Genomic DNA, 144,179 nt, shown 5'->3' with positions numbered 1-144,179 from the left:
CCTCCGGTATGCTGCTTTTTCTGGCTAATTTGTACGCATCATCCTTCGCTTTGATACTATCCCTGATTTCCCTTGTTATCCACGGATGCACTACCTTCCCTGATTTATTCTTTTGCCAAACTGGGATGAACAATTTTTGTAGTTCAACCATGCAGTCTTTAAATGTCTTCCATTGCATATCCACCGTCAACCCTTTTAGAATTAATTGCCAGTCAATCTTGGCCAATTCACGTCTCATGCCCTCAAAGTTACCTTTCTTTAAGTTCAGAACCATTGTTTCTGAATTAACAATGTCACTCTCCATCCTAATGAAGAACTCAACCATATTATGGTCACTCTTGCCCAAGGGGGCACGTACAACAAGACTGCTAACTAACCCTTCCTCATTACTCAATACCCAGTCTAAAATAGCCTGCTCTCTCGTTGGTTCCTCTACATGTTGATTTAGATAACTATCCCGCATACATTCCAAAAAATCCTCTTCCTCAGCACCCCTGCCAATTTGATTCACCCAATCTATATGTAGATTGAAGTCACCCATTATAACGGTTTTGCCTTTGTCGCACGCATTTCTAATTTCCTGTTTGATACCATCTCCAACTCCACTACTACTGTTAGGTGGCATGTACACAACACCCACCAGCGTTTTCTGCCCCTTAGTGTTTCGCAGCTCTACCCATACCGATTCCACATCCTGCAAACTAATGTCCTTCCTTTCCATTGCGTTAATCTCCTCTCTAATCAGCAACGCTACCCCACCTCCTTTTTCTTTCTTTCTATCCCTCCTGAATATTGAATATCCCTGGATGTTCAGCTCCCAGCCTTGGTCACCCTGGAGCCATGTCTCCGTGATCCCATTTATATCATAGTCATTGGGCAACGCAATATACCACCACTCACCCCTTTCCCCAACACAATCCGTTTCCACCACTCACCCATTCCCCCAACACAACCCATTCCCCCAACGCAATATTCCATCACTCACCCGTTCCCCCAACACAACCCGTTTCCACCACTCACCCATTCCCCCAACACAATCCATTCCCAGGGCTGCCTACTCTCACGCTTTGAGCGTGAGAATCACGCCCTCAAGCAAACTCTCACGCCCTCACGCTGATCAGAAATTTCGCACGCTCTGTGGTGAGAAATTCTGTGATCAAGAAAAATTTCAAAACTCGGATAAACTGCATGGTCCGCGGGTGTTGGAGAGCCGGGGCTGAGGGAGGGATGGGAGCAGCGGGCGGATACAGATGCGGGGAGCCGGGACTGGTGAGTTTGCGGGGCTGACGAGTATTTGTGCGGCTAGCGAGTCGCTCGCTGCAGCTCTGGTCACGGAGCGCTCCGGACAGTGCGAGTGTCCCGGGCCGTCGGATGCATCGGAAGCGCCGCTGTCGCGAGAGTCTCTGTGCCGAAGGGACAGACTCTCAAAGGGAGGTGCAGAGAGAGAGGGGGGGGGGGCAAGGAGACAGGGGGGAGAGAGAGAAGGGGGTGAGAGGAGAGAGAGTGGAGAGACAGAGGGGGAGAAAATGGAGAGGAGAGGGGAAAGAGGTAGAGAGATAGGGGGAGAGTGAGGTGGTAAGGGGGAAGAGAGAGAGGGGTGAGAGGAAGAAGAGGGAAGAGAGAGGTGGAGAGGGTTGGAGAGAATTGGTAGGCTAGGGGGCACGCGATGAGTGTTTGGAATAGAGAGTGTAACGCGCGAAAACTCGGGGAAAGAATAGAAGGGGGGACAAAGTAAAGAGGAGTAGAGACAAGAGAGAGGTGGGCGCGCGCGGTGGCGCGCGCTATCGGGACGAGCGCTGGGGCGTCTCCCTTCTTCTCTCCTCTTCTCTCTCTTGCTCTCTCTCTCTCTCTTTTTGCTCTCTCTCTTCTCTTTTTCTTCTCTCTTTCTTCCTCTCTCTTTTTCTTTCTTTTCTCTCTTTCTCCTCCTCTCGTTCTCTTTCTGTCTCTCTTTCTTTTCGCTCTCTCTCTTCTTTTCTCTCTTTTCCTTTTTTTTTCTCTCTTTTCCTCTCTTTTCTCTCTCTTTCTCTCCCTCTTTCTTTTTTCTTTTCGTCTCTCTTTTCTCTTTTCTCTCTCTTCTCTCTTTTTCTCTTTCCCTCTCTCTTTTTCCTCTTTCTTCTTTCTCTTTCTCCTTTCCTCTCTTTCTCTTCTCTTCCCTGTTATTCTTCTTCTCTTTTTCTCCTGTCTCTCTCCGTCTTCTCTCCTTCGCGGTCTCGCATCTTCTTCTCTCTTTGATCTCGGGGTTAGCGATTGTTTTTCTCGGGGGTTTAGAGAGAGTGCATCCTGGAGGACAACCAGTGGCTACTGGAAGTAGGTACCAAGCACTGGGTAGAAACGGTGGAAGATAGTCGACTTCAAATGGGGGTGGTTGGAGAAAGCATCCTGCTTGCCTGCTAGATTTTCACTTATTGTAACTGCAGGAAAAATGTTCCCGATGTTGGGGGCGTTCTGAACCATGGGTCACAGTTTAAGAATAAAGGGGGGGGGGGGCAGTTAGGACTGAGATGGAGGACAAACTTTCTTCACGCAGAGAGTTGTGAATCTGTGGAATTCTCTGCCACAGAAGGCTGTGCAGGCCAATTCACTGGATGTTTTCAAGAGAGAGTTAGATTTAGTTCTTGGGGCTAATAACATCAAGTAATATGGGGAAAAAACAGGAAAGGTATTGATTTTAGATGAATAGCCACAATCATATTGAATGGCAGTGCTGGCTCGAAGGGCCAATGGCCTATTCCTGCACCTATTTTCTATGTTTCTATGCTTGAGTATATGGCAATAAAACTCGATCACTTGATTTTGAAGCATTCATGCATGGTGGAGGTATAATGTAGTCAAAGAGTGATACAGTGTGAAAACAGGCCCTTCGGTGCAACTTGCCCACACCCGCCAACATGTCCCAGCTATGCTACCTGCTTTTGGTCCATACCTCCAAACCTGTCCTATCCATGTAGCAGTCTAACATTTTCTTAAATGTTGGGATGGTGCCTGCCTCAACTACCTCCTCTGGCACCTCATACACCCATCACCCTTTCTGTGGATAAAGTTACCCCTTAAAAAGTTACCACTTAAAAATACTTCATACAAAAATCATTGAAATCATACTTCTACAGGGCACTAAAACATGATTTTAACACATCAAATTTCAAAAAGTTCCTACCCTTGGAGGGGAGGACATCCTTCTTCCACATCTTCTCCCCACTCGGTTGCTCCACTCCCTCATGGGGTACCCCCAAGGCCAGTGATCAGTGATCGCACAGCCTCCCCCCTTTCAAAAATGCTCCAATCCAATTTAAAGCATATATATTGTATTCAAGTGTAAGTTAAAATACTCGCTGCAGTATGCACCATATTGCACAATTGCAATGGGAGGGGGACACCCTCCTCCCACCCCCCCCCCCCCCCCCCCACCCCTCTTCCCCGGTCGCTATGCTCCCTCGGGCTTGGTCTCTCGCAATTTCTCACTCCCAACTCTCACCCAATGTTGGCAGCCCTGCATTCCCCCAACGCAATATTTCACCACTCACCCATAGCCCCCTATTACGCAGGCGTGTCTCATTTGCCCTCATTCCCCAACAATGCCCCCCCCCCTCCTCTGCACCCTCCCTCTTCCCTCTTCCATCTTCCCTCTTCCCTTTTCTCTCTCCTCTCCCAACTCCCCATCCCCCTCCACCCCATCCCCCCTCCACCCTCCTCTTCACCCTCCCTCTCCATTCCCCTCTCCTCCTCTCTTCCTCCATTCCCTCACTCACCGCTCCCTCCCTCTCCTTTCCCCTACCCTCAGTCACTCCTTCCCTCCCTCCCTCCCTCCCTCCATCACCCCACTTCCCTCCCTACCTCCTCCTTTCCCTATATCGCCCTGCTCCCCCACTCCTCACATCTTCCCATCCACTCGCCATTAAACACAATGTTAATATAACATTTCTTCTCCTCCCCTCCCCCACTCCCTCCCTCTCTCTCCTTACAACAATGTAACAAATCTCGTGTTGCACTGGGTGGAAGACTGTTGATGGGCAGTTTATGTAAATGAGATCCCATTGTGATGTCATTGTTGGGTGGAGCACTGGTGATGGGCAGTTTATGTAAATAAGATCCCATTGTGACGTCATAGCTTTAACTGCCACTGCAGTGTTCAAGTCAGTCTTTCTCAAACTGGATTTTGTGAAGTTGAAAATGTGAATAACTTGTAAAATATAACATCAATTGTGAGTAAGGTGGTCCAAAAATTGTAGCGCTATCGTGTACCGCTTTGGTGTCGTTCCAGGCATGAATCGCATACATGCATGCTGGGTATTAACTGGACATTAACTCTGACCATTATGATATCCTCCAGCCGCAGACTCCGCACTCGGTGATCCGTGTGTAAACCACACCGTCCTGGACCAGCCCTGGAGGAGCACGGGTTGTACCAACACTGAGTGCAGCTGTGGACAATGGCAGAATGATGAAAAGCACAGAGTGGGGTGGTACAGATTTAAGAGGTGAAACAAAGAGATCATTGCGTTTGTCAATGAAATAGAAAATGTTTTGGAAACAGGCAGTGAGGGAAAATAGATTGAGAGCAAGGGTGATCAGTGTCAGGAATGGGACAGTGTGGATACAGGGACTGGGATCATCAGTGTCGGGAATGGGACAGGGTGGATACAGGGAGACTGGGGTCATCAGCGTCGGGAATGGGACAGTGTAGATACAGGGAGACTATTTCTATAGAAATGCTACACTTGTCGCTTTACCTCCCCCCTTGACTCCATTCAAGGACCCAAGCAGTCGTTCCAGGTGCGGCAGAGGTTCACCTGCACCTCCTCAACCTCATCTATTGCATCCGCTGCTCTCGGTGTCAGCTGCTCTACATCGGTGAGTCCAAGTGTAGGCTTGGTGATCGTTTCGACCAACACCTCTGCTCGGTTCGCAATAACCAACCTGATCACCCAGTGGCTCAGCACTTCAACTCCCCCCCCCCCCCCACTCCGAATCCGACCTTTTTGTCCTGGACCTCCTCCATGGCCAGAGTGAGGACCACCATAAATTGGAGGAGCAGCACCTCATATTTCACTTGGGCAGTTTGCACTCCAGCGGTATGAGCATTGACCTCCAATTTCAGAGAGTCCCTCATTTCTCCTCCCCTTCCCAGCTCTTCCTCAGTCCCCTTCCTTTCTTCTTCCCCCCACCCACACATGAGTCCGAAGAAGGGTTTCAACCCAAAACCATATAACCATATAACAATTACAGCACGGAAACAGGCCATCTCGACCCTTCTAGTCCGTGCCGAACACGTATTTTCCCCTTGTCCCATATACCTGCGCTCAGACCATAATCCTCCATTCCTTTCCCGTCCATATAACTATCCAATTTATTTTTAAATGATAAAAACGAACCTGCCTCCACCACCTTCACTGGAAGCTCATTCCACACAGCCACCACTCTCTGAGTAAAGAAGTTCCCCCTCATGTTACCCCTAAACTTCTGTCCCTTAATTCTCAAGTCATGTTCCCTTGTTTGAATCTTCCCTACTCTCAGTGGGAAAAGCTTATCCACGTCAACTCTGTCTATCCCTCTCATCATTTTAAAGACCTCTATCAAGTCCCCCCTTAATCTTCTGCGCTCCAGAGAATAAAGCCCTAACTTGTTCAACCTTTCTCTGTAACTTAGTTGCTGAAACCCAGGCAACATTCTAGTAAATCTCCTCTATACTCCCTCTATTTTGTTGACATACTTCCTATAATTAGGCGACCAAAATTATACACCATACTCCAGAATTGGCCTCACCAATGCCTTGTACAATTTTAACATTACATCCCAACTTCTGTACTCAATGCTCTGATTTATGAAGGCCAGCACACCAAAAGCTTTCTTTACCACCCTATCTACATGAGATTCCACTTTCAGGGAACTGTGCACAGATATTCCCAGATCCCTCTGTTCACCTACATTAGAAACATAGAAACATAGAAATTAGGTGCAGGAGTAGGCCATTCGGCCCTTCGAGCCTGCACCGCCATTCAATATGATCATGGCTGATCATCCAACTCAGTATCCCGTACCTGCCTTCTCTCCATACCCTCTGATCCCCTTAGCCACAAGGGCCACATCTAACTCCCTCTTAAATATAGCCAATGAACTGGCCTCGACTACCCTCTGTGGCAGAGAGTTCCAGAGATTCACCACTCTCTGTGTGAAAAGATTTCTTCTCATCTCGGTTTTAAAGGATTTCCCCATTATCCTTAAGCTGTGACCCCTTGTCCTGGACTTCCCCAACATCGGGAGCAATCTTCCTGCATCTAGCCTGTCCAACCCCTTAAGAATTTTGTAAGTTTCTATAAGATCCCCTCTCAATCTCCTAAATTCTAGAGAGTATAAACCAAGTCTATCCAGTCTTTCTTCATAAGACTGTCCTGACATCCCAGGAATCAGTCTGGTGAACCTTCTCTGAACTCCCTCTATGGCAATAATGTCCTTCCTCAGATTTGGAGACCAACACTGTACGCAATACTCCAGGTGTGGTCTCACCAAGACCCTGTACAACTGCAGTAGAACCTCCCTGCTCCTATACTCAAATCCTTTTGCTATGAAAGCTAACATACCATTCGCTTTCTTCACTGCCTGCTGCACCTGCATGCCTACTTTCAATGACTGATGTACCATGACACCCAGGTCTCGCTGCATCTCCCCTTTTCCTAATCGGCCACCATTTAGATAATAGTCTGTGTAAAGGAGTGATAGCTGACACACTGTAACCTTTACTGGTAGTTTATTATAGCACATGGCACACACGTCCCAGCACTGACTGCATCAAGCCTTCTGGCGTACTGGGACCTAGTGGGAGGAACAAAGGGAGGATACTACAGTTATACTAATATGATGGGGCGTGGTTAGTGGTGATGAGGTAACTACATTATAGGTTGCATGCATAACCCATCTACATCCTTCCCCTTACAATTTAAACAAGTTACAACAATGGCAGGTTTGTTATACAGAACCTGCAAAGCTAAGCATACTCTCCGTAGCGAGCCGGAGGTTTTACAATCCGACCCGAGCGAGTGCGCACCGCACCTTCACCCTCCCCACCCGAAAAAAGAGGAGGAGGGACAGGAACAGAAACAGGACGGGGAGAGAAGGTGGGCGGAGAACCCAGCTTGGAGGGGGAACGGAGAGGCACAGGTGAAACAGAAGGGGTAGAATGAGCAGAAGTGGGAGAAAGAGAAGACCTTGCAGGGGACAACAGAGCCTGAGGAGCAAAACCGGGAGGAGCAGGGGGGGGGGGGGGGGTACCCGAGGCAAAAGGACCGACCGTGGCATGCAGGAAGCAGAGGGTACGTTAGTGGAGGAAGGCTCGACACGCGACGGAGGGGTATACGGAATCGCAGGAGGTGGTTTGGGCTCGTTAACCGCCAACAGGTGCTGGCGGCTGCGTCGGTATACAGTCCCTTCAAAATCCACGAGGTAGGACCGTGGCGCGCTGTCAAACCCGACGACGGTGGCAAGTCGGGAGTAGCCGGTGGGCGTCTGCAAACGGACGACCTGTCCAGGCATCAGTGGCGAAAGAGGGCGGCAGGATTTGTCATGCGAGCGACGCTGGATTTCGTGCTTCTGGGCATGCGAGATAGTGGCATCTGCCCCGGGATGCCCCATGTGGGCGGCGTCAAAATACAAGCCATGCAGCGAGGCAGAGACGACCACTTTGTGTCCTTTGATAATAATGCCGTCCCGGAGGACCAACTCATCGCGGACCAAAAAATAGGGGTGGACGCTAGCAGACAACGAATTCCGTTTGGTGGGCCACCCGCGCTTGATGACAGCAGCAAGCTGCTACAGGTCGTGGTCGTTTGCGGTATGTGCAACCAAGCACTGTAGTTGCTGAGAAGGGACGAAGTTAACGTTCAGTACCTGTAAGTCCGACTGCTCGAAGGGGTGCCGGTCGCAGGAGGCCCGGGACAGCGCATCAGCAACATGCATCTCGGTGCCCCTCTTATATATGATTTTAAAGTCAAAGCGCTGTAGCTGCAGCATCGTCCGCTGTAGCCTGGCTGGAGCACAGTGTATAGGTTTGTTCAGTATCGTTACCAGTGGCTGGTGATTCGTCTCAACGGTGAACCTGGTGCCAAATAGGAAGTCCTTGAACTTCGAACACGCGAAAACCACCGCCAGCAGCTCCTTCTCTATCTGAGCATAGCGCTGCTCTGTGTCCGTCATGGTCCTAGAGGCATAGGAGATGGGCAGCAGCGAGTCATCATCGTGGGGTTGCAGGCAGGCAGCACCCAGTCCAAAGCGAGAGGCGTCGCAAGTGACCGCGATCGGGCGCCGTAGATCAAAGAACTTCAGGGTAGGTGTGCTGACCAGCCTCGTCTTTAGCAGGTCGAACGCCTGCTGGTGGTGTGGAAACCATGCCCAGGCAATGTCCTTTTTAGTGAGCTGTCTCAGGGGTGCGCTCAATTCGCTGAGGTCGGGGATAAACTTCCCCAGGTAATTCACCATACCCAGGAAACGCTGCAGACTGACAACGTCTGTCGGGGCGGGCAGCTCTGAGATGGCGCTGGTCTTTTGCGGGTCTGGCTTCAACCCTTGGGCCGTGAAAATGTGGCCAACATATGTGACCTCAGGCACCCGGAACTTGCACTTTGACCGATTAAGCTTCAAATGTATCTGCCGAGCACGGTCCAAAATCCGTCGGAGGTTGCGGTCATGTTCGGCCACATCCCTCCCATAGACCAGTATGTCGTCCACAATGATCGCGCAGGGCAGACCTGCAAACAATTGTTCCATTGAACGCTGAAATACCTCGCTGGCGGAGTTGATGCCGAACGGCATCCGCAAAAACTTAAACCTGCCGAAGGGCGTGCTGAACGTGGTCAGGTCCGTGGAGCGTTTGTCCAGGGGTATCTGCCAGAACGAGCTTCTGGCATCGAGGACGGAGAACACTGTGGCTTGTCCCACCTGGGCGGCAACATCTTCGACAGTCCTCATGGGGTAGTGGGGCCGTTTAATCGCCATATTCAAGTCCTTGGGGTTGATGCATACCCGTATCTCATTTTTTCCTTTCTTCAACGTGGCAACCATGGTGGAGACCCATTCAGTTGGATCGCTGACAGCCTCCAGCACGCCCATGTTGACCATGTCTTTCAGCATACTCTCCACCTTGCCCTTCATTGCGAACGACACCATATGGGGTGGACGGATCACAGGCACCATAGATGGGTCAGTCACGATCTTGTACACCAACGGCAGCTTCCCCAACTTGTCGTCAAACAAGTCTGGGTACTCGGATAGTGGATCCATCACAGCTTGCTCCTCGTGGACCGTACGGTCAAACGACACCAGACCAAGATCCTGGCATGCCTGGTTGCTCAGCAACGTCACACAGTCACTGTCCAGAATAAAGAAAGACAGGTCCTGGGAAGATTTCTGCAGCACGCAGTGGAAGGTCGCCCTCCCCACAGGTGTTAGTTCCTCTCCCCCATATGCACGAAAAACAGAGCGATCTGCAATCAGCAGCTCATTCTTCCTTATCTGGTGGAACAGCTTTGTTGACATTACGTTCACTTTCGCCCCCGTGTCCAGCTTAGCAGAGAAGGACTTGTTGTTTACAGTTATATTCACAGAAGGATCAGGGAGGCGAGATCGGCTGTGGAGGAGAGTGTAAATACTTACATCTCCCGTGGAATAGCTGAGCTCAGAGTCGGGGGCAGCGTCAACAGAGGACTGAGAATCCATCTCGCTATCAACTTGCAGAAGGTTGTTTAGGAGTTGTCTGGGAGCTGAGGGCACTTTCCCACGGGACCGGCAGGCAGCTGCAAAATGGTTCCTTCCCCCGCAGAAATTGCAGGTCTTCCCAAGGGCTGGGCACTGTGATTCTGTGGAGTGCACGTAATTGCAGTTTGGACACTTTTTAGATCTCGGGTCCCGGGATGTACGAACGGGCCGCGGTGGAGGGCGAAAGTTGTCCCTCATACGACGTTGTCCAGCAACACCAGTTAGATTTATGGCTCGGCTGTCAAACCCCCTCTGCCCATGCGGAGGGGTGACCACTTCGGCAATGCGGCACGCATGCATTGCCTGAGTCAGGGTTAGGTCAGGCCGTTGCAGCAGGTCGGCACGTAGCTTCTGATCAATCATGCCAGTGACGAGAATGTCTCTGGTGATCTGGTCGCGCATGGTTTCAAATCGGCACCGCTGGGCAAGGTGTCGCAGGTCGGCGATGAAGCACTCAACAGGTTCATCCGGCTGTTGCTTGCGTGAGAAGAACCTGGCCCGCTCCAGTATACGGTTGGAGGGCAGGTCACATATCTCCGCGAACTTGCGCAAAATACATACTGGGTCGTCGGCCGATTCAGCTGGCTCGACCGGCTGCTCGTTGTCATCCAGGACTGCTGGTTCGTAGACAAAGGCTTGAGCTTTCTTCATTGCGTCGGGACCAGCCAGGTTGAGCAAGAGTGATGCTTTGACCGCGGCTGGGTCGTTCCGGTGCGCAATATTGACGTAGTGAGTGTAGTCCATCACAAAAGTCGACCATCGCTCCGCAATGTCAGCGTCGAAGACAAGGGGAGATGGTTTTCGGCATGAGGATGCCATGTCAAGGGAAACCCAACACTGGGCACTAACGGGGACAAAATAAATGAAAACCGGTAAACGGGAAGCGCGAGTTTTAAACTTCTGACACCATGTAAAGGTCTGATAGCTGACACACTGTTACCTTTACTGGTAGTTTATTATAGCACATGGCACACACGTCCCAGCACTGACTGCATCCAGCCTTCAGGCATACTGGGACCTAGTGGGAGGAACAAAGGGAGGATACTACAGTTATACTAATATGATGGGGCGTGGTTAGTGGTGATGAGGTAACTACATTATAGGTTGCATGCATAACCCATCTACAGTCTGCTTTCCTGTTTTTGCCACCAAAATGGATAACCTCACATTTATCCACATTATACTGCATCAGCCAAACATTTGCCCACTCACCCAGCCTATCCAAGTCACCTTGCAGTCTCCTAGCATCCTCCTCACAGCTAACCCTGCCCCCCAGCTTAGTGTCATCCGCAAACTTGGAGATATCGCCTTCAATTCCCTCATCCAGATCATTAATATATATTGTAAATAGCTGGGGTCCCAGCACTGAGCCTTGCGGTACCCCACTAGTCACTGCCTGCCATTGTGAAAAGGACCCGTTTACTCCTACTCTGGCTGAAAAACAAGAGCTTCCTATTTGCCAGCCAGTTCTCTATCCACATCAATACTGAACCCCCAATGCCATGTGCTTTAAGTTTGTATACTAATCTCTTATGTGCGACCTTGTCGAAAGCCTTCTGGAAGTCCAGATACACCACATCCACTGGTTCTCCCCTATCCACGCTACTAGTTACATCCTCGAAGAATTCTATAAGATTCGTCAGACATGATTTACCTTTTGTAAATCCATGCTGACTTTGTCCAATGATTTCACCACTTTCCAAATGTGCTGCTATCCCATATTTAATAACTGACTCTAGCAGTTTCCCCACTACCGATGTTAGACTAACTGGTCTGTAATTCCCCGTTTTCTCTCTCCCTCCCTTCTTAAAAAGTGGGGTTACGTTTGCTACCCGCCAATCCTCAGGAACTACTCCAGAATCTAAAGAGTTTTGAAAGATTATTACTAATTCATCCACTATTTATGGAGCTACTTCCTTAAGTGCTCTGGGATGCAGCCTATCTGGCCCTGGGGATTTATCGGCCTTTAATCCATTCAATTTACCCAACACCACTTCCCGGCTAACCTGGATTTCACTCAATTCCTCCAACTCCTTTGACCCACGGTCCCCTGCTATTTCCAGCAGATTATTTATGTCTTCCTTAGTGAAGACGGAACCAAAGTAGTTATTCAATTGGTCCGCCATATCCTTGTTCCCCATGATCAACTCACCTGTTTCTGACTGTAAGGGACCTACATTTGTTTTAACTAATCTCTTTTTTTTCACATATCTATAAAAACTTTTGCAGTCAGTTTTTAAGTTCCCAACCAGTTTTCTTTCATAATCTATTTTTCCTTTCCTAATTAAGCCCTTTGTCCTCCTCTGCTGGTCTCTGAATTTCTCCCAGTCCTCCGGTATGCTGCTTTTTCTGGCTAATTTGTACGCATCATCCTTCGCTTTGATACTATCCCTGATTTCCCTTGTTATCCACGGATGCACTACCTTCCCTGATTTATTCTTTTGCCAAACTGGGATGAACAATTTTTGTAGTTCATCGATGCAGTCTTTAAATGTCTTCCATTGCATATCCACCGTCAACCCTTTTAGAATTAATTGCCAGTCAATCTTGGCCAATTCACGTCTCATACCCTCAAAGCTACCTTTCTTTAAGTTCAGAACCATTGTTTCTGAATTAACAATGTCACTCTCCATCCTAATGAAGAACTCAGCCATATTATGGTCACTCTTGCCCAAGGGGGCACGTACAACAAGACTTCTAACTAACCCTTCCTCATTACTCAATACCCAGTCTAAAATAGCCTGCTCTCTCGTTGGTTCCTCTACATGTTGATTTAGATAACTATCCCGCATACATTCCAAAAAATCCTCTTCCTCAGCACCCCTGCCAATTTGATTCACCCAATCTATATGTAGATTGAAGTCACCCATTATAACGGTTTTGCCTTTGTCGCACGCATTTCTAATTTCCTGTTTGATACCATCTCCAACTTCACTACTACTGTTAGGTGGCCTGTACACAACACCCACCAGCGTTTACTGCCCCTTAGTGTTTCGCAGCTCTACCCATACCGATTCCACATCCTCCAAACTAATGTCCTTCCTTTCCATTGCGTTAATCTCCTCTCTAATCAGCAACGCTACCCCACCTCCTTTTCCTTTCTCTCTATCCTTCCTGAATATTGAACATCCCTGGATGTTCAGCTCCCAGCCTTGGTCACCCTGGAGCCATGTCTCCGTGATTCCAACTATATCATAGTCATTAATAGCTATCTGCACATTCAACTCATCCACATTATTACGAATGCTCCTTGCATTGAGACACAAAGCCTTCAGGCTTGTTTTTACAACACTCTTACCCCTTATACAATTATGTTGAAAAGTGGCCCTTTCTGATTTTTGTCCTGGTTTTGTCTGCCTGCCACTTTTACTTTTCACCTTGCTACCTATTGCTTCTACCCTCATTTTACACCCCTCTGTCTCTACGCTCACATATTTAAGAAACCCTTTCCCTTTAACTCCATCCTCCACTATCCCATTCGACGCCCCACCCCCCTTATTCAGTTTTAAATCACCCGTGTAGCAGTGGCAAACCTGCCTGCCAGAATGCTGGTCCCCCACCTGTTAAGATGCAATCCGTCCCTTTTGTACAGTTCCCCCTTACCCCAAAACAGATCCCAGTGATCTAAGAATCTAAAGCCCTGCCCCGTGCACCAGTTCCTCAGCCACACGTTCAGGTCCCGTATCTCCCTGTTCCTGCTCTCGCCAGCACGAGGAACTGGGAGCAAACCGGAGATAACAACCCTGGAGGTCCTGCTTTTCAGCATTTTTCCGAGCTCTCTAAAGTCACGCTGCAGAATATTCATCCCCTTCTTTCCGACATCGTTTGTGCCGACATGCACTACCACTTCTGGATGTTCACCATCGCCCTTGTAGGATTTTCTGCACTCTGTCCGTGACATCCTGGATCCTGGCACCAGGAAGGCAGCACACCATCCTCGCATCCCGTCTGTTGCCGCAGAAACCCCTGTCGGTAGCTCTCACAATGGAGTCTCCCACTACAATGGCGTTGCCTGCCTTAGGCCTTTTTGGTTTTGGCTCAACAGCCCTATTCGCATCACAAGCCAGTCCGTCGCCCAGTGTAAACACCTCTTCTGTCCCGACAGCTTCTAAGTGGGTGAACCTGTTCACAAGCGGTACAACACCCGGGGACGTTGGCATTCCATGCTTCCCTCCCGTTCTCACTGTCTCCCACCTTCTCTCGTCCAGTACCTTACGTGTAACAATCGTACTGTAGGACTTGCCGAGGAACGACTCCGTTTCTCGGACGAAACGGAGGTCATCCACTTGCTTCTCCAGTTCCCCAACACGGCCCTTCAGGAGCTCCACCTGGATGCACTTCTCGCATTTGTAGCAGCCAGAGGCACTAGCGGTGTCCTTGACCTCCCACATACTGCAAGCATCGCACTGAATCAGCTTGCCTGACATTTCCTTCTTTCGTCTCCTCGCCGAAGACTCTCGAGCCAAAGACTCACACTTTTCTCACGGGGCACTTCCCTCACAAGGCCGCTCACTCACTGCCGCTCGCAAAGAGCAGTCTTGCTTAAATTGACTGATAAATTGCCTGATTTACCAATTTACAAACCAAATTTCTCAGTTTTCAACTGTTTTCCCAGCACTGACTCACTTCTCTCCTCCCACTTGGGCTAGAGCCAATCAGTCGTATCTCTTGCTAATCTCCTGCTGCTGTTGCTCCCAAACCTACAGCAGTTCTGAGTCAAGTCTGCCTGTCCTTGGCACCTACTTTAACTGTTTTCACTTCTCTCCTCCCACTTGGGCTAGAGCCAATCAGTCGTATCTCTTGCTTATCTCCTGCTGCTGTTGCTCCCAAAGCTACAGCAGTTCTGAGTCAAGTCTGCCTGTCCTTGGCACCTACTTTAACTGTTTTCACTTCTCTCCTCCCACTTGGGCTAGAGCCAATCAGTCGTATCTCTTGCTGAACTCCTGCTGCTGTTGCTCCCAAAACTACAGCAGTTCTGAGTCAATCTGAGTTTATATCTCGTTATCCTTTTGCTATTCTTCTTCTTCTTCTCGTGTCTTTGAAGCTGTTGGTTATATGACAGTTTCCCATTCCTTTACACAGTCCTTTGTGTTTTTATTGAACACTGCAAGATCCTTTGGGCTGCACTGGTTGGGTAGTAGGGGGGCAGACAAGGCAGTGCTGCATTGTATGGTCCTCTTCTCCACATTCACAGGTGGTTTGGCCAGTTTCATAGCCCCATCTGGCCATGGCAGCTTTTGATCGCCGTGTTCCTGTTCTCAGGCGGTTGAGCGTCTTCCACTGGACCCATGGTGCTTCTGAGCCCGGAGGGAGGGCTTCAGAAGGAGGGATACCCATGTCAGTAGGAGGGGGGTCGTCCTCAAGCCTTTTTGACCATAGTTGGAGTCTGGTTTCTTCCCGTGCTGCTATTAGGGGCTGGACATGGCTGAGAAAGCTTCTCCTGGACTTCAGCCGTTGGGCCGGGGGTACACGTCCGTAGAGGAGGTGGCGTTCATCACTGGTGGCCTTGGTCATCTCTACTCGGCTGGCGACTTCCCGTCTCACATCAGCAGGGGCAATGCCAGCGAGGAGGTGCAGGTTGTTTATGTTGGTGGGCTTCAAGCAGCCAGTGATTGAGCGGCAGGTGTTATTCAACGCTGGGTCTAGTTTCTTGGCATGGGATGATCTCTCCCAAACAGGACACGCATACTCCGCAGAGGAGTAGCACAGGGCCAGAGCAGTAGATCTTAATGTGTGTGCTGTGGCTCCCCATTTGGAGTTGGTCAGCTTCCGGAGGATGTTATTTCGGGAGTTAACTTTCAGTTTGGTGTTTTTGACGTGTTCCTTATAGGAGAGAGTGCGATCCAGTGTTACACCGAGGTAGACAGGGTTGATGCAGTGCTCAAGAGGTGTTCCAGACCATGTGATGTTAAGGGGTCTGTTTGCTTCCCGGTTCCTGAGATGGAACGAGCAGGCTTGGGTCTTCGCAGGGTTTGCATGTAGGTGGTTGCGCTCATAGTAGAGGTGTAGCTCATCTAGGGCTGAGGTGAGATTCGCTTCTACAGCTTCAAACGTACTCTCTTGGGATGTTACACAGAGGTCGTCGGCGTAGATGAACCGCTCAGTGTTCTGGTCCATTGGCTGGTCATTGGTGTAGATGTTATATAGTAGTGGAGCCAGCACACTACATTGAGGCAAGCCATTCCGTTGTCGTCGCCAGCGGCTATTAATATAGCTGTAGAAACCCTTTGGATTTACTTTCACCTTACTTGCCAAAGCAACCTCATATCTTCTTTTAGCTTTTCTAATTTCTTTCTTAAGATTCTTTTTACATTCTTTATACTCCTCAAGCACCTCATTTACTCCATGCTGCCTATAATTATTGTAGATCTCTCTCTTTTTCCGAACCGAGTGTCCAATTTCCCTTGAAAACCATGGCTCTTTGCAATTTTTACTATTTCCTTTCAACCGAACAGGGACATAAGGATTCTGTACTCTTAAAATGTACCCTTTAAATGTTTTCCATTTCACTTCCACATCTTTCCCATAAAACAAAATGTCCCAATTCACTCCTTTTAAATCCTTTCGCATCTCCTCAAAGTTAGCCTTTCTCCAATCAAAAATCGCAACCCTTGGTCCAGTTCTGACCCTCTCCATAATTATATTGAAACTAATGGAATTGTGATCACTGGACCCGAAGTGTTCCCCAACGCATACCTCCGCCACCTGACCTGTCCCATTTCATAACAGGAGGTCCAGCACCGCCCCTTCTCTAGTAGGTACCTCTATGTATTGCTGCAAAAAACTATCCTACACACATTTTACAAACTCCAAACCATCCAGCCCATTTACAGAATGTGTTTCCCAGTCTATGTGTGGAAAATTGAAATCTCCCACAATCACTACCTTGTGCTTGCTACTAATATCTGCAATCTCCTTACATATTTGCTCTTCCAATTCTCGCTCCCCATTTGGCAGTCTATAATACACCCCTATAAGTGTTGCTACCCCTTTCCCATTTCTCAGTTCCACCCAAATAGCCTCCCTAGACGAGCCCTCTAATCTATCCTGCCAAAGCACTGCTGTAATATCTTCCCTGATAAGCAATGCAACACCTCCACCTCAAATATTTAGTTTCCAATCACAGCCCTCCTGCAACCATGTTTCACTGATCGCCACAACATCATACTCCCAGGTGTCAATCCAGGCTCTAAGTTCATCCAACTTTCTTACAATGCTCCTAGCATTAAAATATACACATTTAAGAAACCCACCATCTCTTATTCTCTGTTTATTGTCTTTTTCTTCTCTCTCCCCTACATTTTGGGTCAGAGTGCTACCATTCTCTGCCTCCTGCCTTACACATTGACTGCTAGCTTTCCCAATTTGAGTCCCTCCCCCCAACCAAACTAATTTGTAGACGTTGCTTATTTCCTTCGCTCCATAGATGCTGCCTCACCCGCTGAGATTCTCCAGCATCTTTGTCTACCACAGAAGAATTCTGGTCCATATGCATGTAAATGGTTTTGACAAAAGAGTCAGCCTGGACGTTGTGGGCTGAAGGGCCATTACTGCACTGTACAAGCTGCATGACAATAGACAATAGATAATAGACATTAGACCCTTGACTCTGTTGAAGGGGCAAAAATAAATCCCTGTGGTGAGTGAATATTGAGAGTCGGCCCATTGCCGGCCTCTCTCTGGGTGACCAAACTCCCTCAGTTCAGGGACTAACTCTCTGATTGTTGTTTCAGTTCTGGTGGATGGAAGATTCCCGAGACTGTTGTTCCCACCCATCACTGCTCCGGGACGAGCCCAGGCTGGTTAAACGGTAGGGTCAGAGTGCAAACTTTGGGGCTCGGGGAATGGCCGGGGATGGTCAGAAGCCCCGCCCCTTATGGGCACTGACAGGTGAAGACCCGCCCCTGATGGGCACGGACAGGTGAAGCCCCTCCCCTGATGGGTGCTGACAGGTGAAGCCCCTCCCCCGATGGGTGCTGACAAGTGAAGCCCCGCCCCTGATGGGCACTGACAGGTGAAGCCCTGCCCCTGATGGGCACTGACAGGTGAAGCCCCTCCCCTGATGGGTGCTGACATGTGAAACCCCTCCCCCGGTGGGCACTGACAGGTGACGCCCCGCCCGTGATGGGTGCTGACAGGTGACGCCCCGACCCTGATTGAGACGGTCAGATGAAGCCCCGCCCCTGAAATGTCAGCACCCATCATGGTCGGGGCTTGTGTTTCTAGTCATGTTTCTAGAATGGCAGAATTAGGCCATTCGGCCCATCACGTCTACTCCACCATTCTCCTGCCTTGCCCCGTATCTCCAGACCCAGCACCCCAGGGTGCCAGCACCAAGAGCTGGTCTCAGGAAGCAGCTGCTGCTGTGGGGAGGGTGAGGGCAGCAGATCACCACTGACTGATACAGATCAGCCCAGAGTGTGGGTTGTGATCACTCTGTACACTGGCTCCAGATTCACATTCCCAACCGCACTGTGGGACCGGGTACATTTTACAATGTTTATAAACCTCATTCCAGATCCTCATCCCAGTGAAGGAGACGGGGAGGTGACCAGGACAGTCTGTTTCACCTGGAATGGAAACAACTGTGAAAAACACCATGAGATCAAGGTGAAACGCTGCGGAGGGTTCTTTGTGTATCGGCTGGAGCCCACACTCTGCTGTAACAAGGTGTACTGTACAGGTACGTCGCTGTTCACAGCAACTCATCTGGGAGGTTGTTGGGAAAATCTGGAGAGCGACAAGTTGGCAATTTTCCAATCCCCGGTCTGTGTGTGTGATCATCTCAGCTCCCAGTCCCACACCGACTGTCTGAGCCAATCCACCGGGGCTGACCCCCACCGACCTCGTCACTGTCCACACCTCACCTGTAGGATGCCCCCTGTCCCAGCTCACCGACCCACTCATCAGCCCCACCCCATCCCCTCCCCCTCCCCCACCCCGTCCCCTCCCCTCCCCCACCCCATCCCCTCCCCCCATCCCCTCCCCGTCCCCTCCCCCACCCCGTCCCCTCCCCCACCCCATACCCTCCCCCACCCCATCCCCGTCCCCTCCCCCTCCCCCACCCCATCCCCTCCCCTCCCCCTCCCCTCCCCCCTCCCCTCCCCCACCCAATCCCCTCCCCCACCCCGTCCCCTCCCCCAGCTCCGACCCACTCATCAGCCCCAACCCCATCCCCTCCCCCTACCCACCCATCCCCAGTCCCCGCCCCCACCCGATCCCCTCCCATCCCCCACCCCATCCACCGCCCTCTCCCCCACCCCATTCCCCGCCCTCCCCCACCCCCGTCCCTCTCGACCACCCCGTCCCCTCCCCACCCCGTCCCCGTCCCTCCCCCACCCCTTCCCCTCCCCTCCTGCTCAGCCCACACCCGTCACCCGTCCCCTCACCTCCCCCACCCCTTCCCCTCCCCCACCCCGTCCCCTCCCACCCTCCCCTTCACTGTCCCCACCTCACCTGTAGGATGTCCCCTGTCCCAGCTCACCGACCAACTTCATTACCCCCACCCCGTCCCTCCCCACCCCAGTATCTGGTCATGGGAGGGAGATTAGGAGCGAGTGGACAGAGGGGGAGAGGGGGTGGAAGGAGCAGTGGGGGGAAAGTTGGGGTCTAGGATGGGGACAGAGGGAGCGGGGAGTTTACAATGAAATGAGGGCAATGAGACGGAAGGTGTGCGTGGAGTAACGGCTGGAATGATGGAATGGAGGGAGAGGGGAGCGGAGCAGAGTGGTGCAGGAGATGGCTGGACAATTGGGGTCACCAGACACTGTTGTCACCGTGTACATCAGTCTCCTTCCAACCCGCAGAGCTGCTGGATTATTTCGCCACTACACCCACTGTCTGTCCACACTTTATTACAGATCCACACTCCGTACCAACTGGGGAATCCCAGGAAACAACAGCCCAACCCCAGAAGGATTTGACCACTATCCCAAAACCAGGTACAAGCTCAGGTGTCGATGGAGGGAGGGGTCGTTGGGACAGTGGGGGGAGAGTAGGGCAGGGTGACTCGGGAACGTGAGGTTGGGGTGGGAGAAGGTTTGAAGTGGGGGGAGGAGAGAGCGGGGCGGAGAGGCAGGAGAGAGTGCAGGGTGGGGGAGGTGAGAGTGTGGGGTGGGGGAGGTGAGAGTGTGGGGTGGGGGAGGTGAGAGGGTGGGGTGTGGGAGGTGAGGGGTGGGGTGGGGGAGGTGAGAGGGTGAGGTGGGGGAGGTGAGAGCGTGGGGTGGGGGAGGTGAGAGAGTGGGGTGGGGGTGGAGAGCGCGGGGCAAGGGGAGGTGAGAGGGTGGGGTGGGGGAGGTGAGAGGGTGGGGTGGTGGAGGTGAGAGGGTGGGGTGGGGACAGGAGGGAGTGAGAGATAGGGGTGGGGTGGGGGAGGTGAGAGGGTGGGGTGGGGGTGGAGAGCACGGGGCAAGGGGAGGTGAGAGGGTGGGGTGGGGGAGGTGAGAGGGTGGGGTGGGGACAGGAGGGAGTGAGAGATAGGGGTGGGGTCAGTGTGACACGGGGGGAGATGAGGTGTGGAGGGAGGAGAGAGTCGAGGAGGAACAAGGAAGCGTGGCTGGACCATATTTGAGCAGTGTGTAATGTTCAAGGCAAGATGTGTGACCTGTGAGATGTGGTGTGTGTTGGTGTTAGCACCGACTGCTGACTCTTCGTATCCACAGCCCACTTCCCTCCTGATCAGCCATTTTGTGCGTTTTTACTTTCTCACCCTCCGTGCCCCCCCCCCCCCTTCCCCAAGATCCATCGCCAGACACAACTCAGGAACCCCAGGGAGTAACGAGTGGAGACTGTGGTCAGGGTTTGACCAGTGACCCAGCAGGGTCTGCAAGCTCAGCTATCAGTGGTGGGGAGTATGACACATAGAACAGGACAGCACTTGAACAGGCCCATGTGACCACAATGTACATGTCTAACATATTGCCAAGCTGAACTATGTGTAGAACCAAAAGGTTAGAGCCCCATCAAAGCTCCATATAACTGCAACATAACATCCTGACTCTTATACTCACTGCCCCAAGCGATGAAGGCAAACATACCATATGCCTCCTTTACCAATGCATCTTCTTGTGTTGCCACGTTAAGGTTGTTACTGACTTACAACCTCTATATCTATGCTCATATTGACATTAATGCTATATTTACCCCTTATATTTGACCTCCCAAAGTGTAGAACCTCACACATGCTTAGATTAAAGTCCACTTGTGCTTTCTGCGCATATTTCTGTAGCTAATCTATACTGCTGTATACTTTAACAGCCTTCCTCACCTCCACCAATGTTGTTTGGGGGAATCAAATGAGGGAGGGGGCTTCACAGTGACTGGTAGGGGCCTGGGAAGTGTTATAGACCAGTGTGATCTAGGGGTGCAGGTACATAGTGCTCTGAAAGTGGTATCGCAGGTAGATAGGGTGGGCAACAGGGCTTTTAGTTCAGTGACCTTCATCAGTCAAGTTATTGAGTATAAACATTCAGATATTCGTTTGCAGTTGTACAAGATGTTGGTGAGGCCACACTTGGAGCATCATATCCAGTTTTGGTCACCCTGTTCTAGGAAGGACACCACGAAGTTGGAAAGAGTGTGGAGAGAATTTACAGGGGTGTTGCCAGGACTCAAGGGCCTGAGCTATAGGGAGCCGATTGGGCAAACTATGACTATTGCTTAGAACGCAGGAGTTTAATGGGTATTCTTATTGAGGTGTTTCATCTTGATAGGAAGTGATAAGTTCAATGCTCATAGTCTTTCAGCCAGAAAACTGCCATCAGAGGATGGTGGGTAATGGAATGAGCTGTTAGAGATGGTACATGAGGCAGGTACAATAACAACATTTATACGCCACATGAACAGGTACATGGACAAGAAAGATTTAGACTGATATGGGCTAAAGAGGGGCAAATGGGAGACATTTAGATGCGTTGAGATGGACAAGTTGGGCAGCTGGGTATGGTTACGTGCTCTGTGCTCTATGGTTCTGTGGTCAACCCAAGCACCAAGTTGAACGCGGCCGAAGCTGTGCATCGGTCGGGACAGCGTTACTCCAGCACTTTGTGTTTTTCTTTGTAAAGCATCTCCTGCAGTTCCGTGTGCCTCCATATGAGTTTAATGGGAAAGGGAGTTTAAGTGGTTAGTGGGGTGGGTTGCAGGCTTCAAGGAAGGGTTATAACTAGGGGTTGTGAGCAGGGGTGGGTTTTCTCTGAGGATAAGACCAGGGCAGAGCAACAGCCGAGGGGTTATGGGCACTAAGGAGGCAAAATGGTGCAAAGAATGAGAAATGTAAGATCAGTGGGAGGGGTAATGAGTTGTGGTAGTGGTAGGTGAGTGGTGCAATATTACGTTGGGGGGACAGGTTGAGTTAGGGGGATCGGGTGAGTGGTGGAATATTGCATTGGGCAGCGGGTTGAGTTGGGGGATCGGGTGAGTGGTGGAATATTGCATTGGGCAACGGGTTGCGTTGGGGGACCAGGCCTCCCGTGTGACAGGGACCCAACGGGTCTCACTTAGTCTAGTTATTTTTTTTAAAGTAGTGATCATACCTGCCTTAACTACCTCCTCCTGCAGCTTGTAACAAATACCTACCATCCTTTGTGTAAAAAAACGTATCCCCTCAGGTTCCAAATCTTTCCCGCTCTCCTTAAACCTATTTCCTCCGATTCTGCATTTCCCTACTCTGGGAAAAGACTACATTTCCCCGAACTTTTCCTCTCATGAAGTCCTAGTCGGCTCAACACCTACCTCTGGCTCAGGCCCTCGAGTCCTGGCATTTTTGTCTAAAGTCATCTCTGCAACATCAGGAGTTGGGATGTGCCCTGAGGGGAGGAGTTTCAAACAGTGAGGGGTAGCAGGTCTTGGAGAGAGGGATAGGGGGGGGCCAGTAGATATATTTGAAATGAGTAAGTATAGAAGAAAGGAATGATGGGTAAGGAGGGAGTGGGTGACTGGTGATTGAGGGTGGAGGAGGAAAGAGAGTGGAGAGCTCGAGGAGAATGTATTTGATGACGGACTGACACAGGGGGCGGGGCAGAGAGGGAGAGGAGGGTGGAGGGAGAGAGGGAGTGAGAGATCAAATGCAGCTCTGTCAGAGAGAGGGTTGAGTGGGAACATAGAAGTGTGGTGAGGACTGTGTTTCAGTAGTGGGCATTGTTGAAGGCCAGATACATCACCTGTGGGACTTGGTGTGTGTTAACATGGACTGGTGACTCTACATCTCTGCAGCTGTCTTCTCTCCTGATCAGCTGTTCAATGTGTTTTTACTCTTTCACCCTCACTGTCCCACATCTACCCTCTTCTTCCAGATCCACCAACGGACACGACTCAGGATCCCCAGGAGGCAACGACTGAAGGCTCTGGTCAGGGTTTGACCAGTGACCCAGCAGGGTCTGCAAGCTCAGGTATCATTATATCTCCACGTGGGGTTTAGTTTCGATAAACAGTGAGCTGCCCAGCGAGCACGAGCATGATCCAACACACTAGGGTCAAACATATGACTCTGTAAGGCAGCAACTCCACCGTTGCACCAGCGTGCAATGCAAGATGGAGTTAAAGTGGTTAGTGGGGTCAGCCGTGTACCACGGTCTGCTTCCATCCTGCAGACCTACTAGATTATTCCCTCCACTACACCCACTGTCTGTCCACACTTTATTACAGATCCACACTCCGTACCAACATGAGTAGTCGATGGGCCGAATTGCCTCATTCTGTTCCATGACATGACCTCCCAAAGTGCAGAACCTCACACATGCTCAGATTAAAGTCCATTTGTGCAGAAATTCACGTCAACTCAGAGTGGGGGGGTCACGTGGAGTGAGACATGTTTCAGAAGGAGAGTGGATGAAGAGAGACTGGATGATGCTTCCAGTCCTTTAGTTCCCAAACACTTTATCCAGTCTGATGACCTGTTGTGGTGTTGCCACACTCCCGTTTCTCTGTTCCATTATTCCAGATCACCAGATGTCCACTGGGAAATAGACCCAGGAATCATCGACTGGAGAATCCACCCAGGAACCATCTTCTGTCCCAGTGGGAGACACATCCTCAAGTACCAAGTCCTCTCACACATTATCGCTTGTCCTCATTAACCCTGCAGCCAGCTATTGGAGAGGGCGGTAGTTTGTTCAACAGTGGACAATAATCCCCCTTGGATTGATAGACACAAAATGCTGGAGTAGCTCAGCGGGTCAGGCAGCATCTCTGGAAAAAAGGAATAGGTGACGTTTCAGGTTGAGCCTTCTTCAGACTTCACCCTTGGATTGAGGATGGTTGAACCGTTGAGGACGTGTGCGGACGTGGCGCCGACAGACAAGAGGCCGAAGCAAAGACGTCGAAGCCAAAGAACCTAATAGAAACGAGGCCGAAACGCCAATGAACCGAAAGGCTGCGTCGCCCAAAAGCATACTTACGGAATGGCCGCTCTGTCGAAACGCCACCTACCCGAATGGCGGCGTCGCCTACAGGACAACGGACCAACTGCTGCTCAACAGAAAAGTCCAATAACGGACATGACGTTGCCGGGTGGCGGGACTTGTCAGCGATTGGTCCAGACCCCCGCGTCCATCACATCACTGTGAAGGCATGATCATTGTCCCAAACCTCCACTCCACCCGACCCACAGCCCGGGGAGGGTGGCCGTGGGAGAGTGGGGGCTGTCCCGAGGGATGCGCACCTTCGGCCGCTTTCAACTTGGTGCTTGGGTTCAGATTGTCCAGTTACATATGGCTTGTGTGGGAAAATAAACCCCACGCTCCCGTCTCCCCCTTCTCTCTCCCCCTCTGTCTCCCCTCATCTCTCTCTCCTCCTCTCTCTCCCCTCTTCTCTCTCTCCTCCTCACCGAGATGGTAATAAATAAACCGTCTGTTCCCGCGGCCGGGGTGAATCACCCTGGTGTGGAGGTTGGGGTCCGATCGCGGTGCATCGAGGTCAGTGACTGTGGGACTCTCCCGCGGGTGGAGACAGGTGAGAGAGAAGGGGAAGAGAAGGGGAGAGAGAGAGAAGGGGGGAGAGAGAGCAGGGAGAGGAGCGAGAGAGAAGGGGGGAGAGAGTGAGAGAGAGAGAAGGGGGAGAGGAGGGAGCGAGAGAAGGGGGAGAGAGAGAAGGGGGGAGAGAGAAGGGGGAGACGGGAGCGTGGGGTTCATTTTCCCACACAAGCCATATGTAACTGGACAGTCTGAACCCAAGCACCAAGTTGAAAGCGGCCGAAGGTGTGCATCCCTCGGGACAGCCCCCACGCTCCCACGGCCAGCCTCCCCGGCTGTGGGTCGGGTGGAGCGGAGGTTTGGGACAATGTTCATCCCCCCACAGTGATGTGATGGACGCAGGGGTCTGGACCAACCGCTGACAAGTCCCGTCCCCCGGCAACGTCATGTCCATTATTGGACCTTTCTGTTGAGCGGCAGTCGGCCCGTTGGCCTGTAGGCGACGTCGCCATTCGGGTAGGTGGTTTCGACAGAGCGGCCAATCGGTAAGTTTGCTTTTAGGTGACACAGCTTTTCGATTCCTTGGGTTTTAGGCGTCCCGCCCTTTCGGTTAGTTGGCGTTTCGGCCTCGTTTCTATTCGGTTTCTTTGGTTTCAACTTCTTTGCTTCGGTTTCTTGTCTGTCGGCGCCACGTCCGGGTACCATTGAGGAAACCACTGTAGAAATGCTGCCTACCCGCTGAGTTACTCCAGCACTTTGTGTTTTTCACTCACTGTCCCACCTCTACTCTCTTCTTCCAGATCCACCAACGGACACGAGTCAGGATCCCCAGGAGGCAACGACTGAAGGCTCTGGTCAGGGTTTGACCAGTGACCCAGCAGGGTCTGTAAGCTCAGGCATCATTATATCTCCATGTGGGGTTTAGTTTCGATAAACAGTGAGCTTCCCAGCGAGTACGAGCATGATCCAACACACTAGGGTCAAACATATGACTCTGTAAGGCAGCAACTCCACCGTTGCACCAGCGTGCAATGCAAGAGGGAGTTAAAGTGGTTAGTGGGGTCAGCCGTGTACCACGGTCTGCTTCCATCCTGCAGACCTACTAGATTATTCCCTCCACTACACCCACTGTCTGTCCACACTTTATTACAGATCCACACTCCGTACCAACATGAGTAGTCGATGGGCCGAATTACCTCATTCTGTTCCATGACATGACCTCCCAAAGTGCAGAACCTCACACATGCTCAGATTAAAGTCCATTTGTGCAGAAATTCACCCCAACTCAGAGTGGTGGGGTCACGTGGAGTGAGACATGTTTCGGAAGGAGAGTGGGTGAAGAGAGACTGGATGATGCTTCCAGTCCTTTAGTTCCCAAACTCTTTTTCCAGTCTGATGACCTGTTGTGGTGTTGCCACACTCCCGTTTCTCTGTTCCATTATTCCAGATCACCAGATGTCCACTGAGAAACAGACCCAGGAATCATCGACTGGAGAATCCACCCAGGAACCGTCTTCTGTCCCAGTGGGAGACACATCCTCAGGTACCAAGTCCTCTCACACGTTATCGCTTGTCCTCATTAACCCTACAGCCAACTTTTGGAGAGGGCAGTAGTTTGTTCAACAGTGGACAATAATAGTAAGATTAAATGAGAACTTACCAGTTTGAAGTTTGATCTGTATTTTATGAGGAGTTACGATGAGGGATTACGTGAAGAACCCGCTCAGCGCGCATGCGCAGCATACTTCCAAGCAGCGGTGTGGAATCACAGATAGACACAGTTATTTGAAGTAAACATAGTAAAGAAAAGGAGACATCAGTTATTAGTTTGATCCATACAATGAGGGTGGGAGCGGAGGGCACGTAATCCCTCATCGTAACTCCTCGTAAAATACAGATCAAACTTCAAACTGGTAAGTTCTCGTTTAATCTTACTATTTTACTTCGGAGTCATGTGAGTGACTACGTGAAGACTTCAAAGCTCTGTGATTTCAAACCGTGTAACACTTTTATTTCACTCACTGCCGAAGTTCTTGAGGGAGGAAGTGTTATCGTAATCAACCAATGAATCTGTTTTTCGAGAAACAAATAAGTTTTTTTTTTAACAATAACAAAATAAATTGCTCCTCCGGGCTTAAATTAAATATTTGCAGCTTGTAATATTTTCTCTGCAAATAAATCAGGTTTCGTCAACGGCTTGTTATAAAAGTTCTGAATGTCGTTTCCCTTGACCATCCTGCTGTATTCAGAATATGGTCAACCGGTACGTCCATTCTCTCGGCCGTTGATGTAGATGCTGCCCTAGTGGAATGAGATTTTAAATGTATTAGTATCTATTCCGGCAGCCTTCAGTACCTGTTTGAGCCATCTTGAAATGGTTTGGCTCGTTACCCGGCCATGAGGTTTCTTGTGGCTGACCCATAAGGCTTTTTCACTCCCTCTGATATTGTGGGTTGTGTCTATGTAATGTTGTAGATGGGTCACGACACACAACCGTGGCTCTGGTGTGTAGGCCTAGAATACCACTACTGGATTAGCTGTTCCTGGCCTGCTTTGTTTCGCCAGACACTGTATGATGAATGTGATCTGATCTGGGGTGGTCACCATGTTGTCCAGCCTCAACTTGTGTAGTGACTGGACCCTCTGAGCGGATACAAGTGCCATCAACATGAGCGTCTTTAGTGTAGCTTGCTCGAGGCCGAGGGATCTGGCTGGTGGCCATTCCCTGAGGTATGTCAGGACCACATTGATATCCCAAATATGGGTATACCTGGGCTTAGGGGCTTGATATTGTAAATGCCCTTCATCAGTTTTACCACCAGTGGATGGGATACCATCGCCTGTTGTCCTGGCGCTGGTTGTTGCGTACGTTGTCCCTGTTTCCTGGCAGTACTTCTCCCATTTTTTGATGCTGGTTAAGTACTGCCTCTTGTTGGATGTTCGAAGGGATGCCGACATGGTGGTGATGGTTTGTTTGGACAATCCCAGTTCCAGGTAAGGTCTGTTCAAACTTGCAACCCAGGCGTTTAATTTTCTCATGGCATGGGTGTTTAACTTACCTGGTAGGTAAGTAGCTGATAGCCAAATATGTCTTTCGACACACCCTTGCCAAATCATGTTGACCAATTTGTCGCATGATAACGATTTTATGCCGCCCATATGGTTAATATAAGCCATCACCGTAGTATTTATCAATGTGTAATCGAACATGCAAGTGCTACATATTAGATACATATGATACATACATTAGATACATATGCTTTTAAAACATAAAAGGCGCCCAACACCTCATATTCCGTCTGGGGACCTTGCGTCCTTATGGCATTAACATTGAATTCTCCCAATTTGGCTAGCCCGTGCTGTCTCCTCCCCTTCCTTAACCCTCTAGCTGTCTCCTCCCACCCTCCCATCCGCCCGCCCTCGGGCTCCTCCTTCTCCTCCCCTTTTCCTTCTTTCTTTCCCCACCCCCCATCAGTCTGAAGAAGGGTTTCGGCCCGAAACGTCGCCTGTTTCCTTCGCTCCATAGATGCTGCTGCACCCGCTGAGTTTCCCCAGCAATTTTGTGTACCTTCTCTAGATAGTTAATGCCCAGTGTAAGTAGTAATGATGACTCTAGGTTAGTCCATCTACCACCTGTGCTGGATATGGAGTTAGTCGCTCCCCAGCCTGAGCACTGGCATCTGTTTGAATAACTAAAGTAGGGTTAGTGATGTTGATAGGGCTGAAACTATGCCAAACGTTTTCTGCCCACCACTGTAGCTCTGATATTGCTTCAGTGGGTAATTTCATGACACGATCATAGTGACCTGTATGTCGTTTTAGTGCCTGTACCTTTGCTCTCTGTAAATTTTGATAGTGCAAAGGTCCGAAATGTGTAGCCGGAAATGCTGCTACCATTTCCCCAATTACTCTTGCTACTTGTCGAATAGTTGGTCGCTCGTTGACCACTAAATTGTTGCATGATTGTGCTAATTCAACCATTTTTGCCTTTGGCAAGGTAACAGTCATATGGACTGAGTTAATTGTGAAGCCCAGGTAGTCCATGATAGTGGATGGCTTCAACTTAGATTTATCTGGATGTAGGACGAACCCCAGAGTTTCGCGGAGCTGTTTTGTAGCTGATACTGCTGCCACAGCCAATTCCATCGTTTTCCCTACTATCAGAATATCATCCAGATATGCCTTGACAATATGTTTTTGTTTTCTTAGTATTGCCATGGTTGGGTTCAATATTTTGGTGAATAATCTTGGGGCTGAAGTTAGCCCATCGGGCAATGCTTTGTACCATCCAGATAAATTTTAGGTATCTGCGATGATCCTTGTGTATGGGTACTAGATAGTAAGCATCTTTGAGATCAATGCTTGCCATGAAGCATCTTTTGGAAATCAGTTGTTTGGCAGTAACAAATGTCTCCATTTTGAAATGTATATACTTAACAAACTTATTTAGTGATGTTAAATCAATGATGATGCGACATCCACCAACTTTTTTTTTTTTTTTGGTTTTAGTGAATATATTCCATACAAATCCCAAAGGTTCATGTTTGGTCTTTTCGATGACCCCCTTTGTGATAAGTCTCACCAGTTCAGCTTGTCCCTCACGTTTCTCTTTGACGGAGGTAGAAAATACCCTTTGGGCCCAATGTTGAACTGGCGGCGATTTTTCTGACATGAATTGTATTTCATATCCACTAATGCTGTTGAGTATATAGTTGTCACTCGTGACAGTACCCCGTGCTTCTTTGAACAAGTGTAATCTCCCCCCTGTTAGTAAAGAACCCTTACTCTATATGCTGGCCGGAACCAGACCCACCTACCTCCATGGTTATTGGGGGTTCTTCTGTTTTCTCATGTTCTTGAAGGCTTTGCTTGTCTGACGTGCGGGCGATGTTGGGGGGTGGCGCATTTTCCATGGGGTCCGCTCTGGGCCCTGATCTAAAAAAGATCTTTGGGGATAAAAGCGGTCCCCGAGCTTTCACCAGTCCCATATTGAGGACGTTGACTGGTGGATGCCGTGGGGTGCTGCCGCTTGGGTATTGTAGGTCTTGGTTTGCTCGTCCCGGGGCCTGCCCTCTTGAGGCTGAAAGTTTTCGATGCCTCTTCCATGTCCCTTACCTTTTTGGTGAGGTCCTTCCCGAATAACAGAGCGTCCGTCTCTGCAGCTGGGGCTTTGCATAACCCAGCAAATTTGGGATTGAGGGCAGGTCTTATGATTTCCCGCCGGAAGTTTCAAACTGAGTGTTGCACATCAATGCCAGTACATCCTGCTGGCAGGTATCCATCTCCGTGCTGTCCACAGAACGAGCAAAGGCTGTGATGGCCAACGTCAGGAGCCTTAGGTTCCGCTGTAGCTTGAGTTCATGGTTACGAATGTGTGACCCCACGTGCCCCCAGATTTGGCTGTTCACAGTCAGCACTCTGAGGCCTCACAGTTCTCTGGTGCTGTGTAAAGATCTAGTGCCTCAGAAAGCACCTTCCTGCAAGGGCTTATTCGAAAGATGATTTATGCAGGCCGTGTTTCGGTTCCAGCAGTCTTCCAGCACGTGGGGTTGCTACGTAGCGGTCCATCACACCCAGCAGCTCTTCCTGATCCTGCACCCCTTGCATACTCCCGATCTCGTCCGCCAGCCCCTGTTCCAGACCAGCCCAGCCCTGGTCACCAATGCTAGCCTCCAGTAATGAGGGAGCAGAGGGCAGTGCACAAGACACTGTGGAGGGGGTGCCTGATCTCCCTCCGCGAGAGCGCTCTTTCTGCGCATCCCGCTGGAGCTGCTCCAAGAGCCGTTGGATGCAGCTCAGGCGGCTGTCTCTCCTCCGTTTAGGTGGAGACATGTCCCCGTCCGACGAATCGGGAAACACCGGCCGGTTGGTTTTCCTGGTGGATTATTTCCCCCCAGTCCGCTGTTCAGGCGTTTAGTGGGACTGGGCTTGGCTCAGTGTCGGGGATGGTGGAGCGCTCTATGAGCGGTCCTGCCGCCTGCCGCTCCAGCGGCTCAGGCGGCTGTCTCTCTCCCATGCGGGTGGAGAGACGTCCCCTCCGATAAGTCGGAAGCTACTGGCCGGATGCCTCTTCGGCTGGCTATGCATCCAGCCCGCTGCTCAGGTACTAGCGGGCTGGGCTCGGCACGGTGTCGGGGAATAGCGGAACACCGGACCCGGTAATTCCTACCGCCTGTTGCTGCCCCCCCCCCCTGCAATGGAACGCTCCTCCGCTGGAGTCGAGCGGAGGGACAGGTTCTTCTAGAGCTTTTGTGCCTTGTAGAAGCGAGAGCGCCCCTCAAGCAGCGCGTCTCGCAGGCACCTGCACCGAGAGTTGCTCCAGCGGCTCAGGCGGCTCTCTCTCTCCCCGTGCGGGTGGAGAGACGTCCCGTCCGAATTCGGGAAAACACCTGCCTCGAACGGGGGACAGTTTTGTTCCAGAGCCTTTTTCTCTGCCTGTAAAACACAAGCAGAAAAAGGCTCCCCTGTAAAAGAAACCCGACCTCAGGGTACTCACCTGACGGTCCGTTTCATTCTGTAGCGGGAGCGCCTAAGACCCGTTGCAGCCGCTGTTGCACTGCTGGCGTTAATGCCGCGCATGCGCGCTGAGCTGGTTCTTCACGTAGTCACTCACGTGACTCCGAAGTAAAATCCCCCTTGGATTGATAGACACAAAATTCTGGAGTAGCTCAGCGGGTCAGGCAGCATCTCTGGAAAAAAAGGAATAGGTGACGTTTCAGGTTGAGGCCCTTCTTCAGACTTCACCCTTGGATTGAGGATAGTTGAACCATTGAGGACATGTGCGGACGTGGCGCTGACAGACAAGAGGCCGAAGCAAAGACGTCGAAGCCAAAGAACCTAATAGAAACGAGGCCGAAACGCCAATGAACCGAAAGGCTGCGTCCCCAAAAGCAAACTTACCGAATGGCCGCTCTGTCGAAACGCCACCTACCCGAATGGCGGCGTCGCCTACAGGCCAACGGACCAACTGCTGCTCAACAGAAAAGTCCAATAATCGACATGACGTTGCCGGGTGGCGGGACTTGTCACCGATTGGTCCAGACCCCCGCGTCCATCACATCACTGTGAAGGCATGAACATTGTCCCAAACCTCCGCTCCACCCGACCCACAGCCCGGGGAGGGTGGCCGTGGGAGTGTGGGGGCTGTCCCGAGGGATGCGCACCTTCGGCCGCTTTCAACTTGGTGCTTGGGTTCAGATTGTCCAGTTACATATGGCTTGTGTGGGAAAATGACCCCCACGCTCCCGTCTCCCCCTTCTCTCTCCCCCTCTGTCTCTCTCCCCCTCTGTCTCTCTCCCTTCTCTCTCCTCCTCTCCCTCCCCTCCCTCCCCTCTTCTCTCTCTCCTCTCCCTCCCCTCTTCTCTCTCTCCTCCTCACCGAGACGGTAATAAATAAACCGTCTGTCCCCGCGGCCGGGGTGAATCACCCTGGTGTGGAGGTTGGGGTCCGATCGCGGTGCATCGAGATCAGTTACTGTGGGACTCTCCCGCGGGTGGAGACGGAGATGAGAGAGAAGGGTGAGAGAAGGTGAGAGAGAGAGAAGGGGGAGAGAGAGGAGGGATAGAGAACGGAGAGAGAGACGGAGAGAGAGAGGAGGGAGAGAGAAGGGGGGAGAGAAGGGGGGAGAGAGAAGGGGGAGACAGGAGCGTGGGGTTCATTTTCCCACACAAGCCATATGTAACTGGACAATCTGAACCCAAGCACCAAGTTGAAAGCGGCCGAAGGTGTGCATCGCTCAGGACAGCCCCCACTCTCCCACGGCCACCCTCTGGCTGCGGGCTGTGGGTCGGGTGGAACGGAGGTTTGGGACAATGTTCATCCCCCCACAGTGATGTGATGGACGCGGGGGTCTGGACCAATCGCTGACAAGTCCCGTCCCTCGGCAACGTCATGTCCATTATTGGACCTTTCTGTTGAGCGGCAGTCGGCCCGTTGGCCTGTAGGCGACGCCGCCATTCGGGTAGGTGGTGTTTCGACAGAGCGACCAATCGGTAAGTTTGCTTTTAGGCGACACAGCTTTTCGATTCCTTGGGTTTTAGGCGTCCCGCCCTTTCGGTTAGTTGGCATTTCAGACTCGTTTCTATTCGGTTTCTTTGGTTTCAACTTCTTTGCTTTAGCCTCTTGTCTGTCGGCGCCACGTCCGGGTACCATTGAGGAAACCACTGTAGAAATGCTGCCTACCCGCTGAGTTACTCCAGCACTTTGTGTTTTTCTTTGTAAAGCAGCTACTGTAATTCTGTGTGCCTCCATGTGGGTTTAATGGGCAAGGGAGTTTAAATGGTTTGTGTGGTGGGTTGCAGGCTTCAAGGAAGGGTTATAACTTGGGGTTGTGAGCAGGGGTGGGTTTTCTCTGAGGATCAGACCAGGGCAGAGCAACAGCCGAGGGGTTATGGGAACTAGGGAGGCAAAATGGTGTAAAGAATGAGAAATGTAAGATCAGTGGGAGGGGTAATGAGTTGTGGTAGTGGTAGGTGAGTGGTGCAATATTACGTTGGGGGGACAGTTTGCATTGGGGGATCGGGTGAGTGGTGGAATATTGCATTGGGCAGCGGGTTGCGTTGGGGGACCATGCCTCCCGTGTGACAGGGACCTAACGGGTCTCACTTAGTCTAGTTATTTTTTTTAAAGTAGTGATCATACCTGCCTTAACTACCTCCTCCTGCAGCTTGTAACAAATACCTACCACCCTTTGTGTAAAAAAAGGTATCCCCTCAGGTTCTGATTAAATCTTTCCCGCTCTCCTTAAACCTATTTCCTCCGATTCTGCATTTCCCTACTCTGGGAAAAGACTGCATTTCCCTCAACATTTCCTCTCATGAAGTCCTAGTCGGCTCAACATCTACCTCTGGCTCAGGCCCTCGAGTCCTGGCATTTTTGTCTAAAATCTTCTCTGCAACATCAGGAGTTGGGATGTGCCCTGAGGGGAGGAGTTTCAAACAGTGAGGGGTAGCAGGTCTTGGAGAGAGGGATAGGTGGGCAAGTAGATATATTTGAAATGAGTAAGTATAGAATAAAGGAATGATGGGTAAGGAGGGAGTGGGTGACTGGTGATTGAGGGTGGAGGAGGAAAGAGAGTGGAGAGCTCGAGGAGAATGTATTTGATGACTGACTGACACAGGGGGCGGGGCAGAGAGGGAGAGGAGGGTGGAGGGAGAGAGGGAGTGAGAGATCAAATGCAGCTCTGACGGAGAGAGGGTTGAGTGGGAACATAGAAGTGTGGTGAGGACTGTGTTTCAGGAGTGGGCATTGTTGAAGGCCAGATACATCACCTGTGGGACTTGGTGTGTGTTAACATGGACTGGTGACTCTTCATCTCTGCAGCTGTCTTCTCTCCTGATCAGCTGTTCATTGTGTTTTTACTCTTTCACCCTCACTGTCCCACCTCTACCCTCTTCCAGATCCACCATCGGACACGACTCCGGATCCCCAGGAGGCAACAAATGAAGGCTCTGGTCAGGGTTTGACCAGTGACCCAGCAGGGTCTGCAAGCTCAGGTATCATTATGTCTTCACGTGGGTTATAGTTTTGATAAACAGTGAGCTGCCCAGCGAGTACGAGCATGATCCAACTCACTAGGGTCAAACATATGACTCTGTAAGGCAGCAACTCCACCGTTGCACCAGCGTGCAATGCAAGAGGGAGTTAAAGTGGTTAGTGGGGTCAGCTGTGTACCACGGTCTGCTTCCATCCTGCAGACCTACTAGATTATTCCCTCCACTGCACCCACTGTCTGTCCACACTTTATTACAGATCCACACTCCGTACCAACATTAGTAGTCGATGGGCCGAATTGCCTCATTATGTTCCATGACATGACCTCCCAAAGTGCAGAACCTCACACATGCTCAGATTAAAGTCCATTTGTGCAGAAAATCACCCCCTCAGAGTGGGGGGGGGGGTCACGTGGAGTGAGACATGTTTCGGAAGGAGAGTGGGTTAAGAGAGACTGGATGATGCTTCCAGTCCTTTAGTTCCCAAACTCTTTTTCCAGTCTGATGACCTGTTGTGGTGTTGTCACATTCCCGTTTCTCTGTTCCATTATTCCAGATCACCAGATGTCCACAGGGAAACAGATCCAGGAATCATCGACTGGAGAATCTACCCAGGAACCGTCTTCTGTCCCAGTGGGAGACACATCCTCAGGTACCAAGTCCTCTCACACATTATCGCTTGTCCTCATTATCCCTGCAGCCAGCTTTTGGAGAGGGCAGTAGTTTGTTCAACAGTGGACAATAATCCCCCTTGGATTGATAGACACAAAATGCTGGAGTAGCTCAGCGGGTCAGGCAGCATCTCTGGAAAAAAAGGAATAGGTGACGTTTCAGGTTGAGGCCCTTCTTCAGACTTCGCCCTTGGATTGAGGATGGTTGAGGAAACCACTGTCGAAATGCTGCCTACCCGCTGAGTTACTCCAGCACTTTGTGTTTTTCTTTGTAAAGCAGCTCCTGCAGTTCCGTGTGCCTCCATATGGGTTTAATCGGCAAGGGAGATTAAGTGGTTAGTGGGGTGGATTGCAGGCTTCAAAGAAGGGTTATAACTTGGGGTTGTGAGCAGGGTTGTGTTTTCTCTGAGGATCAGTCCAGGGCAGAGCAACAGCCGATGGGTTATGGGCACTAAGGAGGCAAAATGGTGCAAAGAATGAGAAATGTATGATCAGTGGGAGGGGTAATGAGTTGTGGTAGTTTAGGTTTATTGTTGTCACATGTGGTGAGGTACAGTGGAAAGCTGTTGTGTACGTGTAATCCATTCACATCAGATAACGCTAAACATGCAGACAATTAACCCATACACCAGTACAGAAGGTTGAACAAAGAGAAATGTACCTGAGAGCAGACTATAGCTCTCAGCATTGTACCACAACAGTTCCAATGAAAAGCCACGTGTCTGTAGTGAGGTAGGTTGGTGTATCGGACCGTGCTCTAGAAAATGGAAGGACCATGCAGAATCCTGATGACAGAGGGGAAGAAGCTGTTTCTGAGTCTGGTGGTGCGTGCTTTCAGGCTTCTGTAGCTTCTGGCCTGACGGGTGTGGGGAAAAGAAGGAATGACCTGGGTGGGAAAGGCCCATGATTATTTTGACTATTTTCCTCGTGTAATGGGCAGTGTAGATGGAGTCAATGTTGGGATATCTGGTCTGTGTGACGGACTGGGCTGCATCCACAACTTGCTTCAATTTATTGTGCTATTGGGCAGAGCTGTTCACAAACCAAGCTGTGATGTAACCCACAGTATGAGACCTATGGTGCATCTGTAGACGTGTGTAAGAGACATTGGAGAAAAGTCAAATCTCCTCAGACTCCTGAGGAAGTGAAGACATTGATGTGGGTTTTTGGACTTTGCTTCCATGCTGTTGGTCCACGACAAATTGTTGGTCATATTTTTGGTTTGGAACTTGAAACTCTCACACATTTCTGGAGGAGTGTGTGTGCGGGAGAGTGCGGGCTCGCTGGAGAGGGGGAAGGAGAATGATGGGGAAGAGGTGAAGGAGAGGAGATGGGCACAATGATATGAAGGCAGAGAGGCTGAAGGGGAGCAATGAGTAATGCTGAGGGGAGCAGAGCAATGACACAGGAGAGGGCTGTACAGCCGTTGTGTCCACCAGAGACTGGCGATGCCTTGCACTTCAGTCTCCATCCAATCCGCACAGCTGCGGGATTATTTCCCCACTACACCCACTGTCTGTCCACACTTTATTACAGATCCACACTCCGCAGAACCCCAGGAAACAACAGCTCAACCCCAGGAGGATTTGTCCACTGTTCCAGAACTAGACACAAGCTCAGGTATCGATGGAGGGGTCGTGATACAGTGGACAAAGTAGGGGAAGGTGACTCGAGCAGAGGGTCTGGAGGGGGACCTGTGGGTGGAGAGTGTTTGGAGTTGGGGCAGGAGGGGTACTGGATGGGGGAGCTGGCAGGAGTGACTCTGCAAAGAGATGGGCCTGGAATCTGTTGGAGTGAGTGGAATCAGATTCGTACAGCGTGGAAACAGTGCTAACTTGCCCACTCCAACTGTTAAACCTATTTCCCTCTAAAGCCATCTTGACTAATCTATCTTCTATCTCTCTATACATAACTAAACCTCTGATCTTGTGCTCTTCCGGTTTGCGGCGTTTTTCAATTTGTGCCAAAACGGTACGTGATAGCGCTACTATTTTTTGCCAGGTTACTCATTGTTGTCCGGTGCTGCGAGAGCAACAAGTTTTCTTCTGATCGGCGGTAAATTGTAAAAGTTATCGAGGTTAAAAATCTTGAAAACCGCGCGTGCGTACTTTCCTTCAGTTGGATCCACGCAGATTGGTCCCTTCTCCTGTCAGTCAATGCCACGGTCAGGATAGCAACGCCCCTTCCTGTCCCACCGGCGGCAGCTTGTCCCGCCTCACTCACAAACTGGTGAGGAGTGGGGAATAGAGGGATCGGAGGGGGAAAGGAGCGCAGAGGAGTTATGGAGGGAGTGGGGGAGTGACTGAGGGTCGGGGAAAGGAGAGGGAGGGAGAGTGAGGGAGGGATTGGGGGAGGGGAGGATGAGAGGGGAACAAAGAGGGAGGTTGTAGAGGAAGGGGAGGGAGTGCTGGGGATGAGGGGAAATGAGCCATGCCTGCGTAGTTGGGGGCTATAGGTGAGTGGTGCAATATTACGTTGGGGGACGGGTTGCATTGGGGGATCGGGTGAGTGGTGGAATATTGCTTTGGGTAGCGTGTTGCGTTGGGGGACCAGGCCTCCCGTGTGACAGGGTCCCACTTAGTCTAGTTATTTTTTAAAAGTAGTGATCGTACCTGCCTTAACTACCTCCTCCTGCAGCTTGTAACAAATACCTACCACCCTTTGTGTAAAAAAAACCCTCTCCTTAAACCTATTTCCTCCGATTCTGCATTTCCCTACTCTGGGAAAAGAGTGCATTCCCCGAACTTTTCCTCTCATGAAGTCCTAGTCGGCTCAACATCCACCTCTGGCTCAGGCCCTCGAGTCAAGCTGTTTCAGGTTGAGGCCCTTCTTCATACTTCACCCTTGGATTGAGGATGGATGAGGAAACCACTGTAGAAATGCTGCCTACCCGCTGAGTTACTCCAGCACTTTGTGTTTTTCTTTGTAAAGCAGCTGCTGCAGTTCCGTGTGCCTCCAGATGGGTTTAATCGGCAAGGGAGATTAAGTGGTTAGTGGGGTGGGTTGCAGGCTTCAAGGAAGGGTTATAACTTGGTGTTGTGAGCAGGGGTGGGGTTTCTCTGAGGATCAGACCAGGGCAGAGCAACAGCCGAGGGGTTATGGGCACTAAGGAGGCAAAATGGTTCAAAGAATGAGAAATGTAAGATCAGTGGGAGGGGTAATGAGTTGTGGTAGTTTCGGTTTATTGTTGTCACATGTGGTGAGGTTCTGAGTGAGGGGGTAGCAGGTCTTGGAGAGAGGAATAGGGGGGCAAGTAGAAATATTTGAAATGAGTAAGTATAGAAGAAAGGAATGATGGGTAAGGAGGGAGTGTGTGACTGGTGATTGAGGGTGGACGAGGAAAGAGAGTGGAGAGCTCAAGGAGAATGTATTTGATGACTGACTGACACAGGGGGTGGGGCGGAGAGGGAGAGGAGGGTGGAGGGAGAGAGGGAGTGAGAGATCAAATGCAGCTCTGTAGGAGAGAGGGTTAAGGGGGAAAAAAGGATCGTGGCTAGGACTGTGTTTCAGGAGTGGGCATTATTGAAGGCCAGATACATCACCTGTGGGACTTGGTGATGGCAAGGGGAGGGGGTAGAGAGAGATGGCTACGGGGGAGAGCGAGGCGTGAGATGGCAGGGGAGGGGCCATGAAATCAGAGGGATTATGCTGGACAGATTGCAATGTGTAATGGATGGAATGATGGCGTGGAGGGAGAGGGGATGCATGAGAGGGATGGACAATTGTTGGGGTCACCAGAGACTGGTGTTGGCCGTGCACCTCAGAGCTGCGGGATTATTTCCCCACTACACCCACTGTCTGTCCACACTTTATTACAGATCCACACTCCGTACCAACTGGGGAATCCCAGGAAACAACAGCCCAACCCCAGGAGGATTTGTCCAAGGTCCCAGAACCAGATACAAGCTCAGGTATCTGACGACATTGGTATCTCCAAGATGATGGTATTTTTAAAGTGGAGATTTACAGTTTTTGATTACAAAGTTGGTCAAAGGTTTGGAGGAGAAGACAGGAGAATAGGGTTGACAGGGAACGAGATATCAACCATGAGTAGTCGATGGGCCGAATTGCCTCATTCTGTTCCATGACATGAATTTATGGACATGAGATTGAGGATGAAGTCGAAATAAGTGGAGAGCTTGAGGAGAATATATTTTGTAGACAGATCGACCCATAGGGGCAGGGGCTGAATGCTTGAGTCAGAGAGAGTCAGAGAGCGAGAGAGTCAGAGAGTCACAAAGAGTCGGAGAGAGCGTCAGAGAGAGAGAGTGTGAGAGTACTCTACAAAAGCATGGCTTTACAAGGGAGCGAGGCGTAGACCTGTTCGAGGAGTTTGTGATGTTGAGGTGAGACGTGTGACCTGTCCGTGACCCTTGGTATGTTTGAAACAAGTTTATTCATGGATAACCCCTTGAGATGGACAGTCATCTCGTTTTCGAGGGGGTCCAACATAGAACATACAGCAAAAGACATAACATACATAGAGGCTCTCATTGACCCACCTACCCACACACCAATCCCAAAACCCCTCCATCCCCACTTGTTATAGTTTATAACAATTGTTAATTGGCTTTACATATCCAATAATAATAATAGTTCTGTGTTACAGCATAATGTTGATGCATAATACCATATACCACCTATCATACATCGTACGTTAATACATACTTTCAACATTATTACATGATGTATTATTTCATGATATTGTGACATAATACAATATAAGACCTTGTTACACTATGCAATACAATAATACATAAGTGTAATGGCCATGCATATACAATAGTTATGCCAAATGATCACACACAGAGCAAGCAAGATAAAGGAGCTCGAAGACTCTAATTCTAGAAACAGGTACAGGTACATGGTTTTATAAGGAAGGGTAAAAGTGTATTTTTAAATAGACGAAATGAGCTAATAGTTCTTATGGTACTAGGCAGAGTGTTCCAGTCAGAAGGAGCTTTGAATTTAAATGCACGTCTACCAATTTCTTTGTTAGTTCTTGGAATGAAAAAGAAGGGTTGCTGAATATGTCTTAGTGAATATGAGGGTGTGTATGGTAATAGGTCTTGTTTTAAATAAGAAGGGTAATTGAGATGGATGCATTTAAAGATGAACTGGAACCAGTGGTAGCATCTTCGAGCGTGGGGGGATAACCAGTTTAGAGTTTCGTACATAGAACAGTGGTGAGTTATATATGGACACCTTAAAATAAATCTGCAAAGACTATTATAAACTACATCGAGGGGTTGAAGATGTGTATCAAATGTATTCTGATAGACAATATCAGCATAATCCAGTGTTGGCAGTAGTAGTTGAGAGACAATTATTTTTCTCATCTGAAAGGTGAAACAATTTATATGGCGGTAAAGAATAGCTAGATTACAGCTGAGTTTTTTAGTAATCGTCTCACTATGCTGCGTAAATGAAAGCGTTGGGTCGAGCCAAACACCAAGATATTTGAAGTTCAATACTTGTTATAATGGTGATCCTTCATTAAATGATATAGTCAGATCTACAGAATTACCAAGGCCTTGTCTGGTACCAAATAACATACTGCATGATTTATTTTTATTTAAAATTAATTTGTTAAATAATAGCCATTTCTGAACAGAAGTAAGATCTGATTGAAGGGATCTTTCAATTTCAGACTTGTTAGCACTAGATGTATATAGCACTGCATCATCGGCATATAGTTGTGTTTGACAGTCAGGACAGATATTAGGGAGGTCGTTTATGAAAATAGAGAAAAGGAGTGGTCCCAAAGACGAACCTTGCGGGACCCCCTTCTCAACAATTAAGGAATTGGATTGACTTCCATTAAAGGTGACACATTGGCGTCTGTTATGAAGGTATGAGTTAAACCACAGTAGATTGTTTTGAGAAAGACCAATAGAGTAAAGTTTATCAAGCAGTAGGTAGTGGTCAACAACATCAAAGGCCTTGGTTAAATCAAGAAAGATGGCACCGGTGAGTTTACCATCCTCAGAAGCAGTGAACACATCGCTGGTGAGTTTTAACAGAGCTGTAGTTGTGGAGTGATTAGGTCTGAACCCAGACTGGCATGGAGATAGAATGTTGAAAGTTGAGACATAATGTGATAGCTGGTCGAACACTAGTTTCTCGAGGATTTTAGCCACCGAGTTGATAATTGAGATGGGGCGGCAATTGTTAATATCGTGTGCGTCGCCTCCCTTATGCAGTGGAGTAACATTGGCACACTTCCATGCGGAAGGGAGGGTACAAATTGAGAAGGATAAATTAAACAGGTCGCATAGTGGGTACATTAGAATATTAGCTCCTAACTTAATGAATTTAGTCTCAATACCAGCTGGTCCAGATCCACAATCATCCTTTAATTCATTAATAGCATGTTGAACGTCAACAGGTTTTATTTTTTGAAAAGAAAAAGAGCTTCTACATGTAGAGGTAGCTGGAAAGTCACATATAATAGATGAGTCAAATACAGTAGAGCTACATACAGTGGAGAAATGCTGGTTGAAAGCATTGGATATAACAGCAGGGTCCTGAATGATGTCATTGTTGACCCGAATCTGAGTGCTGATATTTTGATTTGATTTATTAAGAACATTATTTAGTCTTTTCCAGAACTTTTTTGGATTATGCATGTCTTCAGAAAGATGTTTTTTAAAATGACTTGATTTAGCATTACGTGTTTTTGTCGTACACTGATTCCTTAAGGACCTATATTTCTACCAATCAGCAGGGTCCTTTGTTTCCCTGAAAGTCTTCCAGACTTTATCCCGCTCATTAAAAAGGTTGATCAAATCAGCACTAATCCATGGTAAATGTTTTCCCTTGACTTTTATTTCTCTCCAGGGGGCATGCTTATCGATAACTCTTGTGACTTCAGTGTATAAATAATTCCAGGCATCCTCGACAGTTGGTATGTTGAAACCTGTCCCAGATTATTGCAATCAGATCATGCATATAATTATCATAATTAAATTTTCTACATTGTCTAACACGAATATGTTTAGGAGGGAGACGGGAAGGTTTAATCTTCCACGCACAGAAAATAGCAGAATGATCGCTAAAGCAATCTGACAAAACACCAGATGTTAAGATTCGGTCAGGATGGGTAACAAGAATCCAATCTAATAGTGATGTAGAATTGCCATGAACTCTGGTAGGTTCGTTGATTAACTGGGTCAGGTTTATACTTTTAAGCAAGTTTTTGTCGTTAGAAGAGGAGCGATCGAGCCAGTTTTTATTGAAGTCACCAAGAAGCACTGATTCACATGGGTGTTCAATAGAGGTGAGAGTGGAAATTAGGGACTTAGTTGAGTCAGGATGAACAGGGGGGGATCGATAGATAGTGCCGATAATTAGATGTTTATTCTCATGAAGTTTTAACCTAATGAAAAGGCTTTCAAAGAGAGATGAGGTTACTTTAGGGATGGCAGGTTCAGATATAAAGCGAGTTGACACATAACAAGCCACACCTCCAGCTCTCGTAGGCCTATCTGCTCTATATAATGCAAAATTATCAATATGAATATCATTGTCACAAATTTCACTATGTAACCATGATTCTGAAAATGTTATTATGTCAGGTTTATTCTGTGCAATCCAAACTCTAATTAAATCTGTCTTTGGAAGAAGACTCCTAATGTTCAAATGGATGCTTTTTAGGCCTTTAGCTGTATCAATTGTGGATCAATTGGGTGTAGATAAGGTTGGGGGAGTGGGGCAGGGAAATAGCATGAGAAAGGGGACGAGAGAGCCACATACACAGATTGACACAAACACATACACACAGAAGACAGGACAGACAAAGCACACAAGATCAGGCTGCGTCATTGAGAGAGAGAGAGAGAAAAAGAAAAAAAAAAGCGAGCATACACACCTCAGTCTGCATAGGCAAGGCAAGGCAAGGCAACTTTATTTATATAGCACATTTCATACACGAGGCAGACTCAAAGTGCTTCACATAAAAACATGTCATACAATAAATGAAATAATAAAATGAAATAAAATAGAAGAACTAAAAGAAAAGAAAAGCAAAATTAAAAATGCATTATAAAAAGTGCAAAAGTTAAAAGTGCAATGTAGTTAAGATTTAGCTGAAAGCTAAAGTAAACATAAAAGTTTTCAGTCTTGTTTTAAAAGTGGTCAAAGTTGAGGCAAGTCTTAAATCTTCAGGAAGTTTATTCCAGCTATTTGTTGCATAGTAACTAAATCCTGCTTTCCCATGTTTTGTATTTACTCTGGGAATCACTAGCAGATTGGTTTCAGAAGATCTTAGCGGTCTAGAAGGCTTATATAGTGGAAGCATGTCAGTGATATACTTTGGCCCTAAACCATGTAGTGATTTATAGGTGAGCAGCAGGAATTTAAAATCAATTCTCTGACATACAGGGAGCCAATGTAAGGATTTAAGAATTGGTGTAATATGCTCACATTTTTGGTCTTTGTTAGAACTCTAGCAACAGCGTTCTGAACAAGCTGTAGCTGCCTGACAGTTTTTTTTGGAAGACCTGCAAGGAGACCGTTACAATAATCTAGCCTACTATTAATAAAGGCATGTACAAGTTTTTCTAAGTCTTGAGCTGACATGAGTCCTCTAAATCTTGCTATGTTTTTGAGGTGATAGTAGGCCGATTTTGTTACTGATTTGATGTGACTGTCGAAATTTAAATCTGAATCCATAATGGCCCCAAGATTTCTGGCATAGCTCATATTTATGCAAATAGATCAAAGTATGAGGTCCTGGACCATTTATGTTTAAATTAATGGGGCATTATGAAGCCCAAAATAACAACTCATATTATCGCATATGGTTAATAAAAAATAAAAATAAAAAGAGAAAAAATCTAGATTAAACTTCATATGCCTTTAATTGTCAATTTATCAAATTTCAATATTCAAATAATTGGTAATTGATTATAATCAATTGTTTATAGGGACCAATCCTTTACCATTCAAACAACCTTTTACATTTCGTATAGAAAAATAAAACTCAACTCTTAGTGTTACGACGTTTTACGGCAATTGCGACACTTTTTACGGCAACAGTAGTAAAGCAGCATCAATCATAACAACTCTCATGCCAGCTACAACTTTGCAAATAAGACAGAAAAATCAATGCTGGTCCAGCGGTTAAATAATTACAAGAGGAGCCGCCGGCATCAGTGACCCTTGGTATGTTGTGGTGTTAGCACGGACTCTTTGTCTCTGCAGCCGACTTCCCACCTGATCAGCTGATCATTATGTTTTCATCTCTCACCCTCCCTATCCCACCTCCATTCTCTTCTTCCAGATCCACCGTTGGGCACAACTCAGGAACCCCAGGGAGCAACGAGTGGAGACTCTGGTCAGGGTTCGACCAGTGACCCAGCAGGGTCTGCAAGCTCAGGTATCAGTGGTGGGGAACGTGAAACACAGAACAGTACAGCACAGGAACAAGCCCATTGTCCCACAATATCCGTGCCGCAGATAATGCTGTTAAACATATCTCCTCTGCCTGCACCTAATCCATATCCTTCTATTCATTGCATGTCCACTTGCCTAAACAAATACTCCTTGACAGCCATTACCTCTGAAACTCAAAGCCCTGACAGATGAAGGCAAGCAAACCATATGCCTGGATTAGTAAGTATGCAGATGATACTAAGATAGGTGGGGTTGCGGGTAATGAAGTAGAGTTTCAAAGTCTACAGAGAGATTTATGCCAGTTGGAAGAGTGGGCTGAAAGATGGCAGATGGAGTTTAATGCTGATAAGTGTGAGGTGCTACATCTTGGCAGGACAAATCAAAATAGGACGTACATGGTAAATGGTAGGGAATTGAAGAATGTAGGTGAACAGAGGGATCTGGGAATAACTGTGCACAGTTCCATGAAAGTGGAATCTCATGTAGATAGGGTGGTAAAGAAAGCTTTTGGTGTGCTGGCCTTTATAAATCAGAGCATTGAGTATAGAAGTTGGGATGTAATGTTAAAATTGTACAAGGCATTGGTGAGGCCAATTCTGGAGTATGGTGTACAATTTTGGTCGCCTAATTATAGGAAGGATGTCAACAAAATAGAGAGAGTACAGAGGAGATTTACTAGAATGTTGCCTGGGTTTCAGCAACTAAGTTACAGAGAAAGGTTGAACAAGTTAGGGCTTTATTCTTTGGAGCGCAGAAGGTTAAGGGGGGACTTGATAGAGGTTTTTAAAATGATGAGAGGGATAGACAGAGTTGACGTGGAAAAGCTTTTCCCACTGAGAGTAGGGAAGATTCAAACAAGGGGACATGACTTGAGAATTAAGGGACTGAAGTTTAGGGGTAACATGAGGGGGAACTTCTTTACTCAGAGAGTGGTAGCTGTGTGGAATGAGCTTCCAGTGAAGGTGGTGGAGGCAGGTTCGTTTTTATCATTTAAAAATAAATTGGATAGTTATATGGATGGGAAAGGAATGGAGGGTTATGGTCTGAGCGCAGGTATATGGGACTAGGGGAGATTATGTGTTCGGCACGGACTAGAGGGGTCGAGATGGCCTGTTTCCGTGCTGTAATTGTTATATGGTTATATGGTTATATCATTGCCACTTTGAGGTTGTTATAGACTTGGACCCCAAAACCCCTCTGCACATCAATGGTCTCAAGGGTCTCGCTATTAACCATAATTTCTCGTTATATACGGCTTTCCAAAGGTCAACACCTCACACTTGCTCGGACTAAACTCCATCTGCCATTTATCTGCCCATTTCTGTAGCAAATCTACACCCACTGAATACTTTGACAGCCTTCCTCACCATCTGCACCTTCACCAAATTTATCATCTCTACACATTTACAAAAGACACAAAGTGCTGGACTAACTGAGCAGGTCAAGCAGTATCTCCGGAGAACATGGACATATCCCAACGAAACTCCAACGTCAGATGTGGGCTAACCTAATAACTGCTGCCCCAATTTTAGTCTCCCTAGTGTCAGTCTAATAATGCTGTAATGTACCTTGCCCCAATTTAATATTTCCCCCAAGGTCTAGACACACCTATTCATAACTCTCTTAAAACTGTGATCACTGTTCCCAAAATGCTCTCCCACTGAAACACCAGGCGAGGCTCATTTCCGTGCTGCAGAGCTGCAGGATTATTTCCCCACTACACCCACTGTCTGTCCACACTTTATTACAGATCTACACTCCGTACCAACTGGGTAACCCCAGGAAACACCAGCCCAACCCCAGGAGGATTTGTCCACTGTCCCAGAACTAGACACAATCACAGGTATGGATGGAGGGATCATTGGTGCAGTGGGGAATGGGTTGGGGAGGGGAACATGAGAAGAGAAAATAAATCAGGGAAGGTAGTGCATCCGTGGATAACAAGGGAAATCAGGGAGAGTATCAAAACAAAAGATGAAGCATACAAATTAGCCAGAAAAAGCAGCTGATCTGAGAACTGGGAGAAGTACAGAGACCAGCAGAGGAGGGCTTAATTAGGAAAGGGAAAATAGATTATGAAAGAAAACTGGCAGGGAACATAAATACTGACTGCAAACGTTTTTATAGATACGTGAAGAGAAAAAGATTAGTTAAAACAAATGTAGGTCCCTTGCAGTCAGAAACAGGTGATTTGATCATGGGGAACAAGGACATGGCAGACCAATTGAATAACTACTTTGGTTCTGTCTTCACTAAGGAAGACATAAATAATCTGCCGGAAATAGCAGGGGACCGGGGTCAAATGAGATGGAGGAACTGAGTGAAATCCAGGTTAGCCGGGAAGTGGTGTTAGGTAAATTGAATGGATTAAAGGCCGATAAATCCCCAGGGCCAGATAGGCTGCATCCCAGAGTACTTAAGGAAGTAGACCCAGAAATAGTGGATGCATTAGTGATAATTTTTCAAAACTCTTTAGATTCTGGAGTAGTTCCTGAGGATTGGAGGGTAGCTAATGTAACCCAACTTTTTAAAAAGGGAGGGAGAGAGAAAACGGGGAATTACAGACCAGTTAGTCTAACATCGGTAGTGGGGAAACTGCTAGAATCAGTTATTAAAGATGGGATAGCAGCACATTTGGAAAGTGGTGAAATCATTGGACAAAGTCAGCATGGATTTATGAAAGGTAAATCATGTCTGACGAATCTTATAGAATTTTTCGAGGATGTAACTAGTAGAGTGGATAAGGGAGAACCAGTGGATGTGTTATATCTGGACTTTCAGAAGGCTTTCGACAAGGTCCCACATAAGAGATTAGTATACAAACTTAAAGCACACGGTATTGGGGGTTCAGTATTAATGTGGATAGAGAATTGGCTGGCAGACAGGAAGCAAAGAGTAGGAGTAAACGGGTCCTTTTCACAATGGCAGGCAGTGACTAGTGGGGTACCGCAAGGCTCAGTGCTGGGACCCCAACTATTTACAATATGTATTAATGATTTAGACGAGGGAATTGAATGCAACATCTCCAAGTTTGCGGATGACACGAAGCTGGGGGGCAGTGTTAGCTGTGAGGAGGATGCTAGGAGGCTGCAAGGTGACTTGGATAGGCTGGGTGAGTGGGCTAATGAATGGCAGATGCAGTATAATGTGGATAAATGTGAGGTTATCCACTTTGGTGGCAAAAACAGGAAAGTAGACTATTATCTAAATGGTGGCCGATTGGGAAAAAGGGAGATGCAACGAGACCTGGTGTCATGGTACACCAGTCATTGAAAGTCAGCATGCAGGTGCAGCAGGCAGTGAAGAAAGCGAATGGTATGTTAGCATTCATAGCAAAAGGATTTGAGTATAGGAGCAGGGAGGTTCTACTGCAGTTGTACAGGGTCTTGATGAGACCACACTTGGAGTATTGCGTACAGTTTTGGTTTAATCTGAGGAAAGACATGCTTGCCATAGAGGGAGTACAGAGAAGGTTCACCAGACTGATTCCTGGGATGTCAGGACTTTCATATTAAGAAAGAGTGGATAGACTTGGTTTGTACTCGCTAGAATTTAGAAGATTGAGGGGGAATCTTATAGAAACTTATAACATTCTTAAGGGGTTGGACAAGCTAGATGCCGGAAGATTGTTCCTGATGTTGGGGAAGTCCAGAACAAGGGGTCACAGTTTAAGGATAAGGGGGAAATCTTTTAGGACCGAGATGAGGAAAACATTTTTCACACAGAGAGTGGTGAATCTCTGGAATTCTCCGCCACAGAAGGTAGTTGAGGCCAGTTAATTGGCTATATTTAAGAGGGAGTTAGATGTGGCCCTTGTGGCTAAAGGGATCAGGGGGTATGGAGAGAAGGCAAGTGCAGGATACTGAGTTGGATGATCAGCCATGATCATATTTAATGGCAGTGCAGGCTCGAAGGGCCGAATGGCCTACTCCTGCACCTATTTTCTATGTTTCTAAAGTTTGTCTGACTGACAGAAAGCAAAGAGTGTAAATAAAGGATGCCTTTTCTGGTTGGCTGCAAGTGACGAGTGGTGTTCCACAGTGGCCAGTGTTGATTCAACTACTTTCCATGTTGTATGTTAAAGATCGGTATATAGAATTGATGGCATTGTGTCTAAGTTGGCGGATAATATGAAGATAGGCGGAGGGGCAGTAGTATTGAGGAAGCAAGGTCTCTGTAGAAGGACTTAGACAAGTTGACAGATTAGGGAAAGAAGTGGCAAATGTAATACAGAACAGTAAAGTGTGAGGTCATGCACTTTGGTAGAAGGAATACTGTGAACGTTTAGACTATTTTATAAATGGTGAGAGGATTAATACATCTGAAGAAAATGCTGGAGTAACTCAACGGGATAGGCAGCATCTCTGGAGAGAAGGAATGGATGACATTTCTGGTCGAGACCCTTCTTCAGACTGATAATAAATCTGAGTTGTGAGTTTGGAATGCTGATGCAGGATTCCCAATAGTTTAACTTGCAGGTTGAATCGTTAGTAAGGAAGGCAAATGCAATGTTAGCATCCTATTCGAGAGGACTCGAATGTTAAACAAATTATATAATGCTGAGGCTTCATTAATGGTCAGACCAGTGGACTATTGTGGGCACTTTTTGGCCCCATATCTGAGGAAGGATGTGCTGGCATTTGAGAGGCTCCATATGTTTATATCAGTGATCCTGTGGATGATAGAGGATGAGGAGTGTTTGCTGGCACTAGGCCTGTAGTCACTGGAGATTAGAAGGACAAGGGGGATCTCATTGAATCTTACCCAATAATGAAAGGCCCAGGCAGAGTGGAAGTGGGGAGAGGGAGAGTCTAGGAACAGAGGGCACATCCTGAGGATAAAAGGACGTAGCTCTAGCATGGAATTGAGGAAGAATTTATTTAGCCGGAGGATGGTGAATCTGTGAAATTAATTGCCAGACGGTGCTGGAGGCCAAGTCATTGGGTATTTTTAAAGCAGAGATTGATAGCCTCTTGATTTACAGGTTACAGGGAGAATGCAGGGGCTGGCGATGAGAGGGGACAATGCCATGATGGATCAAGGCCGATGGGCCTAATGACCTAATTTTGCCCCTATGTATTATGGTCTTCTGGTTGTTTGTTTGGGGTTGGATGTTCCTCTTTCAGATATTGGTGATGTTTGTGGTCTTGGTGGCACCTCCCATATCTCCAGCCTTTTCCTTTTTCCCCGCACTCCTCAATTCTCTGCCAGATCTGCAGTTGGACACCACTCAGGCACACGAAGGGAACCACGACTGGAGACCCTGGTCCCAGTTTGACCAATGCCCCAGCAGGGTCTGAAAGCTCAGGAATCAAGATTGGGATCATTGATGGGAACGCCACTCCCCATGGTCAGTCCTGAAGCTGGTCCCCACTCGGACTGCCCAGTCAGAGGTTAAGGAGGGAGAGTCACTGGGGGAGACGGGGTCAGCGAACGGTCGAGGTTTCTCTAGAGGTTGAAGTCATCCATTTCCTGCCCATCCTGGTGGCATATTTACATGATTCCACTCTCACTCTCCCATCTCTTCACTTGTTTCAGGGCCCGAGGGTGCCGGACCTGAGGCGCACAAAACGTCAACAACCAGAGAGCCCAGCGGGACACCGTCCTCTGCCCCAAAGGAAGAGACATGTTCAGGTATCGGTCTTGTGTGTGGTGGGGTTATCAATCAGAGTCAGTGTCCAGTGTCACCCCATGTGGTCATCAGTTGGTGCCCAGTGTCACCCCGTGTGGTCATCAGTCAGGGTCCAGTGTCAAGTGTCACCCCGTGTAGTCATCAGTCAGGGCCCAGTGTCCAGTGTCACCCCGTGTAGTCATCAGTCAGGGCCCAGTGTCCAGTGTCACCCCGTGTAGTCATCAGTCAGGGCCCAGTCAGTACCGTGGGTCATGTCTGGTCAGACTGGGTCCCGCTGTCCTTGTGTTGTCTGGGTTCCTGCCCTTGTCTCCACCACCACTACCATCGCTCTGACACAGACTGGATCCCGCAGGCCTTGTCAGCTCACACAGCCGAGTGACGGACGTTCTCTCCCACTTCCAGCCCACTGGCTGCTGACAGAGGAGGAGTGCGAGAGGTTGATCAGCGAGGCACAAGTGCTGTTCATTGGGGACCAGGGATCGCCCGAGGACATGAAGGCCCATCTCCAGGAGGTGAGAGGTTATCCGTCGCTAACCCCAGGCCCGACAACTGTGTTCACAGTGACCCTCACCCTCCCTCCTCACTCAGTGACCGTCAGCTAGTGAACGCACCCCAAACAGTCTCCCCCCCCCCCGTCCCATCAGTCTCTGCCCCCCCGTACCATCAGTCTCCCCTGACCCCAGTCTGTCTCCCCTGACCCCAGTCTGTCTCCCCTGACCCCAGTCTGTCTCCCCTGACCCCAGTCAGCCTCCCGCCGCCCTCAATCAGTCTCCCGCCCCCATCTCCACCCAGTCGCCCCCCGATCCCATTCTACCTTCTTCCCCAGTCAGTTCTTTGGTTTGAGGTTATGTGGTGGGTGTATCCCCACGATGGAGATGTGAAGGAGGGGTAAATATATCCACATGATGGAGGAGAGGAGTAGAGGAGGGGGTAAATATATCCCCATGGTGGAGGGGGTGTGAGGGGATTCTCCAGGATGGAGGAGTGGTGGTTGGAATCCTTTGTATTCAGGTGGAAGATGTTTCTTAGATCCATTGTGGTGGGGGCGTGCGCTCGTGCAAGTGTAAACTTGTGGACATTCCCCTGGGTGGTGAGTTCCCACATTGTGTGGACGAGGGGATTTCCATGGTGGGTGAGGAAGGAGCTTCCCCTGGTATTGGAGCAGGTGGTGTTACATCTAATCCTGTGCTTGGACAGTGGGAGGCAGGACTTTTACAGTTTATGAGAGAGGTGATTTGGAAGGTATGTGTGGTCCTGGTGTTATGGGGATGGAGTTGGTGCTGGGAGCAGGGATCCTCCTGGTGATGGGTTCTGCTGGTGTTGTGGGGATGGAGTTGGTGGTGTGGGCAGGGATCCTCCTGGTGATGGGTTCTGCTGGTGTTGTGGGGATGGAGTTGGTGGTGTGGGCAGGGATCCTCCTGGTGATGGGTTCTGCTGGTGTTGTGGGGATGGAGTTGCTGGTGTTAAGGGGAGGGAATCCCCTGGTGTTTAGTGACGGGTTCTGCGGGGGTGAAGGAAGGATTCGTGCTCCTCCATCATGTGCCCCAGCTCTGGGCCGTGATCCCACACATTGCGGTCTCACCCTCACCATCCACTGCTCTGCTCCACAGTTACGTGAGATACTGAGGAAGCAGCTCTAATGTAAATAAGTCAAGCCCAAGGATTAACAGACCGGAAAACGGAAGAAGAGGGGAAGCAGCTGAGCAGGTCCTGCATTCGGATCAGGAGATTGTGCGAGTGTGGGGTGTGGGGTGGGCTGTTGGGCAGTGTGGGGTGTGGGGTGGGTGTGGCGTGTGGTGGGTGGGGTGGGTGTGGGGTGGGTGTGGGGCAGTGTGGGGTGGGATGGGCTGTTGGGCAGTGTGGGGTGGGATGGTGTGGGGTGTGGGGTGAGTTGGTGTGGGGTGGTGGTGGTTTGACAGGAATCCAAGCTAATATTGTCGATGACAGATCCTCTTTCATTCTGTCAATTACATGGTTGATCATTTCTCAATGACGTGATTGAATGTAATCATGAGTTTAATTCTATGACCTATTCCTGTAATGTTTCAATATCTCTGATGCATCTGACGCTACACAGTTTGTTCAAGAAGAATATATTTCTATTTGTTTGTTACGCTGTAAAGCAACTTTAATTTACTAATGTTATTAAAAGTAAAACAGTAAAGATACAAAGTAAATCCACGCACGTTCTCAGTTAACTTGCTGATAAAGGAGAAGGCTGGAAATCTACTGCAAATGGCCACAAACCTGGTGGTGCTGCTGACAGTGAGGAGGGGTATCTAGGGTACAGGATGATGGTGAATAGTTGGTCAAATTATCAGAGCAATAGCGATGGAACATAATGCTGATCATTCCTGTGTGTGTCCTGCCTTTTGATTCTCCCAGCCTGTGAGCTGATTCAATGAGGGAGGATCAATAATGGTGGAACATACCTTTGGGCCTGAGATACGTGAGAATCACCCACACACCCACCACCAACCTTTGGGAGGTTGAATGAAAGGGGGAGTGTGCAGTAATTACAAGACCCTAAACACCATTCATATGCAGAAGGATCTTGTAGTTCAAGTTCATAGCTTGCGGAAGGTGACAGCACAAGTAGATAGGGTGGTAAAGAAGGCGTATGATGTGCTTGCCATTATTGCTAGTGGCATTGAATCAGAAAGTTATCATGCTGCTCTTTTGGACTTTTGATAAGCTGCATTTGGAGTATTGAGTGTAGTAGAGATGTCCCCATTACAGGAAGGATGTGGAGGCATTGAAGAGGGTGCAGAGGAGGTATACCAGAATGATGCCTGGATTAGAGTGTTTAAGTACAGGGAGAGGTTGACTGTTTCAACTGCAATATCAGAGGTTGAGGGGAGACTTGATAGAAGTATCTATAGTTATAAGGCATCGGTTGGTTAGACAGAACCGTTTTCCCAAGTGTCTAACACAAGAGGGCAGAGCGATAAGCTGGGGAAAGTGTAACGGAGATGTGTGGCGCAAGTTTTTTAAGAGGAGAGTGATGGAGCCTGCAAGGTCTTGCCAAGGTTGGTGGTGGATGCAGATACCATAGTGGCGTTTAAGAAGCCTTTTGATAGGCACATGGAAGTGCAATGAATATACCAGACTAAGTGGGACACGTTAGGTCCCATGTTCACACAGGAGGGTTGGTCCCCCAACGCAATATTCCACCTCTCCAACAATTCCAATGTTGGTGGCCAGTGGGAGTGGGAGTGGGGGGGGGGGGCGAATGGATTTTTGGGCTGGCAGCTCAGTCACTCAAGCCTGGTGTACTGGAAGCTCACTCACTCAGGGCTGGTGGGCTGGCAGTTGAGTCACGACTATTCCATGAAAGGATAAAGGGGAAATCCTTTAGGACCGAGATGAGAAAAACAGAGAGTGGTGAATCTCTGGAACTCTCTGCCACAGAAGGTAGTTGAGGCAAGTTCATATTTAAGAGGGAGTTAGATGTGGCCCTTGTGGCTAAAGGGATCAGGGGGTATGGAGAGAAGGCAGGTACAGGATACTGAGTTGGATGATCAGCCATGCTCATATTGAATGGCGGTGCAGGCTCGAAGGGCCGAATGGCCTACTCCTGCACCTATTGTCTTTGTTTCTATGAAATTCCATTTCAAGCAGGATGCAAGGCCACCGAATTCAAGTGCAGTTTCCTACCACTTCAAGCAAGGTGCAAGGCCACCAAATTCACTTCAAGCAGGGTGCAAGGACACTAAATTCAAGTGCAGTTTCATACCACTTCAAGCAGGGTGCAAGGCCACCAAATTCAAGTGCAGTTTCCTACCACTTCAAGCAATGAAATTGAAACTATTGGTAACATTTCAATTGACTTTATCCATTACCTCAAGGTTCTAAAAGCTGAACTTACATTTCAGTTTAGATGCATGATATTCAACAGCATGGATGTGGAAGAAATTAATTTAAAGGGAAATTAATGGAAAATGAAAAGCGGAGACTTTGCAGATTTGCTTCAAGATTTTATTGCATGACTAAACCAAGTGCAGACTCTTTGGCTCTGTTCCCCCAACGTGTGGTTGCGGGGGAGGTGAGATGGTGGGTACACATACACTAACGACCCCCCCCCCCCCCCCGCACACGCTAACTACCCCCCTTGATATTATTTTAATATTATTAATTTGCTCCTTGTACCCCATAACCGCCCTATCCACTGACGCATAGCCCCCAACTCGCAGGCGCGTCTAGAGAGGGAGGGGGGGGGGATAGAGAGTGAGAGCAGAGAGAGAATGGGGAGAGACAAAGAGAAAGTGGCAGAGACAGAAGGACAAGAGACAGAGGGAGAAGGGGTGGAGGGGAGGAGGGGTGAGTGGGATGGGAGGAGGGGGGGGGGGGCAAGGGAGGGGGAAGGGTGGGGTGAAAGGGAAGGTGGTAAGGGCGTGATGGGGGAGGGGTAGAGGGCAGATGGAGATGGGGTAGGGGAGAGAGTTGAAGAGTGTTTGGAGGGTAGGAGATGGTGTAGGGAGAGAGGTGGAAGGAGAAATGGGATGGAGAGGGGTGGGGCAGTCCTCTATTCCCCACTCCCTACACCCCCACATCCTCTCCCTCTATTCCCCACTCTCCTCCTCACCTCCCCCATTCCCCCCTCTCCCGTCCCTACTCTCCCTCAATCCCCCCACTCCCCCTCTTCACCTCCCCAGGATCTCGCCTGTCCTCCGGATCTGCAGAACTTGCTCGTTCACAGAGAGGAACACAGAACAGGGAGGAGTGAGAGAGCCAAATGCCAGCGCGCGTCAGGGCAGGGCGGGGTGTTGACGTAAGTCGGCATCGTGACGCCCGCAGCCGTTGATAACTGCCAGCTGACAACAACCCTTTAAAGCTGCTAAGACAAGACGCGTTCGCCCAGGAGCGAGCGAGCGTTCACAGCAAAGAAGCACCGGCTTCTGACTCTCTGGAAACCCACAGCTGGAATGAGCGCGCATGGGATGGGAGGGGCGCGCTAGGCGGGCGGGGCTTGGCGAGCTGCGCCGGCTGTGAGGAGAAAGTTCAGCGGAACCTATGTGGAGAAATTCAGCGTTTGAGGAGTCGCTGCCCCGAGATCTGTAGAACAATGAAGCTACACCGGAACGCAGCTGCAGAATCTTTGTTCTGCACAACTTTCTCCATATTTCTGCGCCTTTAATTCACAGCGGCGGGGGGCGGGGCCAGGACGCGGGTGGGCCTGGATTGGTCGGCATGTGGGCATTGTGACGTCAGCAGCAGGTGTGGCGTTTAGATTTGAAAAATCGAGTTTAGTGATAAATTTTATTGAAAATGTGGGGAAATAATTGAGCAACGAGTGGATTTCTGAACTCATAAGTTGCACATGCGCACGCACACACACACACACACACACACACACACTAGATATATGATATGATATTGTGAGAAAAGGGTTAATAGAGATGGGTGATTTATACTAGAACTCTGAAATATAACTTTGAAAGAAATAAGGTGTCAGCAGAAGCCAGACTGCTAGTAGAATAGAAAGTAACGATATAAAGAACAGAGAGAAATTCTAGATAAAAAGTAGCAAGAGAAATACTTCAGTATGAGTTTTAAGAGAAATTAGAACAAAGTTGAGAAGTACAAAAGATCAAACTGATCTGCACAGGCCTAATGAACTTTCATGAATATGTACTCATGCCCACTATGACAAGATGCCTAATTTAAATGCACATGCGATGCATGTAATAGGAGGTAACCTTGACGTCAGGGGAGGTGTCTTTGATGTTCTCGTGGGAATCTGGGCTTTATGTTATGATTGGAAGAAGCTCAATGGGGAGGGATGAGGGTGTGACAATAGTGAAATGAAAATGTATAAAGATAGAAAGCATCTCCATCTTCGTTGTGTCTCTAGAGGGCGACAGAGGGGCACCCTTTTCTGCGCAGAAATGTAATAAATAAGATAAACTTGTTTCTCTGACTTTGTCTCTGAGCATTTGTGAATTTGAATCTCACAAATTTGGGGGCTCCGTTTCCGGGATCAAATACTCTGGACAGCTGACGGGAGTAGACGGACGAAGGGAAGGTGCACCCTGCTGAGTTCAGCGGTTTCAGACTCCTTGCTTGCCGTCAGCTGTTTGAGCAGTAGTATCCGGACCACACAGAGACTCGAGAAACAAGTGATAACAAGTGGGAGTAGTTGGAAATCGCGAAAAAGCAATCGAGCAATTCCAGTGCACGGAACCCAGGTAGGGAAATGACTATTAAGTACTTCTTGGGCGATTGAGAATGATGAAACATAGAAACATAGACAATAGGTACACGAGGAGGCCATTTGGCCCTTCGAGCCAGCACCGCCATTCATTGTGATCATGGCTGATCATCCACAATCAGTAACCTGTGCCTGCCTTCTCCCCATATCCCTTGATTCCACTAGCCGCTACAGCTCCATCTAACTCTTTTTAATTCATCCAGTGAATTGGCCTCCACTGCCTCCTATGGCAGAGAATTTCACAACTCTCTGGGTGAAAAGGTTTTTTCTCATCTCAGTTTCAAATAGCCGCCTCTTTATTCTAAGTGTGGCCCCTGGTTCTGGACTCACCCATCACTGGGAACATTTTTCACGGTAAACTTAACTTAATGAACACGGTATTAAGAATATAAGACCTTGTACGGGCAAGGCAGATATGATGAACACGGTATTAAGAATAGATGAACACGGTATTAAGAATATGATTATGATAAATAAGGTAATTAAACACAGTGTTAAGAAAAAGGGAGGGGAAAGGCTGTAGGCCAAATCCCCGCATTCTGCCCAATAGTCCGCTGGGGCAAATGCAGAGCCGCAGGGGGCCAAAATATCCAGGGAAGAGAGAAGACGGGCCGGGGTGGACGAAGATCACCCGGCCACCAGAATGGGGAGTCAAAAGGTCGGAGGGGGAAGATAAGTAGATCGGTAGAAATTAGACCCCTGATGGAGGTACCTAGGAGAGGACCCTGAGGGGGAAGGGGGTTTGTTAAATAGCCTCCTTGAAGATCCTTTAGGTCTGACAAGAACAGTTAGATGAATTCCTTTTCACAGAAGGGAAAAACAAGTAGTAAAGATTATGTTGCAGGCAGTAGAAAAACAGCAAATAAGGAACAGAGAGAGACAGGATGATGAGGGAGTTACTCCCGAAAGTAGCAGATAAGAAGATGGCAAAGGCTGGGGACAAGAGTGCAGGACAGGGAGAAAATATAAATTGAATAATGTATTTGAAGTAAGAACGGAACGAGTGTGATTTGTGTAAAAACCGGTTTGGAACGAATGGTTGTAAATGAAAGGTTGGAATGAGCAAGTTGTAAAATTGAACACAGACGCCCCCCCCCCCCCCGTGGCGGGGGAGAGAATTTCCACTGTAGTTAAAAATACTGCAAACCGTGGGGGATTACGAACAAGCTGTAAAATTAACTCTTTGTATCCTCGTAACCTGAGAAGGGGAAGTTGTAAAAATCAGCTTATGATTTTCTTTTAATCGTTTCTTGATGTTCTTTTAGATTTCTTGTCAGTAAAGTTAATTTGGAAAATTGTTACTAGTGCTAGGAATTGGACATTTAAAATAATGGTGAATATGGATTGAAATAATTGGAAATAAGTTAATTGATGAAACATGACCAGCTTTTATGGTTTGTTGTTTTATGGTAGACATTCAAGTTGAGAAACACACAGAGAGAGAGAGATACAGACACCGAAACACAGAGAGAGAGAGATACAGACACAGAAACACAGAGAGAGAGAGATACAGACACAGAAACACAGAGAGAGAGAGAGAGAGAGAGAGAGAGAGAGAGAGAGAGAGAGACACAGAAACACAGAGAGAGATACAGACACAGAAACAGAGAGAGAGAGAGAGAGAGAGAGAGACAGACACAGAAACACAGAGAGAGAGAGAGAGATACAGACACAGAAACACAGAGAGAGAGAGATACAGACACAGAGAGAGGAAAGACAGAGACACAGAAAGAGAGAGAGAGAGAGAGAGAAACAGAAGTAGGAGATGACAGGATGACACAGATCATCCCTTGGGGCACCCATAAACTGAGAGGGCTAAAATAAATAATAATAAATAAATAAATAAATAAATAAAAAGATACCTCACCCTATATCCCTGATGGGGAGGAAATGGATTAGGGCTTTGGAGGAGGAGAACGTGGGACGATTATTGGCCATGGAAGATTTGAAGACACCATTGGTGAAAGTGATGGGAACCGCTAAGTGGCAGATAAAGATGGATGATATAAACTGTTACAGCCAGCCGGCAAAGACTACAAACATGGCCGCCGCTCACAAACTTACCGGCAACGGTGCCATCTTCTGGTTGGATGCCGTCACTGCAGCCTGACTACTGGCCACAGTGCCATCTTCTGGTTGGATGCCGTCACTGCAGCCTGACTACCGGCCACAGTGCCATCTTCTGGTTGGATGCCGTCATTACCCACTTAAGGTGAACCCCAAGGAACAAAGGGGAAATACACAAGGAAAGGCAAATAATGTAGCCTATCTGGAAAACCAGCTGAAAAGGTGGAGAGTTGAAAATGAACAAGAAATAGAAGGCATACAGTGAACATTATATTATGAACTATTGTGGTGGAAGTCATTCTTCTTAAAGTCAAGCAGAATTTAAGGAGGTGGTGGGATTGTCATTTATTTCCTACCCCCGATTCAGCAAACAGTTGGTCTATGCAGTCGATGCCAATGAACAAAGGACCTGGTTGAAAAGACTGAAATAAGTGATGAACTGACACAAGTGAGTCCTATGACGGAACCAAGCGGGGCCAGAGAATTACATGCCAATAATACATGTCTTGGGGAACTTTTCCTCGAAAAGTCCTATCAGGAGTGAAATTAATCTGGAGATAAGCCCTAACAGGACTGGGGTCCCCAAGAGAGAGAAAGGGATTTAAAGGAGGATGTCAAGAAAGGCTAGGATGAGGCTTTGACTTCGACTTCGGGAGAGGAATGGAGAGCAGGGGAGAGACAAGACTTTGCCTTCCATCACAGTGAGGAGGAGACTCACTGTGATGGATGTTTGTGTAAATTGTGTTGGTGTGTGTCTTGGTTCTTTTCTTGTATGGCTGCAGAAACAAATTTCATTTGAACCTCATGTGAGGTTCGAATGACAAATAAAAGGTATTGTATTGTATTGTATTGTAGGTTTTTTTTAAATTAGATGATAAAGGCAGAGTCAGAAGGTATACCCTTAGAAAGTATTTCATGATGTGGACAATTTGTTGGTTTGTTCCACAAGTGAAGAGAGAGAGAGAGAGAGAAATACTTCAGAATATAAGACAGCGGATGATGACCTTGGGAAAGGCAAGATATAGTTCAGACTAGATTGAAATATGTTGAGATTGTATGGTGAAACGGAAAAAGTACATGTCAAAGAAGTTAAATTAAAATGCAGACAAAGCAGCCGGAACAGCATCTGGAAGATATGTCTAGGGTAAGTCTGAATCGATTTAGGTATGAGCACTGTAGTGTCGTTTATGATGAATAAGGTAATTAAGAGGTTTGGTAGACCTACAGAAATCAGCTTTGACAACGGATTGTTTTCATTTGATGAAAAGAATAAATGGAACATTGAAGGTTAAAATAAATAAGATGTGTGTAATGCTCTGCCATTGGCACTGAAGAAATGTTGCATGCAAACTAACCAGCAGGTGGCACAATGGAGAAGTCCCTACAAGGGACTGAGTTTGGAACAGTTAAAGATAGAATTTAAAAAGTATATGAAACAGTGAATAATGATATACAAGTCTATTTATGAACAGGTAAAGTAAAAGCTGTCAGAGATGGACCAGGAGGAAGGACCCTTTAAACCTGAAGACAAGGTGTATGTATGAGTTTTCTAAACCACCGACCGATGTTCGTTTAGAAGGTTGATATACCTAGTACCATTTCAATAATTACATGAGGGCTGTCCCGCAGGTACGAATAGATAATAGCCCTGAGGTAAGTGAACAGGAGGACAAAGAAGAGTAGAGTTTTAACAAGAACGTTGTTTGACATCAGTGGTGGGAAATAATGGAAAGGATACTAAAGGCAATATTATAGGAATGTGGATAAATAGGGTAGGATTAGGAAGAATTAGCATGGATTTGTGATTGTGATATTTGACTAATCTTGATTTTTTTCCTTAAAAAAAAGGTTAGTAGGGAAATTGATGAGGTTAAAGTGGTGAGCTTCAGTAAGGCCTTTGACAAGGTGAAATAAGGAAATAAGGTTGGTTAAGAAGAGGTTAGTAAGGAATAGCAAGATGGATTATAAAGTGGCTGTATGGGAAATGTCAGAGCGTAATGGTGGATGGATGTTTATCAGGTTGGAGGTCAGTGACTTGAGAGGTACCTCGGGGATGTGTGCTGGGTCCACTGTTGTTTGTCATGTGAATCAATAATATGGATGTTGGTGTGGTAAGATAGATTAAGAAATATGTAGATGATACTAAGATAGGTGGTGTTGTGAATAATGAAGTAGATTTTAAAAATGTACAGAGAGATTTAGGTCATTTGGAAGAGTGGGTTGAAACATGACAGATTGGTTTAATGTTGATAAGTGTGAGGTGATACATCTTGGCAGGACAAATTCAAATTAGACTTGCATGGTAAATGATTGTGAATTGAGGAATGAAGTTGAACAGAGGGATCTAGGAATAACTGTGCATAGTTCCCTGAAGGTGGAATCTCATGTAGATAGGATGGTAAAGAAAGATTTTGGTGTGTTGGCCTTTATAAATCAGAGCATTGTGCATAGAAGTTGGGTTGTAATGTTAAATTGTAAAAGGTATTGGTGAGGTCAATTGTGGAGTATGGTGTATAATTTTGGTGGGCATAATTATAGGAAAAAGGTTAACAAAATAATGAATACAGAGGAGATCAATTAGAATGTTGACTGGGTTTCAGCAACTAAGAGAAAGGTTGAACAAGTTAGGTCTTTATTATTTGGGAAAGATAGAAGGAATACCCATCATAGAGGGTAGTGATGTTTTCTTACGGAACTATTTACTGGCAGTATATCTCGTTCTATTACAGAATTAAAAATTAAAGGATTGCTGGCCCAGAGCCCACCACTGGACTTCCCGATTCACTCAGTCAAGGCTGGAGACTGGGTATTAATAAAAATGTGGAAAGAAGAAAAGCTGCAACCTAAGTGGACTGGACCCTACCTTGTGTTACTATTCACAGAGACAGCAGTACGAACAAAAGAAAAAGGGTGGACACACACAAGCCGATTTAAGGGTCCTGTGGAGGCCCCACCAGACAATATCAGCCCGTGGACTGTGCGTGAAGGGAAGGAACCATTGACTTTGTGCCTATTTGGATGTTGTATCATTCCCTGCAGGAGTTTTGAAAGAAGTAAGTGAAAGAGAGAAAGTACATAAGGTCAAACAGATCTGCGCAGGCCTAATGAGATTATATGAATATGTACTCACGCCCACTATGACAAGATGCCTAATTTAAATGCACATGCGATGCATGATAGGGGAGGTGTCTTTGACGTTCTCGTGGGAATCTGGGCTTTATGTTATGATTGGAAGAAGCTCAATGGGGAGGGATGAGGGTGTGACAATAGTGAACTGAAATGTATAAAGATAGAAAGCATCTCCATCTTTGTTGTGTCTCTAGAGGGCGATAGAGGAGGGACACCCTTTTCTGCGCAGAAATGTAATAAATGAGATAAACTTGTTTCTCTGACTTTGTGTCTGAGCATTTGTGAATTTGAATCTCACAAGAGCATTCGATTCTTGGCCAGGATGTGATATTTACATCAGAAATAAGACAGGTCTCTTACAGGTCTGGCACTGCCCCAGTCCCACTATGGCCGTCACCCCCACTCTGCACACTGGCAGTCAGTGGGGTTCAGTAAAGGGAGGAACCCACAAGAACTGCCATAACCCATTAATGAGGCTGGTTCAGGAGCAGGACCTCTGCGACAGTGTCATTAAAAAACTCACAATTATATTCATCATAATATTTTTATACAATATAATTATACTTAATTATATATGATTACATTCATATTTAATCATATGAAATGATATATATATGTAACATATGTAACATATATATATAGATATATTGGTATAATAATATATAGTTTAAATGGACTGCAACACGGAAATAGGCTGCCCATGGTGTAATACGGGCATTGGCCACTAGATGGCGCTTATTTTCCCGATCTCATTTTCTAATTAGTTTAATTAATTAATGTGCAACTTTTGGCAATGACGAGTTATGACATCCTTCTCGATTATATTTCATCTAAATCTGTGGAAAATTTCATGTAGTTTCGTGACTTGGGTCGCGAAAACTGATTTCTAGACACATTTTTGATGCTCGACCCACAGCCTATCATTACATTTAGACATTATACACATTTTAAAATAAAATCCCCCCCACTCACTCACTCATTTTTCGCCTCCTGCTGGCAAGCGCTCAGCAGCTGCTGACGTCACAATGCCAACATGCCGACCAATCCAGGCCCATCTGCCTCCAGCTCCAGCACCCCCCCCCCCCCCCCCCCCCGCCGCTGTGGATTAAAGGCGCAGAGAGATGGAGAAACTTCTGCAGAACAAACATTCTACAGCTCCGAAGGTAGACAAAAGTGCTGGAGAAACTCAGCGGGTGCAGCAGCATCTATGGAGCGAAGGAAATAGGCAACGTTTCGGGCCGAGACCCTTCTTCGTCTGCAGTTCCTTCTTGAACAACATTCTACAGCTCTGTTCCGCTGTAGCTTCTTTGTTCTACAGATCTCAGGGCAGCGACTCCTCACCCGCTGAACCTTATCATCACTGTTGGCGCAGCTCGTGAAGCCTTGCGCGCTCATTCCAGCTGTGGGTTTACAGAGTCAGAAGCCGCTTCTCTCTCTCTCTCTCTCTTCATTTGACAGCCCGGCTCTCCTCCACCACCCCCCACAACCCCCCCCCCCGCTGCCCGCACCAAGCCAAGTACGCTCGCACCCGCTCACTACAACCCCTCCCCCCACTTCACCCTTCGCCCCCATCCTCCCCTTCCACTCCCCCTCCACCCCCACACGCCCTCTCCCCCCAGACGGAGCAGAACGCCGGCTGTTGCCAGAACCGCAGCCGCAGTGTTTCAGCTTCTGGCAACTGTGCCCGACCGACCTACTTCAGGGGAGAATTCCGGCCCGCCCGCCCGTGTGTGTGTTACAGTTCAAGCAGACAACCTCATCTGTTTGTGGGGCGGGTGCTTAGTGTGTGTAACGATGCACGCTCCTCTCCCCCAACAGCTTTGGTGCATGAGATGCGGGCAGCATCGCCTCTCTCTCCCCCTCCACTCTCTCTCCACCTCTCCCCTCCCCCTCTTCCTCCCCCTCTCCCTCGCCCCTCTACCCCTCTTCTCCCCCACCCCTCTCCTCTCACATCCCTCTCTTCCCCTCTCCTCCACTTCCCCGTCCCTCTACCCCCTCACCCACCCATCCCCCTCTACCACCCCCTTTGCCCTACCCCTGTCTCCCCGTTCACCCCCCCTCGCTCCTCCTCCCCCCATCCTCATTCCCCTCTCTTTCCCTTCCCCCCTCCCCTCTCCTCCCCATCTCCCCCTCCCCCTCCCCACTCTCTCCCTATCTCCCCCTCCCCACTCTCTCCCCATCCCCCTCCCCACTCTCTCCCCATCCCCCTCCCCACTCTCTCCCTATCTCCCCCTCCCCACTCTCTCCCCTCTCCTCCCCATCTCCCCCTCCCCCCACTCTCTCCCTATCTCCCCTTCCCCACTCTCTCCCCATCCCCCCCTCCCCTCTGTCTCTTACCCTTCTGTCTCTACCCCTCTCTCTCTGTCTCTCCCCATTCTCTCTCTGCCCTCACTCTCTACTCCCCCCCCCCCCCACTCTAGACGCGCCTGCGAGTTGGGGGCTATGCGTCAGTGGATAGGGCGGTTATGGGGTAAAAGGAGCAAATTAATAATATTAATATAATATCAAGGGGGGTAGTTAGCGTGTGTGCGGCATGGTAGTTAGTGTGTGTGATGCCACATGCTGACCCCCCCCCCCCCCAACTGCACGTTGGGGGAACAGACCCGACGGGTCTGCACTTGGTCTAGTATACTTATAAAACTCTGTGTGTGTGTGTTTGTGGGTATATGTCAGATTTGATTTTCAGATAATTTTTCAGATTAGATTTTTGGCCTTTGATTCCATGGTCCGCCAAAACCACACGCAGAAACTCCGATGGACTTATTTTTTGAGACAAACGATACACCAGATATATTGCCCACTTTATTATGGGAATCCTTCAAAGCATTTATTAGAGGAGTCATTATCTCATACCAATCTCAACAGCATTTCGTTCAGACCGAAAGGTCTGAATGACAAATAAAGGATTCAATTCAATTCAAAGGTCAGCCAGGCGACATATACCAAGAGGATGCCAGACCGAGTACATCCCCGGGCTGTCGAAAACATCCAGCGATCTACTGAAAGCCTACCACAGGGCATACCACGAGAACCCATTCTCCTCCACCACCATGGAACTTGGAGAGATCCTGTTGAACACAGTCGGGGAGGACCGAAGGCAAGTCTGGAAGGAGTTGTAGAAAAAACACCAACATGACCAATAACAGCAGGAAGGCATGGGCCACAATCCGCCGCCTCGGTGAAGACCATATCACACCACCCACGCTCACAACAGTCACAGCAGACTCAGTTGCAGCACAGCTGGTGGCAAACGGTCGTAGCCAAAACCGGCGCAGACCCACAGGAGAATACCGCCGGACAGCGGTAACAGACCGCCTACAACCAGCCAGCGCTCTCACCAAGCCCTTCGACCTAGAAGAACTCGAAGCTGCAATGAGCATGCTGAAACCTGGGAAAGCAGCAGGAATCGATAATGTACTGACGGAAATGATACAGCACCTTGGACCTAAAGCAAAGACCTGGCTCCTAGCAATGCTGAACTCATGCATGGCACAGAAAACAACCCCACCTGTATGGAGAAAGGCCAAGACTGTCGCAATTCCCAAACCTGGAAAGGACCCATCATCCCCAAACAGCTACAGACCCATTTCCCTCCTCTGCATCACCTACAAGCTCTACGAGAGGCTACTACTCCAACGCCTTATGCCACTTATAGACTCCAAGCTTACTAAAGATCAAGCTGGCTTCCGCCCTGGCCGCACCTGTGCCGGGCAGCTACTGAACCTCACCCAACACATTGAGGACGGTTTTGAGTGCAAACTCATCACCGGAGCAGCTTTCATAGACCTCACCGCTGCCTACGACACTGTCCAGCACCGCACCATGATCAGGAAACTTTTTGACATGACTGGTGACGTCGACCTGTGCCAAGTCATCAAAAGCCTTCTCAACAACAGGCGCTTCTTCGTTCAACTAAACGACAAGAAGAGCAAATGGAAAGACCAAAAGAATGGCCTACCACAAGGCAGCGTACTGGCCCCCCTCCTCTTCAACATCTACACCAACGACCAACCACTTACCCCACAATGCCGCCGCTTCATCTATGCTGATGACCTCTGCATCACCACCCAACAGGAGAACTTCCAGAAGATCGAGTCTGTCCTGGAAAGCGCCCTCCAAGAGATGACAACCCACTACAATAACAACCACCTGAAACCCAACCCATCAAAAACCCAACTATGCAGCTTCCATCTTAAAAATCGAGATGCAGGAAAACAACTGAGCATCTCATGGGATGGCCACAAACTCTCCAACCACTTCCACCCCGTGTACCTCGGAGTCACACTCGACAGGACACTCTCTTTCAAAACCCACCTTCAGAACACCAAAGCCAAGGTCAACACTCGCAACAACATCCTGCGCAAACTGGTAAACTCAAAGTGGGGCGCTGATCCACCAACCATCCGTGCAACTGCCCTAGCCCTGTGCTTCTCCACAGCTGAATACGCGTGCTCAAGCTGGAGCCGCTCCCACCACACCAAACTGGTTGACACAGCCTCAACGACACCTGCCGCATTATCACGGGATGCATAAAGACAACGCCAGTCCCGTGCCTCTACGCCCTAGCTGGTATTGCCCCCCCCCCCCCCATATCAGACGATCCATCGTCGCCCAAGACGAGCGGAAAGCACAGGAGATCGATACCAGGCACCCCCTGCACGGACACACAGCACCTCCAACCTGACTGAAATCCAGAGCCAGTTTCTTGCAGACAGTCCCACCTCTCCAGACAACCAAAGAAACAGCAAGGACCAACATCTGGAAAGATGAATGGAACCAGCTCAACACACGAGCCCACGACTGGATGGAGAGAGGAATCACTCTGACTGAATGCCTCGCCAGCGGGCACGACCTCCCATGGCCAACCTGGAAGACCCTCAACAGATTACGAGTGGAGCAGGGGAGGTGCAAAGCACTTATGAAAGCATGGAACTACCAGGCAGAAGACACATGCAGCTGTGGAGCAGTACAGACAATGTCCCATCTACTGGAGTGTGACGACGCCCCCCAGTGCAGCCCCCAGGACCTGGCTGAACCGACCCGACCAGCTGTGACCTGCGCCAGATACTGGCAGAACGACATCTGAGATTGCAACGGACTCGAAGAAGACCAAGCTTTTCAAAACAAAAAGAATAAGAACGAACAAAGACAATTAGAAGAACAAATCAGACAACTAGATATAGATAACATTAAAGATCCAATTATGGATAAACATAATAAAATATTAATATTGAAATTTAAACTAAATAAGTTATTATCAGATAAAGTTATAAGACTATTCCAAATTACAAAACAGGAACATTTCGACTTCGGGGACAAACCCCACAAAATTCTGGCACGCCAGCTGAAAAAACGGTAAAAAGACCACGCAATTTTAAAAATTAAAACAGATAGAGGGGAAATATTAACATTACCTAATGATATCAATAAATTTTACCAGAATTTATACACATCCAAAACGCTAACAGACAATATTAAAGTTTCAGTGTTCCTGGACAATTGTAAACTTCCAAAACTAGAACTGAAACAACAAGAGGAATTAGGAGCACAAATTATATTCAAGGAAATAGAAGACACAATAAACTCATTAAAGAATGGAAAAACAGATGGATTTAGTAATGTATTTTATAAAAGATTGTACGACATAGTGACACCACATTTACAGAAAATGTATACATAATAGTATACAAAATGTATACAAAATAGAGAGAGTACAGAGGAGATTTACTAGAATGTTGCCTGGATTTCAACAACTAAGTTACAGAGATAGGTTGAATAAGTTAGGTCTTTATTCTCTGGAGCGCAGAAGGTTAAGGGGGGACTTGATAGAGGTCTTTAAAATGACGAGAGGGATAGACAGAGTTGATGTGATCATGCTTTTCCCTTTGAGAATAGGGAAGATTCAAACAAGAGGACATGACTTCAGAATTAAGGGACAGAAGTTTAGGGGTAACATGAGGGGGAACTTCTTTACTCAGAGAGTGGTAGCGGTGTGGAATGAGCTTCCAGTGGAAGTGGTGGCGGCAGGTTCGTTGGTATCATTTAAGAATAAATTGCATAGGCATATGGATGAGAAGGGAATGGAGGGTTATGGTATGAGTGTTGGCAGGTGGGACTAAGGGAAAAAAATAGTTCGGCACGGACTTGTAGGGCCGAGATGGCCTGTTTCCGTGCTGAAATTGTTATATGGTTAGATGGTTATATGCTTTTAAAGAACAAATCCTACCTGATACATTAGCAGAATCAACGATCACATTAATAATTAAAAAATATAAAGATACAGAAGAACCCGGATCATACAGAGCTATTGCATTGTTAAATACGAATCCAAAAATATTAGCGAAAACACTAGCTAGAAGACTAAGTAAGTATGTTAGTAAATTAATAAACGCGGATCAAACGGGGTTCATACCCAAGAGACACTCATCTAATAACCTGAGACGTCTGCTCAATATAATGCATGCACACAAACCTGAAGAACAAGAGTTAGCAATTATCTCATTGAATGCAGAAAAAGCATTTGATCAAGTAGTATGGGATTACATGATTAAAGTATTGCAAACATTTCAAATGGGAGAGAACTTCATCTCATGGATAAAATTATTATACATCAATGATCTGGATGATGGTGTGGTAAATTGGATTAGTAAATATGCAGATGATACTAAGATAGGTGGGTTTGTGGATAATGAAGTAGATTTTCAAAGTCTACAGAGAGATTTATGCCAGTTGGAAGAGTGGGCTGAAAGATGGCAGATGGAGTTTAATGCTGATAAGTGTGAGGTGCTACATCTTGGCAGGACAAATCAAAATAGGACTTGCATGGTAAATGGTAGGGAATTGAAGAATGCAGGTGAACAGAGGGATCTGGGAATAACTGTGCACAGTTCCCTGAAAGTGGAATCTCATGTAGATAGGGTGGTAAAGAAAGCTTTTGGTGTGCTGGCCTTTATAAATCAGAGCATTGAGTATAGAAGTTGGGATGTAATGTTAAAATTGTACAAGGCATTGGTGAGGCCAATTCTGGAGTACGGTGTACAATTTTGGTCGCCTAATTATAGGAAGGATGTCAACAAAATAGAGAGAGTACAGAGGAGATTTACTAGAATGTTGCCTGGGTTTCAGCAACTAAGTTACAGAGAAAGGTTGAACAAGTTAGGGCTTTATTCTTTGGAGCGCAGAAGGTTAAGGGGGGACTTGATAGAGGTCTTTAAAATGATGAGAGGGATAGACAGAGTTGACGTGGATAAGCTTTTCCCACTGAGAGTAGGGAAGAATCAAACAAGGGGACATGACTTGAGAATTAAGGGACAGAAGTTTAGGGGTAACATGAGGGGGAACTTCTTTACTCAGAGAGTGGTGGCTGTGTGGAATGAGCTTCCAGTGAAGGTGGTGGAGGCAGGTTCGTTTTTATCATTTAAAAATAAATTGGATAGTTATATGGACGGGAAAGGAATGGAGGGTTATGGTCTGAGCGCAGGTATATGGGACTAGGTGAGAAGACGTGTTCGGCACGGACTAGAAGGGTCGAGATGGCCTGTTTCCGTGCTGTAATTGTTATATGGTTATATGGTTATAAACCTACGGCTAGAATATTAACTAATAATATACTATCTATGAAATTCCAATTATCAAGGGGCAATAGACAAGGATGCTCCTTATCACCGTTGTTATTTGCTCTGGTAATTGAACCTCTATCTGAAAGAATCAGAACACACCCGGATATTCACGGTTATAATACAAAATATTCAAATAACATAATATCTTTATACGCAGACGATGTACTATTGTACATCACAAAACCCCAAATTAGTATACCAAACATATTAAATCTAATTGAGGACTTTGGATCTTTCTCAGGATACAGAATAAATTGGAATAAAAGCGAAATTATGTCGATAAAGCCGAAACTCAATACACCTCTTAAAATTCCCCTTTAAAATAGCTACAGAAAAATTTAAATATTTGGGAATTGAAATTACTAGAAAATATCAAGCTATGTATAACGCTAATTATAGTCCCCTACTTAAGAAATTAAATACTTTAATTAAATTCTGGAAAACGCTTCCGATGTATAGGCCGAATAAATGCTATAAAAATGATCTTTCTACCACAAATTCTATACCTATTTCAATTAATTCCTATATATCAAAGCGAAGGATGATGCGTACAAATTAGCCAGAAAAAGCAGCATACCGGAGGACTGGGAGAAATTCAGAGACCAGCAGAGGAGGACAAAGGGCTTAATTAGGAAAGGAAAAATAGATTATGAAAGAAAACTGGCAGGGAACATAAAAACTGACTGCAAAAGTTTTTATAGATATGTGAAAAGAAAGAGATTAGTTAAAACAAATGTAGGTCCCTTGCAGTCAGAAACAGGTGAGTTGATCATGGGGAACAAGGATATGGCGGACAAATTGATTAACTACTTTGGTTCCGTCTTCACTAAGGAAGACATAAATAATCTGCCGGAAATAGCAGGGAACCGCGGGTCAAAGGAGTTGGAGGAATTGAGTGAAATCCAGGTTAGCCGGGAAGTGGTGTTGGGTAAATTGAATGGATTAAAGGCCGATAAATCCCCAGGGCCAGATAGGCTGCATCCCAGAGTACTTAAGGAAGTAGCTTCAGAAATAGTGGATGCATTAGTAATAATCTTTCAAAACTCTTTAGATTCTGGAGTAGTTCCTGAGGATTGGCGGGTAGCAAACGTAACCACACTTTTTAAGAAGGGAGGGAGAGAGAAAACGGGGAATTACTGACCAGTTAGTCTAACATCGGTAGTGGGGAAACTGCTAGAGTCAGTTATTAAAGATGGGATAGCAGCACATTTGGAAAGTGGTGAAATCATTGGACAAAGTCAGCATGGATTTACAAAAGGTAAATCATGTCTGACGAATCTTATAGAATTTTTAGAGGATGTAACTAGTAGCGTGGATAGGGGAGAACCAGTGGAAGTGGTGTATCTGGACTTCCAGAAGGCTTTCGACAAGGTCCCACATAAGAGATTAGTATATAAACTTAAAGCACACGGCATTGGGGGTTCAGTATTGATGTGGATAGAGAACTGGCTGGCAAACAGGAAGCAAAGAGTAGGAGTAAACGGGTCCTTTTCACAATGGCAGGCAGTGACTAGTGGGGTACCGCAAGGATCAGTGCTGGGACCCCAGCTATTTACAATATATATTAATGATCTGGATGAGGGAATTGAAGGCAATATCTCCAAGTTTGCGGATGACACTAAGCTGGGGGGCAGTGTTAGCTGTGAGGAGGATGCTAGGAGACTGCAAGGTGACTTGGATAGGCTGGGTGAGTGGGCAAATGTTTGGCAGATGCAGTATAATGTGGAGAAATGTGAGGTTATCCATTTTGGTGGCAAAAACAGGAAAGCAGACTATTATCTAAATGGTGGCCGACTAGGAAAAGGGGAGATGCAGCGAGACCTTGGTGTCATGGTACACCAGTCATTGAAAGTAGGCATGCAGGTGCAGCAGGCAGTGAAGAAAGCGAATGGTATGTTAGCTTTTATAGCAAAAGGATTTGAGTATATGAGCAGGGAGGTTCTACTGCAGTTGTACAGGGTCTTGGTGAGACCACACCTGGAGTATTGCGTACAGTTTTGGTCTCCAAATCTGAGGAAGGACATTATTGCCATAGAGGGAGTGCAGAGAAGGTTCACCAGACTGATTCCTGGGATGTCAGGACTGTCTTATGAAGAAAGACTGGATAGACTTGGTTTATACTCTCTAGAATTTAGGAGATTGAGAGGGGATCTTATAGAAACTTATAAAATTCTTAAGGGATTGGACAGGCTAGATGCAGGAAGATTGCTCCCGATGTTGGGGAAGTCCAGGACAAGGGGTCACATCTTAAGGATAAGGGGGAAATCCTTTAAAACCGAGATGAGAAGAACTTTTTTCACACAGAGAGTGATGAATCTCTGGAACTCTCTGCCACAGAGGGTAGTCGAGGCCAGTTCATTGGCTATATTTAAGAGGGAGTTAGATGTGGCCCTTGTGGCTAAGGGGATCAGAGGGTATAGAGAGAAGGCAGGTACGGGATACTGAGTTGGATGATCAGCCATGATCATATTGAATGGCAGTGCAGGCTCGAAGGGCCGAATGGCCTACTCCTGCACCTAATTTCTATGTTTTCTATGTTTCTATATCTACCAAAAATTTTTTTTTTAAACTGGACTCAAAGACATCACAACATTTATATGGGACTATAAATCCCACAGAATACAAAGAACACACCTGAGCAAACCCAAAGAGCTGGGTGGTTTAGCACTCCCTAACTTTATGTATTATAATTGGGCAGTAAATATTAAAAATATGATTGACTGGATGGTAATGGAGCGAGAGGACTGCTCCCCGTGTAATACAGGATCGATTCTCCTCTCTCCAATGAACCTGACTAACACAAATTACAATAAAAATCCAATTATACATAGCACAATTAGAACTTGGAAACAAATAAAACAGAATCTAAAATTAAGAAATGTATCTCTTTTATCTCCAATAGTTAATAATCCGTCGTTTAAACCTTCTATGATAGATAAATCATTTACACAATGGGAAAGAATAGGAATCAAAACGCTTGGAGACTTGTATGAATCTGGAAAATTACTATCATTCCAACAATTACAACTGAAATATAATTTGAGAAATATTAATATTTTAAATATTTTCAAATATTCCACCAGCATGTCACGTGTCCGACGAGAGGTCAAAACACATTGGATCATGTATACAGCAACATCAAGGATGGATACAAAGCCTCCCCCCTCCCTCACCTCGGCCAGTCTGACCATCTATCCCTCTTTCTCACCCCAGCATACAGACCTCTCATCGTGAAAACTAAGCCCAGTGTGAGAAACATAAAGACTTGGCCTGAGGGCGCTGCCGCCCAGCTTCAGGACCGCTTTGAACGCACCCAGTGGGATCTTTTTGCAAACCAGAACATATCAGACTACACATCCACAGTCATGTTCTACATACAGAACTGCATCAATAACGTCACTGTCGACAGAGAGGTCAGGTGTTATCCAAACAGCAAACCATGGATGACCAGGGATGTCAGGAAACTGCTGATGGAACGCAACTCAGCCTTTAGATCTGGCAATGATGAACTGTACAGCACTGCCAGATCCAAACTAAAGAGAGCCATTAAAGAGGCAAAGGCAGCCTATGGAAGAAGGCTAGAGGGGTACTTTAACGAGAGGGACCCTCTGCGTGTCTGGCAGGGTATTCAGCAACTTACCAACTACAAGGGCAACAGGGGGCCAACCACCAGCAGCAGTAGCAACTCGCTAGCTGAGGAGCTCAACCACTTTTTCGCCCGCTTTGAACTGAATGAGCCTGCACCTGCAGCCTCACAGCACCGACGACCTGGCACTCACTGTGAGCACAGAGGATGTCAGGAGAGCACTCCGCAGGGTCAACCCCAGGAAGGCTGCTGGTCCAGATGGCATCCCAGGGAGAGTACTGCGGGACTGTGCAGACCAGTTAGCGGAGGTATTTAGCAACATCTTTAACCTCTCTCTGTCAACGTGCACTGTCCCTAAATGCTTCAAGACTGCTACCATCGTGCCTGTTCCCAAAAAAACATCTATCACCAGCTTGAACGACTACAGACCTGTAGCTCTTACTTCAACTGTGATGAAGTGCTTTGAGAGGCTGGTCCTGGCCCACATTAAATCCTCACTCCCACCCACCCTGGATCAGCATCAGTTTACATACAGAGCTAATAGGTCAACAGAGGACGCCATCAACATAGCTCTACATTCTGCACTGTCACAGCTGGAGCGCCCTGGCTCATATGTGAGGATGTTGTTTGTAGATTTTAGTTCTGCATTTAATACCATCATCCCCAGCAGAATGGTGGACAAACTGTGTGACCTGGGTGTTAATGCCAACACATGCAGATGGATCAAGGACTTTAACAGACCGTCCACAGACTGTCAGGATGGGGTCCAATTACTCCCCAGTCCTGACGCTCAGCACAGGAGCGCCACAAGGTTGTGTGCTGAGTCACATCTTATATACAATATACACATATGACTGCACACCAACACACAGCACAAACAGGATCATCAAGTTTGCGGACGACACGATTGTGGTGGGGCTGATAAATAACAACGACGAGTCTGCCTACAGAGATGAAGTCCAAAAACTGACTGTCTGGTGTACCAAAAACAACCTGGTACTCAACCCATCAAAGACAAAAGAACTGGTTGTTGACTTCAGGAGGAAGAGGAGAGAGGAACCTGCTCCTCTCTACATCAAAGGAGACATGGTGGAGAGAGTCACTGACTTTAAGTTCCTTGGAATATACATCTCCCAGGACCTCAAATGGCAAATGAACACCGTCACTCTCGTGAAGAAGTCACAGCAGCGACTGTATTTCCTGAGGTCTCTGCGGAGAGCAAACGTTTCACAGCCGCTGCTGCTGTCCTTCTACCGGTGCGCCGTGGAAAGTATCCTCTCCTATGGCATCCTGGTGTGGTTTGCTAGCTGCACTGTGGCTGAGAGGAGGGCGCTGCAGAGAGTTATAAAAACTGCACAGAGCATTACAAACGCTCAACTACCCTCCCTGGATGACATATACAGGGCCCAATGCTTGCGCCGGGCCACAAACATCAAGCAGGACACATCCCACCCTGCCAACCACCTTTTCACTCTGCTACCCTCTGGGAGGCGATGCAGGTCTCTGAAGACTCGCAGCGGTAGACTAAAAAATAGTTTCTACCCATGTGCGATAAAATAACTTAATTCTAACAGAGAACACTGGGGAAGCACAATATAATTCAGGGTTCAAGATAATGCGAAATATTCTTTTAAAATATTTTTAGACCTATTTATTATTATTTTTACTGATTTGTGTATATGTGAGTCAATGGCTGTTGTGTTTGTTCTTTTTAAACTGAAGGAGATGCAATGGAATTTCGTTGCGCAGTATTGTGCAATGACAATAAACGTATTCTATTCTATTCTATTCTATGTGATTATCTGAAAAAATATACAAAAGACTTTCATAATATGCCTCCAGACTTACTGGACGGAGTAATGAAGACAAAGGCCGAATCAGCTTATATAACACTATTTTAAATATAGAAATACCAACAACCGACGGTATTAGAAGAGACTGGGAACAAGAACTAGCTATAAAAATTTCAAAAGAGAGCTGGGATAAACACTTACTATATGTGCATAAATGCTGCATTAACGCAAGACATACTCTAATTCAATTCAAAACATTACATAGATTATACTATTCAAAAACCAAAATAAATAAACTTTTCCCTAACATCTCACCTATTTGTGATAAATGGTAGTCTCAAGAAGCTACTATAGTGCTCTCATTTGTTTTTTGTATAAAAACTCCAAAAATACTGGACCGAAATCTTTGAAATCTTCACAAAATTATTTAAAACAAAATTGATACCAAATGCAGAATGGATTGTCTTTGGAATAATGGAAGGTAGCCCTGAATTAAACGTGTTTCAAAAGAATTTATTCAATTACGGACTAATAACGGGAAAAACGCTTATAATCAAATTCTGGAAAAACGCTCCTATACCAACAATAAATATGTGGATTTCAAATATTTTCGAAACACTACACCTGGAAGATATGAGACTCCTCCTTGCAGGCAAAGCAGACCACTTCCAAAAGACGTGGTCTGCATTTATTGATTTACTACAAGTATAAGGTGCAACAGTAATTTAAAAAATAAACGGTGCCAGGATCCGGTATTGGGGGATGAATAATATGAAGTTGGTAAATCCCTTTTTGCATGGTTTTTATATAATAGAGCAATTGTTTCTCTTTCTTTCTTTCTTTTCTAGGGTTTATTTCTTAACTTTCTTCTCTAACTCTTTCTCTAATGGGCTTTTTTTTCAACACTCTCTCGCACTATCACAACTCTTTCTCACTTTCTTTACTTCCTTTATTTCTATCTTTCTTAAAGCTCAAAAAATGAAGGGGTACAACAAATGTAATAAGATATCTGTGGCTTGTACTACTGTAACTTATTGTACTTCTAATAAATAAAAATATTTAAAACACAATTTTTTTTTTAAAAGAAACTCCGAGATGTTTTCCATCTCGCTAGAGATTTCACTTTTACATTCGCTAATCCACTCTTCATTATATTTAGACATTTTTATGTTCACATCTATCTATATATTAAAACTCTGTGGCTGTGCGTTTGTGTGTGTGTGTGTGTGGCTGTGTGTGTGTGTGTGTTTCTGCCTGGCTGTGTTTGTGGGTGCCAGCCTTTGATTCGTTGCTACGCCAACACCACACGCAGAAACGCCGAGATTTTTTCCATTTCGGTAGAGATTTCACTTTTACATCCACATATCCACTCCTGATTAAATTTCGTCGTGTTTATGTACACATTTTTAATAAAATCCTTCTCCCCCCCCCCCTCACCCATAGAATGTGGGTGAACGTTCCATCGTGTGACGTCACAATGCCCAATGCTCACAGATGTCCAATCGGAATGGATCCATTTACATATGCCTTTGCAGCAGCCCCAGCCCCCCCCCCCCACCCCCCACCCCCGCAGCTTGTGTCGAAGCGCGTCATCACGTGTGTGGGAATAGAGAAAGATTGGGGGTGATAGAGAATGGGGAACAGATGGACTGCCCCAACTCCTCCCCCTTCCACTCTCCCTCCCCACTATTTCTCCTCTCTCACCCCACCCCTCCCTCCCCTACCCCATCTCCCTCCTCCCCTCCCTCCCCCATCCCTCCCCCCCTCCCCCCACACCGCTGTCCCCCTCCCCATCCCTCTCTCCTCCCCTCCCCCACCCCTCTCCATCTCCCTCTCCTCCCACCCCATCGCTCTCTCCCCACCCCCTTCCCTCTCCCCCCCTTCCCTCCCCCACCCCCTTTCCTCTCTCCCCCACCCCCTTCCACCTCCCCACTCTTCCCCCTCCATCCACACTCTTCCCCCTCTACCCCCTATCCCATCTCCCTCCTCGCCTCCCTCCCCCCTCCCCCACACCTCTCTCCCCCTCCCCTCTCCTCCCCTCTCCAACCCCTCTCTCCTCCCCCTCTCCATCTCCCGCTCCTCACCCCTCTCCCTCTCCTCCCCCTCCCCCTCCCACCCCCAATCCCCCTATCCACTCTATCCCACCCCCTTCCCACTCTACCCCCACCCCTTCCTCCTACCCCTCTGTCCCTCTTCCACCACTACCCCTACCCCTCCCTCCCCACTCTCCCACTTCTCTCCCCCTTACCCCACCCCTCTCCCTCTCCCACCCCTCTCTCCCCCCACCCCTTCCCCTCTGTCCCTCTTCCACCACTCCCCCATACCCCTCCTCCCTCCCCACTCTTCCACTTATCTCCCCCCTCACCCTCCCACTCTCCCTCCCCACTCTTTCCCCTCTCCCCCCACCTCCACACTCTTCCCCTCCCTCCCCTACCCTATCTCCGTCCTCCCCCACACCTCTCTCCCCCTCCCCATCCCTCTTTCCTCCCCTCCCCCACCCCTCTCTCCTCCCCTTCGCCCTCTCCTCACCCCTATCCCTCTCCTCCCCTCCTCCCCCCCACCCCCATCCCTCTCTCCCCACCCCCTTCTCCCTCCACACCCTTCCCCCTCTCCCCTACCCCCTCCCTCCCCCTCCCCCTCCCCCACACCTATCTCCCCCTCCCCTCCCCCACCCCTCTCCTCCCCCCTCCCCCTACCCCTCTTCCACTACTCCCCTACCCCTCCCTCCCCACTCTTCCACTTCTCTGTCCCCCTCCCCCTCCCTCTCCCTCCACACTCTTCCCCCCTTCTCCCCTCCCCCTCCCCTCCCCCACACCTCTCCCCCTCCCCTCTATCCTCCCCACCCCACCCCTCTCCTCCCCCTCTCCATCTCCCTCTCCTCACCCTCCTCTTCCCACCCCCTTCCCCCTCCCTCCACACTCTCCCCTCCTCCTCTACCCCCACACATCTCTCCCCCTCCCCCTCTCCTCCCCCCTCTCCATCTCCCTCTCCTCCTCCTCCTCCCACCCCCTTCCCTCTCTCCCCCCCGCCCCCTTCCCGTACCCCTCTGTCCCTCCCTCCCCACTCTCCCACTTCTCTCCTCCCTTCCCCTACCCCTCTCCCCCTCCCTCCACACTCTTCCCCCTCTCCCTCCCCTCCATCCTCCCCCCCCCCCTCCCCCACACCTCTCTCCTCCCCCTCTCCCCTCCCCCACCTGTGTGTTTGGGGGGTGGTTAGTGTGAGTGTGATGCCGCAGCCCCCCCCCCCCTCTCTCTCTCAATCACAGCGATCTTTGGCTTGAGCCAGCGTGACAGAGCCTGTCGACGGAGTAGAGAAACGGGAGCAGTGGGTAGACACAGAGAAGCGGTGAAACTGCGAAGGAGTGCGCCGACGGGCCTGGTTCCGTGTTGTGTCTCGAAACTAAACTTAAAAACAACCAATAATAGTGCAAAAGATGCGGAGGAATTTGTGGTAGAGTGTTTGCAGGAGCAAAGACTTGTTGATTGGCTTTAGCTGCTGGAGGTCGTTCGAGTCACATCGCAGATTCTAGAGGCCCATGGCTTCAGGGAGTGGTGGGGCTGAGGGTGGTGGGTGGCAGACTGTAGGTAAGGAAAAGGGGGACTCTAAGAGAGAGGCATCGAGCGAAAGACATGAAATGTCAGGAGACGAAGGAAGTAAAGTTAGGAGAACTAGAATTATTGAAGAATTCGTCGTGTTGTTTAAAGCTAAAGGAACAAATCAAGGAGATGCAGGATTTAGAGCAGTGAATCCATTAAAAATTACCACCGCTTTGGAGAGCCAGATAGGCAGGGATTTTCAGGCTAAGATTCTGTATAATGGGATGTTAAGAGTTTGTTGCAAAGACAGAAAACAGTTTAATGATGCTAGGGGTTTGGGGAAATTGGTGGTCAAGGTGGAGAGTTTGGTCCCTAGAGGAAGACAGCCGGGAATAAAGGGAGTGGTGTATGGGATGTATGATGGCTTGTCTGAGAAGGAGATCTTAGAAAACGTTAAGGGGGCCCAGGTAACTGATGTTGTGAGATTTAAGAGTAGGAATGGAGTCAGGGACCCGCCGGTCCTGCTTACGTTCAAAGATGGAGTACTGCCACAGAGAGTGTTTCTTGGGAGTATGGCGTATCAAGTGAGGGAGTACATTAAACCACCGTTGCGCTGCTATAACTGTCAGAGGTTTGGACATGTTGCTGGGTCTTGTCGGGGTAAAAGAAAGTGCGCAAAGTGCGGTGGAGATCATGTAATACAAAATTGCAAGGCAGAGACTCCTAAGTGCCCTAACTGTGATGGGGATCATGCAGCAGGGTTTCGTGGTTGTGAGCGCTTTGTTCAGGCGAAGCGAGTGCAGGAAGTGAAGGATCAGAACAACGTGTCATATGCAGAGGCAGCTCAAAGGGTGGCTAGAGATTGCGGAGATGTGAGCGCTGGGACTAGAGTGGTGCTAGGAAGCCAGATCACTGTGCCAAACTTGCCGTCGGCTTTTCCATCTGACATGTTGATTTTTAATAAGGAGTCATTTCTGTCTTTTGTTTCTGATGTGCTGGTAGGAGCTAAGAAAGCAGCTAACCGGTCAGATATCATCAGGTTAGTGGTGGGGGCAGCTGAAAGGTTCCTCAGTGTAAAGCAGTTGCCAGAAAAGTTGCATCAATACATGACGGAGAGTCAGTGTATGGAGAGGTCACAGTTGTCGAGAGCTAGCAGTATGGAGTATGTCAGTGAGGTGGATGATGGTGATCCTCATTAACACCATAATGTTTTATATACTTCAATGGAACGCCCGGAGTCTGATTGGAAATGGTCAAGAGTTAAAGAGATTTGTTGATGAATTTAAAGAAGCACCAGAATTAATATGTATCCAAGAGACATGGTTAAAGCCCTGTCTAGATTTTGTAATCCCAGGTTATGAATGTGTGCGATTAGATAGGTCTGATAGATCAGGTGGGGGTTGTGCAACTTTTGTTAAGACTGGGTTGCAGTATAGGAAAGTTGACATTAATTCTAATCTTGAGGTTTTGGCTGTGGAGGTTTGGAGCAGCCAGAATTCTATCACTGTGATAAATTATTATAACCCCTGTCAACCCTTGATATTGTCAGATTTTGATGAGATAATGGAGAAGGTAAGGTGTCCTGTTATATGGATTGGAGACTTTAATGCGCATAATCCTTTATGGGGTAGTGATCACAGGGATAAAAATGGTGTTATTGTTGAAGAATTTCTAGACAAGTATGAGTTGGTATTGTTAAATGATGGAAGGCCGTCTAGGTATAATATTGTGAGAAACACCTGCAGCCACATAGATTTATCAATTGCTTCATCAAATTTAGCAAGAATTGGTGAATGGGATGTAATAATAAGATTAAACGAGAACTTACCAGTTTGAAGTTTGATCTGTATTTTATGAGGAGTTACGATGAGGGATTACGTGAAGAAGCCCGCCAGGACGCATGCGTTTCATTCTTCAAAGCAGCGGTGTGAAATCACAGATAACTGTAATGACTAAACATAGTAAGATTAGAGAAGAGATACCAGTTAAGTATATGATCAGGGTGGGAGCGGAGGGCACGTAATCCCTCATCGTAACTCCTCATAAAATACAGATCAAACTTCAAACTGGTAAGTTCTCGTTTAATCTTACTATTTTACTTCGGAGTCACGTGAGTGACTACGTGAAGATTTTAAAGCTCTGTGATTTCATGCCGTGGAACGAGTCCATGCATCACATCTGCCTTGATTTTTGGGGAGAATAAAGTTAACATCATTAGACATCAATACGATATTGAAACCCAATAGTAAAAATATTAACACCAATTATTGCCCCTATTTCTGGGGTAAATTATATACAGAACTTAAAGTTGTTTCTGCAAATGTTCCAGGTTCAATGACTGGTTTGTTGTAAAGTCGTTGGAAAGTTTCCTCCGTTGACCATCCTGCTGTCTTGAGGATTAGTCCATTGGTACTTCCAACTTCATAGCTGCCAATGTAGCTGCAGCCCTGGTGGAGTGAGATTTGAAATGCTAGTGTCCACTCCAGCCTATTTAGGACTTGTTATAGCCATCTAGAGATGGTCTGGACTGTCACTGTGTGAGTATTTGTTAGTAGCTGATTAAAGTGACATTTCTTCCCTCTGATAATCTTAGTATACGTCAGGTATGATAGCAAGTGTGTTATAATACAGAGACGACCATCTGTAGGGTAGGCCCTGAATTCTGTTTTTTAGGCCTGCTGACCCCTGTCTGTTCCTTATGACTATTACATTGATGTGAAAATTAAATTCCAGATGAATTAATCATGTTGTCCAACCTTATTTTCTGTAGTGACTGGACCCTTTGTGCCGTGACCAGGACCATCAGCATGACTGTTTTTATAGTCAGTTTCCGTAGGGACAGAGTTGTAGCTGGAGACTAGTTTCTTAACATGGTCAGTACAATGCTCACATCCCATATTTGGGAGTACCTGGTCTTGAGGATTAATTTTAAAATGCCCCTCATGAGTTTGGTTACCAGGGTGTGTCCCAACAGAATGCGGTTCTGTACCTTCGACAGGTATGTTGACAGAACACTTCTGGTGCAGTAGATGGCACTATGACTGAGCCTCTCATCGTAATGGAGGCTTGCCAGGAATTCCAGAAACAGGCGGGATGTTCATAGATCTGTGGGTGATGATTATAGTTGTGTCAGTACTTCCCGTACCTAGATGATACCAAGTACTGATGTTTGGGTGGACTGTCTGTGACCCGCTGAAATAATTCCGCATACGGTCCTTCAGTCCCAGGTGTAGAAGAGGTGCTTTCAACTCTAAAATAAATAGGTTAATATATAATAGTGACATGGGTAACTCCCCTTGAGCGGGAAGAACCAGTAAGTTAGGTCTATGATGGATGGTGATGTATGGTTCTGACCCATGTTGATATCACCAGGACCCATGGTTGCGTAGGGCAATCAGGTATTATCAAAATTCGAGACGTGGAGTCTATAGTTTCCTAAATACCCGACTGATGAGGCAAAGGGAGGGATGCATAAATGATCCCCCAATCAGCGAAGATGCATCTGAACCACTGCCCCAGGTTCTGGCTCCCAAGAACATAATTTGATAACTGGTAAGAGCATGGATGTGAATAGGTCGTTATCTCGTGTTCCATACCGTGCTGTTCCAGCAATACATATTTTATCCAACATCCATACAGTGTTTTTAGACTAGCGTGACATGATGTCTGCCACTAAATTCAGTTTCCCTGGTAGTTGGAAGCTGGCATCCAAATCTCTATCTGGATACGCTATTAATCCAGATTAATAGAGACAGTAACTCTAAGACTTTTACCTCCATCACAGTGAGGAGGTGTTTGGTGAACTCACTGTGGTGGATGCCAATTTGTGTTTATTGTGTGTTGTTATTATTACATGTATGGCTGCAGGCAAACATTTCGTTCAGATCGAAAGGTCGGAATGACAATAAAGGATTCAATTCAATTCAATTCACAAATAGTGTTGGCCAGATAGTCACATGGTGTCGATATGTTTCTACCCATATGGTTGACATATGCTACCCCGGTGGTGTTGTCAATTTGTAGTCTAACATACTGGTGATATAACCCAAAACAATATGACTTAAAGCCATGGCTTGCACTCACTTCCCCAGGTATATATGCCCAACGTTAGTAGTGATGCCTCCTGTGCATTCCATCTCCTGCACAGCTGGAGATGGAATTAGTAGCGTCCCAATCCAAGGCCCATCAGTATGTGGTTCCATAGACGGGTAACTGTTAATGTTTGGTTAGGAACAAGCCTAATGTATGTTCCACCATTTTGTACCATAGTGGCCTCTGTTGGTTGCTTCATTAGTCTGTCAGAATGACCTCCCATAAATTATTGAGTGACGCGTGTTTGCGCTCCGTAATTTGATTATGTAAAGGTCCGATATCATGTGGCTGGCACACAGCCCCTAATGCCAATTATTCTACTACCAGTCTGGTGGATGGTTTTGTTCCCTGCAAGCATCCATTAAGGCTGTACCCTTTCTTACGGCAAAGTCACTGCCATGTGAACTGAGTTAACGGTGAACCGCAGACGACCTGTAGTGTTAAATACATCTGTGGGCACCAAAGGTTCCCATCTGTAATGAATATAAAGTACGAAGTATTCAAATTAGTCAAAACTAAGATGAAGTGGTAACCACCTCTATATTATGATAAGGATATTGAGGACACGAATTCCTGTGATTCGTGTTGGATGTCCTCCATAACTCCTATTTATATGGGCAGTGTAGTTCAGTATGCGCTTAAGTTAGTTTCTATCCCTGTAAGCATGAACATTCAGTTCGGTACATGCTGAACTATAAGTAGGTTTGTTACTATTTCGGCATCCTCCGTGGTCGTTGAGGTGCCGGTGTCTGTGATGAGGGTTAGCGCATTTCCCAGGAAGTAGTTTTTAAGACGTTCCTTAATGTGCCCCAGAGTTCCCTCTATGTGAAGTTCTTTCCCTGTTAAGATAAGATGCCTCCAAATTTTAATATTGGAGGTTGGGAGGTTCCAGGTTAGCATATAAGGCCAGTGCATCCTGGTGATCTAGTGTCATGTCTTTTGTTTATAGTGCGGCCGATCCTGTCCCGCTGTTAGGACTAGAACTTTCTTACATTTCAATTCCCTGCCCTACCATGTTTAGGTTGATACTGGGAACATTCGGGTTTTGCAGTTCCCTGATGGTAAGTGTCTTCCAATAGGTTTTCTGCACCCTATGTGTACTAGGGGTATGTTCTGCCCCCCTGTTCAAGTGCAGCCCTACAAGAGGTACTGCTGTAGGACTTACTAGCTGCCCCTCTGTGACTAGTTTCCATCTCATGAAGCTGCCACTTACCTGCTCCAACAGCCGCTCCAGCTGGCCCCGATGCTCTCGGGCACCCAACCGGCTCCAATGCTCATGGTCACTGGCCATCGCGGCTGCTCCTGAAGCCATTCCTCCTGAGGCTGCTCCTGCTCCAGTTCCTGCAGCCACTCCAAGGATTTACTCTCGGTGTTCCCCTCTGATGAGTGAGAAGCCCTATGCAGCCCTACAAGAGGTACTGCTGTGGGGCTTACTATCTGCCCACTGTGGCTAGCCTTCATCTCCTGCCACTTTGGGGTATTTCCTCCAGCAGCCGTTCCAACTGGTTCTTATGCTCTCGGGCATAGGCCACTCCCGGCTGCTGTTGCCCCATCCTGCAGCCGCTCCAACCGGCTCCCGTGCTCTCGGGCACTGGCCGCTCGCGGCTGCTTTGTACCTCCTGCAGCCGCTACAACCGACCCCCATGCACACGGGCACTGGTCGCTCGCGGCTGCTTTGATCCCCGCTCCCAGCCGCTCCAACCGGCTCCCGTGCGCTCGGGCACTGGCCGCTCGCGGCTGCTCCTAAAGCCGCTCCAACCGGCCCCCAGTGCGCACGGGCACTGGCCGCTCGCGGCTATTCAGAGTCGGACTCCTCGGAGTCAACGACTCTGTTTATGTTTACCTCTCCCGACCGGCCGGGGCCGGCGCGGGTGCGAAGTCGGGAGCGACGTCGGGCACAGCTGTTCCCATTACGGGAGATCAGCGTGCCGTTTGCTGCTGCTGCTGCTGCCGGCTGCCCGCAACTCCGCGGTTCTCCCCCGCCAGCTTTCCCGCAGCCGTCATGGATCCGGTCCATGTCTCCACCTAAAAGGTAAGTGGAAGGAACGCAGAGTCTCTTACCTGCTGTTCCCGACTTTCAAATTCTGGAACGCAGAGTCTCCTTACCTGCTGTTTCCCGGCTTTCATATTTTGCCGCTTAGGGGAACGTCGTTCCCCCTGCTGTGACTCGTTGCAATGCGTGTAGCGATATGACACGCATGCGTCCTGGCGGGGTTCTTCACGTAGTCACTCACGTGACTCCGAAGTAAAATGGATAGATATACACTGGGTAGTGATCATTATCCAATTTTATGTAGGTTTGGTAGGGATTTGAGGAGAGAAGTGGTAAAGAAAGTCCCTAGATATAACTTTTCTCAGGCCCAATGGGATAAATTCCAAGAGAAGGCTCAAAGTTTAGTTGGAGAGGTTAATAGTGAGGGTTCTGTAGATAGTTGGAATACTTCCATTAGTCTCATGATTCTTGAGGCAGCTTGTTGTACTATTCCTGTGAAGCAGGAACCTAGGTCCCGTATGTCTGTTCCTTGGTGGAATAAAGAATGTGATGAAGCTGTAAGGAATAGGAATATAGCCTATCGAAAATTAAGAAAGTATCCAATTTTGGTCAATGCAATGGAGTACAAGCGGCTAAGGGCAGTAGCAAGACGAGTTGTAAAGGATGCAAAGAGGAATAGTTGGAGGAAGTTTTGTGGTACGCTAGGCCCGGAAACTCCAGTAAGGCATTTGTGGTCAGCTGTGCGTAGAATGTCAGGAGTATACAAAAGAAGTTTGTTACCAGTGTTGCAGAAGGGTGAGGTGGTAGCAGTCTCCAATAAGGAAAAAGCAGACATGTGTGTTGACAGTTTTCAAGCAGTGCATAGATCAGAGAGCATGGGAGTGGAGAGGTGTAGAAAGAGAACCGAGCTGATGGCAGTTAATCAGTGGAAGCTGGAGAGGAGTTTAGTAAATGATAATACCTTTAATCTGTTTTTTACCATAAAAGAGTTGAAGGATGCAATTATGTCTGGGGCAAATACCACCCAGAGATATAGGTTGTCGTATGAGTTATTTAAACATCTGGATGATACTGTACTTGAAGAAATCTTAGCTTTGTTTAATACTGTGTGGGCAGAGGGTTATTTACCAAAGGAATGGAAACATGCAGTCGTGGTCCCTATTTTAAAACCGGGCAAAGAGGCATCTGACCCTAGTTCATATCGCCCTATAGCGCTCACAGCAGTGCTCTGTAAAATTATGGAGAGGATGGTAACCAACAGACTAGTTTATTTTTTAGAAACCAGAGGACTATTTGTTGATGTACAAAATGGCTTTAGGAATGGAAGGTCTACAATGGAGTCTGTATCAGTTTTGGATCAGGATATTAAAAGGGCATTTAGAAGCAAGGAAACAGTAGTGAGTGTATTGCTTGATATTGAGAAGGCATATGATTCTTTGTGGAAGGAGGGATTAATGATTAAAATTTTTGACTTGGGAGTCAGGGGACGAATGTTCAACTGGATTAAGGATTTTTTATTGAATAGAACAATACAAGTAATGGTTGGTAGTGTCAGCTCAGAGACTGTAGAAATAGAGAATGGAACCCCGCAGGGAAGTGTTATCAGTCCAGTTTTATTTAATATCATGATAAACGACATATTTTGTAAATTAGAGAGAGGATTTGGTCTGTCTTTGTTTGCAGATGACGGGGCCATCTGGAAAAGAGGTCGTAATGTAGAGTTTGTTTTAAAACAGATTCAAAGAGTGTTAGTGTCTGTAGAGGAATGGGGGAACACATGGGGCTTTAAAATCTCTGCCTCTAAGACTAATTTTACTTCGGAGTCACGTGAGTGACTACGTGAAGAACCCGCTCAGTGCGCAGGCGCGGCATTACGCCAGCAGTGCAACAGCGGCTGCAACGGGAGTTAGGCGCTCCCGCTACATAATGAACCGGACCGTCAGGTGAGTACCCTGAGGTCGGGTTTTTTTTTTACAGGTGAGCCTTTTTCTGCTTGTGTTTTTTACAGGCAGAAAAAAAGGCTCTGGAACAAAACTGTCCCCCGTTCAAGGAGGAACGTTTTCCCGTCGGGGAGGGGGGCAGCAACAGGCGGTAGGAGCGTTACCTGGTGTTCCTCTATTCCCCAACACCGTGCCGAGCCCAGCCCGCTAGTACCTGAGCAGCGGGCTGGATGCATAGCCACCCGAAGAGGCATCCGGCAGGTGTTCCCGATTTCGGACGGGACGTCTCTCCACCCGCACGGGGGGAGAGAGAGCCGCCTGAGCCGCGGGAGCGGCTCTCGGTGCAGGTGCCTGCGAGATGCGCTGCTTGAGGGGCTCTCTCGCTTCTACAAGGCACAAAAGCTCTAGAAGAAGGCGGTAGGAACAATTACCGGGCGCTCCGCTATCCCCATCACCGCGCCGAGCCCAGTCCCGCTAGTGCCTGAACTGCGGGCTGGATGTCTAGCCATCCGAACAGGCATCCGGCCGGTGGCGTCCGATTCGTCGGACGGGGACATGTCTCCACCTAAATGGAGGAGAGACAGCCGCCTGAGCTGCATCCAACAGCTATTGGAGCAGCTCCAGCGAGATGCGCAGAAAGAGCGCTCTCGCGGAGGGAGGTCAGGCACCCCCTCCACAGTGTTTCATGCACTGCCCTCTGCTCCCTCATTACTGGAGGCTAGCATTGGTGACCAGGGCTGGGCTGGTCTGGAACAGGGGCAGGCGGACGAATTCGGGAGTATGCCAGGGGTGCAGGAACAGGAAGAGCTGTTGGGTGTGGTGGACCGCTTTGTAGCAACCTCACGGGCTGGAGAACCGCTGGAACCAAGAATGGCGGGCAGCATCAACCATCTATCCAATAAACCATTACTGGAAAAGGTGCTCGCTGAGGTGCTGAAACAACACACAGCACCAGAAAATTGTGAGGCCCTCAAAGTAAAAAGTGTCAACAGCCAAATCTGGGGGCATGTGGGGTCACACATCCGAGCCCAAGAACTCAAGCTACAGCGGATCCTAAGGCTCCTGACGTCGGCCATCACAGCCTTTGCTCGTTCCGTGGAGACCACGGAGATGGATACCTGCCAGCAGGATGTGCTGGCATTAATGTGTACCACACAATTTGAGATCAACAATCTCTGGAGGGAAACATAAGACCTGCCCTCAATCCCAAATTTGCTGGCTTGTGTAAAGCCCCAGCTGCGGAGACGGACGCGCTGCTATTTGGGAAAGATCTCAATAAAAAACTGAAGGAGATGGAGGAAGCATCAAAAACCTTCGGCCTAATGAGGGCAGGCCCCGGGACGAGCAAACCAAGACCTCCGATACCCAAGCGGCAGCACCCCACGGCATCCACCAGTCGACGTCCGCAATATGGGACTGGTGAACGCTTGGGGTCCGCACATTATCCCCAAAGATCTTTTTAGATCAGGGCCCGCAGCGGACCCTCTGGAAAATGCGCCTCCCCCCAACATCGCCAGCACGTCAGAACAAAACCTTCAGGAAAATGAAGAAACAGAATCGCCAATAACCATGGAGGTAGGTGCGTCTGGTCCCTACCAGCATATAGAGAATAAGGGTGCTTTATTAACAGGGGGGAGATTACACTTGTTTAAAGAAGCATGGGGTATGGTCACGAGTGACAAGTATATACTCAACAGCATTAGTGGATATAAAATACAATTCATGTCAGAAAAAACGCCACCAGTTCAACATTGGCCCCAAAGGGTATTTCTCCCTCCGTCAAAGAGAAACGTGAGGGACAATCTGAACTGGTGAGACTTATCACAAAGGGGGTCATCGAAAAGACCAAACATGAACCTTTGGAATTTGTATCGAATATATTCACTAAAACCAAAAAAGATGGTGGCTGTCGCATCATCATTGACTTAACATCACTAAACAAATTTGTTAAGTATATACATTTCAAAATGGAGACATATGTTACTGCCAAACAACTGAATTCCAACGGACACTTCATGGCAAGCATTTATCTTAAAGATGCTTACTATCTAGTACCCATATACAAGGATCATCGCAGATACCTAAAATTTATCTGGATGGTACAAAGCATTGCCCTATGGGCTAACTTCAGCCCCAAGATTATTCACCAAAATATTGAACCCAGCCATGGCAATACTAAGAAAACAAAAACATATTGTCATGGCATATCTGGATGATATTCTGATAGTAGGGAAAACGATGGAATTGGCTGTGGCAGCAGTATCAGCTACAAAACAGCTCCTCGAAACTCTGGGGTTCGTCCTACATCCAGATAAATCTAAGTTGAAGCCATCCACTATCATGGACTGCCTGGGCTTCACAATGAACTCAGTCCATATGACTGTTACCTTGCCAAAGGCAAAAATGGTTGAATTAGCACAATCATGCAACAATTTAATGGTCAACGAGCGACCAACTATTCGACAAATAGCAAGAGTAATTGGGGAAATGGTAGCAGCATTTCCGGCTACACAATTCGGACCTTTGCACTATCAAAAAATTTACAGAGAGCAAAGGTACAGGCAATAAAACGACATACAGGTCACTATGATCGTGTCATGAACTTACCCACTGAAGCAATATCAGAGCTACAGTGGTGGGCAGAAAACGTTTGGCATAGTTTCAGCCCTATCTTTATCACTAACCCTACTTTAGTTATTCAAACAGATGCCAGTGCTCAAGGCTGGGGAGCGACTAACTCCATATCCAGCACAGGTGGTAGATGGACTAACCTAGAGTCATCATTACTACTTACACTGGGCATTAACTATCTAGAGATGTTGGGCGCCTTTTATAGTTTAAAAGCATATGTATCTAATATGCAGCACTTGCATGTTCGGTTACAAATTGATAAATACTACGGTGATGGCTTATATTAACCATATGGGTGGCATAAAATCATTATCATGCGACAAATTGGTCAACATGATTTGGCAATGGTGTGTCGAAAGACATATTTGGCTATCAGCTACTTACCTACCAGGTAAGCTAAACACCCATGCCATGAGAAAATTAAACGCCTGGGTTGCAAGTTTGAACAGACCTTACCTGGAACTGGGATTGTCCAAACAAACCATCACCACCATGTCGGCATCCCTTCGAACATCCACCAAGAGGCAGTACTTAACCAGCATCAAAAAAGGGAGAAGTACTGCCAGGAAACAGGGACAACATACGCAACAGCCACAGCCACCAACATACTGGAGTTCCTGGCCTATCTACACCACGATGTAGGGATCAGCTACAGTGCCATCAACACAGCGCAGAGTGCTCTTTCTGCTTATCTCAAACCAGCGCCAGGACAACAGGCGATGGGATCCCATCCACTGGTGGTAAAACTGATGAAGGGCATTTACAATATCAAGCCCTAAGCCCAGGTATACCCATATTTGGGATATCAGTGTGGTCCTGACATATCTCAGGGAATGGCCACCAGCCAGATCCCTCGGCCTCGAGCAAGCTACACTAAAGACGCTCATGTTGATGGCACTTGTATCCGCTCAGAGGGTCCAGTCACTACACCTATTGCGACTGGACAACATGATCACAGCTCCAGACCAGATCTGTCGTTATCCAGCGACTGATCAAACAGAGCAGACCAGGAACACCTAATCCAGTCGTGGCTTACCCACCAGAACCACGGTTATGTGCCATGACCCACCTACTATCCTACATAGACACAACCAAAATATTCGAGGGAGATGAAAAGCCTTGTGGGTCAGTCACAAAAACCTTATGGTCGGGTGACGAGCCAAACCATTGCGAGATGGCTCAAGCAGGTGCTAGAAACTGCTGGGATAAACACTAACATGTACAAATTTTATTCCACCAGGGCAGCATCCATGTCGACGGCTAAAGAATGGACATGCCTATAGACCACATCCTGGCTACAGCAGGATGGTGGGGGGGGGGGGGGAAAGACCGTTCAGAAATTTTATAATAAGCCATTGGCAAAACCTGGTTTATTTGCAGTAAAGATTTACAAACTGCAAATATTTAATTTAAGCCCAGGGGAGCAAATTAATTCTTTGTTGTTATTGTTTAAAAAATACCATTGTGTTTTTCTACAAATAGACTCATTGGTTGATTACGATAACACTTCCTCCCTCAAGAAGTTCGGCAGTGAGTGAAATGAAACTGTTACACGGTTTGAAATCACAGAGCTTTGAAATCTTCACGTAGTCACTCACGTGACTCCGAAGTAAAATAGTAAGATTAAATGAGAACTTACCAGTTTGAAGTTTGATCTGTATTTTATGAGGAGTTACGATGAGGGATTACGTGCCCTCCGCTCCCACCCTCATTATATGGATCAAACTAATAAATTGATGTCTCCTTATCTTTACTATGTTTACTTCAAATAACTGTGTCTATCTGTGATTCCACACCGCTGCTTGGAAGTATGCCGCGCCTGCGCACTGAGCGGGTTCTTCACGTAATCCCTCATCGTAACTCCTCATAAAATACAGATCAAACTTCAAACTGGTAAGTTCTCGTTTAATCTTACTAATATATGGTATTTGGTTTTAAAAGAAAGTTACCTAAGTTAGGGCTGTATATGTATGGGTCTCTATTGGAGAAGGTAAAGGTTTTTAAGTTTTTGGGTGTTTGGTTTGAAGAGCGTATGACTTGGGCTGTGCATGTAGGTAAAATTGTGTTGAAGTGTGAAAAAGTTCTGAATGTTATGAGAAGTCTGGTTGGGTGTGAGTGGGGGGCCAACAGGGAGACAATGCTGCTAATTTATCAGGCCATGATCAGATCTTCTCTTGACTATGGGTGTTTTGTGTATGGGTCTGCGTCTAAAACTGTTCTGGCTAGGCTAGATGTGTTGCAGGCAAAGGCTTTGAGGCTTTGCTGTGGAGCCTTCAGGACTTCCCCAGTCCCTGCCCTGATTGTTGAAATGGGAGAAATGCCCTTATGGTTAAGGCGCATTAAGCTAGGGTTACATTACTGGGCTAAACTTTGTGGGTGTAATGATACCTTCCCAGCAAGGTGTTTGTTGCAAGAGGTTGATGATGGTAACAAATATAACACATTTTTTGTCATTATAAATCAGTGGGCTAGGAAGCTGGGTTTGGAACAAGGGGGTATTATAGAGCATACAATAAGGCTACCTGTGCCCTATTGGGTTCTTCCTGAACTGTTTATTGAGCTTGCTTTTCTTCAGGAAAAAGATAAACGCGAGGTGACTCCAAGAATAGTGGAATATCTTAATTCAATCAGTGAGAGCACTTTGATTGTTTTTACAGATGGATCTAAAGATCCAGTTAGTGGGAGAGCTGGGTTTGGAGTGTATGTGGAGCAGCTTGGGTTGAAGATTGGCCGGCGCATTTCTGATGGAAGCTCTGTTCTCACGACTGAATTGATGGCAATTCAATGGGCTCTATGGTGGATTGAGGAAGCCAATTTTAGAGAAGTCATTATCTGTTCTGATTCTGCAGCTGCAGAAGTCTTGAAACTTTAAGAGTAGGGAAATCTAAAGCTCGTCCTGACATTCTAAATGAAATCTTGAGTGTGTTTTCTAGAATTGGGTTTGCGTGTAACATCACTTTTTGCTGGGTTCCCGGGCATGCTGGGGTGAGGGGGAATGAGCAGGTGGACCTCATAGCAAAGGAGAGTTTAAAAAGAGAAATAGATATCCATGTATCATTGGGGAGAGTGGAACTGAGAGAAATAATTAAAGAGGGCTTAACAAAAGAATGGCAGAGAGGATGGGAAATGGAAGTCAGGGGTAGACACTACTTTTCTATACAATCTGAAGTTAGGAAAATATGTTTCTGTACATCTCTGTCCCGTAGGGACTCAGTTAAACTGTGTAGATTGAGGTTGGGACACTGTGGGTTAAATTACTATTTGTGCATTGTAGGGAAACATGTTTCTGGCTTGTGTGAATGTGGGAGTAATGAGACAGTTAAGCATGTTTTCCTAGAATGTAAAAAGTATAGGGTAGAAAGAAAAGTATTGTTTGTTAGACTGACAGGACTTGGAGTTGAGGCTTTTTCTGTTTCATCTTTGTTTGGACACAGTGAGAAACATCAACTGATATCCAGGGCTGTTCTTCAATTCCTGCAAGTTACAGGACTGTATGTAATAATTTAGTTCAAACTTTGACCTGTGGAGGGCAGTAATACGCTTAGCAGCGTCTACACTGCCGGAATCCTACAAGAAGAAGAATTGAAGAGCCTGTCGACCCGCAGGCCCACTCGGCATCATGTCCGCACGCCCACTACACCCTCCCCTCCCCTCCCCTCCATGTACTCGAGGTCTGAAGCGCTGAGGATGTGAGGCCTCACACTCTGGTGGGGCCGCTTTCACAGACTTAACCAAAGATCTTACAGCTATATATCTGCTATAAGATCTTTGGACTTAACCGTGAGCAGCCCCCGCGTTTAACCAGGGCTCTGGGAACTCGGCATCTGATGGGGACGAGGCTTCCAGAGGGAAGGCAGGGACAACATGGAATAGAAGCAGAGTGGCTCCATTAATGGATTCATTCCACAGTGAGTTCAGAAGAGAGCCGGAAGTGGCGGCGATGTTGAACAGCTGCGGCTCGCCTGCAGTCCGTTTGTTTTTACTTTTTTGCGTTGTTTTTTTTCGTTTTGTGTAGCTAAGTTTTTGGTTTTTAGGTTGTGTTTATGCGGGGGGGGGGGGGGGAGGTGGGGGGTTGAAACGGGGCTTGCTGTCTCTCCCTTCGGGGGAATGCGAGTTTTTTGTCGTATCCCCCTTCTCTGCCTCCGTCTGCGCTGAGGCCTAATGGCGGAGCTGGCGACCTCGAGGCTCCGGAGGCAGAGCCAGTCAGGACTTGCCCTGGGCTCGCTCCTGTGAGGGTGGTCCGGCTCGGGGGTAACGGCGCTCCCGTGAGGGCGGCCCGGCTCTGGGCTGGAACGGCGCTCCGGTGGCTGAGACGGCGTTCTGGCGGCGGTGACCTGAGTCCGGGGTTCGGCCGTGGGCCAGTGGACAACGTCGTCAGCGGCTGCGTCCACTGGACTGGAGGGCGGCAGCTTCGACCACCCCGGGCCGCGGTGTTTGAGCCGGCCCGTTCGCGGAGCTCGGTGAGCCGCGGGACTGTTTGTACCATCGCCCGGTGGGGAATCGCCTCAGCGCAGAGGGAGAAGAGGAGGGAAGAGACTGCAGCCCTAAGATTTTTACCTCCATCACAGTGAGGAGGTGCTTGGTGGACTCACTGTGGTGGATGTTAATTTGTGTTTACTGTTGTTTATTATTGTATGTATGACTGCAGGCATGAAATTCCGTTCAGACTGAAAGGTCTGAATGACAATAAAGGAAATTCAATTCAGTTCGGTAACAATCCTCCCCCTTCTCCCCCCCCCCCCCCCCCCTCTCCACCCTCCACCCCTTCGCTCCTCCCATCCATACCCCACTCTCACCCCCTCCCCCCTCAGCTGGTCAAAATGCTCTCTATGGTGCCCCTGTAGAAAGTGGTGAGGATGGGATGGGGGAGATGAGCTCTTCTTATCCGGCACAGAAAGTGCAAATGCTGCTGCGCTCTCTGAACTAATGATGCGATGTTTTGTGACCAGGTCAGACTGTTAGTGATCTGCACCCCCAGGAACTTAGTGCTACTGACCAACTCCACATCGATGTCATTAATGTGTAGTGGTGTGTGTCTGTGCCGGTTTCTCCTGAAGTCAATGATGACCTCCTTTGTTTTGTCAACATTCAGGATCAGATTGTTTGTGTTGCACCAGTCCACCAGTTGTTTCACCTCCTCCCTGTAAATCAGCTCATTGTCATCCCGGATAAGGCCCACCACTGTTGTGTCATCTGTGTACTTCATGATGTGATTTGTACTAAACCTGGCACAACAGTCGTGGGTCATCAGGGTAAACACAGTGGATTCAGGACACAGCCCTGAGGGGAACCGGTGCTCAGAGAGATGATGTTAGAGGTGTTGTTTCCAACCCACACTGACTGGGGTCTGTCAGTGAGGATGTCCCGTAGCCAGTTACACAAGGGGGTGCTGAGGCCCAAAGGACCCAGTTTGCTTATCAGGTGCTGAGGGATGATTGTATTGAACGCTGAACTAAAGTCCACAAACAGCATTCGCACATATGTGTTCTTCTCCTCTAGATGTTCCAGGCTCAGGTGGAGTACGGAGGATATGGCGTCCTCTGTGGAGCGGTTTGGCCTGTAAGCAAACTGGGACGGGTCAAGTGTGGAGGGGAGTCTGGATGTAATATGGTCCCTGACCAGCCTCTCGAAGCACTTCATTATTATGGGAGTGAGTGCTACAGGGCGGTAATCGGTGAGACATGTTATTGCAGATTTTTTTGTCACTGGTATGATGGTGGAAGTCTTGAAACATGATGGGATGACAGCCTGGTTCAGCGAGGTGTTGAAGATGTCAGTAAGGACATGTGCCAGCTGATCAGCATATTCCCTGAGCACCCGACCTGGTATGTTATCAGGGCCTGCTGCCTTCCATGTGTTCACTCCTTTTAGGGTACATCCACTGTATCAAGACTGAGTGCCTGTTCATCACAGTGAGGAATACCTTTCCTCGCAGGTGTGTTGTTCAATGCCTCGAACCGTCCAAAATATTTAATGAGTTCATTGAGGAAGTTTATGTTGTCTTCACAGGGTGGTGGAGCAGTCTTATAGTCCGTGATGGTTTGGATTCCCTGCCACATGCGCCTGGTGTCCATGGGGTCATGAAAGAAGCTCTGGATTCCACGTACTTCAGGGGTCATCCAGGGTTTCTGGTCGGCCCATATAGTGATGGTCTTGACACTGACATCCTCTATGCACTTTATCATGTAAGCAGACACAAACGCAGCATACTCCTGCAGGTTGGTGTATTGACTGTCAGTTGCAGCCTTCTTGAACATGTCCCAGTCCGTGCACTCAAAGCTATCCTGTAATGCTGTCATAGCTCCCTCTGGCCACACCCTAACCTGCTTCACAGTAGGGTTTTCTCTGGTAAACAGGGGCCTGAATGCAGGAATTAGCATCAGAGATATGGCCTGAGGAGCGAAGGTGGGGGCTGGGGACTGCCTTGAATGCCTTCTTGATGTTTGTATAGGCTAGGTTCAGTGTGTTCACTCCCCTGGTTGCAAAGTCCACATGCTGGTAGTAATGTGGGAGAACTGTCTTCATGTTGGCCTGGTTAAAATCCCCAGCAACAATAAAGCACCATCAGTGTGTAGTTTGCAAGTCACTGATGGAGCAATAGAGCATCCAGGGCCTCCTTAGTGTTTGTACTGGGGGGGGTGGGGGGAGGGGGGGGGGGATGTACACAGCTGTGATGGTTGATAGTAAATTCCCTGGGCAGATAGAAGGGTCTGCACTTTATTGTCAAAAACTCAATGTCTGGGGACCAATGATTTGAGACCACTGTGGCATTATTACACCAGCTGTTATTAGTGTAAATGCACACACCACCACCCCGGGATTTCTCACTGAGAGCGCAGCTCCTGTCCGACCGGAATGTTGTTAGCCCCTCCACACTAGTAGCAGCGTCAGGAACAGAAGAGTTTAACCACATCTCTGTTAAGATCAGGGCGCAGCCATCTCTCACCTCCCGTTTGGCTACCAAATCCAGCCTCAGGTAGTCCAACTTACTCTCCAAGGAGCAGACGTTAGTGAGCAGAATAGATGGAAGCGGAGTTCTGCAGGGGTTAGCCTTTAGTTTTGCCGTTAGCCCCCCACGAGTGCCGCGTTTCTGCTTCCTGTCGCACCGTCTCCTCCTCCTCCGAGTGCGGCCAGTGCTGGTAGGAGACTCCGCAGCTTCGTAGGCCGCTGGCTCCAGCCAACGCAGCAGTCCGAGACTCCATAGAATATTCAGAGTGACCCGATCCATCAACTCCGAACTGCTGGACGCACGCAGTTTCAACACGGATTGACAGTCGCACCGAACAGCGACCGTCAAACTCTCCGGATTTTTACATTTACTTTACATTTCTGCTACTGTTGGGAGCAGCCGCAGCCGAGTAGGTCACCGCCATCTTTCCCGAAAACCAGATGCAAAAACCCCGAGATTTTTACCATTTCGCTGGCGATTTTACTTTTAGAAACATAGAACATAGAAACATAGAAAATAGGTGCAGGAGGAGGCCATTCGGCCCTTCGACCCAGCACCGCCATTCACTGTGATCATGGCTGATCATCCCCTATCAATAACCCGTGCCTGCCTTCTCCCCATAACCCTTGACTCCACTAGCCCCTAGTGCTCTATCTAACTCTCTCTTAAATTCATCCAGTGATTTGGCCTCCACTGCCCTCTGTTGTAGGGAATTCCATAAATTCACAACTCTCTGGGTGAAAAAGGGTTTTTCTCACCTCAGTCTTAAATGACCTCCCCTTTATTCTGAGACTGTGGCCCCTGGTTCTGGACTCGCCCAACATTGGGAACATTTTTCCTGCATCTAGCTTGACCAGTCCTTTTATAATTTTATATGTTTCTATAAGATGACCCCTCATCCTTCTAAACTCCAGTGAATACAAGCCTAGTCATTTCAATCTTTCCTCATATGACAGTCCCGCCATCCCAGGGATCAATCTCGTGAACCTACGCTGCACTGCCTCAATCACAAGGATGTCCTTCCTCAAATTAGGTGACCAAAACTGTACACAATACTCTAGATGTGGTCTCACCAGAGCCCTATACAACTGCAGAAGAACCTCTTTACTCCTATACTGAAATCCTCTTGTTATGAAGGCCAACATTCCATTAGCTTTCTGCGGAGAGATATAAATAAGTCACCTTCTCTTCTGTGGCCATTGCAGGTCAAATAGAAACACATGCACTGGTCCATTCTGCCCTGTTCAATTATCCTGCTTGTAGCACTAAGCTGGCAAAGTAAGAATGAGGAACAGGGAACTGCAGATGCTGGAATCTTGAGCTAAACACAAAGCGCTGGAGTAACTCAATTGGTCAGACCGCATCTATGGAAGGAATTGAAAGCAATGGGTTGTGACCCTTTGAAAGACTGTAGAAAGTAGAACAAAGTATTTTATATTTCAGGAACACAGGTAACATTGGTGAAAGGAAGGATGCAAACTCAGCAGAAATTCGACACAGAGTATCAAGGGAGTAGGTGGTAAATTGTGGTGGGGAATGTGGGGGAACAAGCAAGGGTGAGAGGTGACACTGACAAACAGAGTATCCAGGGACTTTTCACACCAGGGTAACAGGTAACCGTTGTTGAAAGGGCTCAGATGCAAATTGAGTGAGATGGACAAGATACTTTGTGGAGTGTAGAGTGGGCGGGTGGGGGGTGGGGGGGGGGGGCTGGGTTGGTGGTGGTGAGGGGGGGACAAACAGATAATGACAACGTTTTCAGGGCAGTTTGAGCAGTAGTACACCAAGTTCAAATCAACCATCATTACATTTCTAACAGAAGCTGCTGCATATTAATTCACCACCATTCGTGCAATCCTATACGTAACAGGAAATAAACGGACTGAAAATAAAGTACTTTTCATATAACATTTCACAGGTAACATTTTGTGGAAGGCCACAGATGCAAATTAAGCCACAGATGAAAACAAGAAACAATGGGAGTTAGTGTAGTGGGGACAGAGGGAGGCAAAGAGAGTTGTCAAGGTAGTTTGAATTTCTGGACATTGCGGTTCTAATGGAAACATTCCACTGGTCAAAGCTCCCCTGTGCTGTTATCATGTTTATAATGGCATCTCAATGAGAACATGGCCTGAAAGCAAAGAATGAAAGAATGGGTCGACTGGGCTTGCATTCACTGGAATTTAGAAGGATGAGAGGATATTTTATAGAAGCATATAAAATTCTTAAAGGTTTGGACAGGCAAGATGCAGGAAACATGTTCCCGATGTTGGGGGAGTCCAGAACCAGGGGTCACAGTTTAATAATAAGGGGTAGACCATTGAGGACTGAGATGTGGAAAAACATTTTCACCCAGAGATGTGTGAATCTGTGGAATTCTTTGCCACCGAAGGCAGTGGGGCCAATTCACTGGATGTTTTCAAGAGAGAGTTAGATTTAGCTATTCGGGTTAAAGGAATAAAGGGATAGTCAAGTCATGTACTGATTGGGGATGATCAGCCATGATCACATTGAATGGCGGTGCTGGCCCGAAGGGCCGAATGGCCTACTCCTGCACCTATTGTCTATTGTCTACAGACGGCCGGATGTACAGGCCCCCTCGCCGGGATGGTCGAACACACTCTGCGGCTTGCAGGTCCCGAATCAGCGCTTTCTTACAGGAGACCGCGGCTTCAGGATGTTGTAGGCCGCAGGCTGGCGGTCGGAGCTCTTCCCCGGCGAGGAATCCCGCTTCGGTGGTAAATCCATGCCGTGCCCGCGGCTAGAAGCTCAGCAGACCACGGCTTCGGGATGTAACAGTCCGCGGGCCAGTGATCGGAGCACTCCCTTCTGGCGACCCCCTCAGTGTTGTATGTATGTGCCCGGTGGATGTTCTTCAACATCCTCTATCCATTAAAGATCCAGTAGGCAGAGCTCTCTGGCCAATGATGTTTCTCAGCATTGTGTTTGTTTTAGGAAGCTCACTGACTGAGAACAATGAACTCTCCATGTCTGAGGCAGAGAAAACGCTGGTGAAAAGTCACAGGAACATTCAGCAATGGATGGAAACAAGGCTGAGGTGAGAGAGGGAGCTCGGACTGGGAGAGTCATAGAATCATACAGTGTGCAAACAGGCCCTTTGTCCCAACTTGCCCATGCCGACCAACATGCCCAGTCTGGAGAGTTCCCCCTCCCCTCACCTCACTCACCATCAACAACACCACAGTCACATCTGTGGGGTCTTTTACGTTCCTGGGAACCATCATCTCCAAGGACTTTAAGTGGGGGGCTACCACCGACTTCACAGTCAAAAAGGCACAACAGAGGATGTACTTCCTGCGGCAGCTGAGGAAGCACAATCTGCCACAGGCAATGATGGTCCAATTCTACACGGCCATCGTAGAGTCTGTCCTCACCTTCTCCATCATGGTCTGGTTTGGCCCAGCCACAAAGCACGACACCTGGAGGCTGCAGCGAATCGTCCGATCAGCAGAGAAGGTTATTGGCTGCAACCTTCCCTCCATTGATGAACTGTACACTGCAAGGGCCTGGAAGCGAGCGGGTAAGATCATCTCTGACCCCTCTCACCCTGGCCACAAACTCTTTAAATCACTTCCCTCTGGAAGGCGACTCCGGATTGTCAAAGCTGCCACAGCCAGACATAAAAACAGCTTTTATCCATGAGCAGTTGCTCTACTCAACAGCCAAAAATCTGTAGCCTTCCTTTGATCTGGTATTTTGTTGGTTCACATGCTTGATCAATGGTGTTTTATCATTAATGTTTTATTATTATTAATGTTTAGTCTTTTCTGAGTTATTCGTAACTGTCTCTGTATGTCATGTAGTTACTTGTGGGCGGAGCACCAAGGCAAATTCCTTGTATGTGAATATTTGGCCAATAAACTTACTTACTTAACAAATGTGAGTATCTGTATATATACACACTGAACTTTTTTCTCTCTCGTTTATCATATTATTTACAGTGTTCTATGTTTACAGATTCTGTTGTGCTACAGCAAGTAAGAATCAAGTAAGAATACTATCTGGGACACATGACAATAAAACTCTATTGACTCTTGACTCCACAAGTAACAGACTGAAGATACATAGTGAACAGTACAAGTAAACAAGAAAAATACAGGGTGGAGTGAGGGAAGAAGTGCTGGTGGATCAAGAGAAGAGTCATTGAAACGGACATAATGTTTATTTTATTTCCTTCCATGGTCTCACCCGCTCACAATCTCTAATCCTCTCCATGACTTTAACTCTGTTACCTGAGCTCCTCTCATTTGGACCTGATAATCCACAAATTTAGTGGCTTCACAACTGGCCCTTGTGCCTTCAGCTGCAAATGTCTTGTGTGTCGTTTACCCATTATACTTCCGGAGCACAGGGACCAATGTCCAATGCAGCTACAGGGAAAGAATCATTCTGTAGGTTTGCTTTCTAATCTTGCATCGGTTGACTGGGAGGGATTGTAAGCTGGTAGATGCATGTCTGACATGTGGGAGCCATTTAAAAGTGAGATCGATGTTTTCAGGGCAAACATGTTCCTATGAGAGTAAAGGGTAAGGCTGCCAGGGTTTGACGAGGGATATTGAGGCTCTGGGCAGGAAAAAGGAGACATATGTCAGGAATAAATAGCTGGGATCAAACAAATCCCCTGGAGTGTGTGGGTGCAGGAGAACACAAAAGAAAAATCAGGAAGGCTGAAAGGGAACATGAGGTATCCTGAGTCAATATGTTTATTTAAGTATTTTAAGAAAAAAGGGATAAATCTGGAGAGAATGTGTCCTGAAGGCAGAAGGGGACTCTATTCTGAAGAGTTGATGGAGAGGATGTCGGACAGGGAAGTCGATGTGGTTTTCATGGACTTCAGCAAGGCTATTACTCAATAACCCATGGTAGATGGGAGAGGGCGCAGAGGGAGAAGAGGAGGGAAGAGACAGTAACTCTAAGACTTTTGCCTCCATCACAGTGAGGAGGTGTTTGGTGAACTCACTGTGGTGGATGTTAATTTGTGTTTATTGTGTTTTGTTATTATTACATGTATGGCTGCAGGCAACAGCATTTCGTTCAGACCGAAAGGTCTGAATGACAAATAAAGGATTCAATTCAATTCAATTCAATAGATCGGTCATGAAGATGAGATCACGTGGGATCCAATGTGAGCTGGCCAGGGGGGTATTGGGTTGGCTCGGTGACTGATGAGAGTCAGAGGGGGAAGTGGAGGGTTATTTTTCAGATTTAAATCTTGTGACCAGTGAAGTGCAGCAGGGATTGGTGCTCAGACACTTGCTAATGTGCCGTCATGTACAGTGTTACTCCTGGACCCTGTCATGTACAGTGTTACTCCTGGACCCTGTCATTTACAGTGTTACTCCTGGACCCTGTCATGTACAGTGTTACTCCTGGACCCTGTCACTTACAATGTTACTCCTGGACCCTGTCATTTACAGTGTTACTCCTGGACCCTGTCATGTACAGTGTTACTCCTGGACCCTGTCACTTACAATGTTACTCCTGGACCCTGTCATGTACAGTGTTACTCCTGGACCCTGTCACTTACAATGTTACTCCTGGACCCGGTCATGTACAGTGTTACTCCTGGACCCTGTCATGTACAGTGTTACTCCTGGACCCTGTCATGTACAGTGTTACTCCTGGACCCTGTCATGTACAGTGTTACTCCTGGACCCTGTCATGTACAGTGTTACTCCTGGACCCTGTCTTGTACAGACAGTGTTACTCCTGGAACCTGTCATGTACAGTGTTACTCCTGGACCCTGTCATGTACAGTGTTACTCCTGGACCCTGTCATGTACAGTGTTACTCCTAGACCCTGTCATGTACAGTGTTACTCCTGGACCCTGTCATGTACAGTGTTACTCCTGGACCCTGTCATGTACAGTGTTACTCCTGGACCCTGTCATGTACAGTGTTACTCCTGGACCCTGTCATGTACAGTGTTACTCCTGGACCCTGTCTTGTACAGTGTTACTCCTGGACCCTATCTTGTACAGTGTTACTCCTGGACCCTGTCTTGTACAGTGTTACTCCTGGACCCTGCCATGTACAGTGTTACTTACTCTCCTGGACCCTGTCATGTACAGTGTTACTTACTCTCCTGGACCCTGTCATGTACAGTGTTACTCCTGGACCCTGTCATGTACAGTGTTACTCCTGGACCCTGTCATGTACAGTGTTACTCCTGGACCCTGTCATGTACAGTGTCACTTTAAATGTTTCCTCTCCATATACCTGTACGTGTCCAAATGTCTTTTAAATGTTGTTATCGTACCTACCTCAAGTACCTCCTCTGGCAGCTCGTTCCAAATATCACTGAGTGAAAATGTTACCTTTCAGGTTCCTATTAAATCGTTCTCTTCTCACTTTAAACATATTCTATGGTTCTTCATTCCCCTACTCTGTGTAAAAGACTCTGTGAATTCACCCCATCTATTCCCCTCCTGATTTTATACACCTCTATACGATCACTCCTCAGCCTCCTGCGCTCCATGGAATAAAGTCCTAGCCTAGCCAACCTTTCCTAATAGCTCAGGATCTCATATCCTGGCAACATTCTCATCAATCTTCTCTGCACTCTTGGCAGCTTTACACCACTTTCAGGGAGCCTAGGGGGACAAATACATAATATCTTGAACATGATCATTTGGGTAGACAAAGTGGTGAAGAAGGCATATGGTGTCATTGCCTTCATTGGACAGGACATTGAGTCAAGGGTTAGGACATCATGTTACATCTGGAGAGAACATTGGTGAGACAACACCTGGAGTATCGTGCATTTCTGGTCACCATGCTATTGGATGTATGTGATGAAGCTAGAGAGGCTGCAGAAGGATGTTGCCGGGACAGGAGTGCTCAAGCTGTGAGGAGATCCTGGATGTGTGGGAGCTGTTTCCTGTTTGGAGTGAAGGAGGCTGAGGGGTGACCTTGCAGAGGTTTAGTAAATCACGAGGGGCAGAGATAAGATTGTTGGTTGCATTCATTTAAACAAGGCAGAGATTTGAGGCCTCTATAGGCTGACAAAACCATATAACAATGACAGCACGGAAAACAGGCCATCTCAGCCCTACAAGCCCGTGCCAAACACTTATTTTCCCCTAGTCCCATCTACCTGCACTCAGACCATAACCCTCCATTCCTTTCCCGTCCATATACATATCCAATTTATTTTTAAATGATAAAATCGAACCTGCCTTCACCACTTCCACTGGAAGCTCATTCCACACAGCTACCAATCTCTGAGTAAAGAAGTTCCCCCTCATGTTACCCCTAAACTTCTGTCCCTTAATTCTCAAGTCATGTCCTCTTGTTTGAATCTTCCCTACTCTCAATTGGGAAAACCTTATCCACGTCAACTCTGTCTATCCCTCTCATCATTTTAAAGACCTCTATCAAGTCCCCCCTTAACCTTCTGCGCTCCAAAGAATAAAGACCTAACTTGTTCAACCTTTCTCTGTAACTTAGTTGCTGAAACCCAGGCAACATTCTAGTAAATCTCCTCTGTACTCGCTCTATTTTGTTGACATCCTTCCTATAATTAGGCGACCAAAATTGTACACCATACACCAGAATTGGCCTCACCAATGCCTTGTACAATTTTAACATTACATCCTAACGTCTATACTCAATGCTCTGATTTATAAAGGCCAGCACACCAAAAGCTTTCTTTACCACCCTATCTACATGAGATTCCAACTTCAGGGAACTGTGCACAGTTATTCCTAGATCCCTCTGTTCAACTTGCGGTGCAGGCTCGAAGGGCCGAATGGCCTACTCCTGCACCTATTTTCTATATTTTCTATGTTTTCTATGTTCCTCAATTCCCTACCATTTACCATGTACGTCCTATTTTGATTTGTCCTGCCAAGATGTAGCACCTCACATTTATCAGCATTAAACTCTATCTGCCATCTTTCAGCCCACTCTTCCAACTGGCGTAAATCTCTCTCAAGACTTTGAAAATCTACTTCATTATCCACAACACCATTTATCTTAGTATCATCTGCATACTTACTAATCCAATTTACCACACCATCATCCAGATCATTGATGTACATGACAAACAACAGTGGACCCAACACAGATCCCTGTGGCACCCCACTAGTCACCTGCCTCCAACCTGACAAACAACCATCCACCATTACTCTCTGGCATCTCCCATTCAGCCACTGTTGAATCCCTCTTGCCACTCCACCATTAATGCCCAATAATTGAACCTTCTTAACCAACCTTCCATGAGTAACCTTGTCAAAGGCCTTACTGAAGTCCATATATACAACATCCACTGCTTTACCTCATCAATTTCCCGAGTAACCTCTTCAAAAAATTCAAGAAGATTAGTCAAACATGGCCTTCCAGGCACAAATTCATGTTGACTGTTCCTAATCAGACCCTGTTTATCCCGATGCTTATATATATTATCTCTAAGTATCCTTTCCATTAATATGCCCACCACTGAGGTCAAACTAACAGGTCTATAATTGCTAGGTTTACTCTTAGCACCCTTTTTAAACAATGGAACAACATGCGCAGTACGCCAATCCTCCGGCACTATTCCCGTTTCTAATGACATTTGAAATATTTCTGTCATAGCCCCTGCTATTTCTACACTAACTTCCCTCAATGTCCTAGGGAATATCCTGTCAGGACCTGGAGACTTATCCACTTTTATATTTTTCAAAATGTCAGCACTTCCTCTTCTTTGAATCTCATGAATCTTCCATAGCTACTCTACTTGTTTCCCTTACCTCACATAATTCACTATCCTTCTCCTTGGTGAATACCGAAGAAAAGAAATTGTTCAATATCTCCCCCATCTCTTTTGGCTCTGCAGATAGCTGTCCACTCTGACTCTCTAATGGACCAATTTTATCCCTCGTTATCCTTTTGCTATTAATATAGCTGTAGAAACCCTTTGGATTTACTTTCACCTTACTTGCCAAAGCAACCTCATATCTTCTTTTAGATTTTCTAATTTCTTTCTTAAGATTCTTTTTACATTCCTTATACTCCACAAGCACCTCATTTACTTCATGCTGCCTATAATTATTGTAGATCTTTCTCTTTTTCCGAACCGTGTCCAATTTCCCTTGAAAACCATGGCTCTTTCCAATTTTTACTATTTCCTTTCAACCGAACAGGAACATAAAGATTCTGTACTATTAAAATTTCACCTTTAAATGTTTCCCATTTCTCTTCTACATACTTCCCATAAAACAAAATGTCCCAATTCACTCCTTTTAAATCCTTTCGCATCTCCTCAAAGTTAGCCTTTCTCCAATCAAAAATCGCAACCCTTGGTCCAGTTCTGACCCTCTCCATAATTATATTGAAACTAATGGTATTGTGATCACTGGACCCGAAGTGTTCCCCAACGCATACCTCCGCCACCTGACCTGTCCCATTTCATAACAGGAGGTCCAGCACTGCCCCTTCTCTAGTAGGTACCTCTATGTATTGCTGCAAAAAACTATCCTACACACATTTTACAAACTCCAAACCATCCAGCCCATTTACAGAATGTGTTTCCCAGTCTATGTGTGGAAAATTGAAATCTCCCACAATCACTACCTTGTGCTTACTACTAATATCTGCTATCTCCTTACATATTTGCTCTTCCAATTCTCGCTCCCCATTAGGCGGTCTATAATACACCCCTATAAGTGTTGCTACACCTTTCCCATTTCTCAGTTCCACCCAAGTAGCCTCCCTAGACGAGCCCTCCAATCTATCCTGCCAAAGCACTGCTATAATAATAATAATAATAATAATATATTTTATTGTCATTGCACATAAGCGCAACAAGATTTGGTATGCAGCTTCCAACCGATGTCATAACATAAATGACTAATAAAATTTGGATTTAGATATCCCGAGAACATGGATTGTAAAAAGAACAGTAAAACAGTTCAACAGTGCAGATGTGTCTGTGCGACGTGACCATCCGAGGGAGACAGTCCAGGGGGGGTGGGGGGCACTCAGAGGGGCCGGTTCAGAGCCGCTATAGCTCTGGGAATGAAGCTGTTCCTGAGTCTGGAGGTTCGGGCGTAGAAGGCTTTGTAACGTCTGCCGGAGGGAAGTAGTTCGAACAGTCCGTTACAGGGGTGTGATGAGTCTTTATGGATGCTGACGGCCTTCCTGAGGCACCGTGTGTGGTAGATGCCCTCCAAGGCTGGTAGCTGTGTCCCAATGATCCTCTGCGCTCTGTGGACGACGCGCTGAAGAGCTCTCCTCTCCGCCTCCGTGCAGCTGAGATACCACACAGAGATGCCATACGTTAATATGCTCTCTGTGGTGCAGCAGTAGAACGTTGTCAGCAGCTGTTGGGGCAGACCAGTCTTTTTTAATGTCCTCAGGAAGAACAGTCGTTGCTGTGCCTTCTTAACCAGCGCAGCGGTGTTGGTGTACAGTCAGAACTGCTGTAGCTTTGGGAGCAACAACAGCAGCAGGAGGAGATTAGCAAGAGATACGACTGATTGGCTCTAGCCCAAGTGGGAGGTGAGTCAGTGCTGGGAAAACAGTTGAAAACTGAGGAATTTGGTTTGTAAATTGGTAAATCAGGCAATTTATCAGTCAATTTAAGTAAGACTGCTCTTAGGGAGCGGCCGTGAGTGAAGTGCCCTGTGAGAAAAGTGTGAGTCTTTGGCTCGAGAGTCTTCGGAGAGGAGGCTGAGGAGAGGAGACTACGCAAAACACTGCAGAGGGAGAGACGAAAGAAGGAGATGTCAGGCAAGCTGATTCAGTGTGATGCTTGCAGTATGTGGGAGGTCAAGGACACCGCTGGTGCCTCTGGCTGCTACAAATGCGAAAAGTGCATCCAGGTAGAGCTCCTGAAGGGCCGTGTTGGGGAACTGGAGAAGCAAGTGGATGACCTCCGGTTCGTCCGAGAAACGGAGTCGTTCCTCAACAAGTCTTACAGTACGATTGTTACACCTAAGGTACTGGAAGAGAGAAGGTGGGAGACAGTGAGAACGGGAGGGAAGCATGGAATGCCAACATCCCCGGGTGTTGTACCTCTTGTGAACAGGTTCACCCACTTAGAAGCTGTCGGGACAGAAGAGGTGTTTACACTGGGCGGCGGACTGGCTTGTGATGCGAATAGGGCTGTTGAGCCAAAACCAAAAAGGCCTAAGGCAGGCAACGCCATTGTAGTAGGAGACTCCATTGTGAGAGGTACGGACAGGGGTTTCTGCGGCAACATACGGGATGCGAGGATGGTGTGCTGCCTTCCTGGTGCCAGGATCCAGGATGTCACGGACAGAGTGCAGAAAATCCTCAAGGGCGAAGGTGAACATCCGGAAGTGGTAGTGCATGTCGGCACAAACGATGTCGGAAAGAAGGGGATGAATATTCTGCAGCGTGACTTTAGAGAGCTCGGAAAAATGCTGAAAAGCAGGACCTCCAAGGTTGTTATCTCTGGTTTGCTTCCAGTTCCTCGTGCTGGCGAGAGCAGGAACAGGGAGATACGGGACCTGAACGTGTGGCTGAGGAACTGGTGCACGGGGCAGGGATTTAGATTCTTAGATCACTGGGATCTGTTTTGGGGTAAGGGGGAACTGTACAAAAGGGACGGATTGCATCTTAAGAGGTGTGGGACCAGCATTCTGGCAGGCAGGTTTGCCACTGCTACACGGGTGGTTTTAAACTGAATAAGGGGGGTGGGGTGTCGAATGGGCTAGTGGAGGATGGAGTTAAAGGGAAAGGGTTTCTTAAATGTGTGAGCGAAGAGACAGAGGGGTGTAAAATGAGGGTAGAAGCAATAGGTAGCAAGGTGAAAAGTAAAAGTGGCAGGCTGGAAAATCCTGGGCAAAAATCAAAAAGGGCCACTTTTCAACAAAATTGTATAAGGGGTAAGAGTGTTGTAAAAACAAGCCTGAAGGCTTTGTATCTCAATGCAAGGAGCATTCGTAATAAGGTGGATGAGTTGAATGTGCAGATAGCTATTAATGACTATGATATAGTTGGGATCACGGAGAAATGGCTCCAGGGTGACCAAGGCTGGGAGCTAAACATCCAGGGATATTCAATATTCAGGAGGGATAGAGAGAAAGGAAAAGGAGGTGGGGTAGCGTTGCTGATTAGAGAGGAGATTAACGCAATGGAAAGGAAGGACATTAGTTTGCAGGATGTGGAATCGGTATGGGTAGAGCTGCGAAACACTAAGGGGCAGAAAACGCTGGTGGGTGTTGTGTACAGGCCACCTAACAGTAGTAGTGAAGTTGGAGATGGTATCAAACAGGAAATTAGAAATGCGTGCGACAAAGGCAAAACCGTTATAATGGGTGACTTCAATTTACATATAGATTGGGTGAATCAAATTGGCAGGGGTGCTGAGGAAGAGGATTTTTTGGAATGTATGCGGGATAGTTATCTAAATCAACATGTAGAGGAACCAACGAGAGAGCAGGCTATTTTAGACTGGGTATTGAGTAATGAGGAAGGGTTAGTTAGCAGTCTTGTTGTACGTGCCCCCTTGGGCAAGAGTGACCATAATATGGTTGAGTTCTTCATTAGGATGGAGAGTGACATTGTTAATTCAGAAACAATGGTTCTGAACTTAAAGAAAGGTAACTTTGAGGGTATGAGACGTGAATTGGCCAAGATTGACTGGCAATTAATTCTAAAAGGGTTGATGGTGGATATGCAATGGAAGACATTTAAAGACTGCATGGATGAACTACAAAAATTGTTCATCCCAGTTTGGCAAAAGAATAAATCAGGGAAGGTAGTGCATCCGTGGATAACAAGGGAAATCAGGGATAGTATCAAAGCGAAGGATGATGCGTACAAATTAGCCAGAAAAAGCAGCATACCGGAGGACTGGGAGAAATTCAGAGACCAGCAGAGGAGGACAAAGGGCTTAATTAGGAAAGGAAAAATAGATTATGAAAGAAAACTGGCAGGGAACATAAAAACTGACTGCAAAAGTTTTTATAGATATGTGAAAAGAAAGAGATTAGTTAAAACAAATGTAGGTCCCTTGCAGTCAGAAACGGGTGAGTTGATCATGGGGAACAAGGATATGGCGGACCAATTAAATAACTACTTTGGTTCCGTCTTCACTAAGGAAGACATAAATAATCTGCCGGAAATAGCAGGGGACCGTGGGTCAAAGGAGTTGGAGGAATTGAGTGAAATCCAGGTTAGCCGGGAAGTGGTGTTGGGTAAATTAAATGGATTAAAGGCCGATAAATCCCCAGGGCCAGATAGGCTGCATCCCAGAGTACTTAAGGAAGTAGCTCCAGAAATAGTGGATGCATTAGTAATAATCTTTCAAAACTCTTTAGATTCTGGAGTAGTTCCTGAGGATTGGCGGGTAGCAAACGTAACCCCACTTTTTAAGAAGGGAGGGAGAGAGAAAACGGGGAATTACAGACCAGTTAGTCTAACATCGGTAGTGGGGAAACTGCTAGAGTCAGTTATTAAAGATGGGATAGCAGCACATTTGGAAAGTGGTGAAATCATTGGACAAAGTCAGCATGGATTTACAAAAGGTAAATCATGTCTGACGAATCTTATAGAATTTTTCGAGGATGTAACTAGTAGCGTGGATAGGGGAGAACCAGTGGATGTGGTGTATCTGGACTTCCAGAAGGCTTTCGACAAGGTCCCACATAAGAGATTAGTTTACAAACTTAAAGCACACGGCATTGGGGGTTCAGTATTGATGTGGATAGAGAACTGGCTGGCAAACAGGAAGCAAAGAGTAGGAGTAAACGGGTCCTTTTCACAATGGCAGGCAGTGACTAGTGGGGTACCGCAAGGCTCAGTGCTGGGACCCCAGCTATTTACAATATATATTAATGATCTGGATGAGGGAATTGAAGGCAATATCTCCAAGTTTGCGGATGACACTAAGCTGGGGGGCAGTGTTAGCTGTGTGGAGGATGCTAGGAGACTGCAAGGTGACTTGGATAGGCTGGGTGAGTGGGCAAATGTTTGGCAGATGCAGTATAATGTGGATAAATGTGAGGTTATCCATTTTGGTGGCAAAAACAGGAAAGCAGACTATTATCTAAATGGTGGCCGACTAGGAAAAGGGGAGATGCAGCGAGACCTGGGTGTCATGGTACACCAGTCATTGAAAGTGGGCATGCAGTTGCAGCAGGCAGTGAAGAAAGCGAATGGTATGTTAGCTTTCATAGCAAAAGGATTTGAGTATAGGAGCAGGGAGGTTCTACTGCAGTTGTACAGGGTCTTGGTGAGACCACACCTGGAGTATTGCGTACAGTTTTGGTCTCCAAATCTGAGGAAGGACATTATTGCCATAGAGGGAGTGCAGAGAAGGTTCACCAGACTGATTCCTGGGATGTTAGGACTGTCTTATGAAGACTGGATAGACTTGGTTTATACTCTCTAGAATTTAGGAGATTGAGAGGGGATCTTATAGAAACTCACAAAATTCTTAAGGGGTTGGACAGGCTAGATGCAGGAAGATTGCTCCCGATGTTGGGGAAGTCCAGGACAAGGGGTCACAGCTTAAGGATAAGGGGGAAATCCTTTAAAACCGAGATGAGAAGAACTTTTTTCACACAGAGAGTGGTGAATCTCTGGAACTCCCTGCCACAGAGGGTAGTCGAGGTCAGTTCATTGGCTATATTTAAGAGGGAGTTAGATGTGGCCCTTGTGGCTAAGGGGATCAGAGGGTATGGAGAGAAGGCAGGTACGGGATACTGAGTTGGATGATCAGCCATGATCATATTGAATGGCGGTGCAGGCTCGAAGGGCCGAATGGCCTACTCCTGCACCTCATTTCTATGTTTCTATGTTTCTATGTTTCTATGGTGGACCATGTGAGGTCCTCTGAAATGTGAGTGCCCTGAAACTTAAAACTGGACACTCTCTCCACACCGTAGATGGAGATTGGGGCGTATTCTCCATTATGGGACCTCCTGAAGTCGATAATCAGCTCCTTGGTCTTGGAGGTGTTTAGTGACAAGTTGTTACGTGCGCACCAGTCCGCCAGGTTCTACACCTCCGCTCTGTATTTTGTTTCATCACCGTTGGTGATCAGCCCAATCACTGTTGTGTCGTCTGCAAACTTCACGATGGTGTTGGTGTCGAATGCAGGAACACAGTCGTGAGTGAAGAGGGGGTAGAGCATGGGGCTTAGTACACAGCCCTGTGGTGTGCCAGTGCTCAGGGTGATAGTGGGGGACAGGTGCGGGCCCAGTCTCACTGCCTGCTGTCGCTCCGTCAGAAAGTTCAGGATCCAATCGCATATCGGCGAGCTGAGGCCTAGCTGGTGGAGTTTGGTGGTGAGCTTGGTTGGGATGACCGAATTGAATGCAGAGCTATAGTCTATGAAGAGCATCCTCACGTACGTGCCCTGTCTGTCCAGGTGAGTCAGGACAGTGTGAAGAGCCAGAGAGATGGCATCCTCTGTTGATCTATTTGCCCTGAATGCAAATTGATGAGAGTCCAGTGAGGCAGGGATGTTGGATTTGATGTGGGAGAGGACCAGCCTTTCGAAGCACTTCATTGGGATTGGAGTTAGGGCAACCGGGCGGTAGTCGTTCAGGTTGGTGACTTTAGACATTTTCGGCACCGGCACTATGGTGGCTGTTTTGACTGAACTCTGTCTCGGGAGCGGGTAATGGGGAAGGAGGGGGGGTGGGAGACAGTGTTAATTCATGTAAATGTGAATCCATGGGTGGGTTTGGCGAGGGAGGGAGTGTAAAAAGTATGAGTATGGGAATGTTTGAAGTTCTTTTAAATGGAGAGACACAGTAATCTCGTTGTATGTGACACATGCAATGACAATAAAGCATTCTGATTCTGATTCTGATTCTGGTTTTCAGGCACTTGGGGACCGTTGCCAGAGATAGAGATAGATTAAAGATTCTCGTGAATACCTCCGCCAGCTGTACAGCACAGTCCTTTAGTACCCATCCCTGGACTCCATCCGGGCCTGCAGCCTTGCGTGGATTGATCCTACGCAGAGCGCACTGTACCTCCTGAGTGCTCAGTGTTAAGGCCTGTCCCTCTGCCATGGCCGGGGTTATTCCACTCCTGGTGGTGTTGCCAGTTTCGAAGCGGGCAAAGAAGGTGTTTAGTTCGTTGGCCAGTGTGATATCACCGTGGGGGCAGGCGGGGCTGTTCTTGTAGTCAGTGATGTCCCTGACACCCTGCCACATGCTTCTGGTGTCCGCGGTATTGAAGTGGTCTTCCACCCTTTGCCTGTGGATGTCTTTGGCCTTTTTTATGCCTTTGTTCAGGTTCGACCTGGCCGCACTGTAAGCAGAAGTGTCCCTGGATTTAAAGGCATTGTTGCATGCCCTTAGCAGATCCTGAACCTCCTTGTTCATCCAGGGTTTCCGGTTTGGGAGCATCTTTATTTGCTTGTCCACTGTGACAGTCTCCACACAGCAGTTGATGTAGGAGAGCACAGTGGATGTGTACTCCTCCAAGTCTACCTCTGTACCACTGGTAGCCTTGTTTGCAAACAGGTCCCAGTCGGTGCGATCAAAGCAGTCCTGGAGTTGTAGGGTGGCGTCCTCGGGCCATATTTTGACCGTCTTTATTGCAGGTTTGGTCTTGCGGATGAGGGGTTTGTATGCAGGCAGTAGAAACAGTGAGAGGTGATCAGATTGTCCCAGGGATGGGCGGGGGAGAGCTCTGTATGCGTCCTTGATGTTGGTGTACACTTTATCCAGCGTGTTTGAGCCCCTGGTAGGGCACTGCACATGCTGGTGGAATTTGCGGAGTGCAGCTCGTAGGTCGACCTGATTAAAGTCCCCTGCAACAATGAAGGCACCGTCGGGGTGAGCATCCTGCTGCTTACTGATGGCCGAGTGCAGCTGTGCTAGTGCTAGGTTAGCATTAGCCTGTGGTGGGATGTATATGGCCATGATGATAACCACAGTAAACTCCCGAGGCAGGTAAAACGGCCTACATTTAATCACTAGGTATTCCAGGTCTGGGGAACAGTAGCTCTCTACTGCAGTGTGGTTGGTACACCAGTCATTGTTGATGTAGATGCAGAGCCCGCCACCCTTGCTATTACCGGAGTCCTTTGTTCTATCAGCACAATGCAGTGACCGGTTGGTCAGGTCCACAGCCCCATCGGGAACCAGCGCGCTGAGCCAGGTCTCTGTGAAGATCAGCACACAGCAGTCTTTCAGGGATTGCTGGGTGTTGATCCAGAGCCTTACCTCATCCAGCTTGTTGGTGAGTGACCGGACATTCGTGAGAAAGACACTTGGGAGCGATGGTCTTTGTGGAGCCCTCCGTAGCCTGTCCTGCACCCCCGCTCGCCTTCCACGCTTCTGCTTTCGCTCCCGGCGCTTGCTCCGTCTCCTACCCTCCGGAGTGGTGATCCAGGGGGCTGTTCTGCCCAGCTCCATCGGGATTTTGGTGAGGGTGCTGTAGTACTCACAAGCCAGTTTCTCGCAACCACGTCGGATATTGAGCAGTTCCGTGCGGCTCCATGTGCGACCCGTTGGGATTATGATGTGGATCCTGGATTTCCTCGTCCTGGAGGTGAGTTTCTTACTATGATTTCTGGGGGTACTGGGGTTTCTGGGGGTTGTCGGGGTTCTGAGGTTTTTAAATACCTTATTTTCACAGCTGCGTTCGGTACCGGGCTGCACCGAATTTACTCTGACTTGGGAGCGCAAAGCCGCTGCGTCTGAACGTGCTGCAATCTTCCTTCCCTGTAATATCTTCCCTGACAAGCAATGCAACACCTCCAGCTCTTGCCCCTCCAATTCTATCACACCTGAAGCAACAAAATCCTGGAATATTTAGTTTCCAATCACAGCCCTCCTGCAACCATGTTTCACTGATCGCCACAACATCATACTTCCAGGTGTCAATCCAGGCTCTAAGCTCATCCACCTTTCTTACAATGCTCCTAGCATTAAAATATACACATTTAAGAAACCCACCCCCTCTTATTCTCTGTTTATTTTCTTTTTCTTCTCTCTCCCCTACATGTTTGGTCTGAGTGCTTCCATTCTCTGCCTCCTGCCTCACACACTGACTGCTAGCTTTCTCTATTTGAGTCCCTCCCCCCAACCGTTCTAGTTTAAAGTCTCCCCAGTAGCCTTTGCAAATCTCCCCGCCAGGATATTGGTCCCCCTCGGGTTCAAGTGCAACCCGTCCTTTCTGTACAGGTCACACCTTCCACAAAAGAGGTTCCAATGATCCAGAAACTTGAATCCATACCCACTGCACCAGTCCTTCATCCACGCATTTATCCTCCACCTCGCTCCATTCCTACTCTCACTGTCGCGTGGCACGGGCAGTAATCCTGAGATTGTTAATTTTTTGGTCCTTCTCCTTAACTCTCTTCCTAACTCTCTAAATTCTCCTTTCAGGACCTCTTCTCTTTTTCTACCTATGTCATTGGCACCTATATGTACCACAACTTCAGGCTCCTCTCCCTCCCATTTCAGGATATCTTGGACACGTTCAGACACATCCCAGACCCTGGCACCAGGGAGGCAAACTACCATACGGGTCTCCCGACTGCATCCACAGAATCGTCTGTCTGACCCCCTAACTATAGAGTCCCCTATTACTAATGCCCTCCTCTTCTTTTCCCTAACCTTCTGAGCAACAGGGCCGGTCTCTGTACCAGAGGCCCGGCCGCTGTTGCTACCCCCAGATAGGCTGTCCCCCCCAACAGTACTCAAACAGGAGTACTTATTGTCAAGGTGTACAGACACTGGGGTACTCTCTAGTCCCTGCCTGTGCCCCTTGCCTCTCCTAACCGTGACCCACTTGTCTGCCTCCCGGGGTCTTGGAGAGACCACATATCTATAACTCCTCTCTATGACCTCCTAACTCTCCCTGACCAGACAGAGGTCATCGAGCTGCTGCTCCAGGTTCCTAACACGGTCCCTTAGGAGCCCCATCTCGACGCACCTGGCGCAGATGTGGACGTCTGGAGGGCTATCAGACTCCATGACCTCCCACACCTGACATCCAGAACAGTAAACTGCCCTGGGCCTCATTCTCCCCCCTTATCCTGGCTACAATACAAAGTGCTGGATACAATCTGACTCCCAATCAGCTGCTGCCTCTAGTCCGCTTCCACCAATCAGCGGCTTCCTCACTTATATGAAATGTGAATGGAACATTACAGATTTGGGTTCCTCCTCCCCTGCAACGGTTCCTGGGCCTCTGTAAAACAAATCCCCACGCTCTGTTTATCTACTCACCGCCTGGACGCTGCTCCTCCCCCTGCAACGGTTCCTGGGCCTCTGTAACACAAAACCCCACGCTCTGTTTATCTACTCACCGCCTGAACGCCGCTCCCCCCCCTGCAACAGTTCCTCTGTAACACAAAGCCCCGCGGTCTGTTTATCTACTCACCGCTCGGACGACACTCCTCCCCCTGCAACGGTTCCTGGGCCTCTGTAACACAAAGCCCCGCGCTCTGTTTATCTACTCACCGCCTGGACGCCGCTCCTCCCCCTGCAACGGTTCCTCTGTAACACAAAGCCCAGCGCTCTGTTTATCTACTCAACGCCCGTACGCCGCTCCTCCGCCTACAACGGTTCCTGGGCCTCTCTGAAGCTGGAGACCATGGGTTTAATGTCTGCCTGGATTATGGGCTGTTACCTATTAAGAGAGGATAGCTGATAGAAGCATCTATATTACTAAAAGTCTGATTTTGACCACTTTTGGCCGACTATGCTTAGATTTCCGAGAGAACGCCGCCACCTACGGCCGTTATTTTTGGCCACCTCGCTCAGAGCCCCCCTCCGTCTTCTGGGACCGGAGGATTTTTCCCATCGATGAAAAATCAGAGATATTAAAGGTTTTTTTTAAATCGCCATTCTCTCTGCTGCCCCCGCTGGCGGCAGGGGGGATGGACTATAAAACCTGGAAGTGTAGTCCCTCACTCAGTCTTTGCCAGGCCCAGGAAGCGAGAGGGTCACAGCTCTCTGAGCTGCGAATAACACTGAACGCAGTCTACTCTGAACTTAGTCTACCCCACGGTGAGTCCCCTCGATGCCTCGCCTTTTTAAAAAGTTTGTGTTCACAAAATGAATTTTGGTTGTCGGGTGGCTGCAGCCCAATTGTTTGCCTTGGATTGGCTTTTAAAATCGTTACAACAGTTGGCAAGAATCCATTCGGCCCACAATGTCTATACTAGCCCTCTGTAAACCAGTACCTTCGGAAGCAACACCCATACTAGCGCAACAGAAAGCCCCCCCCCCCCCCCACTGGCGAGCAATATTGGAATTGGTGGAAGGGTGGAATATTACGTTGGTGATCAGACCTCCCATGTGATGCTGGGACCCAACGGGTCCCACTTAGTCTAGTATAAAGTTATAAGATGTATCGAGAGACGAGTCAGTTAGACTAGTCAGTCAGTGTTATTCACAAATTCACAGATGACTCAAAGCTGGGTGGCAGTGTGAAGACAATATTGTCTATTGACATTCTTTCCCAATGTAAAATTGTCTACCATGAGAGGGAATAGCTTTAAGATGAGTGAGACAAAGTTTAAATGAGATGTATGGGTCTAGTTTTTTACACAGAGGGTGATCGGTGGCTGGATCATCTTGCCATGGGTGGTGAGGAAGCAGATACAATAGTGGCATCGGAGAGGCTTTCAGATAGGATCATGGACCTGCAGGGAATGGAGGGATATAGATCATGTGTAGTCATGCAGCAGGGAAAATACCCTTCGGCCCAATTCATTCATGTCGGCTAAGATCCCCCAGTTAAGGTCGTTCCATTTGTCCATGCTTGGCCCATTTCCTTCTAAACCTCCTTTCCATGTCCCTGTCTGTAGATCTGTACTTATATGTTAACCAATACTAACACACAAATGCTACACTCTACTATTATCTATATTCCAGGCCGGGTTTTCATTCATACTAACAGCTCCTGACACAAGCTGCCAGTCGTGATGCAGACACAGTGAAGCCAACATGCGGTGTAACTTTATTATCTGCCAGTAAACCTGGTGGATCTTTACTGGGAGTTTGTGTCAGTTGTTCTACACTATCCATGTCTCTTTTTAATGTCGTTATAGTCCCTGCTTCAACTACATCCACTGGCAGCATCTTCCATGGGCACAACATCCTCTGAATTAAACAATGCTCCCAGGTTCCTATTAATATTTCCCCTCTTACCTTAAACCTATGTCCTCTGGTTCTTGTTTCCCCAACACTTGGGAAAAGACCATGTACGTTTACCCTACTTATTGCCTTCATGATTTTATACACCTCTATAACATCATTGACAAATAGATATGATTAATTTTATCTTGCTACATTCGGCATAGACATTGTGGGCTGAAGGGATGTTTCTGTGATGTGTGATTCTATGTCCTAATATAAGCAGGAACTGAGAGACAGTTTTATTCACACAGGGGGTGATGGATGGATGGAACAAATTGCCAGAGGTGGTGAAGGCAGGAACAATTATGACATTTCAATGCCTTTTGGACAGGTTGATGGACAGGAAAGGATTAGAGGTATAATTAGGGTCAGGCAGAGGCAAACAGGAATTGGACCAAAGAACCGTTTGCAAGCCGTAGTTGTGCTTCAGCTGCCAATGTCCTGTTTACTGTCTGCCTGTTCTGCGTCCAGAGCACAGACACCAATATCCAATGTGACATGTTTTAGTACAACAGGAATGATACTGCCAGTTTCCTTTAGCAGCCCTCTCTGTTCACTGTAGATCCAGCACACAGCTCAGTGGTGCCACGTGGGATGATGCTGGAGTGGAGAATAAATCTGGTAAAATCTCTACAATGTCCCCATATACACAGCTCAATGGTGCCACGTGGGGTGATGCTAGAATGGAGAATAAAATCTCTACAATGTCCCCATATACACAGCTCAGTGTCACATACTGACCCAGTACTAAGGTGGCAGGGATTTATTCTGTGGCCACACCCTCTCTAGCCTGCACTGTCCATTCCTGTTCCAATACATAGTCCACTGGCAGCGTTTATACTAGGACTACTCCCTCTGTTTACACATGTCCATTACTGTTCCAGTATGGTTCTCTGTGTAATAATGGTCAGCTGGTCATGTGGCAGATTTATACAGTGTATTTCCTCTCTAATACATTTGCCTGTTACAATTGCAGCCTCCTGCTCAGTGCTGACCCATTACTGATTCTGCGGTTGTTAGAGGAAGTTGACTGGAAAGAATGGACTTTTCATTCCATCGACCCAGAATAGATGTTGGTTTGTCTGCTTTGCATGTTGTCTCCAACCATACATCAACTGCACTGTTATCCAGCCCAGCAGTTATTCACTCGTGAAGCGGATGTGGAAGGTAGTCGGTGAGCTGTCGCCGAGCCTGTCGCCATTCACGGTAGAGTCCCCGGGACTGAGGAGGTTGCAGGTGGTCTCATCTCCCTCCATCCCAGGCAGCAACACCTGTGCAGATTCAGGTAACAAGACATCACCACTTGATCAATCTCAGAATGTTACCTTCTGCTGTTCATTGATTGTAATTGATTTTCCTGTACAACGCTGAGAGGGAGATCTCACGTCTGCCTGTAGATCTCCCCGTCAGGGAGTGATGTGTTTCACAAACTATCAATTACTGTCCCAGTTTACAACTTGCACAAGACCCCAGGCCCTCATTTCTCTCTGATTGTAATTCCGTGCTTTCCTTTGCAGAATGTCACCTGGTGAAATGAGGGTTGTGTTACTGATCCTGGCTTCTCTGAGTGAGTAATTTCCAACAGGGGTGAACTGCATGTTGTGTACAACAAGTAGAATTGGGTTTTATTTATTGTCTGTAGAAGAACTATAGTAATGTTTCTATTCTGTGAAAATGGAGCATGACCAATTAAAATTTGATTCCGAATATTAGTACAGGGATAAAAACTACAGGCAGCAAGTTTGAAAAGGCAGCAATATCAATGCGAGGGTGCAGGCAGCTTTGTTTTCCACTTATTTAACTGACTTGAATACATTTTATTAGCTAAGTATGTATACATACAAGGAATTAGCCGGTGTTTTGCTCGCAAGGATAGCAACATGATATACAGTAGACAATTACAAATAAACTGTTATAATTTAAACATGTGAAGAATAAAATAAAATACCAGAGCAAAAGGAGGCTACAGACCTTTGGCTGTTGAGTAGAGCAACTGCTCGTGGGGAAAAAGCTCTTTGTATGTCTAGATGTGGCAGCTTTGACAACCGGAGTCGCCTTCCAGAGGGAAGTGATTCAAAGAGTTTGTGGCCAGGGTGAGAGGGGTCAGAGATGATCTTACCCGCTCGCTTCCTGGCCCTTGCAGTGTACAGTTCATCAATGGAGGGAAGGTTGCAGCCGATAATCTTCTCTGCTGATCGGACGATTCGCTGCAGCCTCCAGGTGTCGTGCTTGGTGGCTGAGCCAAACCAGACCATGATGGAGAAGGTGAGGACAGACTCTACGATGGCCGTTTAGAATTGGACCATCATTGCCTGTGGCAGATTGTGCTTCCTCAGCTGCCGCAGGAAGTACATCCTCTGGTGTGCCTTTTTGACTGTGGAGTCAATGGTGGCCCCCCATTTAAGGTCCTTGGAGATGATGGTTCCCAGGAACTTATTTAAGATGTGACTGTGGTATTGTTGATGGTGAGTGGGGGGAGGAGAGGGGGAACTCTCCTAACGTCTGAAGCAACTTCTCTGCCAATCTCTCTATTTTATATATGTGTGGTTGTTCCAATTAAAGATTCTACGACTGATATCCCTATTCCTTCACATTCACCACCTTAACGTCACTGCTGATACCACTGCCCTCTTCTGTCAATGACCAGTGCAAAGGGCGACATGGTGGCACAGTGGTAGATTTGCTGCTTTATAGCTCCAGAGACCTGGGTTCGACCCTGACTGTGGGTGCTGTGTGTATGGAATGTGTACGTTCTTCCCGTGACCTGCATGGGTTTTCTCCAGGTGCTTTTGTGTCCTCACACACACCGAACATATAGGTTTGCAGGCTAATTGGCTTGGTATAAGTGTAAATTGTCCCTTGTGTGTAGGATAGTGTTAGTGTGCAGGGATCACTGGTCAGTGTGGAATCCGAGGGCTGAAGGGCCTGTTTCCATGCTGTATCTCTAAACTAAACTAAACTTAAAGAGAGGTTTGTTTGGAACTGGACGCTGCCTCCAAATACAGGCTGTTGTCTGGTCAGCGACACAGCTCTCTATTTCCCTTCCAATTCTCATTCTCCACAAGATACACAACATCATATGTGCTTTTGTTACTTATATATGTCAGTTTTCTTCACCCAAGTGACTCCCTTGCTGCCCTTGTAAAGCTAACATCCTCTGCACCACCTCATCTACTTCATCAGCTCTAGATATCTGTCCTAAATCTCCCTGTGTTTGCTTGTGCCCAACCCATGCTCTCCTTGAGATCTGTGTGTATCTAGGATTAGAGGCTCCACTTCTTTAATGGGAACATGTTAGTTCCAAGACTTCACTCTGTTCTCTAAGATCGAGTCTCCCTGCTCTGTATTGCCTGCAAGATGCTGCTGTAAATTGAGTGGTGACAGAGTGGGAATGTAAAGGACAAGGGAGTATAGTTTTAATTTGAGACGGGCAAGATTTACAGATGATATGCAGGGCAAGTTTTTTTTCACACAGAGGCTGGTGGGTGTCTGGAACACACTGCAGAGGGTGGAGGCAGATATGACAGTCGTGTTCAAGAAGCTTTTAGATGCACGTGGATAGGCAAGGAATGGAGGTATATAGGTCACGTGCAGACAGAGATGATTAGCCAAACTTGGCATTATAATCAACACAGACATTGTGGGCCGAAGGGCCTGTTTCTGTTTTATTTCTATATTTTCTGAGTGAAATCCAATATTCCCTCTTCTCTCCCCTTCCCTCCAGTGGTATCGCAGTTGGTGAAAATGCTGTTGAAATTCCCAATAATCTGCGCCTGTGTATTTTTGAATTTGAGGTCTCCTCTTTGACAAAGCTCAGTTGCTACTCCTCCCAACACTGTGACACGACCACTGTCATTAGTCCACAGCTATCTGTTGCCCTAGTTCATTGTCTTTATTTCCAGAGTAGAGTTAGAGAGGGGTACGGTACAGGAACAGGCCCTTCACCCATCTTGTTCATGCTGATCAAGTGAGTATCGTGGCCGAGTCCCATTAATCTGCATTTGGCCCAAAGCCCTCTTAAGATCTTCCTACTCGTATATCTGTCCAAATGTATTTTTGTATCCCCTTCCATAGCTTCCTCTGGCAGCTCATTCCAGATACTGACTACCCTCTGACTGAAATGGTTGCCTCTGAGTCCCTCTTAAATCTCCCCCCTCTCATTTTAAGACAACTGTATTGTAGGGGTAAACATAGTGAGGGCTAATAACTAGTAAATAGTGAAGTAGATTGTGCGAATGTGGTGTACAGCCAAAGTTATAAAAGTAGAGACATGGAACAGAGCAGTGACGACACCTTTGTTTCAGGAACATCATTGATTATGTTACAGTGTGCACCCATCGTTGTAACAGAAAGTAGAATCTAATCTCAATTTGTGGATAATCTATTTATTCTGTAATTCTTGTTTGTTACTGTGGGGGGGGGGGGGGTGGTTGTGTGCTATTTCTGTATCTGGCTTTACTCAGAGAAGCAGATAAAACAAAATAAAACAGCTCATAGATCAGTGGTGAGTGTGGAACAAGTCGTTTTATTGAAGGCTTTTACAGTAAAACTGAGAGAACCCAGAGTGTTTCAACGATTCACAGTATCGACAGCATTTTTATATTCTCAGGACACAGTGGTTACTTGTGGATTTGACATGTCATCATTGAACAATGTCTTGAACCTTTCATCTTTGTCTGTCCCTAAGGTTATCTCTAAGCTTGTTTCCTGTTATTTATGGTACCACAGATATCATTGTCCCTGGATGGAGAATTGATGGGGTCAGTTAAAAGGCCATGAATAGCTGGTTTCAGTGATAAAAACCATCTGTAATCTCAATGGTAGACAAAAGTGCTGGAGAAACTCAGCGGGTGAGGCAGCATCTATGGAGCGAAGGAAATAGGCAACGTTTCGGGCCAAAACCTTCCTTCTGTAATCTCAATGTTGTAATGGATAAGAACCTAAATAGCACTGTGAACATCTATCCCCCCTCAATAGATAAGAAAACCTGCATTTCAGCATAGTGTATTCTAGAGTCATAGAGTGATACAGTGTGGAAACAGGCCCTTCGACCCAACTTGCCCACACCGGCCAACATGTCCCAGCTACAATAGTCCCTCTGTCTGCGTTTGGTCCATATATCTCCAGACTTGTCCTATATATGTCCCTGTCCAAATGTCTCTTAAACGTTGCAATAGTACCTGCCCATGTTAGATGTCCCAAAATACAACAACTCACATTTCTCTGCATTAAATTCCATCAACCATTCCTCAACCCACCTGGCCAACTGATCAAGATCCTGCTGCAGTTTTAGATATCCATCTTCACTGTCTGCAATATCATCCATTTTTGTATCATCTATAAACTTGCTAATCTTGCCCTGTATATTTTCATCCAAATCATTGATGTAGATGACAAACAGTAACGGACCCAGGACCGGACCCTGAGGCACACCACTAGTCACAGGCCACCAGTCCGAGAAGTAACCTTTCACAATCACCCTCTGATTCTATCATAAAATAAATTTTCTATCCATTCAGCTATCTCTCCTTGGATCCCATGCGATCTAACCTTCCAGAGCAGCCTCCCATGTGGAACCTTGTCGAACGCCTTACTGAATTCCATATAGAACATCCACAGCTCTGCCCTCAGCAACTTTATTGGTCACGCCTTCAAAAATCTCAATTAGATTTGTGAGACATGACCTCCCACGTACAAAACCATGCTGACTCTCCCTAATCAGCCCTTGACCATCTAACTGCCTGTATATCCGATCCCTCAGATTAGTCCCTAGTAACTTTCCAACTACAGATGTTAAGCTCCCTGGCCTATAGTTTTGAACCTTTCACTGCAGCCTTTCTTGAATAGAGGCGCAACATTTGCCTCCCTTCAGTCTTCCAGCACCTCTCCTGTATTTAATGATGACTTATAAACTTCAACCAGGGCTTCTGCAATTTCCTCACTAGTTTCCCACAGTGTTCGCAGATATATCTGATCCATCCCGGGAGATTTATCTATCTTCGTACACATCAGGACCTTCAGCACCTCTTCCACCATAATACTGGATGTTCACAAGACACTTCCATTGACTGCCTCAAGTTCCACAATCCTCTTGTCTTTCTCCACAGTAAAAATAGAGAAACAATACTCATTGAGGACGTTGCCCATCTCATGTGGCTCCACAGAGTTGACCGATTTATAACCATATAACCATATAACAATTACTGCACGGAAAACAGGCCATCTCGGCCCTTCAAGTCCGTGCCGAATATTTATTTGCCCCTAGTCCCATCTACCTGCACTCAGACCATAACCCTCCATTCCTTTCCCGTCCATATAACTATCCAATTTATTTTTAAATGATAAAATCGAACCTGCCTCCACCACTTCCACTGGAAGCTCATTCCACACAGCTACCACTCTCTGAGTAAAGAAGATCCCCCTCATGTTACCCCAAAACTTCTGTCCCTTAATTCTCAAGTCATGTCCTCTTGTTTGAATCTTCCCTACTCTCAATGGGAAAAGCTTATCCACGTCAACTCTGTCTATCCCTCTCATCATTTTAAAGACCTCTATCAAGTCCCTCCTTAACCTTCTGCGCTCCAAAAAATAAAGACCTAACTTGTTCAACCTTTTTCTGTAACTTAGTTGCTGAAACCCAGGCAACATGCTAGTAAATCTCCTCTGTACTCTCTCTAGTTTGTCGACATCCTTCCTATAATTAGGCGACCAAAATTGTACACCATACTCCAGAATTGGCCTCACCAATGCCTTGTACAATTTTAACATTACATCCCAACTTCTATACTCAATGTTCTGATTTATGAAGGCCAGCACACCAAAAGCTTTCTTTACTACCCTATCTACATGAGATCCCACCTTCAGGGAACTATGCACAGTTATTCCCAGATCCTTCTGTTCAACTGCATTCCTCAATTCGCTACCATTTACCATGTACGTCCTATTTTGATTTGTCCTGCCAAGATGAGAAAAACATTTTTCACACAGAGAGTGGTGAATCTCTGGAACTCTCTGCCACAGAAGGTAGTTGAGGCCAGTTCATTGGCTATATTTAAGAGGGAGTTAGATGTGGCCCTTGTGGCTAAAGGGATCAGGGGGTATGGTGAGAAGGCAGGTACAGGATACTGAGTTGGATGATCAGCCATGATCATATTGAATGGCGGTGCAGGCTCGAAGGGCCGAATGGCCTACTCCTTCACCTATTTTCTATGTTTCTATGTAGCACCTCACACTTATCAGCATTAAACTCCATCTGCCATCTTTCAGCCCACTCTTCCAAATGGCCGAAATCGCTCTGTAGACTTTGAAAATCTACTTCATTATCCACAACACATCTTAGTATCATCTGGATACTTACTAATCCAATTTACCACACTATCATCCAGATCATTGATGTATATGACAAACAACAGTGGACCCAACACAGATCCCTGAGGCACCCCACTAGTCACCTGCCTCCAACCTGACAAACAGCCATCCACCATTACTCTCTGGCATCTCCCATTCAGCCACTGTTGAATCCATCTTGCTGCTCCACTATTAATACCCAACAATTGAACCTTCTTAACCAACCTTCCGTGAGGAACCTTGTCAAAGGCCTTACTGAAGTCCATATAGACAACATCCACTGCTTTACCTCAATTTCCCTAGTAACCTCTTCAAAAAATTCAAGAAGATTAGTCAACCATGTCTCATGATTCATGAAATGTCCCACTCTCTCTCTAGTTACCCTTTTTCCCTTTATGTACTTGGGATTATCCTTAATGCTCTCCGCCAGAGCTATCTCCTGCCCACATTTTGCCATTCTGATTTCCTTCTTTAGTTTGCTTCATAGTTCCCAAACCTCCTCCCGGATACACTGGATCCCAGCTGCGTCTCCCTGTCCCAAGCTTCCTTCTTATTCTAGACCAATACCTCAATTTTCCTCATCATCCAGGCTTCTTTACATTTGCCTGCCTTGCCCTTCAATCTAACAGGGTTGTGCATGTCTGATCTCTTGTCAGCTCACTTTAAAAATCATCCCACTTTCCCCATGTTCCTTTTCCTTCAAACAACCTACTCCAATCAACTTGTGCAAATCTCTCTCTCATACCCTCAATGTTTGGCCTTACTCCAAGTTGGGAATTTAGCTCATGTTAAGGCCCCTCGGTTTAGAATGATCCACCTGGGTAAAAGACTGTGAGTGTTGTCCATGCCCCTCATGCTCTTGTACCCCTCAATGTGGTCACTCCTCCTTCAAAGCAAAAAGTCCCAGACTATCCATCCTTTCCCTATAACTCAGTCCTCAAGTCCAGGTAACATTCTGGTGAATCTAATAGTGTATCTGGGACATGTTGGCCGATGTGGGCAGTTTGGGTTGAAGAGCCTGTTTCCACACTATATGTATGACTCTGGGGCTCTGTAAAGAGAATTGAACAGCTTGTGTGACAGAGTTGTAGGGCTGAAGGGAACTAATGAGGGAGGAATGGAAATGATGGTGTTCCTGCACCAGGAGATGGCATGATCAAGATGGGCCCATTGGTCTCCCCCCCTGTTCCCTTTTCAATATAACGTGGAAGGGCAGTGAAAGATGGAGGAATCATTTGTGTGTTCATTTGGGTGACCTCTCTACTGGTTAGAGGGTATAACTTGTAATGTTGGTGATCCAAGGAGAAAGTTCTTCCACACAGAGAATGATGAATGTGCAACCAGAGAGGGTGGTAGAATCAGAACCCAATCACAGTAATTAAGATGCATTTACACAGCTATGTGAATAGGTGAGGCACAGGAGGATATGGACCTATAGTAGTCGTTTGTTATTAATCAACATGGTCAAATGGCTGGAATGAAATATTACGTGACAATACCAAACATAAACCTAAACCTGGATATGATAGTTGTAGGATTTGTTTCTGATCTCTCTATCACTGACTCTAACTCGGAGGTTGCTGGTGGTCCTGGGGTGTTGGATGTGGTTGGGGGAACCAGTCTGAGTGAACTTTGCTCAGTTTGACTTTAACACTGATCATCATCCTGTCCCTCAGCTGCAGACTCCACAGCCAGTGATCCGTGTGTAACCCACACTGTCCTGGATCAGCCCTGGAGGAACTCGGCTTGTAATAGAACTCGGTGCAGCAGCCGATGGATGGATGATGGAAATCTGACGGAAGGGTGGTACAGATTTAGCAGGTAAACTGATCGCACTCTAGTAAGTGAGGGTGAATGTGACGCAGTTAGTGCTGATGCTTGCTTCTCCGAGGAGCCCAATTCGATCCTGACATCGGGCGATGTCTGTGTGGAATTTGTATGGTCTGTCCTGGGTGGGGTTCCCCTGGTGCTCCAGTTTCCAAAATATGTGCTGGTAGCTGGCAAAAGATTCAAAGCAAGGTTCACGGTCATGTGAGGGAATAAGTTGCGGTGTTACAGGGAAAATAGGAGAAGGGGCAGAGGGCTGAAGGCCAGTATGATCATGATGGGCAGAATGGCAACCTAATGTTATATATTAAGTAACTGAAAGAGAATAAGGCATGTTAGATTGATAGTATCAGCCCTCATTGTGGAACAGGGAGTGGAATACAGAGAAAGGAAACTCACAATCTGCAGGCAGGGAAGAGAGAATTTGGAAAGGGCAAGAAATGGGTTCCTGGGACTGGACCAATGTAGCAGTGCGATGGTATAGACCCCAGTCACTAATGTTTCCCTCAGTCGGAGGCTGACTCTCTGCTTGTTGTTTCAGTTACGACAATGTGAAGATTCTTGAGCATGCAGTTCCATTCTCTCGCTGCTCTGGGTGGAGTCCCGGCTGGTTATCTGGTAGGTGTACAAGTATGTATAACTGATGCACTGTGTTACTTTAGCAAAGGTCAGAGTGATGATCCAGATCTCTACAGCACTACAGATAAAATAGAACAATAAAAATACAATGAATAATGCCCCTGTCCCACTTAGGAAACCAGAACGGAAACCTCTGGAGACTTCGCGCCCCACCCAAGGTTTCCGTGCGGTTCCCGGAGGTTGCAGGTGGTTGCCAGAGGTTGCAGTTAGTGGAAGCAGGTAGGGAGACTGACTAAAACCTCCGGGAACCGCACGGAAACCTTGGATGGGGCGCAAAGTCTCCAGAGGTTTCCGTTCAGGTTTCCTAAGTGGGACAGGGGCATAATATAACCACAACACGAGGTAACTGTAATAGTACAAACACCAACGTCTGTAGTGCAACCAAAAACACAGTCAATGGAAGATCATGGTTGCTGGGGTTAGTGTTGTGTAGTGTTCAAGAGCCTGATAGTTGCTGGGAAGAAGCTGTTCTTGAACCTGGAGGTCGCAGTTTTCAGGCTCCTTCACCTTCTTCCCCATGGTAGCGGCAAGATGAGAGCGTGGCCAGGGTCTGCCAGCGAGTTCTCTATCCACATCAATATTGAACCCACAATACCGTGTGCTTTAAGTTTGTACACTAATCTCTTATGTGGGACCTTGTCGAAAGCCTTCTGAAAGTCCAAATATAACACATCCACTGGTTCTCCCTTATCCACTATACTAGATACATCCTCGAAAAATTCTATAAGATTCATCAGACATGATTTACCTTTCATAAATCCATGCTGACTTTGTCCAATGATTTCACCACTTTCCAAATGTGCTGCTATCCCATCTTTAATAACTGACTCTAGCATTTTCCCCACTACCGACGTTAGACTAACTGGTCTGTAATTCCCCGTTTTCTCTCTCCCTCCCTTTTTAAAAAGTGGTGTAACATTAGCTACCCTCCAATCCTCAGGAACTACTCCAGAATCTAAAGAGTTTTGAAAAATTATCACTAATGCATCCACTATTTCTGGGACTACTTCCTTAAGTACTCTGGGATGCAGCCTATCTGGCCCTGGGGATTTATCTGCCTTTAATCCATTCAATTTACCTAACACCACTTCCCGGCTAACCTGGATTTCACTCAGTTCCTCCATCTCATTTGACCCCCGGTCCCCTGCTATTTCCGGCAGATTATTTATGTCTTCCTTAGTGAAGACAGAACCAAAGTAGTTATTCAATTGGTCTGCCATGTCCTTGTTCCCCATGATCAATTCACCCGTTTCTGACTGCAAGGGACCTACATTTGTTTTAACTAATCTTTTTCTCTTCACATATCTATAAAAGCTTTTCCAGTCAGTTTTTATGTTCCCTGCCAGTTTTCTTTCATAATTGAATTGTATTGTATTGTATTGTATTGTATTGTATTCTTGAACCTGGAGGTCGCAGTTTTCAGGCTCCTGCACCTCTTCCCGATGGTAGCGGCAAGATGAGAGCGTGGCCAGGGTGTGGCCTCATCAACACACTTCATAGTTATAACAAGACTTCTCTGCTTTAAGTTCATCTAATTATCTTTTTGCAAAACCTGACTTTGTTTGTTTAATATTCTGGTTTTACTTTAATAGTTTAGTATATTTTCAATGTTTGTGTCTAAATATGTGTGAAAGTTGAAGACTTTGTGATGTATAACGACCAGTCAGCCTGAAGCTGAGGCAGGTCACGGGTGGGCAATGTGTATCCATTCAGGAGCCCAGTGACCCACAGGGTATCAGGGAGCAGCTGCTGCTGTGGGTGGGGAGTGCGGGTGGGGAGTGTGGGTGGGGAGTGTGGGTGGGGAGTGTGGGTGGGGAGTGCGGGTGGGGAGTGTGGGTGGGGAATGCGGGTGGGGAATGCGGAGGGGGGAGGGTGGGTGGGAGGGTGTGGGTGGGGAGGGTGAGGACAGCAGCTCACCGCTGACTGAGACTGAGACTGACTGGGTCGTGATCACTGTGTTACTGGCTCCAGATTCACATTCCCTGCTGCACTGAGGGACCGGGTACATTTTACAATGTTTATAAACCTCACTGCAGGTTCCCATCACAGAGTGGGAGACGGGGAGGTGACCAGGACAGTCTGTTTCAACTGGGTTAGAGACAACCCCAATAAACACAACTGCCGCACGCATCAGGAGATCAAAATCAAAAAATGTGATGGTTATTTTGTGTATCGTCTGAAGCCGACACCCGGATATTACAGTGTGTATTGTACAGGTATGTTGCTCTCCATGTTGATACAGTGGGGGTGGGGGTGGGGCTTGTGGGGTGGGGGTGGGGCTTGTGTGGCTTGTAGGGTGGGGGGGGGGGAGTGGGTGAATTCTGGGACGTCCCGAGTCATCACCCACACACAGGGCTGAATGTTGCAGTCTGTGGTCAGTGACCCCCTCACTCACATCTCCCTCTCCCACCGTCTGATCAAGCTGTTGTGACTGGACCTTGCCTTCCTGGTGTGACCTGTGACCTGTGACCTCCACCCGCACTATGACTGACATGTGACCCGTCCACAGTCGGGGTCACATACTCCAACAACAATACCTGGACCAATACCCTGTCTACTCCCACCCCCAGTACTGTTGCCCCCCCCCCCCCCCCCAGCAGGTGAACTGGCCGTGTCTGCCATGGTCCCCCCTCCCCTGGCCCCACATTGAACAGCACAGCCCACACACACACACACACACACACACACACACACACACACACACACACACACACACACACACACACACACACACACACACACACACACACACACACACACACACACACACACACTGTGGCTGAGGGTGACCACTGAAGCTGGGCAGGATGTCCCAGACAGAGAACCTGGCTCGTACCAACCTGCCCCACCACATGACCACGGAGCCCCAATCTGAGCCCCCTACCCCTGCATCCTGATTTGTCACAGCCCCTTGGGCTGACGGCTCCTTTCACTGTTCCATTGTGAGTAAAAATTCCCCCAGGACAGAGCAGCCCCGCACCCCCCCCCCCCCTCCCACAATCACACCCCCCCCCGGCTATCACACCCCCCCCCGGCTATCACACCCCCTTCCCCCCACTGTCCCCTCCCCCACCCCCTCACAACCACCATGACGGAGCGGGGAGAAGCAGGAATGACTGGGGTGGGAGACTAGAACATGGAACACATTGATGGGTTACAGAGCCTGTAACATTGACCCACAGAATGAGACAACCTATTTACACCATTCCTACTCTGATCCCATTCTCCCCACATTCCCATCAACTGCCCCCAACTCCAGCACTAATCTAGACACTTGGGGCAATGCACAGTGGCCACACAACATGCTGGTGTTTGGTACATGAGAGGCAAACCAAACAGCTGGAGGAAGCAAGTGGTCACCAGATCGTGCAGCCTCCACATAGACAGCACTAGAAGCTGGGATAATATCAGAGATGTGGAGCTGAGGTCACTGTGTGACAGCAGTCTCACCGGCTGGGTCACTGTGTGACAGCAGTCTCACCGGCTGGGTCACTGTGTGACAGCGGTCTCACCGTCTGGGTCACTGCAACTGGGAGGAGGCACAGACCTAACTGTTGGGCAGCAGACTTCCTTCATTGAAAGACATCAGGCTTCAAAAGTGGTTCATTCATTCCCCTGAGGTTGAGGGGAGAAAAGGGAGGGGTTAGGTGGAGTGAAAGGGAGGAGTGTTAGTAAAAGGTGAGAGTGGAGGTGGGACATAGAAACATAGACAATAGGTGCAGGAGTAGAGGCCATTCGGCCCTTCGAGCCTGCACCGCCATTCGATATGATCATGGCTTATCATCCAACTCAGTGTCCTGTACCTGCCTTCTCTCCATACCCCCTGATCCCTTTAGCCACAAGGGCCACATCTAACTCCCTCTTAAATATAGCCAATGAACTGGCCTCAACTACCTTCTGTGGCAGAGAATTCCACAGATTCACCACTCTCTGTGAAAAATAATTTTCTCATCTCGGTGCTAAATGATTTCCCCCTTATCCTTAAGCTGTGACCCCTTGTTCTGGACTTCCCCAACATCGGGAACCATCTTCCTGCATCTAGCCTGTCCAACCCCTTAAGAATTTTGTAAGTTTCTATAAGATCCCCCCTCAATCTTCCGAATTCTAGCAAGTACAAGCCGAGTCTATCCAGTCTTTCGTCATATGAAAGTCCTGACATCGCAGGAATCAGTCTGGTGAACCTTCTCTGTACTCCCTCTATGGCAAGAATGTCTTTCCTCAGATTAGGAGACCAAAACTGTACGCAATACTCCAGGTGTGGTCTCACCAAGACCCTGTACAACTGCAGTAGAACCTCCCTGCTCTTATACTCAAATCCTTTTGCTATGAATGCTAACATACCATTTGCTTTCTTCACTGCCTGCTGCACCTGCATGCCGACTTTCAATGACTGGTGTACCATGACACCCAGGTCTCGCTGCATCTCCCCTTTTCCTAATCGGCCACCATTCAGATAATAATCTACTTTCCTGTTTTTGCCACCAAAGTTGATAACCGCACATTTATCCACATTATATTGCATCTGCCATGCATTTGCCCACTCACCCAGCCTATCCCTGTCACCTTGCAGCCTCCTAGCATCCTCCTCACAGCTAACACTGCCCCCCAGCTTCGTGTCATCCGCAAACTTGGAGATGTTGCATTCAATTCCCTCGTCCAAATCATTAATATATATTGTAAATAGCTGGGGTCCCAGCACTGAGCCTTGCGGTACCCCACTAGTCACTGTCTGCCATTGTGAAAAGGACCCGTTTACTCCTATTCTTTGCTTCCTGTTTGCCAGCCAGTTCTCTATCCACATCAATACTGAACCCCCAATACTGTGTGCTTTAAGTTTGTATACTAATCTCTTATGTGGGACCTTGTCGAAAGCCTTCGACCGCACCCCCCTTTTCCCCCCCCAGAGGAAGAAAAAAATCCCCAGAATTTTTTTCTTTTAAATCCCAGCACAATCAGCGTTTCCACTTTGTGGGAAATCGCCCAAAATTCTGGCCCCGGCCGCTGGGGGGGAAACAAATGCGCCCATCCGCGCCTGCGCAGTTGGGGAAGCGACGGAAAATGGCGCCGTCTATCCGCGCCTGCGCAGCGGGCCCGGGCGGGATCAGACTGTCATTTGTGTTTCACCCATTGAGCGTCTACTCCACCACCCCCGCTCATACTCGCCACCCCCACCCCCACCCCTCTCTCCCTCTCTCCCCCCCACCCCCACCCCTCTCTCGCCCCCCACCCCCACCCCTCTCTCCCCCACCCCTCTCTCCCCCCCACACCCACCCCTCTCTCCCCCCCACCCCCACCCCCACCCCTCTCTCCCCCCCACCCCCACCCCCACCCCCCTCTCCCCCCCACCCCTCTCTACCCCCCCACCCCTCTCTCCCCCCACCCCCACCCCCACCCCTCTCTCCCCCCACCCCCACCCCCCACCCCTCTCTCCCCACCACCCCCACCCCACTCTCACCCCCACCCCCACCCCTCTCTCCCCACCTCTCTCTCTCTCCCCCTCCTCTCTCTCTCTTACCCCCTCCTCTCTCTCTCTTCCCCCTCCTCTCTCTCTCTCTCCCCCTCCTCTCTCTTGCCCCCCCTCTCTCTCTCTTCCCCCTCCTCTCTCTCTATCTCCCCCACCTCTCTCTCTCCCCCACCTCTCTCTCTCTCCCTCTCTCTCCCCCACCTCTCTCTCTCCTCCACTCTCTCTCTCTCTCCTCTCCTCCACCCCTCTCTCTCTCCCACCCCTCTCTCTCTCCCACCTCTCTCTCTCTCCCTCTCTCTCTCTCTCCTCCCCCATCCCCCACCCTGTTCCTCCCTCTTCCCCCCCCCCTTCTCTCTCTGCCCTCACTCTCTCCCCCCCCCCCCTCTCTAGTCACGCCTGTGAGTTGGGGGCTATGCGTGAGTAGATGGGGCGATTATGGGGTAATAGCAAATTAATAACATTAATATATTGACAAGGGGGGTAGTTAGCGTGTTTGCGGGGGGGTTAGTTAGTGTGTTTGCGGGGGAGGGTAGTTAGCGTGTTTGCGGGGGAGGGTAGTTAGCGTGTTTGCGGGGGGGGTAGTTAGCGTGTGTGCGGGGGGGGTAGTTAGTGTGTTTGCGGGGGGGTAGTTAACGTGTTTGCGGGGGGGTAGTTGCCGTGTTTGCGGGGGGGGTAGTTAGCGTGTTTGCTGGGGGTAGTTAGCGTGTTTGCGGGGGGGGTAGTTAGCGTGTGTGCGGGGGGGATAGTTAGCGTGTGTGCGGGGGGGGGTAGTTAGCGTGTGTGAGGGGGGTAGTTAGCGTGTGTGCGGGGGTAGTTAGCGTGTTTGCGGGGGGGTAGTTAGCGTGTGTGCGGGGGGTAGTTAGCGTGTGTGAGGGGGTTGTAGTTAGCGTGTGTGCGGGGGGGGTAGTTAGTGTGTGTGCGGGGGGGGTAGTTAGCGTGTGTGAGGGGGGGTAGTTAGCGTGTTTGCGGGGAGGGTAGTTAGCGTGTTTGCGGGGGGGTAGTTGCCGTGTTTGCGGGGGAGGGTAGTTAGCGTGTTTGCGGGGGGGTAGTTAGCGTGTTTGCGGGGGGGTAGTTAGCGTGTTTGCGGGGGGGTAATTAGCTTGTTTGCGGGGGGGATAGTTAGCTTGTTTGCGGGGGGGTAGTTAGCGTGTGTGCGGGGGGGGTAGTTAGCGTGTGTGCGGGGGGGGTAGTTAGCGTGTGTGCGGGGGGGGTAGTTAGCGTGTGTGCGGGGGGGGTAGTTAGCGTGTTTGCAGGGGGGTAGTTAGCGTGTGTGCGCGGGGGGAGGTAGTTAGCGTGGGGGCGGGGGGGGTAGTTAGCGTGTGTGCGGGGGGTAGTTAGCGTGTGTGCGGGGGGGTAGTTAGCGTGTGTGCGGGGGGGGTAGTTAGCGTGTGTGGGGGGGGGGTAGTTAGCGTGTGTGCGGGGGGGGTAGTTAGCGTGTGTGCGCGGGGGGAGGTAGTTAGCGTGTGTGCGGGGGGGGTAGTTAGCGTGTTTGCGGGGGGGTAGTTAGCGTGTGTGCGGGGGGGGTAGTTAGCGTGTGTGCGGGGGGTAGTTAGCGTGTGTGCGGGGGGGGTAGTTAGCGTGTGTGCGGGGGGGGTAGTTAGCGTGTGTGCGGGGGAGGGGTAGTTAGCGTGTGTGCGGGGGAGGGGTAGTTAGCGTGTGTGCGGGGGGGGTAGTTAGGTGTGTGCGCGGGGGGAGGTAGTTAGTGTGTGCGGGGGGGGGTAGTTAGTGTGTTTGCAGGGGGGGTAGTTAGCGTGTGTGCGCGGGGGTAGGTAGTTAGAGTGTGTGCGGGGGGGGTAGTTAGCGTGTGTGCGGGGGGGTAGTAGCGTAGTGTGCGGGGGGGGGTAGTTAGCGTGTTCTGCGGGGGGGTAGTTAGCGTGTGTGAGGGGGGTGGTAGTTAGCGTGTGTGCGGGGGGGGTTAGTTAGCGGTGTGAGCGGGGGGAGGTAGTTAGCGTGTGTTGCGGGGGGGGTAGTAGCGTGTGTGCAGGGGGGGGTAGTTAGCGTGTGTGCGGGGGGGGTAGTTAGCGTGTGTGCGGGGGGGTAGTTAGCGTGTGTGCGGGGGGGTAGTTAGCGTGTGTGCGGGGGGGGTAGTTAGCGTGTGTGAGGGGGGGTAGTTAGCGTGTTTGCGGGGGGGTAGTTAGCGTGTTTGCGGGGGGGGTAGTTAGCGTGTGTGCGGGGGGTTAGTTAGCGTGTGTGCGGGGGGGGGTAGTTAGCGTGTGTGCGGGGGGGTAGTTAGCGTGTGTGCGGGGGGGGTAGTTAGTTTGAGGGGGGGGGGTAGTTAGCGTGTGTGCGGGGGGGGGTAGTTAGTGTGTGCGGGGGGGGTAGTTAGTGTGTGTTTGCGGGGGGGTAGTTAGTGTGTGTTTGCGGGGGGGGTAGTTAGTGTGTGTGTGCGGGGGGGTAGTTACTGTGTGTGCGGGGGGGTAGTTAGTGTGTGTGCGGGGAGGGGGTAGTTAGTGTGTGTGCGGAGGGGGGGTAGTTAGTGTGTGTGCGGAGGGGGGTAGTCAGCGTGTGCGGGGGGGGTAGTTAGCGTGTTTGCGGAGGGGGGGTAGTCAGCGTGTGCGGGGGGGGGTAGTTAGCGTGTTTGCGGAGGGGGGGTAGTCAGCGTGTGCGGGGGGGGTAGTCAGCGTGTGCGGGGGGGGTAGTTAGCGTGTTTGCGGGGAGGGGTAGTTAGCGTGTGTGCGGAGGGGGCGGTAGTTAGTGTGTGGGGGTGGTTAATGTGTATGACGCCCCCACCCCCCCCCGCAACTGCACGTTGGGGGAACAGACCCAACGGGTCTGCACTTGGTCTAGTTCTCCTTAATTCTACCACAACCAATGAAGAAGCTGCTAAAGCTATTGCCAACCTCTCAGATGCTCAGTAGCTGTACCTCATACAGAATCACTTTAAACTGGGTCCAACATACAAATATTGTGCTTACTATAAGAATGGATGCTGGCGAAGATTTAACCCTGACTAGTTACGAGCATACCCCTGGCTTGTATATAGCGATCATGTGGATGGCATCTTTTGCCTACCTTGTGCCTTGTTTGTGAACAACAGGATATCACTTATCGTCAAGTTAAGGTAAGTCACATACACATACAAGATGTGCAGTAAAATGAAAGTGGCAATGCCTGCGGTTTGTACAAAACAATGGAACAGGTGCTCCTGAATGTATAGTAACATTTACCACTACCTCTACTAATGCAAGGGCATTCGCTGGCCTTGCCCTGTAAACCAACTCTGGTTCTACAAATCCTGTCATGCCACCCCCCTTTTTGAAAAGCTTTGTACGGGCCTGTCTCTACTAGTTACATCCTCGAAAAATTCTATAAGATTCGTCAGACATGATTCACCTTTCATAAATCCATGCTGACTTTGTCCAATGAATTCACCACTTTCCAAATGTGCTGCTATCCCATCTTTAATAACTGACTCTAGCAGTTTCCCCACTACCGACGTTAGACTAACTGGTCTGTAATTCCCCGTTTTCTCTCTCCCTCCCTTTTTAAAAAGTGGGGTTACATTAGCTACCCTAGGGACAGGGGGGCAGGGGGGTTCAGGGGAGAGATGGGTGGCAATATTCAGGCCTGAACATGATGACAGCACATATTAGACACAAGGTGCTGGAGTAATTCACCAGGTCAAGCAGCGTTTCTGGGGAACATGGATTTGTGACGTTTGGGGTCAGGACCTTCCTTCAAAAGGATGATGTGTCACCCATCCATGTTCACCAGAGATGCTCCCTGATCAGAGGCTGTGTGATGGCAAGTGGACATTACACTGACACTGACCATCATCTTGTGTCCCACCCACAGACTCCGTATACAGTGACCCATGTGTAGACCACACCGTCCTGGATCAGCCCTGGAGGAGCACGGATTGTTCCAACACTCAGTGCACAAATGGCCAATGGAAATCTGATGAAAACCTTGTTGAAGGATGGTACAGATTCAACAGGTAATGTGAGGAAATAATTCCATCAAACTCAGTCAGTGAGGGAGGAGGAGGGGTGAGGACATGATGGAAGATCAGGTCGTCAGTTATCACAGAGGGACAGTGAGTAAAAACTGGGATGTGGAGATCTCATATTCTGTACCGTGAGAGACGGAGAGGATATGGGGCCAGGATTCACCGGGAGATTATCTGGCAGTGGGTGATATTGAAATAGGACGGGATGCGGACAGATTGTCCTCAATTCCTGGTCTCTCTCTCACTGAATAAAAGACCCCAGTTTAGGGGCTGACTCTCTGATTGTTGTTTCAGTTCTGGCGGATGGAAGATTCCTGAGACTGACGTTCCAGCGAATCACTGCTCCGGGAAGAGGCCAGGCTGGTTAAACGGTAGGATTAGAGTTTGCTACTTTGGGACTTAGCTTTTGTCAGGGAGGGCCAGACTGGTGACTACGATCAGTTCAGAGGGCCCTCCACATGGACAACGAACACAAACTCCCTGAGAATTTCTCCCCACAGTGTCTCAGACCATGCAGCAGACTTGGATCTTCATGGAGTCAGGTGGCAGAGCTCCAGCTCCGAGTTTCCCAGTATCGGGCTGTTGATTGATCGATCGGCCCACTGTGTAGTGTGATTGGCACGTTACTGCACTCACAGTTCATTAATTGGATCACATAGAACGACTTGTACAGTGCAAACAAGATGCCCGAACAAAGCCAGGCCCATTTGCCCTCAACTTTTCCTATCCATGCACCAGCCTAAATGTATTTGAAATATTGTTATTCTACCTGCCTCAACTATATCTTCTTCTGGCAGCTCTTCTATCCACCACCCTCTATGTGGAAAATGTTGCCCCTTCGGTTGCTATTAAATCGTTCCCCTCTCACCTTAAACCCGTGTTCTCTTGTTCTTGATTCCCCTTCTCTCTGGCCCCATTCACCCTACTTATTCCCCCCAGGGTTTTCTATACCTCTGCAAGATCACTCCTCAGCTTCATGTTTCTCCAGCATTTTTGTCTACCTAAGCAGTCTTTCCAGGTGAGGCAGAGGTTCACCTGCATCTCCTCCAACCTCATCTATTGCATCTGCTGTTCTAGGTGTCAACTGCTCTACATCAAGCTTGGCGATCGCTTCGCCCAACACCTCCGCTCAGTTCGCATTAACCAACCTGATCTCCCGGTGGCTCAGCACTTCAACTCCCCCTCCCATTCCCAATCCGACCTTTCTGTCCTGGGCCTCCTCCATGGCCAGAGTGAGTCCCACCGCAAATTGGAGGAGCAGCACCTCATATTTCGCTTGGGCAGTTTACACCCCAGCGGTATGAACATTGACTTCTCCAATTTCAGGTAGTCCTTGCTTTCTCCCTCCTTCCCCTCCCCTTCCCAGCTCTCCCACAGCCCACTGTCTCCGCCTCTTCCTTTCTTCTTCTCACCCCCACCCACATCAGTCTGAAGAAGGGTCTCGACCCGAAACGTCACCTATTCCTTCGCTCCATAGATGCTCCTCACCCGTTGAGTTTCACCAGCATTTTTGTCTACCCTCAGTCTCATGTGCTCGCTAGTCCCAGCTTAACCAACCTCTCCCTGTAGCTCAGGCCCTTGTCCTGGCAATATCCTCGTTAAGCTTCTCTGTGCCCCTCCCTCCAGCTTGAGGTTCCTAATTCAAAACCTACAAAATAATGAATGAATACACACAATCATTGTTTATAAATTTATATAACGTTTCTCGTTTCTTTAGTTTGAATTTTTAAATGTATTTCTGAATTGTTTGACCATGTTTATTCTGATTAATTTTAAAGATCATTTATTCCCTAATGTATATTTTAGTTGTAATATTTTCCCTTAAATACAATTTAAATAACATATGGATAGCCGCATGGATCGGATAGGTTCAGAGTAATCTGGGACTAGCCAAATGGGACTAGCTTAGATGAGGCATGCTGGTCATTGGTGCCGAGATGGGCCAAAGTGCCTGCTTCTGTCCTGTATGACTCTAATTGGGTCTTATTATTCCCTACATAGAAACATAGAAAATAGGTGCAGGAGTAGGCCATTCGGCCCTTCGAGCCTGCACCGCCGCTCAATATGATCATGGCTGATCATCCAACTCAGTATCCTGTACCTGCCATATGAAAGTCCTGACATCCCAGGAATCAGTCTGGTGAACCTTCTCTGTACTCCCTCTATGGCAAGAATGTCTTTCCTCAGATTTGGAGACCAAAACTGTATGCAATACTCCAGGTGTGGTCTCACCAAGACCCTGTACAACTGCAGTAGAACCTCCCTGCTCCTATACTCAAATCCTTTTGCTATGAATGCTAACATACCATTCGCTTTCTTCACTGCCTGCTGCACCTGCATGCCGACTTTCAATGGTGTACCATGACACCCAGGTCTCTTTGCATCTCCTCTTTTCCTAATCGGCCACCATTCAGATAATAGTCTACTTTCCTGTTTTTGCCACCAAAGATTCTACTGCAGTTGTACAGGGTCTGGGATGTCAGGACTTTCATATGAAGAAAGACTGGATAGACTTGGCTTGTACTCGCTAGAATTTAGAAGATTGAGGGGGCGTCTTATAGAAACTTACAAAAGTCTTAAGGGGTTGGACAGACTAGATGCAGGAAGATTGTTCCCGATGTTGGGGAAGTCCAGGACAAGGGGTCACAGTTTAAGGATAAAGGGGAAATCCTTTAGGACCGAGATGAGAAAAACATTTTTCACACAGAGAGTGGTGAATCTGTGGAACTCTCTGCCACAGAAGGTAGTTGAGGCCAGTTCATTGGCTATATTTAAGAGGAAGTTAGATGTGGCCCTTGTGGCTAAAGGGATCAGGGGGTATGGAGAGAAGGCAGGTGCAGGATACTGAGTTGGATGATCAGCCATGATCATATTGAGTGGCGGTGCAGGCTCGAAGGGCCGAATGGCCTACTCCTGCACCTATTTTCTATGTTTCTATGAATTGGACAGGTTGGGTGAGAGGCCAGATGGACAGCAGATGAAGTTTAATGTGGATAAATGTGAGGTTATCCACTTTGGTAGCAAAAACAGCAAGGCAGATTACTATCTAAATGGTGTCAAGTTGGGAAAAGGGGAAGTACAATGGGATCTGGGGGTCCTTGTTCATTAGTCAATGAAAGTAAGCATGTAGGTACAGCAGGTAGTGAAGAAAGCAAATGGCATGTTGGCCTTTATTGCAAGAGGAGTTGAGTATAGGAACAAAGATGTCCTTCTGCAGTTGTACAGGGCCCTAGTGAGACCACACCTGGAGTATTGTGTGCAGTTTTGGTCCCCTAATTTGAGGAAGGACATTCTTGCTATTGAGGGAGCGCAGTGTAGGTTCGCAAGGTTAATTCCCGGGATGGCGGGACTGTCATATGCTGAGAGAATGGAGTGGCTAGGCTTGTATACTCTAGAGTTTAGAAGAATGAGAGAGAATCTTATTGAAACGTATAAGATTATTGAGGGTTTGGACATGCTAGAGGCAGGAAACATGTTCCCGATGTTGGGGGAGTCCAGAACCAGGGGCCACAGTTTAAGAATAAGGGGTAAGGAAACACTTTTTCGCACAGAGAGTTGTGAGTCTGAGTCTCTGCCTCAGAGGGCGGTGGAGGCCGGTTCTCTAGAGAGAGCTAGATAGGGCTCTTAAAAATAGCGGAGTCAGGGGATATGGGGAGAAGGCAGGAACGGGGTACTGATTGTGGATGATCAGCCATGATCACATTGAATGGCGGTGCTGGCTCGAAGGGCCATATGGCCTACTCCTGCACCTATTGTCTATTTATCGTCAATTGTCAAATCAGTGGCAGGTCTTGTTTAATCCAGGGGACCCACATTGAGTCAGTTTTAGAGAGAAGTTGATCATGTTTAGTTTCATATCATTTGATGACCATTGAATCTGAATCAACTGAATATTGATTGATACAGCATGTGAAGAGGCCCTTTGGCCCTGTGTCTGCACTAACCATAAATCACACATTCACACTAACTCTATGTTTTCCCACTTCTGCATTAAATTCCTGCACACTTCTGTCAATTTACAGAGGCCAATTAACTTACAAATCCACTTGTCCTTGAATGTGGGAGGAATCTGAAGCACCCGGAGTAAACCCACACGAAGAATTGTTAAACTCTACTCAGCCAGCCCCGCAGGTCGGGACCTAACCCAGGTCTCTGGCGCTGTGAGGCAGCAGCTCTACCAGCTCGACCACTATGTCACCCACAATGTTTAATTTAATGGGTGCTTGGCCTGGAGCTGTAGGTTCACCAGCTGTCAATGCACATTTGGGGTGAGGGCTGGGGTTTGCTGCCTCAACATGGAATTGTCCTGCCACAGGTCTTCAGTAACATGAGCAGGGCTCATGGAGCAGGGCTGCGTTGGGGAGTGTGGGTGGGGAGGGTGAGGGCGAGGGCAGCAGCTCACTGCTAACGGACACTGGTCAGGCTGGACTATGGGCTGAGACCGACCATTCACACTAACTATGTAATCCCACTTCAGCATCCAAATCTACCCGGTCCCCTGCTGCACTGTGGGACCAGGTACATTTTACAATGTTTATATTCGTCCAGGTGACCATCCCAACGTGACAGACGGGGAGGTGACCAGAGAAGTGTGTTTCGAAGATGTTGGTGGCGATGGGTCTGAAGAAAGGTGCAAGGACAAGCTGGACATCAAGGTTAAAAACTGCAGCAGTTACTTTGTGTATGAGCTGATGCCAACACACAATGACCAGGTGTATTGTACAGGTACGTGGCTGTTACATATTGACAAGAGATGTGAGGGGTTGTGTGGAAACGCAGGGCTGTCCTGAGTCACTAATACACCAGATCCCACCTCAGTTAGTGATCACTTTTTTTGGTTCCCCCGCACCCTATCTGAAGTAAGCTGTCCAGTGTGAGGATCTACCTCGTTATCGGCCTTTTAGTTTGTGATGGTGAGTAGTTGCTCAAAGCTTGGACTCTCTAACGATTGAGTTTGGTCTTTATCAACACAAGTACAGGCCCTTCAGCACACACCTGCACTGACCATGATGCTCATTTGAAATATATCCTTCCATTCTCCACCTCGCCATGCTTTTGGCCTAATGTCAACGAAGCATTGTTGCCATAACTGCTTCATTCAGCACCTCAGCTGTGCAGACTGGGCATCGACCACTCTGTGTGAAAATAGATTTTGCCTGGTAAATCTCCTTTAAACTTTCTGCTCTCACCTTAAACCTATCCCCTCTGGTATTGGACATGAATCCTACCCTGTCTATGCCTCCCATACACTATGTACTTCTATCAAGCAACCTGTCAGCAGCGGTCCGAATAATCTGAAGAAGGGTCTCAACCCGAAACGTCACCCATTCCTTCTCTCTAGAGATGCTGCCTGTCCCGCTGAGTTACTCCAGCATTTGTGTCTATCTTTGAAAAATAAACCAAGTGTGTCCAACCTCCCCTACAACTAATAGTGTCTAATCCAGGCAACATTCTGGTAAAACTCTTCTGCACTCTCTCCAAATGCTCCACAGAGAAGCTAAGCATGTTCTCTCCGTGGCTGAGGTGATTTAGATGGGATATTTTAAACTAATTAGGAATATAGACTGCAATAAACTTTGCACTCAATCAGAGGTAGAATTTTATGATGAGGGTGATGAGATTTAGAAGGCAGATTAGTGGAGTTACCTTCTCCAGAGAGAAGTGGCCACCTGGAATACACTGCCTCAGAAACCTTTATTTGGGTGATGTTGTTATATTTTAGACAGTACTAGACCAAGTGGGACCCGTTGGGACCTGTTCCCCCAACGCAATATTCCACCACTCACCCATAGCCCCATCGCAACACGTCCCCCCATCGCAATATTCCACCACTCACAATATTCCACCACTCATCCATAGCCCCCAATGCAACACGTCCCCCCATCGCAATATTCCACCACTCACATGCTCCCCCAACGCAAAACGTCCCCCCATCGCAATATTCCACCACTCACCCATAGCCCCCAACAGCGTAGGCGCGGCTCGTTCCCCTCATCCACCGACACTCCCACCCCCTCCTCTTCACCCTCCCTCTTCTCTCCCCTCTCCTCCTCCACTCCCTTGCTCACCTCTCCATCCCTCACTGCTCCCTCCCTCTCCTTTCCCCTACCCTCAATCACTCCCTACCCTCAGTCACTCCCTCCATCCATAATCCCTCTCACCTCCCTACGCACATGACCCGTTGAGCCCCATTGCCCCAAAGTAATATTCCACCACTCACCCGTTCCCCCAACGCAATATTCCACCATGCACACATAGCCCCCAACTACGCAGGCGCGGCTCATTTCCCTCATCCACCAACACTCCCTCCCCCTCCTCTTCATCCTCCCTCTCCTCTCCCCTCCTCCCTTCCTCCATTCCCTTCCTCACTTCTCACTCCCTCTCCTTTCCCCTACTCTCAGTCACTCCTTCCCTCCTTCCCCCGATCACCCCTCTCCGGTCCCTACCCCCACCTCTCCCAATATCGCCCTGCTCCCCCACTCCTCACCTCTCCCCATCCCACTCGCCATTAAACACAATGTCAATATAACATTGTTAAGAAGCCATTAATAGCTGGGTTCAGTGATAAAGAGCATCTGTAATCTCAATGTTGTAATGGAGAAGAGCCTAAATAGCACAGAACATCTATCCCCCCTCAATAGATAAGGAAATCTGCATTTCAGCATAGTGTATTCTAGAGTCATGGAATGATACGGTGTGGAAACAGTCCATTTGACCCAACTTGCCCACACCGGCCAACATGTCCCAGCTACAATAGTCCCACTGCCTGCGTTTGGTACATATACATCCAGACTTGTCCTATATATGTCCCTGTCCAAATGTCTCTTAAACGTTGCAATAGTACCTGCCCGTGTTAGATGTCCCAAAATGCAACAACTCACATTTCTCTGCATTAAATTCCATCAACCATTCCTCAACCCACCTGGCCAACTGATCAAGATCCTGCTGCAGTTTTAGATATCCATCTTCACTATCTACAATATCATCCATTTTTGTATCATCTATAAACTTGCTAATCTTGCCCTGTATATTCTCATCCAAATCATTGATGTAGATGACAAACAGTAATGGACCCAGCACCGAACCCTGAGGCACACCACTAGTCACAGGCCACCAGTCTGAGAAGTGACCTTTCACAATCACCCTCTGATTCTATCATTAAATAAATTTTCTATCCATTCAGCACTCTCTCCTTGGATCCCATGCGATCTAACCTTCCAGAGCAGCCTCCCATGTGGAACCTTGTCAAATGCATTGCTGAAGTCCATATAGAACATCTACAGCTCTGCCTTCAGCAACCTTATTGGTCACGTCTTCAAAAAACTCAATCAGATTTGTGTGACACGATCTCCCACCTACAAAACAATGCTGACTGTCATAGAAACATAGAAACATAGAAAGTAGGTGCGAGAGTAGACCACCAGGTCCGTCGAGCCCGCACCGCCATTCGCTCATGGCTGAACACTAAACAGACACACTTACCCACAAACAGTAGACACAAGACACAGAACACAAGACACTACCCTCCCCTTTATACCGCTATCACCCCTCTCCACCCCAAGAACCTCGTGATCTCCTGGGGGAGGCAAAAAACCGGATAAAAACCCAGGTCCAATTCGGGAAAAAAATCCGGGAAATTCCTCTCCGACCCCAATCCAGGCGATCGACACTTGTCCAGGAGATCACTCAGGTCTTACTATACTAACCATACCTAGGTCCATATCCCTGCCCTCTCCCCGTAGCCCCTTATCCCCTTGGCAGCTAAAAAACCATCTATTTTAGTCTTAAATATATTTAAAGTTTCTGCTTCCACTGCTCCCTGGGGCAGTGAATTCCATAAATTAACCACCCTCTGGGTGAAGAAGTTCTTCCTCATCTCAGTTTTAAAAGAGCCCCCCCTTATTCTGCAACTATGTCCCCTAGTTCTAGTTTCCCCGATCATTGGGAACATCCTCGGTGCATCCACCCGATCAAGGCCCCTCACGATCTTATATGTTTCAATGAGATCGCCTCTCATTCTTCTAAACTCCAAAGAGTAGAGTTCCAGCCTACTTAACCTTTCCTCATATGTCAATCCCCTCATTGCAGGAATTAATCTTGTAAACCTTCGCTGCACTGCCTCCAGGGCTAGTACATCCTTTCTTAAGTATGGACCCCAGAACTGTACACAGTATTCCAAATGTGGTCTCACTAATACTGTGTACAGCTGCAGCAAGACCTCCGTGTTTTTATACTCAATCCCCCTAGCAATAAAGGCCAAAACTCCATTGGCCTTCCTGATTGCTTGCTGCACCTGCATACTAACTTTTAGTGATTCATGTACTAATACCCCTAGATCCCTTTGCGTTGCATTACAACGCAGCTCCTCCTCATTTAGAAAATAACTTGCCCTATCATTTTTTTTCCCAAAGTGAATGACTTCACATTTATTAGTATTAAATTTCATCTGCCAAGTTGTTGCCCACTCACCTAGCTTATCTA

General features: G+C 47.8%; 2 protein-coding genes across 2 annotated transcripts in view; both read left to right on the top strand.

Annotated features, from left to right (window-relative positions):
* LOC116975639 overlaps positions 1 to 51,560 on the top strand; it is a 613,100-nt gene extending 561,540 nt beyond the window's left edge. The window contains exons 17-22 of the mRNA XM_033024967.1: positions 34,695 to 34,790; positions 38,628 to 38,720; positions 44,093 to 44,188; positions 49,744 to 49,839; positions 50,240 to 50,349; positions 51,448 to 51,560. Of these exons, the coding sequence (XP_032880858.1) occupies positions 34,695 to 34,790; positions 38,628 to 38,720; positions 44,093 to 44,188; positions 49,744 to 49,839; positions 50,240 to 50,349; positions 51,448 to 51,477 (521 nt within the window). The 3' untranslated portion in view covers positions 51,478 to 51,560. The remainder of the gene's footprint in view (positions 1 to 34,694; positions 34,791 to 38,627; positions 38,721 to 44,092; positions 44,189 to 49,743; positions 49,840 to 50,239; positions 50,350 to 51,447) is intronic.
* A 46,674-nt stretch (positions 51,561 to 98,234) lies between these two features.
* Positions 98,235 to 140,558, top strand: LOC116975643. The gene is made up of 8 exons (XM_033024971.1): positions 98,235 to 98,441; positions 117,990 to 118,039; positions 125,496 to 125,640; positions 126,188 to 126,264; positions 128,322 to 128,501; positions 135,545 to 135,686; positions 135,993 to 136,069; positions 140,247 to 140,558. The coding sequence occupies exons 1-8, from the start codon at positions 98,239 to 98,241 to the stop codon at positions 140,486 to 140,488; spliced, it is 1,116 nt and encodes a 371-aa protein (XP_032880862.1). The 5' UTR covers positions 98,235 to 98,238; the 3' UTR covers positions 140,489 to 140,558.
* The last annotated feature ends 3,621 nt before the right edge of the window (positions 140,559 to 144,179 follow it).

The sequence above is a fragment of the Amblyraja radiata genome, chromosome 7 (genome assembly GCF_010909765.2).
Source record: "Amblyraja radiata isolate CabotCenter1 chromosome 7, sAmbRad1.1.pri, whole genome shotgun sequence".
In the NCBI taxonomy this organism is placed as follows: Eukaryota; Metazoa; Chordata; class Chondrichthyes; order Rajiformes; family Rajidae; genus Amblyraja; species Amblyraja radiata.
This window is presented reverse-complemented; position numbering and strand designations above follow the sequence as displayed.

Bases quoted from the DNA above. Each gene is read 5' to 3' on its own strand.
- LOC116975643 (XM_033024971.1), top strand. From the start codon at position 98,239: ATGTGCCCGGTGGATGTTCTTCAACATCCTCTATCCATTAAAGATCCA. The intron at 128,502-135,544 runs GTATGTTGCTCT...TCCCACCCACAG, and splicing joins TTACAGTGTGTATTGTACAG to ACTCCGTATACAGTGACCCA. The intron at 136,070-140,246 runs GTAGGATTAGAG...ATATTCGTCCAG, and splicing joins GAGGCCAGGCTGGTTAAACG to GTGACCATCCCAACGTGACA.